The sequence below is a fragment of the Dromiciops gliroides genome, chromosome 2 (assembly GCF_019393635.1).
Source record: "Dromiciops gliroides isolate mDroGli1 chromosome 2, mDroGli1.pri, whole genome shotgun sequence".
In the NCBI taxonomy this organism is placed as follows: domain Eukaryota; kingdom Metazoa; phylum Chordata; class Mammalia; order Microbiotheria; family Microbiotheriidae; genus Dromiciops; species Dromiciops gliroides.
Genome location: NC_057862.1, coordinates 295,456,957 through 295,591,554, shown reverse-complemented (window position 1 = coordinate 295,591,554; position 134,598 = coordinate 295,456,957). Strand labels below are relative to the sequence as shown.

The following is a 134,598-nucleotide window of genomic DNA, read 5'->3' as shown; positions in this document are numbered from 1 at the left end:
ATACAGTCAATGGGGGAAGGAAATAAGAGTTGGGTTGACATACTAACCCATTCTTTGTGGGTAAAGGATGACAGGGGAGGAGTTTTGGAAGGTGCTATCTTTACCCTCTAAATTCCCATCTCTGCAGAAGGAGGAGGCATGCTTTGGTTTGAGATTAGGCAGAAAGGGGGCAGCTAGGTGGCATAGTGGATAAAGCACCAGCCCTGGATTCAGGAGGACCTGAGTTCAAATCCGGCCTCAGACACTTGACACTTAGTAGCTGTGTGACCCTGGGCAAGTCACTTAACCCCCATTGCCCTGCCAAAGCAAAACAAAAACAAAAACAAAAACCAACAACAACAAAAAAGAGATTAGGCAAGAACAGGCAAGGGAAGATTACATCTTAGTAGGTGCTTTGGTGCCCTCTAAATTCTATACCCTGGGGAAAAGTGGCTCTTCCTTAGTTGTTTTTGTGTGATCTCCAGGTAGGATCTTGAAATGGGAAAGATAGAAACTTTAACACATCTGAAGGGGTGGTGTGTGTGTGTGTGTGTGTGTGTGTGTGTGTGTGTGTGTGTGTGTTCCATTCCAGAAGTGGGGATAACATGGGCAGAGGCATAGAGAAGAGAAACAGATGTAAAAGCATAATCCAGTTTGATTAGAATATAGAGTACACATAGGGAAATAATGCCTATTCAGCACTGAATTTAGCATTTTACATATATTAAATTTTTATCAAAATAAGCTTATGAGGTAGTTAGTTCAAGTATCATCATTCCTGTTGAAAAGTGACTACTAAGACTCAGGGAGAAGTCACTACCAAAGTCACACAGATAGTATAAGGCTCCTGTACAAGGCTACCTGAGCTGAGAGCCTTTTTTACTGTTGAAGTACCACAATCCTGAGAGTCACAGAGCTTTGGAATCTCAGTGTTGCCTCTCATTCTGCATTTTCCCTCATGCCAACATATTCGATCAGTTGCTAACTCATGTTTCTCCATCCACATGTCTGTTCTCTGCTTCCTTCCTTTTCCTCACACACCTACCACCCTCTTTTAGGCCCTTGTCACCCCTCTCCTGAACTATTTCGATAGACTGCCAGTTTGTCTTTCCATTCTCCAATCCTTCTGCCAAAATGACTCTTTCTAAGATTCGGTTTTGACCATATAACTCCCTTACTCAATAAATTCTAGGATCAAACATAAGTTAAACTTTTTGATTTTGAGAATCTTTCTCAACCTGACCCCAACCTACCTTTCAAACCCTATAGTACATTACACCCCTTCCTGAACTTCATAGTGCAGTCAGGCTGGGCTTTGGGTTATTCATATTTGCCACTCCATGTCCTATCTATGTCTTCATGTTGGTCATCCTTCATTCCTTGAAGACTCTTATACCTCATCTCTACCTTTTAGAATCCATTTTTCCTTTAAAACTCTGCCTTTTCCTGCATGAAGCCTTTTCTTTCCTGCTAGCTGCTAGTGTCCTTCTCCCCAATTTATTTCATATTTATTTTGTATATACTTTTCAATGGACACAATTCTCTCCTCTAATAGAGAGGCCAGGGGCTGATTTACTTTTGTCTTTTCATTATGACCACCTATCCTAGTACCATACCTTTTGCTGTTAAGTCCTTTTTCACTTGTGTCCAACTCTTGGTGACCTCATTTGAAGTTTTCTTGGCAAAGATACTGGAGTGGTTTGCCATTTCTCTCTCCAATTCATTTTACAAATAGGGAAACTGAGGTAAACAGAATTAAGTGAATTGCCCAGGGTCACACAGCTAGTAAGTGTCTAAAGCTGGATTTGAACTCATGAAGATGAGTCTTCTTGACTCTAGGCCCAGTGCTCTGTCCACTCTGCCAGTTAGCTGCCAAAGCCTTTGTAGGTGCTTGTTGATATTTGAATGATTGATTTTTTTCCTTTATGACATACTACTTTTTTCTTTTCTTTTTCCTTTTTTTGTGGGGCAATAAGGGTTAAGTGACTTGCCCAGGGTCATACAGCTAGTGTCAAGTGTCTGAGGCCAGATATGAACTCATGTCCTCCTGAATCCAGGGCTGGTGCTTTATCCACTGTGCCACCTAGCTGCCCCCAACATACTACTTTTAAAGCATAAGATAGGATCCCTGCCCTCAAAGGTGGCTTATTGTCTAGTTGAGCCCCTGGAAGAAAAAAAGCCAACACAGACAGTGAGTGCCTCAGGGTTATCTTTCACAATATGAACCTGACATTGTAAATGAACCCAGAGAAGAGGGTCTGAGGAGGTATAACTTGAGCTGGGTCTTGAAGGACATATAATGATTAAAATAGAGAAGAGGGTTGGCACAAAGTCATCCTGAAGCAAATTTATTTATTTAAAGTTTTGAGTTTCAAATTCTATCCCTCTCTCATTCCCTCCCTCCCTACCCTCCACCCTCCTTGAGGTGGCAAGCAACCAGATATAGGTTATACATGTGCAATTATGTAAAAATTACCATATTAGTCATTTTATATAAAAAGACTCAAGTAAAAAAAGAAGAAATTGCAAAACAGCATGCTTCAGTCAGTGCTCAATCAACATCAGTTCCTTCTCTGGAAGTGGATAGTATGCTTCATCATTAGTCCTTTGGGATTGTGTTTGATCATTGTATTGTTGAGAGTAGTTAAGTCATTCACAATTGCTCATAGAGCAATAACACTGTCACTGTGCACAATGTTCTCCTGGTTTTGCTCACTTCACTATACATCAGTTCATATGAGTCTTTCCAGGTTTTTCTGAAATCATCCTGCTTGTCATTTCTTCTAACACAATAATATTCCATTACAAGCATATACCACAGCTTCTTTAGTCATCTTGAAACAATTTTAAAGAAATATCAATGGACAGAGATGGCTTCTTGCTCTGCTTGCCTCTGAATCCATGGACTGCTTTGAATAACTGAAAATCTCACTGCTAGATTTTCACCCTCCACGTCTGACATAAAAAAATTGCAGTATGGATGATGGATTGCTCATTAAGTGACCTTGCAAGGAGGGGCCGTCCTTATGATGAATCCAGCTTGGCAGGCATGGCTCTTTAATTAATGAAATCTTCCCGTCATTGTTTACTTCTCCCCAAGCATAGAGGGTTTAATAAAAGCTGGGCTGAGTTAAAAATACTTCAGATTGGGATGTGTGGGTGGAAAGGCACAACACACAAACAGCAGATCTTAGGGAATTGAATTCTGAGCTTTATCGGCTAATTGTATAGAGACCATTGCTAATCTCATGGGGAGATACTTTCCCACATATAATTTTTTTTCTTTTTAATTGTCAGGTAGAACTTATTCCAGTACATGTGGCTGATCTAAGTCAATGAACTATAACTTCATTTAATTTTGAAAAAGATGCTCTGGCACCTCCATGATCCCATCACCTCTGCATTCAGCCTGCCTGTATCCTTGAGATATTTACAGAATGGTGACTTTTAAACTCAGTAGGTCTCCAAACCTTTCCCTCCCTAATTCATTCCTTTCTTCAATATTTATGAAGCATCTTTTATGTGCAAGATGGTAAGAGGGATAGAAGGGGCACCTTCTCATTTAGTGGAAAGAGAAAGGACTTAAAGTAAAAATAAAACCCAACCAACCTGGGTTTCAATCACAGCCCCTAGCACTTACTTCTTCTGTTGAATCACATCAGTCATGTCAGACCCCATTTGGGGTTTTCTTGGAAAAGATATTAGAGTGGGTTTATTATTTTCTTTTCTGGCTAATTTTTACAGATGAGGAAACTGAAGCAAACAGGTTTAAGTGGCTTGTCCAGGATCACAAAGCTAGAAAGTGTCTGAGGCTAGATTTGAACTCAGATCTTCCTTGACTCCAGGACTGGAACTCTATCCACTGTGCCACTTTGCTGCCCCTAGCACATATCTAGCTGTATGAATTGCTACATCTTTGAGCTCTCTCCATTTCCCCATCTATAAATAAATAACAATAAAAATTAATAGCTAGCATTTATTTATTCATTGATTGATTGATTGATGATTTTATTTATTTATTTATTTAGCATTTCCCCCTAGTTACTTATTTTTAAAAAATCAAATTTTTCACATTGATTTTTTAAAAACTTTGTGTTCTGAATTTTCTTCCTCACATCTAATAGCTAGCATTTATATGATGCTTTAAGATTTGGGAAACTCTTTACAAATATTATCTCATCTAATCTCAATAACCTTGTGAGATAGACACTATTATCTCCATTTTATAGATGAGGAAATTGAGGTAGACAGAGGGTCAGATAGCTAGTTAATTATCTGAGGCTGGATTTGAACATGGATTTTCCTGACTTTAAATCTATCATGCTAGCCATTGTACCACACAGCAGCCCCTAAACAGGAATAATTACTACTCAACTACTTCACAAAGTTGTATGAAAAGCACTTTGCAAATCTTTTAAGTGCTATAGAGTACTTATCACCACTTTATCAAGGCAAAGGATTGGTCCCTACCCTCAAAGAGTTTCCACTATAGCAGGGGGTAAAGGCCAAAATAGAAATAATTATAGTATAATCAATCAACCAAAGGGCATTTATTAAGTGCTTACTACATGCCACATCCTGTGTTAAGCTGGAGGTTCAAAAAAGTGAGGAACTTCAAGTAGAAAAGAAATATAAACTAAATGGTATATGAGCTTTATGGAAGGAAAGATTACTGGGAGGTGGTAAGACTTAGGAGGTGAGGGGTAGAGTTGTGATGGAAATCAGGGAAGGTTTCATGGAAAAGAAAGCCCTTTGGCTGTGATTTGAAGGATGAGCAAGATTCTAATTTGCAGAGGTGGTGAGAGATACCAGTGTAGGCACAGAACATGACATGAGCAAGGTCATTTATTCTTTTGAGAAAAAATGCAGAGCTAAACAAGTCTCTAGGCTTTAATTTCCCAGTCTGTTCAATGAAAGGGTCAGACTAAATGGATTCTGCAGTTTTTCCCAGGCTACGGATGCACCACTGTTATCGACCACTGAGAGAATCACTTCTAGATTTCCCCACCCAACCCAAGAAGGCATAGAAGAAACCCAAGAGTCTCATAGGATGGATGAATGTCAAGTGCAAAGAGGAAATCATAGGCAGCTGCCCCAGGAGTTTTTGGGGGTAGTCCTTGAGATCAATACCTGAGCTTTGTTGCAACCTGGTCTCCATGGTAGCAGGAGAGCAACTTTGGGGTGATCTGTGTGAAGGGGGTGTTGGAGTCAGCTCACTGACTTGAGAAAGAGCTGAACTAGTTATTAACTTTTCAGCATGAGCATTTTTGCCTCAGGAAATGGCAGTGTTACAAATAAGGGCTTGATTTGTTTGTTGTTGTTGTTGTTGTTTTGGATTTAAGAAAGTGATGGAGAAAATGTTAATAATGAAGATTAAACTTAAAAGTATTTCTTATTTGGGAGCAGCTAGGTGGTGCAGTGGATAAAGCACTAGCCTTGGATTCAGGAGGACCTGAATTCAAATCCAGCCTCAGATACTTGACACTTAACTAGCTATGTGACCCTAGGCAAATCACTTAACCCTCATTGCCCTGCAAAACAAACAAACAAGCAAACAAAAAGTATTTCTTATTTTTCTGAGAACTGCTTTTTAAACATTTACTAGAATATCCCAGCCTAGGAGGATCCAAGCCAGGCATAGTCCTGAGCCTTCCCTAAACCAATAGCTGGCTGCCAGAACGTACCTGGGGTCAGGGTGGTAGGAGGTATAGGACAGGACACAGCCTTAGGGCCTTCCCAGCAGGTCTAGAGCAGCACTTTCAGAAATAATACCTGAGGGCCGCCCTGGTGTAACAGAGCCCTAACCAATGTAACAATTGGAATGACGCCACCTGCTGGAGAGCTACTGTAGGAAAGCTCCTCCATGAGGAGAAGGCATCTGAGGGCAAGCCGTATGGTCTTCCTTGGAGTGAGGAAATGACATTTACTTGTGGGTACTGTCTATCAAAGAGGTGAGGCTTGCTCTCTTGGGCTCTTTTCTCATGGCACCAGCCTTGTAGACAGAACAGTCTCTCCAAAACCCAGGCAGGATCCAGTAGGGCACCAGAGACCCCAGCCAAGCTATGGGAGAAAGACCAAGGTCAAATCCATGGAGAGCAGTCCCTGAAGTCCCTATTGGGAACCATAATTATGAGTAAACCCTGAACCCCAGCACCAAGATGGAAGGACCCCAGGTGAAATTTATGAAAGGGAGGGATCCAGGAGCCCTGTTCACAGAGGAAGCCTACAGCAGAACCCCAAAGCCCTCAGGACTGGAGGGCAGTACCAGCCCTATTATAGAGATTATATACAGAATGGAAAAGCTAGGGAGGAAAGAATAGCTAATGTTAACTAAAAACAGTATCACAAGTCCATGAGACATTGTATTGCATCTAGATTTATTACAAGAGAAATGAATGTGCACGTGGAATCCAAAGCCAGGGCAGACTTTCCAATCCATACAGAAGTTTGCATATTTATGACAGTACAAAAAAGGAAGGAGAGCGAAACAGAAATCTCCACTTGGAGGGGCTTGGCATGGGAGAGGGAAAGGTGCATTAAAGGTGGGAAAAAGAGGGAAATGGCAAAAACCTCCTTCTTTTACTAGGGAACTGCTAGACCATGAATGCATGATGGTCTGCTTATCTCCAAGGGTCCCAGATGCATAAGCATTTTCTCCACCTAATACAGACTGACTGGTGCTTGTCCTGATTCCCACGGACGCAGGGAGTTCAGCTTGGGGTGCAAACATTAAACTATGTCACCTGAGGAGGGGTGTTCATCCTTGACACACTCAGGATTTCTTGCATACTCTAGGTCCAGTGTTTCTGGAAAATATGGCAACTCAAAAAGACAAGTTCAGGAGACCACTTAATATTCCTTAATATAAGTAGCAGCTCCTTTTTCCCCCAAACCCAGCCGCTGTGAGCATACCAAGGAAATCTCCTTCTACCTTCTACCAAGGTGAAGTTGTGAATTGATCTAACCATTTTTTTTTTTTTGGTGAGGCAATTGGGGTTAAGTGACTTGCCCAGGGTCACATAGCCAGTAAGTGTTAAGTGTCTGAGGCTGGATTTGAACTCAGGTCCTCCTGACTCCAGGGCCGGTGCTCTATCCACTGCGCTATCTAGGCAGATTTCAGAAAAACCTGGACTTAAGTGCACTGATGCTGAGTGAAGTGAGCAGAACATTGTACACAGTTACAGCAACATTGTGTGATGATCAGCTATGATAGAGAACTCTTCACAGAAATACAATGATCCAAGACAATTCCAAAGGACTGATGATGGAAAATGCTCTCCACATACAGAAAAAAAGAACTGTGGATTCTGAATGCAGATTAAATCATACTATTTCTACTCTTTTTGTTCTTTTTCTTTTTTGAGGTTTTCCCCTTTTGTTCTGATTCTTCTTTCACAAAATGACTAATGCAGAAATATGTTTAATGTAATTGTACATATATAATCTATCTCAGGTTTCTTTTTGTCTTGGAGAGCAGGGAGGAAAGGGAAGGAGGGAGAAAAATTTGGAACTCAAAATGTTACAAAAACAAATGTTGAAAACTATCTTTACATGCAACTGGAAAAAAATTAAATACTATTAATACTTTTTTAAAAAAGATATCAAAATCAACTGACCTAGAAAACAGGTTGAGGAGACATATAATCTACAAATTACAATCTAAAAATTCTGATCAGAAAAAGTCTGGATGCTGTAATTCAGGAAATTATAAATGAATATTGTTCAGAACTCTTACAATCAGAGTGCAAAGTGAAAATAGAAAAAATCCACAAGTCCCCTCCAGAAAGAAACCCTCCAGGGAAAATTCTCAGGAACACCATAGCTATATTCTAATACTTCCAGGTAAAAGAAAAAAATACTACATGTAGCCAAAAAGAAGGTGTTCAAATGTCAAGGACCCAAAATAAGGATCACACAAGACCTAGCATCTTCTCTTTAAAGAAGACAGCTCTGAAAATTCCAAAAGGTGAAAGACATTAGTACACTGTTGGTGGAGATTTTAAATAGGTCCTACCATTCTGGTGAGCAATTTGGAATTGTGCACAGAAAATTGCTGAACTGCATACACTTTGGAAAGACGCCACCTGCTGGAGATTTACTGTTGGAGGGCTCCACCATGAGGATAAGGCACCTGAGGGTAAGACATGTGACTTTTCTTTGGCGTCAGGAAGTGATGCTTGCTTGTGGGAGGAAGAGGGGGTGAGCCTGGTGCTCTTGCTCTCTTTTGTCTGGACTCTCTTGGAGAGTGGAGCAGGAGAACTGTAGCTCCCTGAGATAGTTAGATAAATCTAGGCCTTTCTCTTTCTCCTCACCAAATTCTTATTCTCCTTAATAAATGCTTAAAAATCTAACTCTTGCTAAAGCTTACAATTTATTGACGACCACTCATTAGCTATTTTAGACAGACTAGCTAGAATTTTAGCCCTTTATAATAAACCAAAGAAACCAAAGAAGGAGGAAAAGAAACTATATGTAGAAAAATAGTTCTATTAGCTCTTTTTGTAGTAGCCTAAGACTGGACACTAAGAGACTGTCCTTTGGGGGAACTGATGGTTCAACAAGTTTTGGCATATGAATGTGATGGAATAGTGTTGATGATATTTAGAGGAAACTAGGAAGGTCTTTATGAACTGGTGCAGAAAGAAGTGAGCAGTACCAGGAAAGTAATTTATACAATGATAACATTATAAAGCAAAACAACTTTGAAAGGCTCTAGAACTCTATTTAATGCAATGACAAAACCATGAGTCTAAATGAATGAAGATCAAAGCTACTTACCTACCGACAGAGAACTGATGATAAAAAGCACAAAGAGACATACATTTTTAGACATAGCTATGGTAGCAATTTGTTTTGCTGACCTATGTAGATATGTATTAAGGGAATTGATATTTGTTTTTGTTTTGTAAAATATGCTTAATGCATGGGGGAAATATGGAAAGGGATAAATGAATAAAAGATGTTTCCTTTGAACAATTTCAAAAAGTAACAAAGCAAAAATATGAAGTCCTTTCAAACTCTAAACATTATGTATACCCATGAGTCTATGATTCCAATTTGATGATTCATTGGTGATGTCATTTTGATGCCAGAAAAGTGATTTCTGATTCTTATTTCACATATCACATGTAATTTATTAATTCACAATGAAAACTGACAATCGTTCTTCGGTCCTAACAGATTTTTTGTGACCTCCTTTGGGGTTTTCTCGGCAAAGATACTGGAGTGTTTTGCTATTTCCTTCTCTAGCTCATTTTACAGATGAAGAAACTGAGGCAAACAAGGTTAAGTGACTTGCTGTGGGTCACACAGCTATTATGTGCTGAGGTCAGATGTGAACTCACAAAGATAAAGTCTTCCTGCTCCAGGACCAATACTCTATCCATTACACCACCAAGCTGCCCTTGTTGCCTATATACTATCTACAAACAACCTGATGATTCCTTCAGAGTCAAAGTTAGAATGAGAGTTGGAAGTTAGAATATATCAGAGGAAAGATTGGCCATTGTCTTGATAAAGGGGTTTCAGTTCCAACTCTTGTAAAAATTTGTATAAATCAATTGTCTATGCCTATTTCCTCACCTGGAAAATAAGGGAGAGAGACTCCATGGTCCTTTCAGCTCTGACATTCCATGTCCCATGATTCTAAGGGACTTTCCAGCTCAGACCCTCTGACTGTAAGATTCTAAGGCCCCAGGGGTGGCTAGGTGGTGCAGTGGATAAAGCACCGGCCCTGGATTCAGGAGTTCCTGAGTTCAAATCCGGCCTCAGACACTTGACACTTACTAGCTGCGTGACCTTGGGCAAGTCACTTAATCCCCACTGCCCCACAAAAAAAAAAAAAAAGATTCTAAGGCCTCTTTCAGCACTAAGAGCCCATGATTCATTCATTTATAAGATGAAGATAATATTTTCCCTCCCTATTTCACAGGGTAGTTTTGAAAATTACATGAGATAATGCATGAGAAAAGATCAAAGCCCTATGAAGGTATAAGGCGTGACCCTGTTTATTTTTATTGACAGCTTCTTCATCATGATGTGGTGATATTTCTATTGATTCTATTTTAGGAGCAGCAGACTCCAAACATAGACCAATAGGACATCTGAACAAAATTCTTTAGTGTTAGGGAATCCATAAACTGAAATTCCTGATTCAGGGGATAGAAGGCTTGGCAGGTAAATGGAAGGAAACTTGGAGCTTATGCAGTCTAAGCGCCTCCTACTATAGAATCATAGAATTATTGGAGATTTGGGTCTGGAAGGAACCTTCTTCATTATACAGATAGCAAAGGATCAGGTCCTGAAGGGCATAGAATGTTTTTGCCTTTCTTGATTCTCCAGCACTTAGCATGGTACATGGCTCATCTAAATGCTTAATGAAACTGAAGCATAGAGGTTAATCAAGTCATTGAAAGAAGGTTTCCTTAGTCATAGTGGTGTAAAGATTTTCAGTGAAGATAACACTAGTTATTCATCAGAGTACATCTTTCCTATGTCAGTGTTGGTTATGACGCAGTTATGCTGGTCAGAAACCTCATGGGGAGGTGGATCTCCTTGTTCTCTGGCCCTTTTGTACTCAAGAGGCAAGGAAACCACAACAGTGGCCTGAGCCTGTAATCCCCTGAGCCAATGAAGTCTCCAGGATTGTTTCAGTATTTTTTAAGGAAAAAAAAATAACAACAACTGTCTAAGCCTACACAATGGGGGATCCTGGGAAATATTTATTTCCCATACAAGACAAATATATACATGTTAGATTTTATCTTATTGGATATTGACTAATTTTCAGCCTGTCAGGGACTTTTTGAATCCGGACTCCATCCTGAAATTGTATTAGATATCCTTCTTCCCTCTGTAAAGAATTAATTGTTATTTGAGGTTTTTATGACCCCATCTTTTGCCTAGAATTAAAAAAAAAACAACCCTCAGCACAGGCACTGGCCTGGGGCTCCACAAACTGCATGGTGCTCCACCCACTGGTTGAAGCTGTTGCCATAGTGCTGGCATCTCACATCATCACCACTCCACCACTCACTGACGCCTACATGGGCCTAATTATAATGATTAGAAGCCTAGTGAGGGCAGTCATGTGACTGTCAGAGCAGCCAGCCACTTGGCTGAGGGCTGTGTGTGGTCAACCTGGGGTCTGCTCGGAGGTTTTTCCATCATTCTAGCTTGAAGTTGGAAGGTGACAGGACGCTGCTGTGTGTTCTCATCTGATTCCTGGGAGGTGGTATTGTTCAGGTTGTATAATTTCCCTTTTCCCCATTTTATTTCCTTTCCCTTGATCCTACTGATCCTGTTTGTGTTTTTTTTTTTTTTTTTTGGTGAGGCAATTGGGGTTAAGTGACTTGCCCAGGGTCACACAGCTAGTAAGTGTCAAGTGTCTGAAGCTGGATTTGAACTCAGGTCCTCCTGAATCCAGGACTGGTGCTCTATCCACTGTGCCACCTAGCTGCCCCTTGTATTTTTTTTTTAAGTTCATTCTTGGTAAAAAAATCCTGCTCCGTTTTGAGGGAGGCTGCCATTCTCCTTTCTTGCCCCAATATTGCAGCGAGCTGCCTAGCTAACACTCCCCAATTAAAAATTGGTCCCTACACCTCCTAACTTTGTATCACCTTCTTATCTAATGAGAATGCTATCTCATGTTATGAACAATAGTTAAACTTTTAAAAAGTCGATGTGTCAAGTTCAGACTCATAGGACACTCTACCAAAGACCCCATTTAAGTTGACATCCATCTACTAATGACTCCTCCTAAAATTTAGTCATTAAATTAGTTCTGATTTTAACTCATCTACCAGCCTAGCAATTGTGTTACTAAAGTAAATTAGCATAGTCTTGCAAGGAGAGCTTTTTGGGGGGTCTTATTGATGTCTTTTGTTTTTATGCCAGCCATTTCATGCATGCCTTCTTACAACTCTCCCTTAGGAACAAAACAGTCCAAAGGCAGACACAACAAACAAGGGCAATTGACTCCTTGTTCAATTTTCCACATTCATTGTCCCATGCCTCTTTACTGAGAGAGTCAAGAATATTTAATGATCAACATGTGCTCTAAGACCAAGACTACACTTGACTCATTCTTTTCTTTTTGTGAGGCAATTGGGGTTAAGTGACTTGCCCAGGGTCATACAGCTAGTAAGAGTTAAGTGTCTTTGGCCGAATTTGAACTCAGTTCCTCCTTACTCCAGAGCGGTGCTCTATCCACTGTGCCACCTAGCTGCCCTGCTTGACTCATTCTTAATGATGTCATGCTGACGTTTTGTGATAACCATGTCCTTTTCTATATCTCCATTAGCCAGTTTTGGGGTAAAATGTACTAAAAATTCCCTAGGAATCAAAGCAAAATTCATTTTTTCCCACAGAATCTACTGTAGTTTCTTGTTCTTTTTCTTTTTTAAACTGCAGACATTTGACTTTTTCTCAGATTGTGGCTATTTTCCCACTTTTCACAATCTTTTAAAGATAACTGATAGTGGCTCAGTAACCATATCTCCCAGGTCTTAAAAACAGTAAGAATTTTTACAAGCTAAATATTAAATTGATGGATAGAGAGTTGGCCCACCTCTGGCATATGAGGACTTTGCAACCCTAGGCAAATCACTTAATCTCTTAGTGCTCCAGGTAACTGACTATACATTACAGAGATTTTGGGAGAGGGAATTTTCTTACCTGGGAGTGCTGTATTCCAAAGAAATCACATATCTACTTCCTATTCCTATCCTCTACTTCCACATTTATTATTTATAAAGCCAATTTAACTTGCTTTACAACTATTTGCCAGGTAGTACAGTGGAGGAAGATTTAGGTTCAAATCTGGCCCCAGAAATTTCCTAGCTGTATGACCCTGGGTGAATCACTTAATCCTTTTTACCTCAGTTTCCTCATCTGTAAAATGAGCTGGAGAAGGAAATGGCAAACCACTCTAGTACCCTTGCCAAGAAAACACCAAATGGGTAATGAAGAGTCAGACACAACTGAACAATAACATCACCACCCTAGTCCTGGACACCATACATGTCTTTTTTTAAAAAATAAAGTTTTTTATTTATTTTTTTTCCCGTTACATGTAAAGATAGTTCTCAACTTTTGTTTATACAAGCTTTCCAATTTCAGATTTTTCTCCCTCTCTCCCCTCCCTCCCCCTCTCCTAGACAGCAGGTAATCTGATACATGTCTTAATGAAGCTTAGCATTATATTAATTTTCCTGGCTGCTAGGAAATGTGCCATCATTTACCCATATAGAGCTTTCATTCCAACAAAACCCCAAATGCTTTTCAAAAGAACTGTTGTATACTCATCTTATACTTGAATGTTGATTTTTTTATAACCCAAGTGAAAGATATTAACTCTATCCCCCTTAAAATTAGTCTTACTAGATTTGGCTCACTGACTTAGTCTGTCGAGATCTTTTTGAATACTGAGTATTATCCAGAATGTTAATTATCCCTCAAAGTTTAATGTCATTAGAAAATTTGATACACATGCCGTCTTTGTCTTCATGGAAGTCAGTAATGAAAAAAGGTAGATAGCACAAGGCTAAGTACAGATAGATCATGGGAGAAGTCTGCTAAGTTGACGTCAATTCATTAGCGATTCCTTTGGGTCCAGTCATTGAACCAATTCCAAATCCATCTAACTTTATGATCATCTAACTTAAATCTCTTCATCATTTCCATAAGAGTAGTATAAGAGAATTCATCAAATTCTTTTCTGAAAACTCACTAAACTATACCTACTCTCCCTCAACTAGTAGTTTAGTAGTATTGTTATAAAATAAATGATGATGTCACCATGCTGACTTTTTGTGATTACCAAAGTTAACGTTGTGCTTTTGCTCCCTGTACAGAGCAAATAGGTCTGTTCACTTTGGGTGCAGTCATTAAAGCACCAGACCTGAAGTCAGGAAAACTTGAATTCAAATCTGGCCTCAGACAGTTACTAGCCATGCAACCCAGAGCAAGTCAATTAACCATTGTTTGTCTCACTTTCCTTATTTGTAAAATGGGGACTACGTCTCAAGGTTTCGTGAGAATTAAATGAGATAATAAGTATAAAATGCTTAGAACAGTACCTGGCACATAATAAGCACTACATAAATGTAATTATTATTATCTTTTTTTAAAAAAAGCTCATTGAACATCCCCTTATTAAACTATAGAATTTTGCCTGCAGAGTCAAACTCACTGATCTATAGTTTTTGGACTTCATTTATTTCTCCCTTATCTTGATACTATTTGGACTTTCTAACTATGTGGTATTGCTTCACCATAGTCTTTGACCTGTTGTTGACAGTGGCTCAATAATCAAATCAGCCATTTTTTCTGTGACACTTGTATGCTTCCATGTGATGGTTGTAATACAGTAAGTAGTCTAAATTGTGCCACCTATCTTAAGCCTACAGTGACAATATGTCACAGTATTAATTATCCAGAAAGGGAAGGCTTTCCACAGGTGATGTTCTTGTCTCTGATGTTTAGTACCTTATGTAACCCTATGTAAGTCATTTATACCTCCTAGGCCTCAGTTTCTTTATCTGTAAAATGAAAGTATTGGACATAATGGTCTCTAAGATCCTTTAAAATTCTAACTCTGTGATCCGTTATCCATAAACCATCAGCCCAATTAACAGTTTCTCTCTGGCACATGCATGTGAAAAATGTATTTCTTCTTTAATTTATGACTGTAACTAATCAAAGTCAGGAAAGTACTCCTTTATTATCTCTTTACTTATCTAATTATCAACTCTTTATTATCCACTTTTGTTCTATACCTTCTAATACAAAGATTGTTCTTTTTTTTCAAAGAAGAGAGAAACAAATATAAGATTTGAACCATTCTCCTTTCTATCTGTTGTCAGTTATCATTTTCCCACACACAATGAAGAATGGACTTGTCTCTCTTTTTTTACGTGACTTATTTTTTGTGTGTGTCTTTTTTTGAGTCTCATTTTCAATAATTAAAAAAAACCCTTACTAATATTATTTATGTTTACTTTTACTTATCAGTTTTAGGTCAGTATGAACTTTTTCATTCCTGAGATTGTCTTTTAGTACTATATAAGGACTATACTTTCCTTTACTCCCATCACTCATATATAGACATATGTATACACACACACACACACACATATATATATAAATATATATATTTATACAATCTAAAATTAAAGATGAGTCCCCTGTGCATCCATATTTTTTAGAGAGATCCTTTTTTCTCCTGATTGAAGCTGCTTCTTTTGTGGTCTTTGGAACTTCATTCTTTCATCCATCTTGTGCTAAGCTCCTTTGCTATCAGAGCTTATCTATCCTTTCTTTGAAGTAATCTCCACAAATCTGCTTCTCCTCAATCTAGGATAGATGTCAGAATATACCTAACTTTCCTCACTTTCTATAATTTCATAATTTCTCAACTGAAATAATCAATTCTCTCCTCCAGTGTTTCTATCCTCTCCAGTCACCCATTTCTTCTTTGTTGGTCAGACTTAGATCTAGGATAGCAGTCATTTGGCTGAAGTAGGTATATGCACATTATATACTACAGACAACTGCAAAATTCTATTTGTTCTTCACTTCTGGGAGTAGTGAGATGAGCTAGTTTGCTTAACTGCCTTTGATTCTTTGATAGGCAATTGATGTCTCCCTGCCAAGTCTAATAGGGGCCGAAGAAGTGATGGATGTGAAGGGGGTTATTCATTAATGCAAGTACTAACTTTTAAAAATTCCTCTTTTGGGAAGCAGTCCTGCTCAGGAACTGGTTGGCTCCATGTTAATGAGGCCCTGGTCCCAATCCACAAATGCAAGTTAGTTTTTCACTGTTCTTTGATTAAAGAATTTCACAATATCCTTGCAGACAAGGTGATACAGTTAGATGGCTTTATAATTGGTTAAATGGCTAACCAAACAGCAACAATGGGTGAATAAATATCAGTTTGGAAGGAGGCCTCTAGGGGTATAACCCAAGTCTTTGATGCTGTGTTGGCAAACTATTTTCTAATCAGTAATTTAGATGAAGGAATGAATGGCAGGTTTGTCAGATCTTCAAATGATATGAAGGACAGGATAACTAATATTTTGGATGACATTGGAAGAATACTAAAAAGTCTTGATAGACTTGAAAAATGGATCAATCTAATAACATTAAATTCAATGGGATAAATATATAATGTCCTACATTTGGGTTAAAAAATCAACTTCAAGAATACAGGGAAGCGGGGGCAGCCAGGTGGCGCAGTGGATAAAGCATCAGCCCTGGATTCAGGAGTACCTGAGTTCAAATCTGGACTCAGACACTTGATACTTACTAGCTGTGTGACCCTGGGCAAGTCACTTAACCCCCATTGCCCCGCCCCCCCAAAAGAATAATATAGGGAAGCGGGGCAGCTTGCAGATTCAGGAGGATCTGAGTTCAAATCCAGCCTCAGACACTTGACACTTACTAGCTGTGTGACCCTGGGCAAATCATTTAACCCCAATTGCCTCACCAAAAAAAAAAAAAAAAAAAAGGAGAGAGAATATACAGGGAAGAACCAGCATGTGGGTGTGGGTGTATGTGATAGAGAGACAGAGACAGAGAAACAGAGACAGAAAGACACAGAGAGAAAGAGACAGAAAGAGAAAAAGAGAAAGAGAGAAAAAGAAGGAAGGAGAAAGACAGATTTAAAAGTTTTAAAGAAATTCTTGAACTGACTTGATGTGACATGGCAACCAAAATTAAATTAAATTAAATTAAATTAAAAAAACAAACAAATACTATCTTAGGTGACATAGTAACCAAACCAAGGGAAGGAATAATTGTACTGCCCTGTTCCCTGGTCAGGCTGCACCCAGCATGTTTTATTCAGTTCAGGGTGCCCCATTCTAGGAAAGTCAGAAACTATCCAGTGTGTCCAGAAAAGACTAAGCAAGATGATAAGAAGCCTGGAAAACATGATTTATGAGGGTGAGTTGAAGGCAATGGAGTTGTTCAACTTGTAGAAAAGCCAGGGGTGAAGGTGGGGGAGATGGATGGGACAACAATAACTATATTTGAATTTGGTCATAGACAAAAAATAGATTAGACTTTTCAGTTTGACTCCAGAGGTAACAAATAGGACTAAAGAAGAGAAAACTTCAGAGAGGGAGAGGTAAAATTAATATAAGGAATCACTTCCTGACAATTAGAACCATCCACAAATGAACTTTACCCTTTATGCCCCGGTCTCTTCCTCAATTTGTAGTATCCTTTCATTTTAGTCCCCTTTATACACTCTATTTTTCAGCCACCACTGCTCTTTTTTGCTGATCCTCATACATGGCACCCCATCTCCTAATTACATGCGTTTGTAGTGGTGGAAGCCCTAAGAGCCTGCAGGGATCTCCTTACTCAAATTATCTCACCCCTTGCTTTCTCTGGCTTCCTTCAAGACTCAGCTCAATCTCATTTTCTCAAGGTCTTTCCCACTTCCCCCAGCTTCAAGTGCCTTCTCCTCTGAGATTACCTCCCATATATTGTTTATATTTTTGTTTGCACCTAATTAATTATCTTCCCAATTAGGATGTAAGCTTCTTGAAGTCATTGATTACTTTTGCCTCTGTATCTTCAGAACTCAGCACAATCCCTGGTCCATAACAAGTGCTTACTGAATAGATATTTATTGATTGGCCCCATTCCCCTTCACATGGAATGGAAGCAGACCCTAGAGTTGGAGAGAAGTTTGATTTTCATTCTTACATATCTTCTGGGATTGGGGAAAGATTAGGTGGATTTTTGTGGTGCCACAGAAGCTGGGGATTGCTTGAGGTCATAGATACTGATAACCCTAAATTCCAGACCTAAGAACAGAAGATTCTGGTACCCTAACCTGCCATCTCTGATTCTCATGTCCCTAAGCCATTTCTCTAATATTTATGAGGAGGGATGTGGCTTAAATAAGCTACTGGCCCTACCTTCCATGTTCTAGTTCTACTTCTGGTTTGTGATGAAAAATTTCAGATAGAAAAATGCAAGTATTCAAAGAAGGCTAGAATCTTTGTGATAACCGCCCCCCCCCCACACACAAGCCTTCTTAACTTCACCTAAATGTTCAATGAAACAATTCTAATGGGGCAAAAAGACTCCAACATTTGAAATAATTTAAGAACTCATCTCCACACCTCAGTTTCTTCATCTATAAAATGAGAGGGTTGGATTAGATGGCTCTAAGTTCCCTTTAAATTCTAAATCTGTTATTCAATGATTCTATGAACACTAATAAATCATGCATAATAAAGTGCTAAATTGAAAGTACTCAAACATAGCCAAAGGTAAATCCTTCAAAGAAAGTCTTGTCAGTCCAGTAGTAGTGATGGTAGAGAAGGTAGTAAGGAAAAACCAAGCATTGTGGATTATAGCTTTTGTTCTTACAAAAATTCAAATGAGGGGGCATCTGGGTGGCACAGTGGATAGAGCACTGGCCCTGGAGTCAGGAGTACCTGAGTTCAAATCCGGCCTCAGACACTTAACACTTACTAGCTGTGTGGTCCTGGGAAAGTCACTTAACCCTCATTGCCCTACAAAAATTAAAAAAAAAAATTCAAATGATCTCCAGATTGACACAGTATAAAGGAGGTTTGGACCATTCTTCTCCCAGCACCCACCAAATACCAAGAAACTGTTTTCTCTTTTATGCCAGATTCCTGAAAGTTTACTTGGTTTGCTTTGTCCTCACTCACTAGCAAACTTTCTTCTTCTATTTGGATTCAGCCACTATTAAAAAATATTTACTTAGACATTTCATTTTGTAATAGAGCAAGAATTTTGTAATAGAGAAGAATTTGGTTAAAATGCTAAGCAAGCATTGTGCTATTAAAGGTTACATTGACCAGCAAGAATTCCTAGCATCTGTAACCTCAAGAAAAACCAGCAGGGCAGCTAGGTGGTACAGTGGATAGAGCACCAGCCCTGGATTCAGGAGGACCTGAGTTCAAATCTGTCCTCAGACACTTAATATTTACTAGCTGTGTGACCTTGGGTAAGTCACTTTATCCCAATTGCCCTGAAAAAGAAAAAAAAGAAAAAAGAAGAAAAAACAGCACATTTTCTCCCAATCCCAAGAGGAATGTAAGGTTGCGAGTCCAATCTCTTCCCAACTCTGGGGGCTGCTTTCATGCCCCACATAGGGGAAAGGAGGCAATATTCTGATCCTCAAATTGTGATCAACCTCTTAGTCGGTAGAAGGGATTAAATCAGTCATTCAAGGCAATGACTCTGGTAGGTAGATGCACTTTGCATGTCTTAGGTTGTCATAGGTCCCTTGGTCACCCTATGTACTGGCTTCTCACCCAGTGCTTATTGCTTTGGATCAAGAAGACAAGAGCACCGAGGACTGACAATTCCGTTATGACTCTCCCTTCTCAAGAGGGGGCCATGACTTAGGTTCATATCTTTCTAACTTTAAATATTCCTAAACTCTATCTTAGGGACAGCTAGGTAGTGCAGTAGATAGAGTCCTGGGTCTTGAGTAAGGAAGATTCATCTTCCAGAATTCAAATAAGACCTCAGACACTTACTAGTTGTGTCACCCTGGGTAAGTCAGTTAATACTGTTTGCTTCAGTTTCCTCATCTGTAAAATGAGCTGGAGAAGGAAATGGCAAACCACTCCAGTCTCTTTGCCAAGAAAAACCCCAAATGGAGTCCCACAACTGAACAACAAAACTCTCTCTTAATCCTTGTATCCCTTCATGTAACTTTCTAAGTTTTCCTTTTCAAAACCCATATCCCCCCAACCCATTTATATAGGTTGATAGTATCCTAGTCACCCCTCTATTCTCCCGATGCCATCCCAATTCCTACCATCAGTAAGGGAAGGAAGACTGCTGTGGAGTATCCTGCTCTTGGTATATCTCAAGGGAACCTTTTAGATACTATGTAATTTCAGACCTATAGGCTAGTATTAAAATACATGATTGATCAATGGGTTCTTGGCTAGATTACAGAGAAACTTCTACCTCAAATCAAATTCAGAACACCTTGAATATTTCCCAAGTACTTTCCCCAGCTGACAATCAGTGTTGACCTATTGCCTATTGAAGTAGTATGGTATATCGGGCAAAAACAACTTAGAGCATTGGGAGATGGGTACTAAGTCTTGCTTTTGTACCTAATTTGTTACTTGTATGAGTAAATACTTATGGGATCCATTTAATCCTCTGGACCTTGTGTGCCATATGAGAACATTATCCTTACCTTGACTACCTCATAAGGATGCTGGGAAGCTCAAGTAGCAAAATGGATATGGAAGCATCTTGAAAAGTAAAATGTAGCACCTTAAACTTTTGTTCCAAACCCCTACAATCAATACTTGAAGATTTCTGTTCTTTCTTGTGTGTGTGTGTGTGATAAGATTTGAATTGAGATTTTCAGAGTCTGTAGTCAAATTCTGCCACTGATAATCTATTCTTTGTTTAAACACCAGGCACTGTTTTTTTTAGCAACCATTTCCTCATCTATAAATGGAGGAGATTGGAGGAGACTTCCGGGGCAGAGCCAAGATGGCGGAGGAAAGGCAGTGAGCTCTTGAAGTCATGACACAATCACTCCGAAAAATATCCAAATAATGCCATATGACAATTCTTAGAGCAGCAAAATCCACAGAAGAATGTGATGAAATCATCTTCCAACCAAGGTATTTGTGGTATATGATTGTAGTGGAATGGTATTGTGCTACAGGAAATGACAAACAGGATGATCCCAGAAAAACCAGGAAAGACTCATATGAACTGATGTATAGTGAAGTGAACAGAACTGGTAGGACATTGTGCATAGTGACAGCAGTGTTGTTCTATGAGCAATTGTGAATGACTTAACTACTCTCAGCAATACAATGATCCAAGACAATCCCAAAGGACTAATGCTGAAGCATACTATCCACCCCCACAGAAAGAACTGATAAAATGAGCACTTGTGGATTGTACATATATCGCCTATATCAGATTGGTTGATGTCTTGTGGAGGGGGGAGGAAAGGAGGGAGGGAGAAAAACTTGGAACTCTAAATCTTAAGAAGAAGAATGTTGAAAACTACCCATAAATGGAGGAGATTAAATAGATGACCTCTGAGGTCCTTCCAATTCTAGATCTTTGATTCTATGAATCCTGAGTTTCTTTATCTTCTGGAGCCACATCTACAAAATGAAGGGGTTGTACTAGATGATCACCAAGACCCTTTCCAGCTCCAAATACATGATTCTTCAGCATGATGTTTCTGGAAAGTTATTTGAAAATCTAGTCCAAGGTGTTTATCTGTGTAGAATTTGATCTTTCATCTTCTCTGTAATGCTTATAAAACATATCACCTTTATCTCTCCTGTTTGATAGCACAGAATGATCCAGCTACAAGTAATCTCAAAGGAAAGTATAAGGCAACACAATAAAAGATAGAACACAGATAAAACAGATATCAGGAAAATTTCATTTCTGGATAGTTACATTAATATTAGAGAAAAAGGGAAAGCTAATAACTTTTTATACAATTTTTTAAAACCTAGAAAACTAGCAAAATTAGTGCAAAACCAGTGGGAAAAAACTTTTTAAAAAACATAAAGTTTAGATAGTTTTGATAAAATTTAAACAATAGTAATTGAATGACTAAACGAAATCATGTTTTAAAAAGTTGTTAAAAAGCTGTTTAAAAAGCTAATAGCACTGATAAACCTTTTTTTTTTTTCAGGGCAAGGGAGGTTAAGTGACTTGCCCAGGGTCACACAGCTAGTAAGTGTCAAGTGTCTGAGGCCAGATTTGAACTCAGGTACTCCTGAATCCAGGGCCAGTGCTTTATCCACTGCGCCACCTAGCCGCCCCACTGATAAACCTTTAACCTTATTTTGAAAAAAAGAAAGTAGAACCAGATTAACAATATGAAAAGAGAAAACACAAAGGAAATGGTTATTAGGAATATTATCAGATATTACTATACCAGATTATGTTGAAAAGAGCCTGAAAACCTAAATAAAATAGATGATTATCTATAAATATACAAAATGGAAAAAAGGCCTAGAATATAAATAACAAATAATTTGGTTGAATCAAGGAAAGCTCATTAAGTACTTATTATCTACAAAGCGATTGTGCTAAGTGCTGTAGAAAGAAATTAAAAAGTGAAGATAGTCTGTTCTCAAGGAGTTTATATTCCAATAAAAAGATACATAAAAGTGAGTGGGGGCCAAGAAGTAGCATTTTGGTCCAGTAAGTTACAGGCATAGTATGTGGGGTAATCCAGGAGAAGACTGATATACCACTTTGTGAGTGAGATTTTCCCCATCCTTTAGATATAAGGGATTTAACTATGGTAATCAGTTTATAGACTACAAACTGTGATTTAATATGTTTAGGTATTCTTTAGTAGCTTAAGGAAATAATAATGGAGTAAGACAGATATTAGTAGAGCTTATATACATGCTATATTGTAAACTGGTCTACAAATCACATAACTGATATCTGTCAACTCAATCCCAATTGTGGTTAGGCATCTACAAATCAGCTTAAAAGTCAAATAACAAAAATAGTAACTTCTGAGCTGAAAGGGACCAATTAGAGTTAGACAAAGGTTGGAATATCAGCATGATGGTTCAGTCATACTAAATAGACAATGGCCACCAACTTAGTGGAAAATCCTTATATCAACATCATTTGAGGTTAAAAACTCAAATCCACTACTCAAGCCAACTAGATGATGACAAACTAATGGTTTATTGCTCTCTACTTCATACTCATTGTACATGTGCCACTTGGATTGTGTTCATATTGTGGGAGGAGCTTAGTGTGTATAAATACCCTTGGATCCTGAGGCTCGGGGTCTTTGGGTCTTAGACCTGAGACTGGCTTTATTGGGAGACAGGATCCCTCTCTCAATAAACCTATTTTCTATGACTTGGAGACTTTGTTTTTTCTTTGTCTAACCCTGTGACTTAGAATTTTTCTTGACACCTGCAAGGAAAAATGGTGGAATTGGTTGGTTCATAGTTCTATAACTGTGAGTAGGGAGCAGTGGGAAGGGTCACAAATTTCAGTAAAGTGGCTGGAAGTATATGTCCAGGGAGCAGGGGATAAAGTGAAGCATGGTGATGGCCTGCCTGAAATAGTGTAACAGGTGGAGCACTCATCGATCAGGACAGCAGGGTCTCTGGTCACATGGTCCAGAAACGAAAGGGTTAAAACCTTTCAGTCACAGTCTCTGGTCCAGGTGTTAAGGCAGCTGGCAAGAAATAGCTGGGGAATAGGGAATAATCTGAAGCATGGCCAAGGCCTTCCCAAAATAGTGGGGCAGGTGGGGCACTAAGATATCTCCAGAAAGATAAATTGAGCAACCTATAAATGAATTCCCATGGGGGACAATTACCCAAAATGTCAGGTCCAGTAGCTTATACAAGTTAATTCTAGCAAATGCTTTAAAAAATTCCTATGCAATATAAACTTTTTAAAAATAGAGAAAAAAAGCACTGTACAAAAAAATTTCTATGAGATAAATGCTGTCATTATTTTCAAACCAAGGAGACGTCAGAGAGAGAAAGAGAATACAGGTTAATATTAGGAATGAATACTAATACAAAAATCACTTAAAACACTGGCAATAATTATAACAGTGTAGATAAATTTATTCCTTATGACCATGTTATATATATTACAGAAATGTGAGGATGCTTCAACAGCAGGAAAACAATTGACATAATAAATCACATTATCAATAAATCAGTGAGTATTAAGCAATGACTATATGTCAAGATAAAGCAGCCAGGTGGCACAGTGGGTAGAGTGTGGGGCATCGATCAGTAATACTTATTTTTCTGATTTCAATCAAATCTGGCCTCAGAAACTTATTAGCTGTGTCACCCTGGGCAAGTCATTTAACCCTCTTTGCCTCAGTTTCCTCCTTTTTAAAATGACCTCGAGTAGGAAATGGCAAACCACTCTAGCATTTTAGCCAAAAAAAAAAAAAAAAACCCGATTGTGTGCACAGAAACAGCAACACTGTGATGAACAACTATGGTTGACTTAGATCTTCTCAGAAATACAATGATCCAAGACAATTTCAAAAGATTCATCATGGGAAATGCTATCCCCATCCAGAGAAAGAATTGATGGAGTCTGAATGCAGATTGAAGCATATCATTTTTTATTTTATTTTATTCTATTTTATTTTTAAAAGATTTTGAAGTATACTATTTTAACCTACTTTATTTTTATAGTTCTTTCCTTTTGTTTTGTTTCCTCTTATACAACATGAATAATATGGAAATATGTCTTACATGATTCCACATATATAACCTATGTCAAATTACTTAATGTCTTAGGGAGGAAGGAGAGAAAATTCAGAACTCAAATTTTTATTTAAAAAATGAATGTTAGGACTTGCATGGACTAATGATCAGTGAGATGACCAGAACCAGGAGAACATTGTACACAGTATCAACAACACTGTATGTTGATCAACTGTCATAGATTTGATTCTTCTCAGCAATACAATGGTCCAAGATAGTTCCAAAGGACTCATGATGGAAAATGCTCTCCAAATCCAGAAAAAAAAAACGAACTGTTGAATCTGGATGAAGATCAAACCATACTATTTCTATTGTTTTTGTTTTTTGAGGTTTTTCCTTTTTGCTCTGATTCTTCTCTCATGACATGTCTAACGCAGAAATATGTTTATTGTGATTGTACATATATGACCTATATCAGATTACTTGCTGTCTTGGGGAGGGGGGAGGGAGGGGAGGGAGAGAGAAAAATTTGAAACTAGAAATCTTATAAAAACAAATGTTGAAAACTATCTCTAAATGTAACTGGAAAATAATAAAATATTTATATGGAAAAATGGATGTTAAAATTTGTCTTTACATGTAATTGGAAAAAATACTACTTAAAAAATAAAACAAAAACAAAAAGACAAAATCCCAAATGGGGCTGCAAAGAGTGGGACATGACTGAAATAACTGAACAACAACTTTTAAAGTACTGTACAAAGTGCTAGGGATACAAAGACAGGAATGCAATAATTCCTTCTGTTAGGGATTATTATTCTATTGGTAGAGACAACATGTATACACGTAAGCATATACAAAATAGACATTAAGAAGATACTTTTTGGAGAGAATACTAGAAATTAGCAGAAGGAAATGACAATGGCTAGCATTTATGTAACATTTTGAGGTTTGCAAAACATTATAATATGTTATCTCAAAACAATAACTCTATGAAGTAGGTACTATTATTATCCCCCTTTTAAAGCTGAAGAAATGAAGACATTCAAAGGTTATGTGACTTGCCCATGGTTAGATAGCAACTTTGGGCATAGTTTTACTTTGTTTTTCAGAATGGTTAGATCAGTTCTCAACTCCACCAACTGTGGATTAATGTTCCCTATTTTTTCCACAACCCACTCCAGCACTTATAATTTTCCTTTTCTGTCATGTTAGCCAATCTGATAAGTGTGAGATGGTACCTTAGAGTTGTTTTAATGCGCATTTCTTTAAGTATTAGTGATTTAGAGCATTTTTCATATGACTTTATAGCTTTGATTTCTTCTTTTGAAAACTGCTTCTTCATATCCTTTAACTATTTATCAATTGTGAAACGGCTCGTATTTTTGTAAATTTGGATAGTATCTAAATTCTTAAAGGAGAAGTTGAGTTATAAGAAGAATTAGATAGTAAAACTATAATAACAGGAGACCCTAATTTAATCCTCTCATATTTAGGTTTAAAAACAGCAATGATAAAAATTAAACAAGAAAGAAAACAAGGACCTGAATAGAATTTTAGAAATGTAGATATGATAGCTCTCTGGAAAATACTGATTGAGAATAGAAAGGAATATTCCTATTACTCAGCTATTCACATGTATTAGACCATGTATTAGAGCATCATAACTTCAGAAACAAATGCAGAAAAGAAGAAATATTAAGAGAATCTTATTCTGACCATAATGCAATAAAAAACACATACAATAAAGATTCTTTGAAGCAAAGGTTAGAGATTAATTGAAAGCTAAATAACTTCATCCTAAAGAAAGTGTGGTTCAAAGAACAGATTGTAGAAACAAACAATAATTTCATTAAAGTAATGACAACAATAAGCCAACATACTAATATTTGTGGAAAGCAGCCAAAGCAATATTTAGGGGACAATTTATATTTTTAATTTTTAATTTTTTTTTGCAAGGCTATGGGGGTTAAGTGACTTGCCCAGGGTCACACAACTAGCAAGTGTCAAGTGTCTGAGGCCAGATTTGAACTCAGGTCCTCCTGAATCCAAGGCTGGTGCTTTATCCACTGTGCCACCTAGCTGCCCACAATTTATATTTTTAAACTATTTTATCAACAAAAGAGAAAGACAGGTCAAAGAAGTGGACATGCTACTAAAAAGTAAATCTTACAAACACAACAAATTTTTTAAAAAATTAAATACCAAAATAGAAATTCTGAAAATCAAAAAAAGAGAAAAACAAAATAAAAATCCATTAAATTTGTAAACAAAAGGAGGGTTTTTAAAAAAAGAATAAGCTAGATAAGTCATTGGCTAATTTGATTAAGAAAAAAAGAAGATAAATTACCAACAGCAAAAATGAAAAAAGTGAATTAGTAACAAATTAAAAAGAAATAAATTCAGTTATTGGGAGCTATCTTGCCCAACTATATGGCAATAAAATTTGCATGGATGAATATGTACAAAAATATAAATTGCCTACTTTAAAAGAACAGGAAATAGAATACTTAAATGACCCTATCTTAGAGAAATTGAACAGAGTCATAAATAAATTTTTAAAGGGGAAAAACATTTGTGAATCCTGTCAATTATTTAAAGAACAATTAATTTAATACTACATAAACTGTTTGAAAATCAGGTAGAGAAGGAATCCTTCCAAATTCCTTCTATGTTGCAAATGAGGTCTTAATAAGTAACTCAGGGAGAATCAAAACAGAAAAAAATCTAATCCATCAAAAAATTTCCTAAACTACAGAAAGTATTGACAAATGGGAATGGGGGTCTAAGAGAAGTGGGGAGAATTTATCAGAATGGGTTGCATTAAAATAGTTTAAGCAAAAATAATTCTATAGACAAATATTGTTGCAATACAAAAAGATGGTTTTAAAAAATACTAGAAACACAAACGGAGGAAAACATAAACCTAGGTTTTCTCACTCTAAATATGAATGGAAAAAAACAACCCAATGATGAATATGATAAATTGAAAAACATTTCGAAATAGAAGCAGGTCAGTGTAGTGGACAGAGATCTGGTCCAGGGCCAACAGATCCTACATTCAAGTCCCATCCCAGATACATATCAGCTCTGTGACCCTGGGAAAATAATTTAATCTCTCAGTATGCTAGGCAATTCTAAGACTATAAATTGCAGACAATGTGCCAAAAATACATTGGCACTGAGTTTCCTCATCTAATAGTTCCCTAAAGCAATGAAATCACAGGTCCAGTTCCTAAGATGCACATAATATAGACTTTTTCTGTATGTTAGCCTTTCTGAACTTTTTTTCCTTTTCTTTTAAATAAAGGATGGCTCTTTGGGAGGGAAAGCTTACAGTGGGAAATATTGGTGATATGAAAACATATCAATAAAATCTCATTCTAAGATGGATCATGACAAATTAAAGAGCAAGCAGCCAAATAAGGCTTTTGCCCTGGAGGCAGGCAGGCTGGTGGATGGACTTGGACCAACTAAAACTAAACTGTCAGAAGCCATTTTTTTGTGTGTGTGTGTGTGTGTACTAAGAGAATCAAACACTTGAGTCCCTCTTTGTGCATTGAGTGAGTGTCTGTTATTACAAACGTCAAGGTATGTCCTCGAGAGAGAAGGCATGCAAAGAGCGTCACCATAGGAACCAATGCATGAAAATGTGGAGGCACAAACTGCCAAGAAGAGAGATAGACAAGGTGGGGGCTCACACAGTGACTATGTTGATAGCTTTGGTCTAAAAGTAGCGACATACTTGCTGAGTGACAGTCAGAAGGGGTGAGGAGCATTTTAAAAACTCTGAACATCTTTTGCAATTCTTAGTTTGTGGCAACTAGAAACCTTTTGATAATAGGGTTGATAGTGAAGAAAGAATAGAGAGGAAAATAAGTTGGTCAACTGCCCATTTAATTTCCCTTGGACGAGATGGGGATGCTAATGTAATATTCACTCATAAATGCATAAGTATAATCATAATCTGGCACAGTAGATAGAGTGCCAGCCTTGGAGTTAGGAAGACTCATTTTCATGAGTTCAAGTTTAGTCTCAGACACTTAGTTGTATGACCCTGGACAAATTACTTAACCTGCTTTGCCTCAGTTTCTTCATCTGCAAAATGAGTTGGAGAAGGAAATAGCAAACTACTCCAGTTTCTTTGCCAAGAAAACCCTGAACAGGGTTACAAAGAATCAGATACAACTGAAACAACTGAACACAATCATAATCATAGAAAGTCAGGGCTGTAAGGGCTCTTACCCTCCCATTTTTCCAGATGATAAAATTGAGGCTTGGGGATATTAAATCATTTGCTCCGGGCGTCACTCAAATTCTCACAGGGCCATAGGCTAGATAGTAGTAATACTGAGACTTGAATCCAGTTCTCTCAAAAACTGATACCTTTTTTCACTATAACATATATACATACTTGGGTCTGAGAATGCTTTTCTTACTAATTCCAAAGAAAGCACAATCTTGACCTGGGAGAATCTCTAATGTCCCTATCTACTGGATTCTATTGTTTTAAGTCTCTTAACAGTGCAAAATGAAGGGGTTGTACTCCATGATCTTAATGATCTCTTATAGCCCTAACACTATGATTATGATTCTATGATTCTTCTATTCTATACTAATCGTTCTGCTTCTGTCTGTTTTTGTTCAATTATCACTTTTGAGGAATTTGACTGTTGTTGATCAAATTTTCAAGTGTTTCTGAGGTACAGAAGACAGGTAATAACATGAGGAAAGGCTTCAAGTTCATAATAATAACTGAGTCATAAAGAAAATGCTGTGATGCTTTATATATTAAATAAGGCATGGAAGTGTGACAGATTTTAGAAAGATTTCCATTAAAATTTCTTCAACATGTTTAAACATGTTAGTCTAGATTATTAAGAAGATTTACTTATGTGGAATGGCACATTTCCCAATAACGCCAGATAAATGAAGTGTTAGTATATTTACATTAAAATATATCTTAGGGGGCGGCTAGGTGGCACAGTGGATAAAGCACCGGCCCTGGATTCAGGAGTATCTGAATTCAAATCTGGCCTTAGACATTTGACACTTACTAGCTGTGTGACACTGGGCAAGTCACTTAACCCCCATTGCCCCACAAAAAAAAAAAGATCTATCTATATCTATCTATCTATCTTAGGGGGGCTGCTAGGTGGCACAGTGGAAAAAGCACTGGCCCTGGATTCAGGTGGACCTGAGTTCAAATCCAACCTCAGACACTTGACACTTACTAACTGTGTGACTCTGGGCAAGTCACTTAACCCTCATTGCCCTGCCAAAGAAAAAGATATATATATATATATATATCTTGGCCACCTAATATATATATTGGCCAAGGAATGATTAGGTTTCTGATCTCTTTCTATTTCTTTCTCTCCTTTTCAAGTGAGTTTTCCTTTTGAAGACATTTTAACACTTTTCATGGGATCTCCTAACATTTGGTATCAGCAGCTGGACCAAATAGTGACCTTTAAAAATAATTGGAAGTATGACTGTGTAATTATCAACTTGTGAACTTGACATCAATTTCAACTCCAATGTCAAGCAACAAAATGAGAAATCTAATTTTGACTTCCATGGGTGAGAAGCCTATTCTGTTCCATATCTCATCAAGGTGCAAACAACATAGCAAGTTCAGAATAGGAACAAGGCCAGATGCGCCTTCATTCCTCAACTCAAATCCAATCTGTTTTTCCTTTCTCAAAACTTTCAGAGGGGAGAAAGAAGGGGGAGGTAAGATGGAAATGAATAAGGCTGATCCTCCCAAGTATCAAATTCATTCCTAGCCAGGGAACTCTATGTGTGTGTGTGTGTGTGTGTGTGTGTGTGTGTGTGTGTGTGTGTGTGTGTGTGTGGTGTGTGTGTGGTGTGTGTGTGGTGTGTGTGTGTGTGGTGCCAGTGAGGAGGGGCACATATTTCCTTTCTACCCTAGGGAATGATGTTGCAATGCAGATTGTCTATGTTTTTTTTCTCTATGAGGATTATTTGGACAAATTTATATCCATATATACTTTTGTTCATATAACTTCACACTTAAGTGGCATCTCTGATTGAGCTGATGAATGAATGTGCTGTCAAATTGTGAGGCCTAAATTTACCCAACTGTCCTCTTTTCTTTCGCATTAACTTGCATGCCCCACACCCCAGGGGAATAAATTCTACTTACAAATGCAGACTATGGGCTCTGAAGTATGTCTCTCTGGTGTATATCTCTCAGATGGAGACAACTCAGGACCCTGAACCCAAAAGCCTTGGGAATAGCAATGCTTTCAGCCCAGTGCCCTCAGCCATCATCCTGGGAAACAAACTCCGTGGAGATGCAGCCTGGCAACTGCTTTTGCAGGCATTACAATTACAGTTATTGAAGACCCAGAAAAATAAAAAAGTTCTTGTCACCGTCAAATGCTTCAACATCAGGAGCTGTTATCTGTGGAAATGGTATCAAAGAAGCATTAGCATCTGCTGTGGTGTTGCAGCCAAGGACCAAGGACTGGTTCATTTGACTTATAGCTGAAACCTGTTATCTCCCCATTAAAGAAGAGCTCCTTGAGAGCAAGGGTGACATGCTTCTACTGGGATCCCCAGTACTTTTACACATAGTAGGAAGTGCTTAATAAATGCTTCATTAATGATAATGCTTTATTTATTAAAGATCTCGATCATATACTTCCCATTTGGGCACTTGGAAAAGGCATTGAGATCAGTTACCCACAGGAGACATGGAATAGAGCATTTTTGAAGAAAAGAGCGTTTCCCCCATTTATCTGAGTCATATTCAGAAATCCTACCTTTGTCTCTCTTGGTACCTGGCAGTCTGAGGTCTCCATACTCTTAGAATTGGTACTAATCTACATAGAATCACTCCTTGCTTAAGAACTCAGGTAAATTACCATCATACAATTACAGAATTTCAGCTCCTTTCCAGCTTGCATTTTCCATTATTCCTACCCCCAAATACAACCCCATCCTACCTTCATCTGACTGGAAGGTGCCTGAAGTTCTCTGTTGGATAGTAATTCCAGTTGGTTTAGCATTACTTCTTGGACTCCTCTCTCTCTCTCTCTCTCTCTCTCTCTCTCTCTCTCTCTCTCTCTCTCTCTCTCATTAAATCCTGATTCCGTTATCCCAAAGTACCTTATTTAGCTCATCTGATCTGCTAGGAAAGGGATATTTCAACTGGGAGAAGGTAAAAGAAAGGATGACATACCTTGAGGTAACACAGTGGGCCTGAATTGTGAGAGGGGTAGAGAGAAAAGAATTAGGTGAGAGTCCATTAGGAGGAGATAGCTACCCGTGGGCATTAAGAAGAACAAAGAATCAAAAGCCAAGGTGGGAAGATGCTTACAAATCAAATATTCCCAGCCCAGCTCCATAAAACTGACACTGAACACATAAACCCTTGTCTTCAGGGCTTCAGATAATTGGGAGAAGGGAAGAGAACTCCAGGCTAAGAGGTAGTAAGGTGTGTACCTGGACATTCCCGAGCTTACTGTCCCAGACTAGAATCTATATTCCTAAGGATTCGGGGGAAGTGAGTGGGCACCACCAAAGACATGGAAGAAGATGAGGGAGGCAGGAGCAGAGCCCACAGATACTCCCACTTAGGCCCCCTTCAAAGACTAGGGCTTCTCTCTCATTCTAGGGAAGATGATCGATCCTGGGGAAGTGGAGTTTATACTCAGGTCGAATTCGGACTCTGCTGCTGAGTGTCTACGGGACTTTGGACAAATCACTCAACTGTGGGCCTCAGTTTGTTCATTTGTTGGATTGTATAGTCTCTGAGCTCTCAATTTTCGATCCCTTGATTTAAAAAAAAAATTGTTGGACTAGGGACGTTCAGTTCGGACTGGGCCACATGACCCTGTCCGCTTTCCCACACTGAGGTAGCGCAGCCACCTACGAGTCCCGGGACCGAGGGAGGAGAAGGGAGTGTAAGCTAGGGCTGGGCGGGGGCGGCTGAGGCGGCGGGCGGGCGGCCGGCGGGTGCGGCTCCCCCAGATCGCTCTGCTCCACGTTCCTTTCAGCGCAGGCAGACTCGGTCGGCTAGGCTGGGCGCGCCACTGCACCCCGGGGTGGACGCGGAGGGACTCCCGTGATCAAAGGCGGTGTGGAAGGGAGCTTTTACGCTGACTGCACTGGGAAATTGAATGTGTCCTCTGGCAGGGGGGTCCTAGAAGGGTGGAAGGCGTCAGCCCCTTGTTGGGAAAAGCATCTGGGAGAGCGGGTGGACGCTGTTGGCTAGCCGAGGAGGTGGAGCCTCCTGGCTCATCGGATCCTTTTTCCTCCCGCAGCCAGTTCCCGAGAAACCCCTTCTGTTGCGGCGATGTTTGCCCCAGGATCCTTGCTGCTGTTGGGCGTTCTTGGGCCACCTTTTTGCTTCTTTTCGGCTCTAGGTAAGGCATCTCGCCCAGCCTCCTGCGTCCCCTCATAGAGCCCCAGCTTTGATCCCACCCTCCTATTCCTTAGTTGCGGAATCTGAGCGCCCTGAGGAGAAAGTGCTCTTTCCTCTGCTTTTCCCCTAGGGACGTGCCCATCCCGCCCCAGTACTACTTTGGTTCAATGCTCCCCTCATCTCCTGCTGGGCGGGAGGGCACTACTCTTCTGCAAGAGAAAGTCTATGGGGAAGGATGGGAAAGGGTGAAAGGTCTAGGCACTGCCGGGAGGGATGGTGGCTAAGAGAGAACTCCGGGCCTGAAGCTTTGGGCAAACCCTGGGACAGAGCCCTAAGACAACAAAACTTTGCAAACATCTCAGGTTCCTGACATAAGGCTCTGACAATGAGCGGAAGGGGAATGCAGTGTAAGTCCTAGGTCTTTGGGTGAGCCCCATTTGTCTGTGAACAGCTTTCTCTCTCCCTCAGGCTTTAGGGACTTTGAGATCTCTATTTTTACATCGGTATCTATAGCTTAGTATCCTGCGTTCTATCTTCAGGAGCCAGGGTTAGGGTGTTTTCAGTATGCAAGGAGAATATTGTGTGCAGACTACTCATGAACATGAGTGCCCCTTCAAACAAAACAAAACAAAACCCCCGATAAAGTGCTTTTCTCACAACACTGTTGTGATCTAGGCAATGCAAAGATTTTTGCAGATCTCCAATTGAGCTCTGCTTTATAGATGAGGAAACTGAAGATCCCAGAGGTCAGAAAGGATTTGGCTTGGGACTGCAACCTAGATTTCCAGGTTCCCAGCTAAGTCATTCCAGGGAGCCCAGCAAATGAAGGCCCATCACTTTTAGGCTATGGATTTTAGTGACTTAATGACGTTTGTAGCACCTTTGGGGGCCAATTGCAGATTTTTTAAAGTGAGCTAACCTTTTATTTTTTTACTAGCTAAAAAAAAAGCGAAAAGGTTTTCTCAGATTCTGTTTGGAGACCATTAGACCTCTTTAAGACTCAAAGGTAATCTTTCTGTGGCCTTAAGGAGTCCTATCAGGCTCCTCCGATAAAAATGCCAGTTCTCTCTCTCTCTCTCTCTCTCTCTCTCTCTCTCTCTCTCTCTCTCTCTCTCTCTCTCTTTCTGTTTTTTGGAGCTTAAGGGCACTTTCTGTATTCTAGGCCTGGAATGTGAGGTCGACTGTCACCCGGATAGAGGAATCTGTGAAAAGGACCAATGTAGGTAAGGAGAAAAGGACTACGACCCAGGTGGGTGTTGGGGACAATATTGGATTACAGCTAAGAATGATATAACACTCAAAGATTTTCGAGAAGGCTTCCCCCCTATCCCTCCCCTTGCCTTTGATACTCGACTTCTCTCACTGAGCAGGGCAGACCTCGGGCAAACTGCCCATGGGGCCAGTCCATACCAGCTGGGTCATATATTTTGCATATACTCTTATGTGTCTATGTTGTTTCTCTTGAAAATTAGAGGTCAGAGATTGTTTCTTTTTTGTCTTTGTATTCCCAGCACTTGGCACAATGCCTGGAACATAGAAAGTGCTTAATAAATACTTATTGATTGATTGGTGATTGACAGGCAGATTCACCACTGAGAGTTGTCCAGCCCACAAGAGTGGGGGAGTGCCAGAGCTGCTGCTCTCAAACTAATCCCTGCCCCCTTTCTGGCAGCTGGAATGGCAGTTTAATAATTCCAGGCGTGGGCTTGTAGTAGACAAAGAGCTATTAGGTATGCACAAGTTCCTCACTTAAAAGGGGAAAAAAAAAGCCTTTCTCTTTTGGCATTTTGCCTTGGGTTAGACTGGAGATTTGAAGCTTCTCATGGGTTGAAAGCTCCCGACCCCCAGTGCCTCATTTTAGTGTGGATGTGACCCTTGGTTTTCGGAGGCTTGGGTTGGTCTTCACAAGCTGAAAGCAAGTGCTCCTAGGAGAAATGTGCATCTGTCCTCTAAGAGACCAGTCCAGTCACCATCAAATTGGGCACCAGGTGATGAGTTTTTTAGTGGGACAAACCCATCAAGAGAGTAATGGGATTCTTACCTATATAGCTAGAGGCAGCACCTACACTAATGAAAAAACCACTGGTTCCTGAAAGACTTAAATATTCTGAGAATGCTTTTTTATTTCTTTTAAAAGTTTTTCATTGATGTTTTGCCACCTAATTTCCAAACATATCCCTTCCTCTTTCTGTAGCAGTGGAGTTATTCCTTGTAACAGTAACTTAGAAAGAAATACAGTTCAGCAAAACTAATGAATATCTCAACCAAATTTGACAATATATGTGATATTCCACACCCATAGCTTCTCACCTCTGCAAAGAAGGGAGGGAAATATATCCTCACTCTTTTCTCTGGGGACAAATATGATGATTATAATGACACAGCTATTCAGTTCCAGTTTTTGTTCTTTCTACTCACATTGGTATAGTCATTATGTAGCTTGTTTCTCTGGTTCTGGTTACTTCACTCTGCATAGGTTCATATATTTTTGCCATACTTATCTAAACTGTTTATATTCATCTTTTCTTGTGGCACAACAATGTTCCATTTGATTCATGTATCATGATTTTTTTAGCCATTCTTCCATTAATAGAGTTCTGCTTCTTCCAGTTTTTCTACCCAAAGAAGCATTGTTATGGATATTTCTATGTATATGGAAAATTTATTTTTTCTTTGGCTTCCTGAGGTTATATACCTAGAAGTGATTTCTGGGTCAATGGGTATGGAAATTTTAGTAACTTAAAAAAAATCTAAATTCCAGATTGCTTTCCAGAATTATTGGTACAAGTATGTGACATTTTTTGAAGAGCAGAACTATATTTCCTATTCTCTTTTAAAAACTTTTTGCTTTCAAAATGGAAGTTGCATTTATTTTGCTTAAAAATTAAATGGATTAGAGAGACTAGTGATTTGGGAGTCTCATAGGGAACTCAGATATAAGATTGAGTCAGGAATCTAAGAGAAGACGCCATAGAGAATAGCCTTTGGACAGACCCAGTACAGGGCACCAGGTGATGGGCAACTGTATTTACCTTCTACTTTCTATCTCATGGCTGGGACTTGTGCCAATTCCCAGTTTTCCAACCCCATTATCTTTTGGGATCCCTATTTATCTTCACCAATCAATCAATAAGAATTTATTAAACACTGTGTCAGGCACTACGATAAGTAAGTGCTAATGGTTTCAAATGCAAAAAAAAAAAAGTGAGGCAGTTCTGATCTCAATGATCTTATCTTCAACTAGTAATGGCAATTAGGGGTTCTGATCTTCAATATTTTTTCTTTTCCTCTATGTTCATATAATCTGCTTAGGTCCCCTCATTTTCTCTTCTCTCTTTACCAGTGATCTTTTCTGTGTTTTTTCTTTCTAATTCCTGAGCTGGTTGGAATTTCAGCTTAATTTAATTTAATTTAATTATTTATTTGTTTGTTTTGTTGTTATTTTCTATTTTTATTATTTTATTTTATTTTAATTTATTTTAATATTTATTAAGTTAATTCATTTCAGGTGGTGCCCCAATTTTCCTTCCATCTAAGTAACCTTTGGACTCTTGCAGGTGTCGACCTGGTTGGCAGGGGCCCCTGTGCAATGCATGTGTACCCTTTCCTGGCTGTCTACACGGAAGTTGTTCCCTGCCCTGGCAATGTATCTGTGAGGATGGTTGGATTGGAAGTCTCTGTGACATAGGTTTGTGAATACAGTACTTTGCTTTTCCATTTTAAAAGCAGCAGACCAGAAGCCTTAGTGATTTAATGCTTAGCTTCTTAAACTGTGGGTTTTGACCCCATATAGGTCGCAAAAAATTTGGCAACAGTAAAAGGTTATGTATTTTATATATATATATATATAAGCATTTTGTATACCTATATATCCAGGGTCACGTAAAAATTTCTCAGGCAAAAAGGGGTCCTGAGTGGAAAAAGTTTAAGATGCCTTGATTTAATGGACAAGTACGCCACCTACTGATCCCAGTGAGCTAATAGTTTTATAGGAGATGACCCACCTCTCCCCCAGTAAATAGAAGTTTTGCTCAACACTACCATGTGCCCAAGACTGTTCTGGATATTCTGGAAAATACAAGAACAATGTAAGAAGAAAACAGTCTCTTCTCTTTGGGGAGCTGTTATTGTGGTGGTGGTAAGGCAGATTTTATGTATGGGGCAAAATAGCTCAATAAAAATATGACGGTATTTGCAGGTGGGTGAGGGGTATGAATATCTAAAGGCAGGGAAGGACATGGGAGATGGTGGAGATTCACAATCTTTCTAGTCTCCTTTCCTGTTAGTCCTCTTTATATACTCTATTTTTCACTTACCCTTGATCTTTTTTATTGATCTTCATTCATGACATCCCGTTTCCCAATTCCATACCTTCGCATATAGGTGGCAGCCCTATAAGCCTGCAGTGGTCTCCCTACTCAAATCACCTCACCCCTTACCATCTCTGGCTTCATGGGGACACAGATGGGTCTTGCTTCAGTTTAGGTACTTGTCAGTAGCTTCAGAAAAAGCTTCAAAGGAGGCAGAAGTGACTATCTGTATTAGATGTAACCCCCTAGGTAACTAGGTGGGACAGTGAATAGTGTTAGACTTAAGATTTAATTTCATATTCCTGCCTCAAACACTTACCAGATATGTGACCTGGGCAAATCTCTTAACTGCTGTCTGCCTCAGTTTCCTCAACTGTAAAATGGGGATAATAATAGCACTAACCGTCCAGGGTTGTTTTGAGGACCAAATGAGATATTTGTAAAGAGCTTAGGATAGTACCTGGAACACAGTAATCATTTAATGTATATTTGTTCCTTCTCCTTTTTCCTTTCACTTTACTGCCTTTGTGAGTTTGGGGAGGTCACTCAATCTCTTAAATGAGGAGGTTGGTCTTCAGAGCTCTGATTAAGTGTTACTTTCTCCCTGATGCCTTTCCAAATTCATTTGAAATGATCCTTCCCTCCTTGTACCTTACTTAAGCACTTACCATGTTCCATTTTGTATTATAATTATATGTACATGTATTGTTTCCCCCTCCTCTGCCCTCCTCTAATAGACTATAAGTTTAATGAGGGTAGGTTACTGTGTCTGCCTCATCTTTGTATCCTCCTTAGCCCATTTCATGTAGTAGGCAGTAGGCACTTAATAAATGTTGTTTGAATTTCACTTTCATTTTCGTTTCCCCATACTTTTCTTTGTCTTGCATTTTCTAAGGGAGCAGTTTTTTCTCTATTTGGCTAGGACTGTTGTTGTTTGTCAGACATCTGGGCCCAGTGGCAAGATATATATCAGGATGTTTGGAGATGACCCTGGATGTTTAAGGCAGTTGGGGTTAAGTGACTTGGCCAGGTCACACAGCTAGTAGTTGCCTGAGGTGAGATTTGAACTCAGGTCCTCTTGACTCCAGAACCAGTGCTCTATCCACCTTACCACCTAGCTGTCCTCTTTTTGGCCAACCTGAGTATTGAAATGGTCAAACTAATTTGAACTGCTGAAAAGCTGCTGCAGGGACCCAATGGGAAACTATTTATTATGTGCCTATTGTGTCCTTTACATGGGAGGTGCCTAGGAAGTGTGAGGCAAGAAAAAAAACCCAGAGAATAATTAATTTGTTGTTGTTGATAAATCATTTCCAACTCTTCATGACTCCATTTGGGGTTTTCTTGGCACAGATACTAGAGTGGTTTGCCATTTCCATCTCCAGCTCATTTTATAGATGAGAAATTGAGGCAAACAGGGTTAAGTGACTTATCCAGGGTCATGCAGATTGTAAGTGTCTGAGGTCAGATTTGAACTCAGGTCTTCCTGACTCCAAACCCAACACTCTATCTACTGTGTGACCTAGCTGCCCTTCTATAAACTTCTCAGGGAATGTTAAATTCCAAAATGGGAGTTGGTTCCCCTGTAGAAAGACTTGGCAATGAGTGATGCTATTAACATAATCATTCTATGCCTCAGTTTTCCTATCTGCAAAATAAAGAGGTTGCAATAGATAATTTTGAAAATTCTTTTTTTTTCTCCTGTTTTCTAGAAGGGTAGTCAACTAATGCATATGCATGCTCCCAGGGCAACCAGGGTGGTCTATAAAAAGCCATTAAAGTATAAATTTGCCCTCAGTAAACCTATCCAAAGAATCAACTGAATGTGTTCCTAAGACATTGAATGGCAGAGTTAGAAGGGGCCTTTTGAAATCATGTCAAGGCTGGAAAGGATGTTAAAATCATAGGGAAGGGAACTGTGTATTAAATGTCTACCATAGGGCAGGTAGGTCGCAGTGGCACAGTGGATAAAGCACCATCTTTGGATTGAGGAGAACCTGAGTTCAAATCCAGCCTCAGACACTTGACACTTACTAGCTGTGTGACCCTGGGCAAGTCACTTAACCCTCATTGTCCTGCAAAAAACAAATGCCTACCATGTGTCAGGCACTGTGCTGAGCTTTTCACAAATATCTCATTTGATCTTTACAACCACCAGGCAAAGTAGGACCTGTTATCATCATTATGTTACTGTCGAGGACATTTGTGGCCAGCAGAGGTTAAGTAATCTGCCCAGGGTCACACAGCTAGTGGTGCTTGAAGCAGGATTTAACTCTGACTCCAGGACCAGCATTCTATGTACTGAGCCATCTAGCTGCCCTAAAAGGTCAGAGCTAAGGACAGATCTCAAAACAGTAGAATCCTAGCTAGAAGAATGAAAATAGCTCCCAGTTTAATAGCACTCTAAAGTTTTCAAAGTATTTTCCTCATAACTCTGTAAAAGTAGGTGGTGCAAGTATTATTGTGGTCATTTTGCAGACAAGGAAACTAAGGCTTGTAAGGGTTATATGACTTTTGCAAAACCATGGAGCCAGTGAGCTACAGAGGTGAGAGTAAAACCTAACATTTTTTCTGCTGGATCACAGCTGGAAGGGACCTTAGAAAATAAGATGTCAAAGCCAGAAAGGACTTTGAAGATTATCTTGTCTAGTCCTCCCTACCCCCCGATTTTATAGATGAAGAACCTGAGGCACAAAGAGGGGAATGCCTCTCATTGAGTTAAGAGGAGAGCAATGATTAAATGAAAGTTTCCTGATTTCAGAATCTGGAGCACTTTTCATTCATCCAGCTGTGTCTAGTGATGAGTTTCCCATTGTGGGCTTCTCAGCAAGGGGGAATCAGGAAACGCTTCATGAGGAAATAAGATGGTACTATGGTTGTTCATTCCTCTTTCTTGAAGAGGATCAATGACATCATGAGGGTGTTGTCTTGACTTGCCTCTTTATTGTAGCAACCATTTTTGCATCAACTAAACTTTTTATGTGTGTGTGGGAAATGTTAATAAAGTGTTTTCCTTTGCTCCACTTCCCAGTTTTCAAAGGCAGGTCACCTACTATAGTCACACACAGTCTCTTCATCTCACTTTTAGCCTTTCTTCTATTTTGGTATTTACTTTAACCTTTGCTCCAAGGAGTAGATAATCTGACTGCACAGAGCTCACTGATACTGCAGTGACTGCTATATTTGTAGCTAGCTGCTTCTCCTCTGTTAAAATATAGTTTATTGACTTTAAGGAACTGTTTGACTGGCTAGGGCAAAATGAAACCTTAAAAGCTTTCCTCAGACAAAGTGCCAGAACTGTACAATATTTGAAGACAGACGACTTGACAACAGAGATTACTCCATTCAGCAGTGTGCCGAGTATAGCTATCAAGCAAGGTGTCAGGCAGGGAGCCATTGATTTGCCAAAGATTTTTGCCAGTTTTATGGAAAAAATCCTGTGAAAAGTTCGAATGAAGGTATTTCTTATTCATGCCAAGGCTTTCCAAATGATCCTGTTCCCAGATGACCTTGTACTAATTGGGTTGAGCCTCAAAACGTGACAAACTTTCCTTAGTGAAATACACACTAATGTCATCTATGATAGGAAAAGGCCTGTAGCCCAGATTGTGACATGCAGTCTATAGGTAGCATGCCAATTTGGCCCATCAATATGCATTTCAGGAACTGCAGATGGATAATGAATAATGGAGTGGGCCAAGAATTGAGCAGAAAGAAACCAGACTAGATCTCATTTGGGAAATTGCACAGCATCTGAATGGTCCCAAGCTGCTCCCTGGCATACAAATCCTTCTTTTTAACACTAATATATGCTTTTCTCTGACCCAGTGGACAACACAGAGATGTGTGTCTGTTTGTGTGTGTGTGTGCGTGTAAGTTGTAGCATGTTATAAAGCAAGAGCTGTATATAAGAAATGGTGTAAGAGATATCATCAAAGGGATGTATGACTAGAAAGGGAGGGAGGTGCCTGTCCATGCAGCAAGAGTGAGGGATTGATAGTCTGTGTGCCCCAATGATGATCACAGAAAAGTGAGGGATCTAGAGGATTACTCCCAACCAAATTGGTCAGACCTTACTGTGGAGGTTTTCTGGGAGATGTGGACAAGAGTTGCACAGGATGGGCAGTCATGGATGGCTCATAGGATCATAAAATCATAATTTTGAGTTAAAATTGGCCTCAAATATAACTTCCTAATTTACATTTGAGGGAACTGAGGGACATAGAGGCTAAGTGACATGCCCAAGGTCCCATAGGTAATAAGTACTACCACTGGGTTGTGATCTTTACTGTTGGTGGGGCTACCCAAAGTATGGGAGTAGTGTATACAGGAAGTTCATAAAACATCACTATTCTGTGTAAATCACAGAGTTTTAGAGTTGGAATATATCTTGAGGATGATCCAATGCCTAGCACAATGAATGGCATGGAATAAGTGCATAAATGTTTGTTGATTTATTTATTGATTGATTATCTAGTTGAACCTGTCTCCAAAGATGTTTTTTTTTTTTGACAACATACACAACTACTCATTCAGTCTTTGTTTTAAGACTTTCACAGGGCTCCAGGACAATTCCTAATAATGTTAGCCATATTAGAAAAATTCATATTACATGAGGAAGAACCTACTACTTTCTCAGGCAGACCTTTTTACTTTTGAATACCTTTAGTTGTTAGTAAGTTTTTTGAGTAATCAAGCCTAATATTTTGTTTCTTTGCTATATGTTGCTTCTATTTTTGTCCTTTTCAGTCAAGAGAACAAGTCTAATCCCTTTTCCATGATGGCCTTTCAAATGCTTGAAGGCAGTGATTCTGTCTTCCTTGAGTCACCAGTCTAGGCTAAACACCCTCCAGTTCCTTCAACTGATCTTCATAAGACATATGCCCCTCATCATTCTGATGGCATTCCTTGGGGGTGCTCTCTAGCTAATCAACGCTTTTTCTAAAATGTGGTGCCTAGGCCTGGAGACAAATGAGGTCTGATAGAGCCACAGTTGAATGGGACTCTCTGTTTTTAGAAGCTATGCCTCTCTTAATTCTGTCCAAGGTGGTTGTTGTAATTGTTTGGTCATTTTCAGTCATGTCGAACTTTTGGGACCCCATCTGGGGTTTTCTTTGCAAAGATACCGGTATGGTTTGCCATTTTCTTCTCTATCTCATTTTACAGGTAAGGAAATTGAGACAAAAAGGGTCAAGTGACTTGCCCAGGGTCACACAGATAGCAAGTATCTGCGGCCAGATTTGAATTCACAAAGCTGAGTCTTTCTGATTTCAGGCCTGCTGCTCTATCCACTGTGCCACTTAGCTGCCCCAATCCAAAGTTGCATGATTATTTTTTGGAGAGGGGTGGGCTGGCCATAGCACACCGTTGATTTATATTGAGCTTTGTCAGGTCTTTTTTTTTTTTCTTAGATGAACTGATATTTAGCCATGTCTGTCCCATTTTGTACTTAGGAACTTGGTTTCTTGAACCCAAATGCAGGACTACATTTTTCCATACTAAATTTCATCTTATTAGATACAAATGATTTTTCAATCCTATTGACATCTTTTTGGATACTGTTATCTGGTACGTAAGCTATGCCATCTTTAAATCTGATGCGCCATCTATATCTTTATCCAAATATTAAAGGGCCCAACACCAATCCCTGGGACACTACACAGGAGACTACCTTCCACATTTTTATGGAATCTTTAATGGTGACTACTTGATATTGGCAGGTAAAAAAATTCTGAACCAATCTAGTTTTCACTATCACATTCGTAATTTTTTTTTTGCAGGCCAATTCGGGTTAAGTGACTTGCCCAGGGTCACACAGCTAGTAAGTGTCTGAAGCTGGATTTGAACTCAGGCACTCTTGAATCCAAGGCCAGTACTTTATCCACTGTGCCACCTAGCTGACCCCCACATTCATAATTTGCCTAGAGTGTTGTAGACACAATACTAAGTGTTAGGAATCCAAACAGAAAAATGAAAGCCTCTGCCCCCAACTACAAGAGCAATCAAACATACTAATAAGACTATGCAAAATAGCTGCGAGGTAATTTGGGAAGGCAAAGATTTGCAGCTGGGAAGACCAAGAAAAAGGTCTCATGTAGTGCTTGAGCTGAGCTTTTTTTTGGGGGGGGCGGGGGAGTAATGAGGATTAAGTGACTTGTCTTGCCCAAGGTTACACAGCTAGTAAGTGTCAAGTGTCTGAGGCTGGATTTACGCTCAGGTCCTCCTAAATCCAGGGCCAGTGCTTTATCCACTATGCCACCTAGCTGCCCCGTTGAGCTGAGCTTTAAAGGAAATTAGGGCTTCAGGGATATAGACATGAGAAGAGAGTTTAATTCCATCCGTGGAACAGCCAAAACAAAGGCATGGAGATGAGAGGTAGAAGGTCACGGGAAGGAACAGCGAGAAGACCAGTATGGCTAGACCATAGAGTTCATTAAGGGAAATAATATTAAGCTTGAGGACAGCTAGGTTGGAGCCTAGTTGTAAAAGCTACTAAATACCAGAAGATATTGTATTGATCCTAGAACAAAGAGAAGGCCATTGGAGTTTCTTGAGTTGGAGAGTGGCAGGTCAGATCTGGGTTTAGGAATATCACTTTGGCAGATTTAAGATGATTATTAAATTAATGAGGATTTGATAAGGTCACTAGATGAATGTAGAAAAAGAAGAGAAGAGCTCAGGACAGAGTCTTAATGTATACCCACAGATACGAGGTATGGTATGGTTGATGGGTCAGCAGAGAAGACTTAAGAAGAGTGGTTAGACATATAGGAGGCAAACCAAAAGAAACTAGTGTCCGAAATGTAAAGGAAGAGGTGGACAAGAGTTTCAAATGCTGTAAGGAGATCAGGAAGAATGAGAATGGAAAAAAGGCCACCATATTTGACAAGTAAGAGATCACTGGCAACTTTGGAAAGAGTGATGAGATGTAAGCCAGATTTCAAGGGTTCGAGAAAACGAGTGAGAAGAGAGAAAGTGGGGGCAATAGGTGTTAGGCAGCTTTTCCCAGGACTTCATTTGTGAAATGAGAGACATAGAGAATAGCTCAAAGGGATTTTATGATCTTGAGGAATCATCATTGTTGTTGTTTACAGAAGGTCCTGGGCATATTTCTAGGTAGCAGAGAAGGAGCCTGTAGATGTGGAGTAATGGAAGGTTGGAGAGAAAAGAATTATTATGGGAGTGATATTCTGGAGGAAACTGGAGGGGATAGGACAAAGGATACACACACACACCTACAGACAGACACATAGACATATGCATATGTACATATATGTATATATGTCTATCTACTTATCATCTATCTATCTATCTGTCTGTCTATCTATCTATCTATTGAAGGGCTGGCTTTGGTTAGAAGAAAGACCATTTCTTCATCAGAGATGGAGATAAAGGAAAAGGGAGTGGGAAATTCCGAAGGGGTTTTGAAATATAGAGTAGGGGAGGAAGAGGGAGCTCACTTTGAATGATCTCTATGTGTGATGAGAGGTCCTCTGTTGAGATGAGGAGAAGAATGGTGTGGGAGCCTTGAGGAAAGAAGAGAAGCTGTAGGGACTGTGTTAGAGGGTCAATTAGGGAAGAGCAAAGAGATTTCCTTGCTTTACTGAGGGCTCAGTTGAGATTAGAATAACATATATTAGATAACACTCTTAAAAGAGATTGGCCTAGACACTGACAATGGAAAATATACTGGATGGAGCACACCAGTTATTCAGATTGTGAAACTGCTAAAGCCACATCTGAAATAGCATTCAGTTTTGAGAGTTACAGTTCAGGTAAGATATTTTAGTTTGTAGTAGGTTCATCTTCTGGGTAGCAATTTGCATGGCGAGAGGATTATTGGCCACGCTACCCAAGGTTTATTATATGACTATAAATCATATTCTGTGGGATTTTAGAACCTTTGAGTTGGAAAGGAAATTGGAGGGCATTTATTCCAACCTGTATCTGAACAGGAATCTCTTTTACATTATTATCCTTGGCAAGTGATCATCCAGCCCCTGCTCAAAGACCTGCAACAATGGGAAACAGTAGCAAATGAAACAGATCCTTCCATTTTCAGAAAGCTCTGATTATTAGGAAGTCTTTCCTTACTTTGAGCTCTAATCAGTCTCTCAGCAGCTTCTCCTCATTGCTCCTATTTCTGTTCTCCAGAGCCAAGCAGAATTTCAAATCCCTCATTCACATTTCAAATTTCAATTTGCAAAAGCCTTTCAAATAAATACAGAAATCATTCCCCTCTCCCATCTTATCTTCTCTTCCACAGGCTTAACATCTTTAGTTCCTTCAAACAGTCAATCACTTAATCAACAAACACTTATTTAATTGACTATTACAAGCCAGGCACTCAGCTAGGTCCTGGGGCTACAAATACAAAAATGACTCCTGTCTCCTTGGATGTAAGAAAGGCTGTCATGTATCAACAGCATGAGTCAGGTGTCCAGAGTAGCATAAAAGGCATCATCAGGTGTACAAATGACCTAACAAAGAGAGGGGCTGGTTATCTAGAAAGAGTCAGGGACAGCAGGGGCCCAACTGCTTCCCAGCTCTGCTATAAATGGAATCCTTAAAGTACAACAAAATGAAACAAATGGCAGCATTCAGCATTATAAGTATGTCCTATATAGAGGATTTATCAGATGACATGGACCAAAATTGCACAGGAGGAGAAGGTATGACTAGGTTTCACTTTGCTCATGTGGAGGGAGTTCCTTGCTGATTATAGATCAAATGAATTATTACTGAAATAATATTGTTGTTCAGTCATTTCAGTTGTGTCCAACTCTTTGTGACTCCATTTGGGGTTTTCTTGGCAGAGACACTGGAGTGCTTTGCCACTAAACAGGGTTTAGCAACTTGCCCAGGGTCACACAGCTAGTAAATGTCTGAGGCCAGATTTGAACTCAGGAAGATTAGTCTTCCTGACAAGCCTGGCACTCTATCCGCTGTACTGCCCAGATGCCCTGAAATAATATGAAATGTGTTTAACATTTGTTTTTTGTTTGTTTTTGTTGTTTTTGTTTTTGTTGTTTTTGTTGTTTGTTTGTTTGTTTGTTTTGCACAGCAATGAGTGGTAAGTGACTTGCCCAGGGTCACACAGCTAGTAAATATCAAGTGTTTGAATTCAGATTTGAACTCCGGTCCTCCTGAATCCAGGGCTGGTGCTTTATGCACTGCATTATCTAGCTGCTCCCTGTGTTTAACATTTAAAAAGGGATGATAAAAAAGGGAAGGTGGTTAAAAGTTCATTAGCCTAAATTGCAAGTTTAGTGTTTTCTTTTAGGAAGCTGAACTCAAATTGTGTTAAGAGCAACTCTCTCAGAGGTACATTTGTTTATTTATATATATATATATGCCTGTCTGTCTGTCTATCTATCTCTATCTATCTGTTGCCTAAAAGAAGAATTTCTTTAGCCATTTTGTTTCAGGAACTAAGACACTAATAAGATAAAACAATGTCTATACTATGAAATTACTCCAGGGGATAAGTTTGGATTAAAAATTGGGGAACTGGGGGCAACTAGGTGGCGCAGTGGATAAAGCACGGGCCCTGGATTTGGGAAGACCCGAGTTCAAATCTGGCTTAAGATACTTGACACTTACTAGCTGTTTGACCCTGGGCAAGTCACTTAACCCCGTTGCCCTGCAAAAAAAAAAAAAATCAAAACAAAACAAAAATTGTGGAACTGTGGATAAAGCACTGGCCCTGGATTCAGGAGGACCTGAGTTCAAAATAGGCCTCAGACATTTTACATTTACTAGCTGTGTGACCCTGGGCAAGTCACTTAACCTTCATTGCTCTGCAAAAATAAAAAATAAAAAAATAAAATAACTGGGGAACTTATGGAACAGTAGATACCAAGTTTCAAGGACCCTCTGAAGATGTACACATTACCTCAAGATCCTCCATCAGTACAATTTAAACCACTACAACTTTTAGAACCAGACTTTGGTTGAATGAGTGAGCTACCCTCCCTCTCATCCCTGCTGTATGTTCACCCTGTAATGGGCCAGATTTGATGCCTATCCATTTTATTTCCACGGGGGGTAATCTCCAACTAGACAACACAAAACAAAAGGATTAACTGACCATAAATAGGACCTGGATACTTGAGCCTGGAGGGCTGATTCCCACAGGGAGATGAATAAAATAGCCATTATATTTTCTTGTGTTGAGCTAGTCTCTGCTAAAGGAGATCATTTCTTAAGAAAGGCATGCAATTACTCAACCTGCCATTCAACTGTGACTTTATTGATCATTTTGCTTTCTTTTTGAGAAATAAAATGCTTGTGGGAAGATACAGTCTTAGATGTGTGGCACTATACTGCCTGGTAAACTTTAGCTTTCCCTTTGCTTGCAGGACTTGAAAAGAGAAATAAAACCAGCCAGCAAACCTTGTCACACTGAGAGAGTTGTTTCCTATCTCCTTGTTCCTCAGCTGTTAACGTCTCACTTCTTCTATCAATGTTACTTTGTAGTGTAATATATTTTGTATTGACCATTCTTGGTACATGTTGTCTCTGCCTTCCCTTCCCGAACTGACTTTAAAAATGATGCAAGTTCTTTGAAGCTAGAAACTGTTTTACTTTTGTTATACCCTTCTAAGGTAGTATGATGCTAATAAATGCTGATTGAATTAATGAATATCTTTTAGGGACCTTTTAAAGCAGTTTTAATATTCTTGTTCACAGAGTTGCACATCCTCAACTTAACTGACACTGATTCTTCTTCTGACTCACCTCTTTGTCTTAAACTAGACAGTTTCTCTCTGTCTCTTCCTCTCTGTCTCTGCGTCTCTGTGAGTCTGTCTCTCCCCCTCTTCCTCTCCTTCTCTCCCTCTAGTTTATAAGGTCACTGCTTCTGTTTTATATCCCCACACAAATAGCGGGGGCTTACAAGCTCCCAACCCTTCTGCAGATATGAAGAATTTATTTTTATGGATACCTTTTGTCATTGCCTTCTACTTATTTCCAGTATATCCCTGCCTGCCCCCAACCTGGTGAGGCATGCCTTGTAATGAAGATTAAGAAAAGAATGATTAATTAATAAAATAAATTAATAATGGAAAATTACTTTAAAAAAATCATTTCAGGGGCAGCTAAGTGGCACAGTGGATAAAGCACCAGCCCTGGATTCAGGAGGACCTGAGTTCAAATCCGGCCTCAGACACTTGACACTAGCTATGTGACCCTGGGCAAGTCACTTAACCCCAATTGCCTCACCAAAAAAAAGAAATAATTTCAGAAAAACTAAGCCATCAACCATATTTGACAGCATGGGCAGTATTAATTGTTTATATTTATACCACCAGAATACAGGAGGAGTTTCATTTCTCCTCCTCCTGTATTCTTGTTCATTATAATTGTTGTTGTTCACGTCCAACTCTTCATGACCCTATTTGGGGTTTTCTTGGTAAATAAATGGTTTGCCATTTCCTTCTCCAACTCACTTATAAGGAATAAAGGATAAGGAAACTAAGAAAAACAGGGTTAAGTGACTTGCTCAGGGTCATACAGCTAGTAAGTAAGTGTCTGAACATATTTGCCCTCAGGAAGATTAGTCTTCCTGACTTCAGGATTGGTACTGTATCCATTGCACCACCTAGCTGCCATCTATACAACTACACAGCATTCATTTGTCCATATATGTGTGGAGGGGGTATGTACATACATGCATCCCATTTACATTGCTGTAATTATGTATATTGTTTCTTAATTTTCTTTCTTTCAGTCTGCATCAATTTGTATCTTCACATGCTTTTCTGAATTCTTCATATTCACTATTTCTTAGTGGTTCAGTGATAGTCCTTTATATGCATGTACCCACATTTGTTTAGCTATTCTGAAATTGATGGGCAACTACTTTGTTTTCTAGTTCTTTGCTACCACACACATGTATTACCTTGGATATTTTTATATAAATAGAGGCATTCTTTTTGTCTTTGACCTACTTGGAGTGGGGAGGAGAAAAGGGGGCATATCTGGGTCAAAGGGTACAGTCATGTTATTTACTTTCTTTCTTTCTTTTTTTTTTTTTTTGGTGAGGCAATTGGGGTTAAGTGACTTGCCCAGGGTCACACAGCTAGTAAGTGTCAAGTGTCTGAGGCCGGATTTGAACTCAGGTCCTCCTGAATCCAGGGCTGGTGCTCTATCCACTGAGCCACCTAGCTGCCCCTATTTACTTTCTTTTTTTAAAAGTCTACATTCCAAATTATTTTTCAGGATTGTTGATTCAATTTTCGTTTTTTTTTTTTGTTTTTTTTTTTACTGGGAAATGAGGGTTAGGTGATTTTCTCAGGGTCATATATCTGGTAAGTGCCAAGTGTCTGAGGCCGGATTTGAACTCAGGTCCTCCTAAATCCAGGGCTGGTGCTTTATCCACTTAGCCACTTAGCTGCCCTCTTGACCTAATTTTCTTTTTTTTTTCCTTTTTTTTTCACATTTTAATTTTCTTTATTATTCAAAAAAACATATCCTTTTTATTTACTTTTTTGACTCTGTGCCTGTGCCTTCAACACCTTCACAACAATTTTCTGTTCCTCAATCAGGAAAGCACACTTGATCCTGTCACAGACACATTTAGCACACATGGAGCCACCATAAGCCCTGCTGACATGCTTTTTGGTCTTTGATAGCCTCATAAGAACTTTAGGTCTCACTGCATGAACACCTCGAAGTCTTCCTGGGCACACACCACAGGCTGATTTTGGTGCCTTTCCAACTTTCTTAGTATAAAGGTAAACAATTCTGTTACCTGGGGTTCGTGACAGCCGAGTTTCATTGGAAGCTGTGTTGTAGGACAACCTACGGCGATATGTCAGACGCTGAACCATTGTTAATTTCTGTCGAGTCCATCACCGGAAGCTTGACCTAATTTTCAACACACTTGATAGTATATTAGTGTTCCTGTCTTTTTTCAGCCCCTCCCTCCAACATGGACTTTGTTTTTTGTTTGTTTGTTTGTTTTGTTTTGTTTTGTTTTTGCGGGGCAATGGGGGTTAAGTGACTTGCCCAGGGTCACACAGCTAGTAAGTGTCTGAGGCCAGATTTGAACTCAGGTATTCCTGAATCCAGGGCCAGTGCTTTATACACTGCGCCACCTAGCCGCCCCCCAACATGGACTTTCAATAAAAACTTATTAAATGCCTACTATGTGCCATGTACCATACTAAGCAATTCTTCACCTCTTTTTGTCATCTTTACCTCTTTGTTGTCTGTGTTGTCTTATGCATTTCTCTTCTTATTAATGATTTGGAGTAATCTTTCATGTGATTGTCAATAGTTTGATGGGTTTTTTTAAATGTTTTTGTTTTTTGTTTTTTGTGGGGCAATGAGGGTTAAGTGACTTGCCCAGGGTCACAGAGCTAGTAAATGTCAAGTGTCTCAGGCAGAGTTTGAACTCAGGTCTTCCTGAATCCAGGGCTGATGCTTTATCCACTGCACAATCTAGCTTTCCAGTTTGATGTTCTTTTGATAACTGTATATAGCCTTTTTACATTTTGTTTTAGGGGAATAATTAAATTTGCTTCTGTATACTCAGCTGTTTTCTCTTCCTAGATCACATTGACTTTTCTGCATCAGTTCAATCATTCTAACTACTATGGCATTGTTGTCTCCTTCTTTATTGGCCCAAGCAGCAAGGTTTTACCATTATTCTTTCCATGATCACCTGCACAGGGTCATTTTTTAATTGTGAAGCATAATCAGTAGCTCTATGACACATTCTAGCCTTGGGCAAAATCCATTTCCCCTTTCCTTCCATTCTCAGACTTATCAAGAATAATAAATTTGATTCCTGTGAATAATATGATGGGAGCTGAGAGGAACCCAGATATTATTTAGTTCAGTCTTCACTGTTTATAGATAAAGAAAATGGGATCCAGAGAAGGGAAGTAAGTGACTTTCATAGGTTGCTCAGTAAATTCATAGTAGAGTTGGGATCAGAACCAAGATGGCACATTCAAAGACGATCAAACCTTAGAGTTGATCTAGTTAAACTCTTTTATTCTACAGGGGAAGAAACTGAGACCCAGATAAGGAAAGTGACTTGTTCAAAGGCATAATAGATTGTAAGTGTTAGAGCCAGAATTCAATATGTCTTTCAGTCCAGCGTTCTTTCTATCCTACATTGCTAAATTTATCACTTCTTTTATTATGTTTATTGATTAAATGCTTATCTATCTTATTGGCATTTTTTTCTGGAAGTGGGGGTGGGAGGTGTGGGCTCAATTTGTAATTTAATTGGTTCATAGATAGCTCCCCCAATTGCTGTGGGTCTAGAGGGTTAGGAGGGTAGAGTAACTGTGGTAGATACATCAGTCAAGTTTTGAGCCAATGAGTTTTTGCACGGGGGGACCAATGGGGCAGAGAGGGCATCTAGTGTGTGAAGCCCCTAAGAAACTGTAAGGGAATATAGGAAAGGGAAAAGGAAAATACAAGGAAATGCAAAGAAAAAGGAAATACAAGGTCATTACCATTGGAAGAGAGAAAACTAACATGAGAAGAGTGAAATAGAAGTGAAATTTTAGTTGCCAGTTCATGACTACCCACATGACTTAAGATATCATATGGGGAAAGCCAAAGAGAGGAGACAAATTATAGGAAATCAGAAGAGAGAGAAATCATTGGGAGCTGGATTTATCAGGAAAGGTTCGAGGGAAGGTACAGTTGGCTCTTCAGTCATGGCATGACCAAATATAAGTAGTGGTTGGGTCATCTAGTCCAACCCTTACTTGCATAAGGAATCCTAACATGAAGGGAATAGAGAATTTGGATTGGTAGGAAGAAGAGGGGTCATGGCCTTCTAAACTAGTAGAATGATCTGAGCACACATTAGAATGCAGGATAATGGAATATATTTTGAAGATGGTATGGAGACCATTTTGTCTGGGGTAGAGGGTAGGACAATTTTATTGATCTGGTTGTCAAAAAAAAAAGTCTTTAATGAGATATCTACCTTTAGCCTTCTTTGCTAGAGGTAGAAATCCTGACCACTATAAAAAGTTACCTTTCACATTGATTTATAGTTAGTTTTGTCTCCCCAGTCCTTCCTCTGTTCTATCTTCTACTGTTTTTCCTTTAAGACTAAGGGCTTCCACTTGAGCCGTATTCTTTGTACGTCTCTTTCTGCTCTCCCAGACTCACTCTCTCCTTGTTTTGGCAGATGCTTCCTTTGACTGTCACAACACAAACCAGAAGGTCATTATTTTGGATAAGCCTTGGAGAAGAGTAAAGAGCTTGTGCACAGGACAAAGGAATAACTTGGATTGGAGGAAGCTCCATAATAAATGACTAGTTGTGAAAAATTATTAAGTGCTACTATCTTGGACAGATTCTAATTCCGCCCCTCCCCCCCACACACACACACATACTTCTTACTGATACCTTTACTTCAGCCTTTACTGGTGAGGTTTGGACTCTCTTGTTGAGGACTCCACCCAGGTGGAAACTACTGTGCTCTGCTCAGCTTGGGTGGGGTCTACATTCTTTGAATTGATGAATTCATATAGAAATATTTCCCAATCCAAGAGACACACAGCCTTTAATTTTAATAAAACACACCTCCAATTATGTTAATCAATTAGATTTGATTGCTGTTTAATGGATCACCTCTTGGCCAAAAGACATCAAAATCTAAAGGGGTAGCCATGTGGCCTCTGGCCAAGAAGTTAAGGAGCCATTTTTGTCAATCTCCTACCAGTTGTGACGGATAAAATTTATTATAATTTAACTAGATTTTTATCTCTCATAATTATTTTATTTACCACACAGATATTCTACATGACTAGAAATGTTTTTTAATTATAAAAGTACTTTATTATTTTCCAGTTACATGTAGAGATAGTTTTCAACATTTGTTTTTATAAGATTTCTAGTTTAAAATTTTTCTCCCTCCCCCGCTACCCAAGATGGCAAGTAATCTGATATAGGTTATATATGTACAATAACATTAAACATATTTCTGCATTAGTCATATTATAAGAGAAGAATCAGAGCAAAAAGGAAAAACCTCAAAAAAGAAAAACAACAGCACCAAAACCAAAAGAAATAGTATGGTTCAACCTGCATCCATATTCCACAGTGGTTTTTTTTTCTGGATTTGGAGAGTCTTTTCCATCATGAGTCCTTTGGAACTATACTGTACTCTTGTATTGCTGAGAGGAATCAAGTCTATGACAGTTGATCAACACACAGTGTTGTTGATACTGTGTACAATGTTCTCCTGGTTCTGCTCATCTCACTCATCATCAGTTCATGCAAGTCCTTCCAGGTTTCTCTGAAATCTGCCTGCTCATCATTTCTTACAGCACAATAGAATTCTATTACATTCATATACCACAACTTGTTCAGCCATTCCCCAATTGATGGGCAACTCCTCAATTTCCAATTCCTTGCCACCACAAAAAGAGCAGCTATAAATATTTTTGTACATGTGGGTCCTTTTCCCTTTTTTATTATCTCTTTGGGAGAAAGACCCAATAGTGGTATTGCTGGGTCAAAGGGTATGCACAGCTTTATAGCCCTTTGGACATAATTCCAAATTGCTCTCTCTTTTGTTTTTGCTGGACAGTGAGGGTTAAGTGACTTGCCTAAGGTCACACAGCTAGTAAGTGTCAACTGTTTGAGGCCAGATTTGAACTCAGGTCCTCCTGAATTCAGAGCCAGCGCTTTATCTACTGTGACACCTAGCTGACCCCTACATGAGTAGAAATGAATAGCAAGATGGTGGAGCAGAGTTTCTGGGATGGGGGGGGAATTTGCTAGATGAGGCAATAATAATGAATGTATTGAATGTATTCCTTTAGATCTCCAGTTGTGTGCTACCAAACCCTGCCACAAGAATAGGACATGTGCTGGTCCTGAGGAAGGTGGCTCCAGGTGTTCTTGTGCTCCTGGCTCTTCAGGAAGGAACTGTCATTTTAAGGAAGGACCTTGTGTTATTAACGGGTAAATCTTCACTTCCCATAATTTATGATTGTCGCTATTTTCTATGTGATTTTCATCTCTCATTCTACAAAGATCCTTTCAGTAAAATTTTCATCTCTCATTCTACAAAGATCCTTTCAGTAAAAACCTGTTTGTGGTGGAAATTTCTGTCCTGGGAGACCCTGAAGAATTCCTTCCTTTCCTGGAGTGGCATAGATTGGGTCAAAGGGTATTTAGAGTCACAGAGTCATAGAATGTCTGAGTTTCAAGAGAGTTAATGATCATATAAAATAGAATATAAGACCAAAAAGACTTTAGAATGTGAGAGTTTGAAGGGAACTTAGAAATGTTATGGATTGAAACAGTCTTAGGATCATAGAAAGTAGAATGTAATCACCAGAAGGGGTTTAGAACCATAGCATGTAGAATGTCAGAGCCAGAAGGGGGTTTGCACCACAGAACATGGAATGTCAGAGCCAGAAGAGGTCTTAGAACCACAGAATGTAGAATGTCAGAGATAGGAGGAGATTTAAAGCAGTGATTCTTAACTTACTTGGGGCCCCTAGCTGCCCAAGATCCATAGATTTCAAGGGATCTGTGAACTTGAACGGGAAAAGATTACATATTAATCTCTCTCTCTCTTTCTCTCTCTCTCTCTCCATACATACATTTATACACACACATATGCATACATATTTGTAATCCTATGTAAATCATTTTATACATTTAAAAATATTAATCTAAGTGGTCATCTATTGGTTTTACCAAGGTCCCGAAAGGGTTCATAGCACACAAAATGGTTAAGAACCCCTACTTTAGAGCCTAGAACATAGACTGTTACAGCAAGTAGAGGCCTTAGAATCATGCATGGATCATATACTTGCAGAGCTAGAAGGAGACTTAGAATCACAGAATAAAGAGTGTGAGGGGACCTCAGAATTGTGGAATTTTTGAGAAGGAAGTTTCCTCCTAATCACACAATCATATGTTTTAGAACGAGATCATCTAGCCGAACTCCTTCATTTTACAGATGAGAAACATGGGCTCAGAGAGGGAGACTGATTTGCCAAAGGTCACATTGCTAGTGAGTGGAAAGCAGGTGCTTGAATCCAGATATCCTGATTCCAAGTCTACTTGTTCTTTCCAATTCACAATGTTGCTGAGTCTGATTATCTTTAAAAAAAAAAAAGGCAAACAAAGCCCAGGTGTATCTCCCCTTGCTATGGCACAACCCAAAGCAATCTGATATTAATATTCTTGAGATGCTTTGAAATTTTGTTTTGTTTTTGTTTTGTGTTTTTTTTGGTGAGGCAATTGGGGTTAAGTGACTTGCCCAAGGTCACACAGCTAATAAGTGTTAAGTGTCTGAGACCAGATTTGAATTCAGGTCCTCCTGAATCCAGGGCCGGTGCTCTATCCACTGTGCCACCTAGCTGCCCAATGCTTTGAAGTTCTGATGTGTGTGAATAGAAATAAATTGGGGCCAGTGAACCAGGACACATTTCTTGGTTATTCGCATAATATTGCCAGGTAAAGGAACAAGAGATGATGGTTAAACCATCCCTATCTGCCATATAAAAAGAAATGGGTTTCATAGAATATAGTTTTGTCAGAATATTTAGTGCTACAAAGGGGGTAAGATTAGCAATGTTTTTTTTAAAAAATTCTTTAACTTTTGGGTAGTGATTTGTCAGGTTGAAAGGGATAAATTGTGCTCAGTTCTCTGTGCCATGTTTGAGGAAGGACACTGACTAATAGAGTGAATGCAGAGGAGGGGTGACAGGATGGTCAGGGGTTTGAAAATTATGGTAGATAACTGCTATTTAAAGGAATTAGGACATTTAGCCTGGAGAAGAAAATTCTGGGCATGGGGTGCATGAGAACATAGAAAAGAAAGATTAGATCAATTTCTGATTTTGTTATGATGTAATACTGGCATGTGATAAATGTTCACACCTGTAGTTTGTCAGCTAGGTCGTGCAGTGAATAGAGTACTGGCCCTGGAGTCAGGTAGACTTATCTTCCTGAATTCAAATCCAGCCTCAAATACTTACTAGCCATGTGACCCTGAGGATGTCACATAACTCTTTTTGCCTCAGTTTCCTCATCTATAAAATGAGCTGGAGGAGGAAATGGCAAAGTAATCCAGTATCTTTGCCAGGAAAACCTCAAATGGAATCATGAAGAATAAGACATGACTGAAATGACTAAAAACAACAACAAACAACAACAATAGTTTGTCAGCTATGTTCATCAGTATCATTTTCCCTACTCAAAACCATTGTCATGATCAGCTTAACGGGGATGACAGTGGAGCAAGTAGCACTCTTTCTGGTTTTGTGTCCTCAAGTAGACAAGATATATCAGAACAAATTAGAAATGATAACACCCCATCTGCTGGTAAATGCTTAGAGGCAGATGGTGTTGAATAACTAAACTAACTAGCTAAAGTGAGCAAACTCAGAATGTATATGAAATGAACTTAAACTATGAATGCTTTTATTAGATGCCAGTACCACACCATAACAAAATTGGAAGCATATCTTACCAATTCTAGGCAAGGGCTTCATATTACTTTTTGTTAGTGATATCTTAAGCTCTAGGTTGCGCAATAATATCACATATCATTGTAAAATTTCATTTCTAAACCCAGATTAAATCAAAGAAGATTGAGAGTTATTTAATATCTGAAGAGGAAAAAGCTAAAGAACCTGAAGACATTGAAAATGCTACTGGATAATGAAATGGATGGCTAAGATAATTCTGGTGACTTGAATGACTTTGAATCAGTATATTTAGAATTGAATTTTAAAAAAAATTAAGACAGGGAGGAACATTAGGGGTCATGCAGTCCAACCCCCTCATTTTTAATGTGAGGACAAGAAAAGTTAAATGAATTTTCCAAGGTCACACAGATTACAAGTGGAAAAATCAGGATTTGAACCCAGGTCCTCTGAAAGCAAACCCAATGTCTTCCCCACTGTACCAGATATCTTATAGAGGTGAAGAGGGAGAGCATTCCAGGCATGGTGAGTACAGCCAGTACAAGGAGACAAAAGATGGCAGACTATGTGTGTGGAACACCAAGTATGCCAGTATGGTTGGACTATGGAATTCATGGATAGGAGTATTGTGGGAAAAAAGACTAAAAGGATCAGAATATGCTGGTTTGTAGTGAACCAAACAGATGCCAAGATGACAGATGTAGGATGCCAAAGAGATACATTTCTTTTCAATCCTAGAAGATGACAGGGAATGACTGGAATTTTTGGAGTAGGGGATGGCATGGTCAGATGTACACTTAAAGAAAACCACTTTGGCAGCTTTAGAAAGGATGGATTGAAAAAAATTAATTTAAAACATTTAATGTTTTTTAAATTAAAAAACTTTAAAAAAAGAAAGGATGGATTGGAGAGGAGAGAGATGTGAGGCTGGAAGACTAATTTGGATGTTATTGCAGTAGTCCAGGTGAGAGGGAGATGAGGACCTGAGGTTAGGGTTAGGGTTAGGGTGAGACATATTATGGGAAAGGGAAAGGGAGAGGGAAAGGCTTCTTGTAGAAGGTTAGATATTAGCTTGGACTTGAGGTGAGACATATTATGGAAGTAAAAATGGCAAGATTTGTCAACTAGTTTGGTATATGGGGTGAGTGAGGGAAGGATGGACATGCCTTCAAAAATAACAAGGAAGTTCAAAAGAGAAGTGTTTTGGGGGGACCAGGGGAGAGATAATGTGGTCTATTTTAAACCTATTGAATTTGATATGCCTGCATCTTAAGCTTAAGTACATCTTCCAAATATCCAAGAATCAGTTGGTAATTTGGTACGTAAACTCAGGTGAAAGACTAGGGCTGGATAGGAAGATCTGGGAGTCATTTTTTTTTTGGTGGGGCAATGAGGGTTAAGTGACTTGCCCAGAGTCACACAGCTAGTAAGTGTCAAGCGTCTGAGGCAGGATTTGAATTCAGGTACTCCTGAATCCAGGGCCGGTGCTTTATCCACTGTGCCACCTAGCTGCCCCTGGGAGTCATTTTTACAGCAATAATTAAATCCTTGGGAGTTGACAGGATTACCAAGTGAGAGAGTTTACAGAGAAAAGAGAAGAGGGCTTCAGAATAGGACTTGAAGGTACAACCACAGTTAGTGGGCATGGTCCAGAAGAAGATCTAGCAAAGGAAACAAAGAAAAAGCAGTAGATCAGGTAGGAAGAAAAGCAGGTGAAAAGACAATGTCTCAAAAACCCAGAAATGAAGATTGTCCAAGAGAAAACTTAGGAGATTTAAAAAAAATCTATTTGTCAATTAAGATATAGCTGGTAACTTTGGAAAAAGTGCTTGTAGTTGGATGATGAAGTAAGAACACAGATTGAAAAGAGTTTATAAGAGAGGGAGGAGAGGAAGAGGAGGTACCAAGTATAGATGGCTTTTCCAAGCTTGGATGAGAAGGGGAGGAGGGATATATATCAATAGCTAATGGAGACTGTTGGATCAACTGAAAGTTTTTTGTTTCTGTTTTTTAAGGATGAGGAAGTTCATCTTAATGTAACCCCCTCTTTTTTGCAGATGAAACTGATGGAATAGAAGTGACTTGTCCAAGGAGACACAGCTTGTCAGCAACATAGTCAAAATTAGAAGCTAGTCTCCTGACTCTTAGCCCAGGACTTCTTCCATAGAGCATATTGCGTTCTGTATGTAGAATTGTATGTAGGATTTAATCAAACCAGAATCTTGTGCTCCCCTTCCACACAAACAGTATCTTCATAAAACTTGCTAACTCTACTAGTGGCTGCTATTGGAACAGCTGAAACAGTTGTTATTACATGCAAATGACCATCAGTACACTCTGAGTTTTTGACAAGTGGGGAAAGGAAGAGCTCCCTATGGAAGATGTTTTTGGTAGGGACAGAAAAAGATATTTGTGTGTCCTAGGCTGTTTTTGAAAAATGCTTTCCCTTCCTGTCTTCTCTGCAGACTGTGGAATTGGAACAATGCTTTTACTATCAGACTTGGGTGATGGTTTGGTTAGTTTTGCTGAATCACCCCCCCCCTTTTCTGTTACAAGGGAAGGCTTATTGGGGTTGATGAGGGAAATGGATCTATTTGGATATGAAAGTGATGTAAAAGCAAAATATATCAATACAATTATTTTTAAATAAGGAAAGAAAAATTTGATTGTATGAAATAAAAAAGAATATTGGACTTCCAAGCTCTTTCCACCAAATAGAAGCATGGATACAATTTAACTCTTCTCACAGTTCCCCCCCTCCCATGCTAGACATAGTATTTAAATTAATACATTTATGAAAAGTTAAATTTGAAAGTATTTCTTATTGCCCTTACATGTTACTTTCTAGGCAAATGTCTGTTTTATCCATTCCTCATCCCCACTTCTGTTCATAGAGGAAAAATTTTATGAGTAATTTAAGTGCTATACAAGTATTAACACTAGTTGCCTAGGAGACAGGAAGATTAGTGATCCTGAGAAGGACATTGCCCTGGGTCATTCCACAGCCAGTACGGAAAAGCAGAGAAAAGAAGGCCTTTACTCTGGGTATTGGCCCTTTGACTGGCCCCCACAACCCTACCATTAAATAGTGAGCAAATACAAGGGAGGAGTAAGGCTGGAAAATCAGGGCAGTAGAACATTATTTAGTCAATCAACATGCATTTATTAATCACTTGCTCTGTGCAAAGAACTGTTCTAGGAGCTTCAGGTACAAAGACCAAAGTGAGATAATAGTGCCACCATCAAGAAATTAACATACTGACAGGATACAACATATTTACAGATAGCATATGCCAATATATTGGCAATTGGGTATATGCCCAAATGTATAGACAGTGATTTTGGGAGTCGGGGTTCTAACAACTGGAAAAATCATGATAGGCTTCTTGAAACAGGCTTTTGAGGAAAGCTCTTTAGAGTTGAAAAATACATAAATATAAACCCATTATTAATTTTAGTCATGTACTCTTGACCTAGTCTAAGGGACCTGGCACGTGGATCCTTAACTTGTTGAGCTTATAATTCAAGTTGCTGCTTGTCCTTCATTCTCCAAGAGGATCATGACAGGGTGATGTCATGACTAGCAATGAATTTGATTTAAGTGAGGGAGAGCTATGCGAGATCACCAACCTCATTCACTCCTCCAGAGCCATCTGCATCCAGAGGCAAGATAGATATCAGGATTACTGGAGATGCCACTGGATGTTTAAGGCAATTGGGGTTAAGGCACTTGCCCCTGTCACATAGTTAGTAAGTATCTAAGGTGAGTGCAGTGGATAGAGCACTGACACTGGAGTTGGGAGGACCTGAGTTCAAATCTCAACCTCAGACGATTGCTTTAAAACATCCTAATACATAGTTCAAGTTACGATAACCCCAAACACCTGCCCAATGCTTGGGAAAGGATACTTTGATGAAGGAGGTAGAGCTCTCTCTCTCCCAACATTTTCCTTTCCATTTTTACTTCTTTCCTGCTGAACAACCCCCATGAGAAAGGGTTTCTCCCTGGAGAAACCCAGGTTGGAATAGTTGTGTCAGTAAGCTGGCAGACTGTGAGCTGACCAAAGAAAACCCTGCCATGTGGTATATATAGCGGGAAGGGCACTGGGCCTGCACTCATGAGCTCCCTATTCTGATTTGAATTAGGTAAGTGCACCAGGAGAAGTCACATTGCCTCTCTGGAACCTTACTTCCTTTTTCAGTGAAGTGAGGATAGCAAGGTTTGCTGTGGAAAAGGACTTTATGAATCTTAAGGGATTGTTTTGGCTTTGCTTTTGCCTTCTGTATCCCTGATATTTAGCACAGTGCACAACACATAGTAGAGCTTAATAAATGCTCATTGACTGACTATAGAAATGTGAGTTGTTACACCTCTAGCCTTTCCCAGGTGTCCTCAGCTTTCCCCCTTCCCACTGGGTGAGAGGGGAAAATGCACATTCCATCTATTCAGTTGACATTTAGCCTATGATTTTGGCTCTGTCACTGACTAGATGTGTGCCTACTTCTCCTCCCTCACCCTCACCCTCACTTTCCTCATTGGTAATGGGGAATGAGAATACTTGTTCTACCTCCTTTACTGGTTTGCTATGAGGAATGGATCTTAGTAAGATGTTAAGTGGCATAGAAATGGGAGTTATTTTAAATATTAATGTATATTTTGTAAAAGCTTCAGGTAGAAATGGCTGGAATAGCAGCTTGATTATATTTCAGCTAGAGGAAGAAAGAAGGACCTTTAAGAATACACACACAAATTTATACATATATAAAACACACATATGTTTACATATATATATATACACACACATACATACACAGATATACACTACACTACACACAATACATATATACACCTACACATGCAAACATATATTTATTTATTTCTCTCTTATAGCCTGAAATGCTTAAAATTCCTTGAAAGGGCAATTCTTATACAGAAAAAGTTATTCATCTCCTACATAGCAACAGTTCTCTTGTCCTACCTGTGTATAGTTCCTTTCTTTCCCAGAGCTTGAAGGACTGAATAGATAACAAAGGCATAATGCCTTTAAAGGCAGTCACAGTAAATGCTATATGGGCTCCCTTAGAGAAAACAAGTTCATTTTAAAACAGCACATTTCTCTGACTGGATCTTATCTTTAATAAGTCACCCCCAAAAGATCTCATCTCACATGAGCATTTTTTAAAAATTGTTTTTTTGACCTGTAATTCCTTAAAAGCCCTAGCAATGTGTTCACTAGGTTACAGTAATGATAATTCCTCTCTCCACTCCCATAAGGAGAGGGTCTGGACTGTGATTTCATTGATATATGGAATTCCAAGATGTGAAAACTCCTTCCACTAGTATAGATTAACACTTTTTCATGAGATTTGAGAGCACTGAGAAGCAAAGTGATTTGTCTAAGCAAAAGCAAAAAGAAAAAACAAAACAAAATTAATGCCACCTCTACCACCACAACCACTCCTATAACAATATCAACCCCAACACCAATGCTACCATCACCCAATAAACCGTGGCCATAATATGATATATTGATTCAGCTCAACACATGTTTATTAATTATCTACTAGGCAGTGCAGTGGATAGTGTGCTGGACCTGGAGTCAGGAAGACTCCTCTTTTTGAGTTCAAATATGGCCACAGACACTTACTAGCTGTGTGACCTTGGAAATGTCAGTTCACTCTGTTTGCCTTGGTTTTCTCATCTGTAAAATAAGCTGGGGTAGGCAGTGGCCAACCCTTTCCAGTAACTTTGTCAAGAAAACCCCAAATGGGGTCATGAAAAGTTGAAAATGACTGAAAAAGGACTGGACAAAACATGCAGTTCACTGTCTTCAGTACTCAAGGTACAGTGATGAAGAATTAAAAAGCAATATGGTATAGATGAAGAAGCACGGGACCCACAGTTAATACTTGGGCTCAGATCCTGACCGACACATGTTAACTATGTGACTGTGGACAAGTCATTTTAGTAGTGATCCTCATTTTCTTCATCTGAAAAATGAGGATAATAAAACATTCAGTACATACCTCACAGGGATGTAACCATAAGGTGCTATAAAATATATATATAGTTATAATACTTCAGTGATTGTGTATTCTGTGTTTAAAATAGTGGAAAGAGGGTTGGGCTTGAATGGACCTGGGTTCAAATCCTGATTTTGACGCTCACTAAATGGGTTTCCATTTAAATAAATTCTAGTCCACTGAGGTTATCTGTGAAATAGAGAGAGTGATGGCTATACTATCTGCCTCAAAAGGTTGATGTAAATACCAAATGTATGTAAATATTTGTAAAAATGCGTTACAAAGATGAAAGCACTATACATGTCAGATGTCTTCCATCACTTTAGCTTTCAATTAAGTTAATATTATTATAAGATAGTCTCTGTCCTCAAGAAGCTTATACTTTAATGGTTGGGGACATGACAGGTACACATATGTCTATGTTAAAAGTTAGGATGATGGGGCAGCTACATGACACAGTAGATAGAGCACCGGCCCTGGATTCAGGAGGACCTGAGTTCAAATCCTACCTTAGTCACTTAACACTTACTAGCTGTGTGACCCTGGGCAAATCACTTAACCCCAATTGCCTCGCCAAAAAAAAAAGTTAGGACGATAGGAGAACCAGTAAAAACATGATGAGAAATTTGGGGAAGGAGAGATCTCCTTCACCTAGGGTAACTGGGGGCGGGGACAGGAAAAAACTTCCCTGAGCAGATGGCTTTTGAACTTGGACTTAAAGAAAGGCAGGGGAACTTTGACAAACAGAACTGTGGGAGGACTAGTCTTGTCCAAATATTTAGTAAAAAGCAGCTGACTTCTGTGATAAATTTCTTAGCAAGCCAGAATAATACCAGTCATTTGTCATTCCTCTCTGTGGACCTATTTTTCACAATAAAAAATAAAAGGAGACACACTCACACACACACACACACACTCACATGCATACTCACACACACACACGCACAAACAGATACACACAGAGAAAATAATACTAGAATGAGGGGGTCTAAGAGTACAGTCTTGTAATCATTCTCATCCTCCAATTGCTCAGAGTTCCACTGTTCTGGTCTTTCTTTTGGCGTCTCAGCAGATCTGAGAGACTGGAAGGGACAGAAAGCTCCCCAAGGCAGGACTCTCGTTGGGTGGAGGTTGGCACATGGTGCCATATTGTCCAGAATTTGGAGGTGCAGCTGGCCATCCAGTCTTTGGATTTGAATTCTGATTCTGATGCTGTCTCCCCTGTGTGTTCTTAGGCAAGCCATTTCCTTTCCCTGTGACATCTGTAAAACGACACGTTTGGGTTGGATATTCTCTTAGGTCCCTTGTGACTCTCGTGTCTGTGATCCCTGCCCGCACTGAGCCCAAAGCTCTGTTCTGTTCATTCATCTTCCATCAAAGAACAACATTGCCTGCCTGGCACAAATGTCCTCCAGGCATATCTCCCCTCCACTTCCTCTGAGAGGAGCAGCTAAACACTGAAGAGGCCCCAGGCACATGCTAATGCTTACTGTGGTCTATCTATGTTCTATCTCTTTTAGTATGGTAAGAGAGAAAGCAATGTCCTTTATGATGACTTAGTGCTATAGAAGGAATACTGAGATTTGGGAGACCTGGATTCTAGTCTTTGCTGTGCCACTCATTCTCTGTGCAACCTTAGAATAAATTGGTCACCCTCTCTGAGCCTCATTGGTTTAATTTATTAAATGTAGGCAATGCTACTTGCTCTGGTCCCCTCCTTCTTTGCAGAGGTGATAGAATGTGGAAGGGTATGCTAGAACGAACTCATATCAATTCTGGAAAGCTGATTGTTAAATTTTCAGAGTGACCATTTAAACCTCGGAACTGAGCAAATGCTACAAATCAGGGCTTGATATATTGTTTGGTTGATTTAAAACAATGATGAAGAAAATGGTCACAATATAGGTTAAACTTAAAAGCATGTCATGCTTACATTTTTTTCCCTCAAGAGAGATGGTTGTTAAACATTTGCCAGCAAACCCTTGACTATGAGTATGGAACACTGAATATAACATCAGATATTTTTGGACCTGTTGATAAGATTTGCTGTGCTGTTTTGTTTGTTTCCAAAATATGTTCTTTGTTATAAGTGATAGCTTTCTAGAAGAGTAAGGGCTAAGGAATATATTGGGAAATGTAGGTGATATAAAACCAAGATATGTCAATACATTAAAAAGGAATCCTAAATAAATCATGTCAAATTCCCTTCTCCCCCATAAATATCTGCTCTACATGCCCCTTGGAGGACATTTTCTCTGTATTCTCTCAACAGGCAGTCAAAAAAGCCAATGTGTCTTAGGTTGCATTAATAAAGGTATAATATTCGGAATGAGGGAGATAAAGGTTCCATTGTCTTCTGTTCTTGTCAGGCCACACCTAAAATGTTATACCTTTTTTTGAGCACCACACATTAGGAAGAATATAAATAAGCCAGAGTATGTTCAGGAGAATGGGACCAGGCCATATGATAATTGATTGAAAGAAAAAGAACTGGAGAGATTCAGAATGGAGAATAGGACATTTAGAGGGGGCATGATAGTTTTCTTCAGGTATTTAAAGGGGTCACCATGTAAAAGGAGGATTAGCTTTATCCTGCTTGACCCCAGTGGACAGAACTAATAGGTAGATGTTGCAGAGGCGGATTTAAGCTTGATATAAGGACACCTTTCTCACAAACAGAGAACTGGCCTGCTTCTGGAGGTAGTGAGTTCCCTCTTTCCTGTAGGTTTTCAAACAGAGGCTAGAAGGCTACCTGTAAGGAATTGTTGTAGAGGGAATTATTGGGATTATAAATAGTAGGATGCCTTCTAATTCTGGCATTCTATGATGCTGTGATAGAGGAGTATCTGAAAAATGAAATCAATCACTTGCTTGTTGTTTGTCATTGTGACTCGATTGGGTTTTTTGAAGGGGGCAGGCATACTGGAGTGGTTTGCCATTTCCTACTCCCCCTTATTTTACAAATGAGGAAACTGAAGCAAACTGGGTTAAGTGACTTGCCTGGGGTAACATAGCTAGGAAGTGTCTGAGGTCACATTTGAACTCAGTTCTTCCTGACTCCAGGTCAGGCTCTCTATCTGCTGCACCACTTAACTGTCCCCCAAAACCCCATGCTAGCCGTATATGAGATTGTTATCAAAATAACATAACTGATTCTGTTCCAGGTTTACTTTTCTTTGCATCTTGTGGCTTCTTTTCTCACCTGTTCACCTTGTGCTTTAGTTCTCCCTGCCAGAATGGAGGAGCTTGCATTGATGACAATGGCCTTGCCTCCTACACCTCCTGCCTGTGCCCAGAGGGCTTCTCTGGCAACTTCTGTGAATTGGACATAAACAGCTGCGTCCCGAATCCATGTGAGAATGGAGGTCTGTGCATTGACATTGGTGGGGACTTCCGCTGTCGCTGCCCACTGGGGTTTGTGGACAAGACCTGCAGCCGACATGTGGGGGACCATTGTGCCAGTGGCCCCTGTGAGCATGGGGGTACCTGTGTGCCTCATGCCAAAGGAGGCTTTGAATGCCTCTGTAGACCAGAATTCTCTGGGCCCACTTGTAACCATGGCCACCCTAATCATAGCCACCCAGGAAGCAAGACCAAGAGGGGTCCTGGGCTGCCTGACCCACTCCCCCCTGAGACTCAGGGCAAGATTGCCACCCATCAACCCAATCACAGAATGCTGAAGATCACCATGAGGGAGTTGACCAAGAACAGTAAACCTCTGCTTAATGAAAGCCAGGCCATCTGCTTCACCATCCTGGGAGTTCTGACATGCCTGGTTGTCCTGGGCACAGTCAGCATTGTGTTCTTCAACAAGTGTGAGGTGTGGCTCTCCAATGCCAAGTACAGCCGTCTCCTCCGTAAAAAAAAAAACTTGCTTCTCAGGTACAGCAATGGTGATGAGCACACCATTAACATCATTTTACCTGAGAAGATGAATCTGAAATCCTACAGTAAGTGCCTGAATGAGATATGAGCACATGTTGCTGCCCTCACCAAGGCCTTCCTCCATGGAGTCTGCTAGTACATGTGGTTTATTTTAAAGCTTGTGATTGATTGACCTTACTATCTTGTGTGCCATGTGGTTAGGAGTATATACCTTTCTATGTATACATTGCATTTATCCTGCCAGGGAGACTTTCAGACCCAAGCAGAGAAAACAATTCGAGTTCAACAATGGGACTGTCAATGGGATTATTATTATTGTTGTTGTTGTTGTTATTATTTTATTATTATTATTATTATTGTATTTTATTTTTTTGCAGGACAATGAGGGTTAAGTGACTTGCCCAGGGTCACACAGCTAGTGTCAAGTGTCTGAGGCTGGATTTGAACTCAAGTCTTCCTGAATCCAGGGCTGGTGCTTTATCCACTGCACCACCTAGCTGCACCCTGTCAGTGGGATTTTGCAAAAGTTTTAAGTCTTTCCTTTCTGAACAATAGAGAATGATATAGCAGCAAGGACCCTGGATTTCTTTCATATCATTGGTCTGCTGGTTACTGCCGTGTCATCTCCAACAAATTGCTTCCTCTCTCTGAGCATCAGTTCCTTCATCTTTAAAATGAAGGACATTGGATTAGATGATCTATTTGGTCCCTTCCAGCTCACAGTCCTATTCTTGGTTCTTTTGCCCCCTTTCTGGTTCACCATTCAGTTGGTTGTCTAGCAAAGTAGATCTGTTAACTCAGAATGAAGAGTTACTTCATAGCACTAATAGTCTGTTGATGAAAGTATGCTTGGTACAATCTTATTCTGAGCATTTGTTTCATTTTGTTTTATGCTCACTATTTCAATAAAGTGTTTGCAGCCTACATGTATAGAAGGAGAATTTATAAAAGTGTAATTGGAAGCCTAGTATAATGGGAAGATCGACCTTGAGCTCAGAAGATCCCAGTTCTAGTTTCAACTCTGCAGGTAACTTTCATGAATCAGGTCATCTCTTTGGACCTTTGTCTCCTCATCAAAAATGTAAAGAACTTAGATTCAAAACCACTCCAAGTATAAAATCCCATAATTTTATGACTTTTCTTTAAATGGGAGAAAATGGATTTAGTCTGCCTGAGACTTACATGTAAATCTTAGCAATTGGATTAAACCTTCCTGTTTTCATCAAAATGAGTAACACTACCCACCAGAAAGGTATAGCCCTTGCCATAGAAACAAATTATTCTGTTTGTACCAGCACATGTGAATTTTGTCAACAACTGCTTCAGGTGACACATTATTCAGAAAATAAAGTATGAGGACCCATAGCACGGCATCCCTATCATTCCACTGGTTTATTGGTTTCTTAGCAACACTATGTTGAGTGAAGTGATGTTATGGGGGGCATTGAGTTCCATGAGCTTAAATATTAAGATGAGTGATTGTCTAAACAATGTCATAGCATACTTTTGTAAGAATATTGAGTACGTACGATTATAATATGTTAATGCTAGTATTACAAAATGATGGTCATTGGAACAAACTGTGCTAAGATCTCAGTAGACAGAATAAAGAGGTCTTGAAAATTTGGCCCTACAGATAATATATGGAGTACCTGAAGGAAATGGGCACATGAAATCTGCAGGTTTTATCAGTTCCACTAAGGTCCTTATAGAACTCGATGACTAGATCCAATGCCTTTTTTCAGGGCTGTATTGACTTTATTTCTATTTCTTATTGTGTAACAGATCATATGATAACAGCAAAGTATTATAATTTGTATTGCAAAGCACCTTTGAGTTCAAATGTGAAAGTTAAATAGACATTTCAACTGAAAAAGACCATTTATTTGTTTGAGGAAAATCAATTCTTAATTTATTTAAAAAGAATTGATTTTATTTTCAAATGCTTCTTTTTTAAACTAAAAGAAAATGTTTAATCTGTATCTTTTTGCATCTCCCATGTGGGCGTCTGGATAGTAGATAAAAATGTTTCATCTCCAAGACAAGTTTAAATATGATGATTTGGTCTTATTGGTATCCCTGTGCCCTGTTAAATTTACTCCATGATTTTTTTTCTAAGTGTTAATAATCTCAGTAGTTCAAGTCTCTGTTATCTAAAAATTCATGGAATATTTGAAGAACTGGGTATAGGAAGAGAAATGGAACAGGACTCAGGAAGTTTGAATTTAAGCCCAGCTCTGCACCAACAGATTCTATGACCTTGGATGAAGCATGCCAGCTCTCCAGAGCTGAATTGATTGCCTTCCTTGTCAGATGCAGGGATTGGATTACAGTGCTCTGGCTGTAAAATCCTATGGTTTAAAAAAATACATAGCATGATAAAAGAATCAGTCTATTTTGGAATTCTACTTCACTCTTCTCATTTGGATTAAGCCCTCCTGCATTTCCCAGAGGCTGCAACAATGCCAATTCTCTCTTCCTTTAGTGACAGATTACTTCATCTTGGTCAAAATTTGAGAGTGAGGCCTCAGAAGAAAAATTATTCAAAAATAATGAGGCTGAGGGGGGCAGCTAGGTGGCGCAGTGGATAAAGCACTGGCCCTGGATTCAGGAGTACCTGAGTTCAAATCCGGCCTCAGACACTTGACACTTACTAGCTGTGTGACCCTGGGCAAGTCATTTAACCCCCATTGCCCCGCAAAAAACAAAAAAACAAAAAACAAAAAATAATGAGGCTGTTTCCCAAAAGGCCTATCATCATATAAATATACCTCAATAGAAAGAATAGAGGATTTCCTGAAAGATCTGCTTTACGGAAAACAAAATGCAGCCCTAAAGAAGTCATTGTAATAATAGCTCATAATAATAGCTAGAGTCTGCCAAGGACTGCAGGCTGCTTCCCTCACAACAGCCCTCAGAGGGAGGCAGTGCAAGGATTATTGTATAAATTTTGCAGGTGAGGAAACTGAGATCCAGTATTGCTTCCCCCAGGTGACATAAATAAATATTGGAGAAAGGATTCCAACCAAGATTTCCTGTTGCCCATCACTCTTTGTATTACATATGTTGTGTCTAGCCTGAATGAAAATTAAGAGTTTTACTAAGGTACTCATGAGACGCAGTGAGCACCAGACGTGGAGTCATGCAGACTCTGTGAGTTCAATTCTGGCATCAGACACTAGCTGTGTAACCCTGGGAAAGTCACTTAACCTTTTTTGCCTCAGTTTCCTGATCTGTAAAATGAACTGGAGAAGGAATTGGCAAACCTTTCCAGTATCTTTACCAAGAAAACCCTAAATGGGGTCACAAAGAGTTAGATGTGACTGAAAAACAAAACAAGAGACTCATACTATTTACTTGTGTTATGAGTAACTGAAGTATTTTCTCCAGTTGTTATCGCAGTAACCTTCTTAGAATATTTTATGTTGACTATAGTTAAGATTATAATTATCTATGCCTTGGTCTAATTATGTTTGTGGTACTGAGACAAATTTCAAGTCTAAATGGAAAAGCTAAGCTTCATATCAGAAGAATTTACAGAATCTTTTTAAAAAGTATCTTTTTTTTTTTTTTTTAAAGAAGAGGAAACATTTCATTGGCAGCCTTTTGTGATCTCCTGTTATTGATTCATTGGCAACATAGCTCCAAGTATTTCCAAAGTTAAGATACTTTTCTAAAAAGTTTTTGCAAATACAAAGTCCCTCATTTTCACTGATGCCTGCTTTCTTTGTGCCCACTCTCCTTCTGGCTCACACACTTGAATATTCAAGTCAGTGATCTCAGAGTTCATGAAGAGTACATGTGATCAGAAGCCTGGGATATAAGACTATGAGACCCCGGGATTCAGGACATCTTAAGTTTTCATCTTCTCTCTACACCGACCAGCTTTCTGGCCTTAGGTAAATCAGAAAACTTCTAGAAACCTCAAAGTTCTTGGCTGTCAAGAAGGCTTGGATTAGACAACCTTCTGATTCTAAAATCAGATTTCTGTGAAGGACCACTACTTCGCATGACTGGGGAGAATTTGGTTCATTTTTGTCATTCAAATTTGACTTTCTTGACTCTCTAAACACCAGGGATATCAACAGCACAGCTTCAACTTGGTGGCAAATAATTGTTTCTTTCCTTTTTTCGTGGGGGCAATGAGGGTTAAATGACTTGTCCAGGGTCACACAACTAGTTAGTATCAGGTGTCTGAGACCAGATCTGAACTCAGGTCCTCCTGGATCCAGGGCAGGTGCTTTATCCACTACACCACCTAGCTGCTCCCCAAATAATTATTTCCATTAGAGTAATCAGTGGGGCTTATCAGGAGCATAATTCAGAAAACAATGCACTCTTCCCTAGAGGCCTATCTACCTATCTTGATAGGTAGAATTGATTGCACTGAAGCATTATCTCTAAAGCAAACTTCCAAATTAAGTGTTCAGGAAAACTTTCAGCGACTTACTAACCTTGTTTTGAATTAAGCAAGACAAGTCATTTATGCTTTTTATTGATACTGTTAGTATATTTTTGTTATATGGTTAAGAATATATCTAAACATCTAAATATTTGTTATTAAATAGATTTCTGAACATGATGGGAAAATCTAGCAGCACTCAAAATAGTGTATTAGACCAGTTCATCTGAATTCCTTTTTCAAAATAATATCTTTCTTCCTTTTAAAAAATTTTAATAATGATCATCGCTAACATTTATATAGTACCTACAATGTGTTAGGTCCTGTTAAATGCTTTACAAACATTATGTCATTTGACCCTCAAAACAAACTATTGTCATACCCATTTTGCAGCTGAGGAAATTGAGGCAAGTGGAGGGTAATGACTTGTCCAAGATTACACACCTAGTAATCATCTGAGGCCACATAGGAACTCAGATCTTCCTGAGTCCAGGCCCAGGGCTCTATCTATTGAGACACCTACCTGTTTGTTTTTACAAGGAAAAGTTCCATTCAGTATAGCAAAGCACCAGCAATTACATTCCCATAACAAAGATTTGCATCACACAGGAAATGTCCTGTGTGAGAAAAAAAAAAGAAAAGAAAAGAAAGAAAGAAGTCACTTGATTTCATGGATGTTCATAAGCACCATTAAATTTTCTCCAGGTCCTTGTTGCTAAGCACCCACCATCTGCAGCATTCCTCTTTATGCTCTGGGTATCCACAGAATGCATCTAGAGTTGGAAGAGACTCCCAAAGCCATGTAGTTTAAGCTCCTTATTTTATATATGAGGAAACAGGCCCTGGAAGGGCAGTTAGGTAAGTGATTTGCCCACAGGTAGTAAATGTCAGAGGTGGGGTATAAATCCAGATCCTCTGGGTACTCTGGTGGCACTACCTTTTCACTGCTTACTTTAGAGTATGGGTGGAGGTTGAATGGAAGCCTGGCATAGTAGGAGGGGGAACCCAGGGCTCTGGATTCCTAGATTCTCATACCAAATATGCATTCATCAACCACCGGTAACTTGTTTGAGAAATTTAATATGTCTGGGGCCTCATCCTCATTTATCAAATGTACTCATTGGTTTCATAAGATCATAGCTTTAGAGTTGGCAAGAAACTTTGAGGCCATATCTTCCAAACCGCCCCCCCCTTTTTTTTTCAGGGCAATGGGGGTTAAGTGACTTGCCCAGGGTCACACAGCTAGTAAGTGTCAAGTGTCTGAAGTCAGATTTGAACTCAGGTCCTCCTGAATCCAGGGCTGGTGCTTTATCCACTGTGCCATCTAGCTGCCCCCCAACACCCTCTCTTTAAAGAGGAAGAAACTGGGGCAGCCAGGTGGCACAGTGGATAGAGCACCGGCCCTAGAGTCAGGAGGACCAGAGTTCAAATCCGGCCTCAGACTTAACACTTATTAGCTGTGTGACCCTGGGCAAGTCACTTAACCCCAATTGCCTCACCAAAAAAAAAAAAAAAAAAAAAAAAGAGGAAGAAACTAAGGTCCATGAGGAACTTGACCCATCAACTTTGAATTTCTATAATTCTGTAGTATTTTACATCAAAGATGAATCCAGTCTGTTCTTGACTTACCCTTGGCCATTGTCCTGTTAATTAAGCCCCTCTATATTTCCAAAAGCTGGGAGATAGGTCGCCTTCCTCTTAGTAGACAGTTCACTCCACTGATGTGAAGAATATGTGAACAGGGTAGCAACTGCCTCAGTAAAAGTACCACTCTAAATAAAATACAGAAATACATTTCCAAGGACACTTAATTACATGCCGCTACAAGACAAAAAATATGGGCCCTCTTAAAATTTTTTCTCTCTGTCAAACTTAAATTGACCTCCCATATTAGGTGTCTGAAATGTGAGAATCATACTAACTTTCCAAACATCTTCCTAAAATTTAGTGGGAAAAGTTATTATTTTTTTCACATCATGGTTGCAGAATTTTGTGTTGAGTGGAATTAAGGTTATGGTAATGCATGGATCAAGCATTATGAAGTGCCCAAAAGGCAGTGTGGTGTTATAGGTAAGGAACTCATCTTAAAGTCAGGAAAACCTGTATTTAAGTCCCATTTCTGACATATACTGACTAATCCTGGGCCACTTAACTTATCAGTGTGCCCAGACGATCTTTTAAGATGATACAAATTGGGGTGGGGGAGCAGCTAGGTTGCACAGTGGATAAAGTACCAGCCCTGGATTCAGGAGGACCTGAGTTCAAATCTGCCCTCAGATACTTGACACTTAGTAGCTATGTGACCCTAGGCAAGACACTTAACCCTCATTTCACCATAAAAGAAAAAAAGAAACAAACAAATTGGGGCAGCTTGGTGATGCAGTGCCTATGGAGTTTAAATTCAGTCTCAGATACTTAACTAGCTGTGTGACCTTGGGCAAGTTACCTAACCCTGATTGCCTCCTTTCTGCCTCACCCAAGAAAAGACTATACAAATTGCAGAGGAGGTGTGCATAGAAAGGTATTTTCTTCTACCAATGCAATCCCAAACATGCTAGGAACACCTATCATTCAAAATAAACCTAGATAGGGGAACTATTAATTTGATTTTTTTAAAAAGAAAGTGTATATTTTTTGAAGTAAAAAGAAAGTTTCCTTTGAGCCATTTTGAGTTCTTAGAATGAATGCTGGCCAGTCAATCAATCAACATTTAAGTGCCTTCTATGTGCCAAACACTGTGTTAAGTGCTAGAGATACAAAAAGAAGCAAAAAACAGTCCATGCCCCCAAAGAAGTTATAATCTAATGGGGGAGACAACATGTAAACAAATATGCAGTGCAAGCTGTATACAAAGGGAAGGTGCTAGAATTAAGAGGAATGGGGGGAGGTTTCCTGTAGAAGGGACCTTAGTTGGAACTGAAAGTGTCTGAGTAAGTGTCTGAGGAGAGATTTGAACTCAGGTCCTCCCAATTTCAGGGCCAGTGCTCTGTCCACTGTGCCACTTAGCTGCCCCCAGGAAAATCACATTAGTGACTGAATTGGAGTGAGGAGAGACTTGAGGCAGGCATACCCACCAGCAGGATAGTGCAATAATCCAGGCGTGAGTTGATGAGGGCCTGAACTAGAATGACTTCATTATCAGAGGAGAGCAGAGGGCCTACAGGAGAGATTTTGTAAAGGTGGAATCAACAGGTCTGGACAACAGATTGACTATGGGATGGGGTGTGAGATACAGTGAGGAGTCCAGGGTGACCCCTGGGTTGCAAGCCTGAGGCACTGGGAGCAGCATATTGTAATTAGGAAAGTAGAAGGTGGGGCAGCTAGATGGTTCAGCACCGGCCCTGGATTCAGGAGTACCTGAGTTCAAATCCGGCCTCAGACACTTGACACTTACTAGTTGTGTGACTCTGGGCAAGTTACTTAACCCCCATTGCCTGCAAAAAAAAAAAAAAAAGTAGAAGGTACGGAAGTTTGGGGACAAGACAATGAGTTCCATTTTGGACATGTTGAGTTTCAGATGTCTACTGGACTTCCAGTCTGAGGTGTCTGAAATGCAGCTGGAGATGTGAGATTGGAGGCCAGCAGGGAGGTTGTGGTAGGATATATAGATTTGAGAATCATGAGAAAAGACAATGGATCTTGTAAATCTGGAATGAAGGTTTACTTGCCAAGAAATGCTTGACAAGGTCCTTGGGAATCAATTCTAAACTCTACTGAAGAATGGGTGCTCTCAGAAGTTTATTGCTTAAATGCATCACGTGGATTTCCCAATATATATAATTCATGTTTTCTTGTTGTAAACATGTTCAGGAAGTACCTAGGGAATGAAAGTGGTGTCAGCATATGATGGAAGTGGCAGCCTAGGACACAGGAGAATTAGGATCCCATGGTAGGCCTACACTAGCAAGGAGCTGTGCAACATCAGTCCATGAATCTCTCTGGACCTCAGTTTCTTTTTCTTTTTTTTTTCTTTTTTTTTTGCAGGGCAATGAGTGTTAAGTGACTTGCCAATGGTAACACAACTAGTAAGTGTTAAGTGGTTAAGGCCGGATTTGAACTCAGGTCCTCCTGAATCCAGGGTCGGTGCTTTATCCACCGTGCCACCTAGCTGCCCCCCCTTTATTTTTAAAATAAGGAGTTTGGTTGGATTCAGTGACCTTCCTACTCTAAAATCCTGTGATACATGATTAGAGGGTTCATCCTAGAATCATGCTTGGCCCTTACCTTTTGGATTAAGCCTTCCTGATTTTCACAAAACAAGGTACATCACTGGATCAGTTTCCCCTAAGTGCTAATTTATTTGGTTTGTGAAAAGTATTTTAACTGGGGACTAGAAGAGCTTTGCAAAAGGAAAAAAATGGACATATTCAGAGGCCTGGGGATACACACATGCTGACCCTATGGCGAACTTAAGCTGAGTCCCTAAAATAAGTTATAGGAATGAAATTTGGGGGTCTCAGTAATCAATCCTTCCAGATTTTTGTGAGGTACATTACCCAAGAAACTCCGGGTTTGTTTTTAAAGGAACCTCAAATAATCATTTATCTGAGTTCAGCCTTTTCCTGAACAAAAGTTCCCCTCTTCATTATAGCTGCCAAGTAATTGATTTCTGCATGTGAAGACCCCAAGTGAGAGGTGCTGCTTCCCCATTATAATCTGACCTCCTCCAGGGCAAGGATTGTCTTTGCTTCCCTTTGTATTCCCAGTGTTTAGCAAAGTGCCTGGTGTATAGTAGGTGTTTAATAAATATCTATTAACTGACTCCTTAGGTCACTCACTCCACTTTTTTTTTTTTTACTCCACTTCTTTCTGATTATTGAAAAGTTTTCCTTACATCCTGGTGAAACCTATCTCTCTTTTGTCGACAGAGTAAGCTGAGTAGAGCAAACTTTTTTCTATATGACAAATTTTCACACACAGCTTCTAATCATCTCTCCTTCCTACTCTCTCCCCTGTCTTCTGTTATTCCAAGGTCCTTCAATCTTACATAGCATATCCTTTGACTGAATGAATATCTGTGGTGTCATCATTGCTATAGTTTGTATTGAATGTGGTTAAGATTAAACAACAATCCATTTTATTTTTTGGAGTTGGGTTGCTGTGTAAAGTTTTGAGCCCAGACTCACAGAAGAATGTGCTGAAATCATCTTCTAACCAAGAACGGCTTGGAAGGTCAGAAGGAGGGAACTGCTGTGCTGATACAGGAGTCGAGCCCAACCCCACAGTCACCCTGACACAGATCCAGTCCCAGGAAGGCCTCACCAGAGAAGCAGACCCCCAGAACCTCTGAATCAGCTGAAGCGCCAGTGTTGTCTGTAACTAAGCTCACAGTCTGGTGAGTGGGCTGAGCCCTGGGCAGGGGGGAGACTACAGGGGTCTATGCTGGTGCTAAGGCAGAACCTGGATTTTACACCCCTGCTGAGAACCAGGAGGTAGGCTTGAGTAGTAGTGGCCCAGCTGGGAGAGGGGCACAGGATCGTCAGAGCTGACAACCACAACACACAAAGCTGGTTGATTAGCAAGTTGGTCTGGGGTCATCTAAGGACCAGGGAACAGGCTAGACAAGTAAAGAACCTGATTCTCCTTAAATCATACCACCTGGGACTTCTTAAGCTTGGGATACTGCAGCCTGAAAACAGTGCCCCACTTTAAGGAGCTAAAAGTGAAGTAAAAGAAAGGCAAGATGAGCTGACAGAGAAAGGTGAGGACCATAGAAAGTTTCTTCAGTAACAAGGAAGACGGAGGTGCACCCTCAGAGGAAGATGTCAACATCAGGGCCCCTATACCTAAGCTTCCAAGAAAAATACAAATTGGTCTCAGGCCATAGAGGTGCTCAAAAAGGACTTTGAAGATAAAGTTAGAGAGGTAGAGGAAAAAATGGAAAGAGAAATGAGGGTGATGCAGGAAAGACATGAGAAAAAAGTCAACAGCTTGAAAAGTCAAATTGGCCAAATGGAAAAGGAGATACAAAAGCTCTCTGGTGAAAATAATTGCCTAAGAATTAGGATTGAACAAATGGAAGCCAGTGACTTTATGAGAAACCAAGACACAATAAAGCAAATCCAAATGAATAAAAAATAGAGGGCAATGTGAAATATCTTCTGGGAAAAACTGCTGACCTGGAAAATAGATCCAGGAGAGATAAATTGAAAATTATTGGTCTACCTGAAAAGCATGATCAAGGAAAGAGCTTAGACACCATCTTCCAAGATATTCTCAGGGAAAATTGACCTGAAATTCTAGAAGAAGAAGCTAAAATAGAAATTGAAAGAATCCACTGATCACCTCCAGAAAGAGATCCCAAAAGGAAAACTCTTAGGAATATTATAGCCAAATTCCAGAGCTCTCAGGTCAAGGAGAAAATATTGCAAGCTGCCAAAAAAGAAAGAATTCAAGTACTGTGGAGCCCCAGTCAAGATAGCACAAGATCTAGCAGCTTCCACATTAAAGGACTGGAGGGCATGGAATATGATATTCCAAAGGGCAAAGGAAATGGGATTACAACCAAGAATCACCAACCCAGCAAAACTCAGCATTATCTTTCAGCAGAAAAAATGGGACTTTAATGAAAAAGAAGACTTTTAGATATTTGTGATGAAAAGACTGGAACCAAATGGCACATTTGACTTTCAAATACAAGATCCTAGAGAACCATAAAAAATTGGAGCTGGGGGACATACCTGGGGTTGTACAGTGGATGACTGCCTTGTGTCTGAGGCTGGGTTTTGGCTGGGATCCCCCTGGGTCCAGGGGTGATGATTTGTCCACTGTGTCACTTAGGTATATGCTAACATCTTTAGGGATAAATTGAGGGGTGAAGGGAATTCACTGGGGGAGGGGGAAGGGACGAAGTTAAATCCTACATGAAAGTAACAGGAAAAGGCTTATGGAGTTGGGGAAGAGATGGGAGAGGAACAGGGCAGTAAATGCATTTTACACTCATCAGAAAAGGCTCAAAGACTTTAAACTCATCAGAGCTGCCTCAAGGAGAGACTAACAGACACAACCAACTGGGTGGAGTAATCTATTTAATCTGGGCAGTAAATGAGCCTAACACTCATCAGATTTGGCTCAAAGACCTCAATCTCATTAGAATTGGCTCAAGGAAGGGAATAATGTACACGCTCAATTGGGTGGAGTAATCTCTCTAATTCTGCAGGAAAATAGGAGGGGAAGGGGATAAAGAGAGAGGGGCAAAAGAAGGAAGGGCAGAGTGGGGGAGGCTACAGACAGAAGCAAATCCCTTTTGAAAAGTGATAGGATGAAAGAAGATGGATAATAGAATAAATATCATGGGGAAGGGAATAGGATGGAAGGGAAACAGTTAACAATAGTAATCATGAAAAAGAGAAAAGGGGGAAAATTGTACAAAAAATATTTATAGCAACTCTTGGTGGAGGCTAAGAATTGAGAATCAAGGGAATGTCCATCAATTGAGGAATGATGGAAAAAGCTGTTATATGATTGTAGTGGAATGGTCTTGTGCTACAGGAAATGACAAACAGGATGATCCCTGAAAAACCTTGAAATACTAATGAACATCGATGTATAGTGAAGTGAGCAGAGCTGGGAGGACATTGTGTGTAGTGACAGCAGTATTGTTCAATGAGCAACTGTGAATGACTTAACTACTCTCAGCAGTGCAATGATCCAAGACAATTCCAAGGAACTAATGAGGAAGCCTACCATGTACCCCTATAGAAAGAACTGATTAAAAAGAACACTTGTGGATTGTACATATATAACCCGATTGCGATCTTGTGGAGGGGGAGGAAAGGGAGGGAGGGAGAAAAATTTGGAACTCTAAATCTTATGGAAATGAATGTTGAAAACTACCCTTACATATAAGTGGAAAATAAAAAAAATGTTTGTTGCTGAAAAAAAAAAGTAAACTTTTGAGCCCAAATGAGAAAGTTCATCCGTCAATCCAAGTGATCCATGAGAAGAATTAGTATAAAATAAGAAGTATTGTTCCTTTTTAAATTGAAATGAATTTTTCTATGGGACTTTTTCAATCTTCCTTTTGGGTGATTTATAACAAAACAGCTATTGCAATCACTGATGAAGTTTTGCTAAGAAGTGCTTTGTAAGTACTAACAGTTACTTAGTTTCACTGATGCTCTGAGGACACTTAAACTTAATTCCTGTACTTGTAGAATTAGAGGATGTCAGAGCTAGGAAGAAACCTTTGAGACATTCTCCTTCAATACCTTCATTTTAACATGTGAAAATTAAGGCCTGGAGTGGTCTACCAGCTTGCTCAAAGTCACACAGCCAGTAAGTGGCAGAGTTGTGATTGAATCCAAGACTATTGAATACAAATCCTCCTTTCATTATACCATTGGATCAATATTTCACAATATTAATATTCACAAGGGTATGCATGGTGTGCAAGTAAGGTAGCCTGGTATAATATGACCTTATTCTTAGAATACCTTAATTCTTTCCCCAACTCTACTCTACCTGCTATTATCCTTGAAGGTGGGTTGGGAGTGGGACTCATTTAGTTTATTTATCTATCAAGTGGTGACATTGAATTAAATAGCCTTCTGACTCAAATAATGATTCCCTGTAGGAATTTGAATCTGGTCATCAAGATGAAGACTTCTTGCATTTTCTCAAAGCAAAGCACACTGTAATTTCTCCCTCCTTTTAATGAGAAATCACTGAGTTTGTACCAAAAGCACCTGCCTCTGGATGAGGCAACATAAAATACTAGAACAAATATTGGCTTTGGGTTCAAACCTTTATCTGTCACCCATTTGCCTTTAGATAGGCCATTTATTCTCTCTGGGCTTCATTTTCTTCCTTGTGTAAAATGAGGGACATGCACTAAGTGACCTCCAGGTTTCTTTACAGTTCTAGGTCTATGATTCTATGGTCAAAAAATGAACATTGCTTTGTAGGACCATTGTATAGAGCACCTGACCTGCAGTCAGGAAGAGCTGAGTTCAAATGTGGCCTCAGAAAAAAACAAACAAAAAAACAAACAAAACAGAAAGAAGGGGCAGCTAGGTGGCACAGTGAATAAAGCCCCGGCCCTGGATTCAGGAGTACCTGAGTTCAATCCGGCCTCAGACACTTGACACTTACTAGCTGTGTGACCCTGGGCAAGTCACTTAACCCTCATTGCCCCACCAAAAAAAAAAAAACCAACAAATGTGGCCTCAGACATGTATTAGCTGTGTCACCCTTTTTGACTCAGTTTCCTCACCTCTTAAATGAGCTGGAGAAGGAAATGTCACACCACTCTAGTATCTTTGCCAAGAAAACTCCATGTGAGCTCATGAAGAGTTGGACTTGACTGAAATGACTGAATGACAGTAACTTCACTAGAAAGGATCTTTTAGGTCTTCCCCAAAGGTTTGGTCTCAATCAATGGACCTTAAAGCCCAAATCAAAAGTGTGTTTTATTAGCCTTGCCAAGGCATTTACAGAGTACCACTAGAACTTGTTGATTAGTTGTTTTTTTCCCCCCAGATTTGCAGTAACCTTACTACTATATTTCTCATTCAGTGTGGTTAAGATTATATAAAAACAAATATATGTGTGTATGTGTCTATCTAGTATTTATGATACTAAAGGAACTTTCATGTACAAAGAAGAGAACCCACAGAACTATGCAAGTAAAATTTGGGTTAAGATAATTTGATTTTTTTAAAGAAAAGAGTATCGATAAATTATACAGTTAGAAGGAACTTGTCATTATTGTTCTCTTGAACTTTCCCAGTAGTTTGACAGCCTTATAAATAAGGATAGCTCTTGTCAACTCAGAAGGAAAATTTACTTTGTGAGAAGCTCTTTGTAAACCTGGATGCCCTCACTGATCGCTGGTGCTCCAGTGCCACCTTAAACATGATTCCTTATTCTGTCCTACATGCTTGCCAGGGCAAGAATTCAAGTGTTCATGATTTAAAAATTCCAGGAAAAGTAGATGTAGAATTCAGAGGAAGCAATGCTGCCTGTCTGAAGGACTGACCTACCACTCATTAAGACCAAAGTTCTAATGTTATTTCTAGTATTAGATTATCATAGGACCTTGGGGAAGGTTACGTTAATACTTTCTGCCTCAAGTTGCCCATATTTCAGAAGAGAAGATATATTCCATGACTTTCCAACTCTTAAAAACATATGCTTTTATTTTTATGAAGGAAAGCCACGTTCTGTGACCAATAAGGATTCATTCCTTCTTTGATTTATAAGTAGTCCCCATTATATGGCTCTGCCAATCATATTACACATCCATTTATTTTTCACCATTATTAATTCTACCAGGTGCCATCCTTATTGGGGAAAAGTAGTCAATCTTTTAATCACAATTTGAGATTTGGTGAAGCTTCTGACTCTGTTTGTGTTGTTGTTTGTCTTTCCTACTCGAAGAGGACCATGACATCAGGGGGTGATGTCATGACTTGCAGTGAATTGGATTTAAATGAGAGAGGGCTGTGCAAAGTCACCAGCTTCACTCTCTCTTCCTGAGCCATCTGGGTCAGATGTCAAGGCATACATTGGGATCATTGGAGATAAGCCCAGGTGTTTAAGGCAATTGGGGTTAAGTGACTTGCCCAGGGTCATATAGCTAGTGAGTGTCTAAAGTGAGATTTGAACTCAGGTCCTCCCAACTTCAGGGCCAGTACTCTATCCACTGCTTCACCTAGTTGTCCTGGCTGAATGTAAAATCTTTATAATGAGAAAAGTTGCACATTGACTCATGAAACAACAGAAGTAACTCTCACATACAAAACAGAGGTATTTCTCATAAGAGGGCTCCATTGCAGAATAAATTTGATGCCTCATTTCACCTCCCTCATTTTGTTTCTTAATCTGAAAAGTGAGAAAGTTTGACGATATGATTTATTTTTTTTTACCATATTATTTTAAAGATTTCTTCTAGTGTTCACTGCATCCTCTGCCAGAATGGAGTTTAAAGCAGACTGATCCAATTGAAATATAACTAGCTCTGAATCAGAGATCTAGGTTCAAATTCCCCCCTAGATATTTATTATCTATGTGACATTAGGCAAGTCATTTAACTTTCCTGGGCCTCAATTTCCTCATCTGTAAAAAGAGGACTAGATAATTTCTAAGGTCACTTCGAGCTCTCAATCTACTAACCAATAATCCTGTAGTATTAATGTCACTGACATTCTCCCTGGGTCTAGGCCAGTAACCTCAAAATCAAATAGAAATGGATCCCTGCTGGCTGCATATTGATTCAGAAGACCACAAATTCACATCATTTATATTTGTTAGTTTTATTTATTTTATTCAATATTTCTCAATTACATTTTCATCTGCTTTGGGCTAGGGAGTTTTTTTCTGGCTTTGAGTTTGACATCTATGGAGACTGTGGCCCTTACAACTCATTCCTATACTTGTAGTTGATATCACCGCTAGAATTTTCATTGAGAATGTAAAGATAAAGGTCTCTATCATAGAGCTGGGTTGCTGAGTCAAGTTTTGAGTCTAAATCTGGGAAATCTACTGAAAAATCCAAAACACAATGTGATCAGATTTCTTTATTTCCTTAAAGGAATATCTGTTTTTCCAAAGAAAATTTCCCTTCAATACCCTTTGAATCTCTCCTATTTGAGTGGCTGCTTAGCAAAAAATGTTTATCTTAATAAATAACTCCTTAATTAGCCTAAAGGCTAATCACAATCTCTTGTCATTGGCTATCTTTGTTCCTATGTTCTCCCAGTCTGTAAATCAACACTGCAGAGATGCTTGATTCTGTTTGGTGTGGGTGCTCCCTCTATTGACAGATTACAACCTCTTCCATATTTTATTAGGGTTGTTTAATGAATTGTGCTAGAAGACAATATTATTCTCTGGTAGAAAACTTTTCGGAGAGAGATCCTACATTAGTCTGATCTGAAAACTCATTCAAAGTCTGTTGTCAGGCTCATAATTAAAGCCTTTTCAGCTTGGTAGGATCTGTCAGAGCTTGTGTTAAACAAACATAGCCTTCAAGGTCCAAATGTCACCTGCACACCATTGCAAGAAGACATTGGTGCTCAAGATTTACAAATTCACATTAAGTCTATGAACTATACAAATATTAGGCACCAAAGTGAAAGACAGGTCCATTTCACAACATAGAAGGATGTTGTCCACTCTAAGCCTTTGGCTGATTCCTCCTTTCATTCACTCATTCATTCCATTATTGACATTTCTCCATTCCATTATTCCATCTATTAAGTGCTTACCATATTTAGGGCACTGTGCTAGAAGATTAGGGATACAAACCCAGTAACAATAGTGCCTGCCATCAAGAAGCTTCCACATCTATTGAGATACACATGTTCACAAGTATAGGCCATAATAACCCAAATAATGTAAAGGAAAATGATGCTAAAAGACATCAGTATCCATATTAATATAATAACTAATCTTGATTGAAGAGGACTGATGATAATAGCTAGCACTCACAAAGTGCTTTAAGGTTTGCAAAGCACTTGAAAATTTTATCTCATTTGATCCTTATAACAGGTCTGGAGGTAGGTACAATTATACCGTTTTAGAATTGAGGAAACTGGGGCAGCTAGGTGGCGCAGTGGATAAAGCACCGGCCCTGGAGTCAGGAGTACCTGAGTTCAAATCCGGCCTCAGACACTTAACACTTACTAGCTGTGTGACCCTGGGCAAGTCACTTAACCCCGATTGCCTCACTAAAAAAAAAAAAAGAAAAGAAAAAAGAAAAAAAAGAATTGAGGAAACTGAAGCAGACAGAAGTTAAATAACTTGCACAAAGTCACATGGATTTGAACTCCGGTCTTTCTGATTCATGATCTACCTACTGTGCCACCTAGCTGATGAAGAAACATACTATCTTCTTTTCATTAGAGAGATGATAGACTGTTGGTGTAGAATGCTAGACTTACTGTCAGACAGCATAAATATTTTGGTTTATTTGGATTAATTTTTTATTAGTTATAAGGGAGGGTATAATTAGGGGAAGATTATTGGAAATTGATAAAGATGTTAAAAAAACCCCAGCAGTCAAAAAGTATTAACAGTTAAACCTTAAAAGGAAGAGAAGGATGCTGAGAGGTGGAGATGAGGAAAGTGCATTCCAGGCATGAGGAACAGCTTAGGAAAAAAATGCAATTCCGGGAGATGGAGTATAGAGTTTGGGAAAAAGTAGGAGTTTGCATGGAAAACAGAGTTTGCAAAGGGGGAAAATGGAAAAAAAGAACTAGAAAGGTAGGTGGGATGCAGATTGTGGAGGATCTTAAATGTTAGGCTAAAGAGTGTGTATTTTATTCCAAGGCAATTGGGAGGCACTGAACGTTTTTGAGTAGGGACAAAGCATGGTGAGAGCTGTGTCTTTGGAAGATTATTTTGACCACTGTATGAAGGCTACATTGGAAATGGTAGAGTCAGGAAGCAGGAATGATGTGTAAAATAAACCCACATAAATCATCAGCATTTCTATATATGACCAACAAAGCCCAGCAACAAGAGATAGAAAAAGAAATTCCATTTAAAATAACTGCAGACAATATTTTGCCAAGGCAAACCCAGGAACTATATGAACACAATTACAAAACACCTTTCACAGGGGCAGCTAGTTGGTGTAGTGGATAGAACACTGGCCCTGGAGTCAGGAGGACCTGAGTTCAAATCCAGCCTCAGACACTTAACAATTACCAGCTGTGTGATCCTGGGCAAGTCACTTAACCCCAATTGCCTCACCAAAAAAAGTTAAAAAAAGAAACACAAAACCAAACACCTTTCACACAAATAAAATCAGATCTAAACAAATGGAAAAATATCAATCGCTCATGGGTAGGCTGAACTAATATAATAAAACTGACAATTCTACCTAAATTAATTTACTTATTCAGTGCCATTCCAAACTACCAAAATTATTTTATAGAGCTAGAAAAAAATAATAACAAAATTCATCTGGAAGAACAAAAGGTCAAGAATATCAAGGGAATTAATGAAAATAAAATGCAAAGGAAGGTGTCCTAGCCATGTCAAATCTAATGCTATATTATAAAGCACCAACCATCAAAATTATTTGGTACTGGCTAAGAAATAGAGTGGTGGATCAGTGGAATAAGTTAGGCACAGAAAACATAGAAGTGAGTGAATATAGCAATCTATTATTTGATAAACTCAAAGATTCCAGTTTCTAGGATAAGAGCTATTTCACAAAAACTGCTGGGAAAGAGGGGCAGCTAGGTGGCGCAGTGGATAAGCACCGGCCCTGGAGTCAGGAGGACCTGAGTTCAAATTCGGCCTCAGACACTTAACACTTACTAGCTGTGTGACCCTGGGCAAGTCACTTAACCCCAATTGCCTCACCAAAAAAAAACAAAAAACAAAAAACAAAAAAAAAAACTGCTGGGAAAACTGGAAAATAGTATGGCAGAAACTAGTCATAGACCAACACCTTATACTGTATACCAAAATAAGGTCAAAATGGGCATATGATTTAGAAATAAAGTGTGATACCATAGACAAATTAAGAGAGGAAAGATTACTTGTCATATTTATGTAGAGGGGAAGAATGTATGATAAAACAAGAAACAGAGAATGTTGGGAAATGTAAAATGGATCATTTTGATTTCATTAAATTTAAAAGGTTTTGTACTTACAAAGCCAGTGCAGCCAAGATTAGAAGGAAAGTAGAAAGCTGAGAAACAATATTTACAGTCAGTGTTTCTAATAAAGGCCTCATTAAGAACTGAATCAAATTTATAAGAATACAAGTCATTCCCCAATTAAGAAATGGTCAAAAGCATCGGGCCTGGATTCAGGAGGACCTGAGTTCAAATCCAGCCTCAGACACTTGACACGTACTAGCTGTGTGACCCTGGGAAAGTCACTTAACCCTTATTGCCCCGCCAAAAGAAAAAAAAGGCAAATGATATTAACAAAAGTTTTCAGAAGTGTTTAAGCTATCTATAGCTATATATCAATGTTCTCAATAGCTACTTATTAGAGAAATGCAAATTAATACAATTCTGAGGTACTACCGCACACCTATCACATTGGCTAATATGACCAAAAAATGGAAAATGATAGATGTTGGAGAAGATGTGGGAAAATTGGAACTCTAATGCATTGTTGGTAGAGCTGTGAGCTGTTCCAACAATTCTGGAGACCAGTTTGGAAATATACCCAAAGGGCTATGGGGTTGTGCATACCCTTTGACCCAGTAATACGACTATTAAGGCTGTATCCCAAAGAGATCTTAAAAAGGGAAAAGGACCCACATGTACAAAAATATTTATAGCAGCTCTATTTGTGGCGGCAATGAATTGGAAATTGAGGGGATGCCCTCAATAGCTGAACAAGTTGTGGTATATGAATGTGGTAGAATACTATTGTGCTGTAAGAAATGATGAGCAAGCAGATTTTAGAAAAACCTGGAAAGACTTATATGAACTGATGCTGAGTGAAGTGAGCAGAACCAAGAGAATATTTTACATAGTAACAGCAACATTGTGTGATGATCAAGTGTTATAAATTTAGCTCTTTTAAGCAATACAATGATCCAAGACAATTCCAAAAGACTCATAATGGAAAATATTCTCCACTTCCAAAAAAAGAACTATGGAATCTGAATGCAGATTGAAGCACATTATTTTCACTTTTATTGTTTATTGTTTGATTGTTTCTTCTTTCTTGTAGTTTTCCCCCTTTATTCTGATTCTTCTCTCACAACATAACTAATATGGAAATATGTTTAACATGATTATAATATATAACCTATATCAGATTGCTTGATGACTTTAAGGGGAGAAGGAAGGGATGGAGAAAAATGTGGAACTCAAAATCTTTAAAAAATGAATGTTGAAAACTATCTTTACATGTAATTGGAAAAACCAATAAAATTCTATTTTAAAAACCTATATAAAAAAAGGGGCAACTAGGTGGCACAGTGGATAGAGCACCGGCCCTGGAGTTAGGAGTACCTGAGTTCAAATCCGGCCTCAGACACTTAACACTTACTAGCTGTGTGACCCTGGGCAAGTCACTTAACCCCAATTGCCTCACTAAAACAAAACAAAACAAATCAAAACCCTATATATATATTTATAGCTGCTCTTTTTGTGGTGGCAAGGAATTGGAAATTGAGGGGTTGCCCATTAATTGGGGAATGACTGAACAAGTTGTGGTATATGAATGTAATGGAATTCTATTGTGCTCTAAGAAATGATGAGCAGGAGGAATTCAGAGAAACCTGGAAGGACTTGCATGAACTGATGTTGAGTGAGATGAGCAGAACCAGAAGAACATTGTACACAGTATCATCAACATTGTGTGTTGATCAACTGTGATGGACTAGATTCTTCTCACCAATGCAATGGTACAGGAGACTTCCAGGGGACTCATGATGGAAGGGGATCTCCAAATCCAGAAAAAAAATAAAAAGAACTGTGGAGTATAGATGCTGATTGAACCATACCATTTCTTTAGTTTTTGATGTTGTTTTTCTATTTTGAGATTTTTCCTCATTGCTCTGATTCTTCTCTTATAACATGACTAGTACAGAAATGTTTAATGTTTTATATATATAAAACCTATATCAGATTACCTACTGTCTAGGGGAGGGAGAAAAATCTGAAATTGGAAAGGTTGTACAAACAAATGTTGAGAACTATCTTTACATGTAACTGGAAAAAATACTTTTATCAGAAAAAACCTATATAGACCATTTTATATGCATGTAATACACATGTGCATATATATGCACACACACCTTGTTTACATGTGCATATGCATACCCATGAAATTTATGTATATAGCAAAACACATGCATGCACATATTTAAATGTATCTAAATGTATGTAAATATGTTTGCATTTGTATGTATACACATATATGCAGGTGGTTATGCTAAATCTTGTTAATATTGGTGGGGATTACATCCAAGTATATGTTGATCTAACTTGGTGAGCTAACTTGGATTTTTGTTTTTCTACCTCCTTTGCTGCAGATTTTGTTGTACAAACTGTGATTATTTAAATAGTGGTCTTATTATAAGTACCTATCATGAGAATTTCAGTACAAGGTATATGAAAATCCCATTAAAATTTTTGTTGTCTTTGGACACAGGATAAAACCAATTCAACCAACTGCTTATTAACCTGTCTGAGGAGAAACTCTGAGCCATCCTTGCATTTAGTTGAAACTTCCATTTTTCCCCTCTTTTCCCTTCCTCTTCCTCCTCCTTTTCATCTTCCTCTTCTCAAGAATGCCAAGATCAATGTAATTGAATTCTTCCAGGAGTAAGTCCACTTGTTAGTCATTGGACAAAGATCTCTTATATGCAGTAAGAATAATTAACTCAATGCTGCTGGCTTAAAAATTGAATCTAAGCACCTTTTCCCCCCTGCCATTCTGATGCTATTGGTGTAGAAATAGCAGGGGCCCCATAGCACTGAGCATTATTTTGTGTTTGTCTTTGTTTTGCTGGTTGCCATGACCAAGGAATTCATCTCAAAATGATTAGTCTATTGCCCCTCTTTACATTTAAGTAGGTTGTTTCTTGACAACCATTCTGTTGCTGGTACCATATACAAATCCTTTTCAACATAGTGGAATCTGCCAGTTCTTATATTCTATTGGCATTGTCTATGAAATCCAGATTCATCTTCATGCCACAGTGAGGCATTGGAGCAGGAATTTGTGTGCATAAATAAGTAGAACTTTATAGTACTGTAAGAAAATAATGGCATTTGCTAAATGCCCAAAGGCCCCAGATTGATTTGGACTGATTAGATTGACTGAGAGTAATTGACTTTGCTGATTAACCCATTTAAAGTTAATTCAATTAAAGTCACACCTGGCTGACTCCCAAGAGGGAGTTTTCAGAGGCTGTGGACTATGACATCAACATGAGACCTCCCTCAAGTCCATCGAACCAATGAATTTGGGTGATGCTAACCAAACAGTTTGAAGCAGTGTGTAAGGACTGCCTCTTCCAGGAGACACATGAAGTACTGCTGCCTCTCTCTCATTTTGTTGCTCGAACAAGCTGGTGGTGGCAGAAGACTTGGAGAAAAAGGAGGCCAGGCTGAACTCTTATCTCTCCTCTAAGGTAGATAGACATTGGGTGTTTAGCAAATCCCATTATTTTCTTACAGTACACAATTGTATGAGAGTGGCACAGAGTGGTAGGTTGGGTCTAAAGATGGTCATTAGGAACTGGGGGAACTCAGAGAAGTTTTCCTAGAAAAGGTGGCAATTTATCTTTATAAGATGAAAGGAGAGAGAAAAGAGGTCCAAGGTTGGATCCTTAAGGAAATCCCATATAAAGGGTTTGGGAAAAGGACATTTGAAATAGAGTCATACTTAAAGGGGTAGAAGAAGATCTAGGAAGAATAGAATAGGAGGAAAAGAAATCTTAGCCATAGGAAAGAGAGAGAATCTAATAGGAGAGGGTAGTCAACAGTGTTAAGACTGCAAAGAAGTCAAAGAGGAGGTAGGTCATTTAATTTGGTGATTAGGAGGCTATATGTCCTCATGTCCATTCTTGTTCTTGCCAAGGTTAATGAGAAGAAACTAACATAGATGATGATTTGGAACTTCATAAACCTGGCCCTTCATGATATTCCCTGATTTGGTGGTGACTGCCATTTTAGCTTCTAATGATCTAAGTGTGTGCATCTTTACTCCATTGATATATATTCTGACATTTCCATTCCTTAGTGATCAATCTGTATGATTTGTTGTAGCTCCTCCAAATTCATCATTTGGTATCCAACTTTCAGATGATGAGCTTTTCTGTACTTAGGTAGGCTAGTTCTCAGTCTAGAGAGTAAGTCAACCAGTATTTGATAAGCACTTACTAAATACCAGGCACTATCCTAAGTACTGGGCATATATAAGAAAGGCAAAAACATGGCCCGTCTTCTCACAGACTTTATACTCTAATAAGGGTTCAGGAAAATGACAAATGTTGGAGGGTCTGTGAGAAAGTAGGTACATTAATGGAATGTTATTGGGTGGAGCTGTGTGTTCAGGCATTCTGTAAAACAGTTTGAAAGTATGTCCCTGTGCATACTATTTGACCAAGTGATATCAATTAGGTCTATTCTCCAAAGCTATTAAAGAAAGAGGAAAAGATCCTACAAGTACAATAATTATAGTAATTTTTTTGGAGTGGCAAAAAGACAGAAATTGAGGGGATCCCCATCAAGTGGGGAATGGCAGAAGATGTTATGGTATATGAATATGATGGAATACTTTATTTCTGTAAGAAATTATGATGGGCATGCTTTTAGAGAAACCTTAGAACACTTGTATAAACTTATATAAAGTGAGCAGAATCAAGAGAGAAATTTATACAATAATGACAATATTGCAAACACAATTTTGAAACAACAGTATTGTAAAGACAAAAAACTTAAGTAACTCTGATCAATGATCAGCCACAAAAGCCTCACGATGACACACCCTACCCATCTCCAAATACAAAGGTAATGAAATCAGAGTACAGATTGAGATGTATATTTTCTGGATATTTCCAGTGAGGGAATTTGTTTTGCTTGACTATACATGTGTTGTTATAGAGGTTTTATTTGTCATGCTTTCTCAGTGTGGGGTAGGGAATGAAGGTACGATGGAAAAAAAGCAGACTTTTGTGGATTGAAAAAATAAAATTTAATTTAAAAATATTACGGTGGGAGAGACAAGATGCAAATAACTATGTATATCCAAGATGTATAGAGTATATTTTATTTAGAATTTTTACTTTTCCAAATTACATGTAAAAACAAATTTTGACATCAATTTTTAAAAAAACTTTGTGTTCTAAATTCTCTTCCTCCCTCCCCCCAAGAACTCAAGCAATTCGATATAAGTTATACATGAGTAGGCATGCAATTTCCACATTAGCCAGGTTGTGAAAGAAAATAGACAAAGACAAAATTTCAGATAAAGGAACTAACAAAAAAATATGCTTCGATCTGTATTCAGATATCATTGGTTCTTTCTCTGTAGATGAATTGCATTTTTCATAAATTCAATCCATCAGTTTTCATAAACTTCAGAGTTATCTTGGATCACTGCAATGCTGAAAATAACCAATTAATTCACAGCAGACCATCTTACAATATTGCTGTTGTTTTGTATATAGTCCATTTCACTCTGTATCAGCTCATGTAGGTCTTTCCAGGTTTTTCTGATAGCATCCTGCTTATCATTTTTTAAAGTAAACTAAATTTATATAGTACTTTAAAGAAATATTTCCTTACAATAAACCCACGAGGTTGATTATTGCAACAACAGTAATAGATAACATTTATATAGTACCTTATACCTGACAAAGAATTTTCTTCACAATAGCCCAGCAAAGTAAGTGCCATATGTTTTATCATCATCAATCAATCCTCATCATCCTCAATCAATCCTTATCTTCATCAATCCTCCTCATCACCAATCAGTCCTCATCTTCATCCAATCACCCATCATCATCAATCCATCCATCAATCCATCATTTAATCATCATCATCATCATACATTGCTCTTTTCTCTGATTCAAAGTTTTTCGGTTACTATTGATAACAGTGTTTCCTTCCATCTTATTCCCTCCCCATGATATTTATTCTATTTTCTATCTGTTTTCACCCTATTACTCTTCAAAAGTGTTTTGCTTCTGACTGTCCCCTCCCCAAATCTGACCTCCCTTCTTTCACCCCTTACCCCTTATCCCCTTCCTGTCCTACTTTCCTGAAGGGTTAGATAGATTACTCTACTCAATTGAGTGTGTATGTTATTCCCTCTTTGAGACAATTATGATGAGAGCAAGGCTCACTCAGTCCCCCACACCTACCCCATCTTCCCCTCCACTCCATAAGCTATTTCTTGCTTCTTTTATGTGAGATACTTTACCCCATTCTACCTCTCCCTTTTCCTTTCTCCCAGTGCATTCCTCTCTCACCCCTTATTTTTATTTTTTAAAACATATCATTCCTTCATATTCAACTCACACCTGCACCCACTGTCTAAATATACTCCATCCACCTGCCCTAAAAATTAGAAAGTTCTTATGAGTTATAAGTATAATCTTCTCATGTAGGAATGTAAACAGTTTAATGTTTTAGTATTCCTCATTATTTCTTTTTCCTGTTTAGCTTTTTATGCTTCTCTAGGGTCTTGTTTTTGAAAGTCAAATTTTGTATTCAGCTCAGGTCTTTTCATCATGAATGCTTGAAAGTCCTCTCTTTCATTGAATTCCCATTATTTTACCCTGAAAGATTATGCTCAGGTTTGCTGGGTAGGTGATTCTTGGTTGTAATCCAAATTCTTCTGCCATCTGTAATATCATATTCCAAGCCCTGTGATCCTTTAAGGTAGAAGCTGCTAGATCTTGTGTTATCTTGACTGTGACTCCACCATACTTGAATTGTTTCTTTCTAGCTGCTTGCAATATTTTCTCCTTAACCTGAGAGTTCTGGAATTTGGCTATAATATTCCTGGAGGTTTTCATTTTGGGATCTCTTTCAGGAAGTGATTGATGGATTCTTTCAATTTCTATTTTACCTTCTCCTTCTAGAATATCAGGGCAATTTTTCCTGACATTCTCTTGGAAGATGATGTCTAAGCTCTTTTTCAATCATGGCTTTCAGGTAGTCCAATAATTTTCAAATTATCTCTCCTGGATCTATTTTCCAGGTCAGCTGTTTTTCCAAGGAGATATTTTACATTGCCCCTTATTTTCTTCAGAGAGCTTTTTTATCTCCTTTTCCATTTGGCTTTTCAAGCTGTTGACTTTTTTTTCATGACCCTCCTGCATCACTCTCATTTCTCTTTCCATTTTTTCCTCTACCTATCTTACCTTATCTTCAAAGTCCTTTCTGAGTGCTTCCATGGCCTGAGACCAATTGATATTTTTCGTGGAAGCTTTGGATGTAGGAGCTTTGACTTTGTTATCTTCTTCTGAGGGTCTATTTTGATCTTCCTTTTCACTAAAGAAATTTTCCAGTGTCCACATTTTTTCTGTATGCTCATTTTGCCAGCCTATTTCTGGACTTTTAACTCCTTCTTAAAGTGGGGCACTGCTTCCAGGGCACAATGTCCCAAGCTTCAGGGGGCCCCAGGTAGTATAATTGTAGGAGAGGCACATTCTAAACTCCCCTGGCCTGTGTTTTGGTCTGTAAATAGCTCCAGGCCTGCTTGCTCTTTAACTTGGGAACAGAATTCTGTTCTACTGTGGTTTCAAGCTCAGGTATGCCTGCACCCCTCCCCGACCTGGGCCACCACTCAAACTTGCTTCCTGTTTCTGAGCAGGAAACCCATGCAATCCCCCCCCAACACCCTCCCCACCCCCGGCTAACCACTTGATCCTCTCACTGAGTTCCAGAAGTGGCTGCTGTCTCAGATGATTCCAAGGCTCTGGAGGCCTGATTCTCTGGGGGCTGGGGCTGGGTCTATAAGGTGCAGTCTGGATCTGTGCTCTACTCTCACCCTAGTACAACAGACCTTTCCTGCTGCCCTTCTAAGCCATCTTTTCAATGTATAGAGTGTAAATGGGAAGAAATGACTAGCAGGAAGTGAGGGGGATGTGGAGAAGGGAGATTTCTTGTAAAAAGAATGGATTCTTGGGGCAGCTAGGTGGTGCAATGGATAGAGCACTGACTCTGGAGTCAGGAATATCTGAGTTCAAATCCGGCCTCAGGCACTTAACACTTACTAGCTGTGTGACCCTGGGCAAGTCACTTAACCCCAATTACCTTACCAAAAAAAATTAAAAAAAAAAAAGAATGGATTCTTGTAGAAAGTGAAATTTGAGGTGAATATTGAATATTGAAGTTAAGGAAGCCAAGAGGCAAATATGAGGAAGGGCAGTTTTCTACTCATAGGGCACAGCATGTGAAAATACACAGGGATGGAAGATAGAGTGTTATATTTGAACAGTTACCAGTAGGCCAGGGTAGCCACAGCCTAGAGTGTATAGAGAAAAATAAAGTATAAGAAGAGTTAAAAAGTAGTAAATGACACAGGATCCATTGCCAAGCCTGTATTAGAAGCCTTTCCAGTTTCATGGGACCTACCAGAGCTTCGCATAGCTAGGGTTGCTCTTTGTAAGAGTGAGGGTCTAAGAGTAGGACTCCAAGAGAGCATACAAAGCACATAGTGCATAGGGTCCTAGACTGAGAATCTGAAATTCTGGGTGCTAGGCTTGCCTCTGCCACTAACTAGCCATATGATGTGGGCAATTTTGAAAAAAAATCCCAGGCCTCAGTTTTTTCCTTTGTAAAGTTAGGAGGGCAAAGACAAGGGATCTCTAAGGGTCTTCACAGTTCTAACTGGCTATAAGGTGCAGTATCAAGGGCTCTGAACTTGGAATCATGGCCTGACCTTGAGTCCAGCCTAGACCAATTATGATTTGTGTTATCCTGGGCAAGTCACTTCCCTTTGGACCTTGGTTTTGTCATCTGTAAAATGAGGGGGTTGGGCTAGATGACCCTTTAATCCATAGATCCTGTGAATTTTATGTACTTTATAAACAAATTCCTTCTGTGACTCTTGTATTTTTAAAAACTTGGAAGTAAATGTTGAAGAATTACTAATGGAGACCTGGCTTGTTAAATGATGATAAACATATTCTTGAACCAAGAACTGCTTTGTTCCCTATCACTCTATCCTTTGGTCTCAAGAAAAAGTGAACTGGGATTTTTCTTTAGTCTCATCAACTGCACCCCTAGCAATATACTGATTACAAATTTTTCTTTCTTTTCTTCTATAAATTTGACTTGTCTCATCAAGACTTTCAGCCTTCAGTGCCCCAAGTTCTTGTAGATAATGGCAAGAGTGCCAGATTTGGAATCAGAGGACTGGGGTTGGTAATCTGCCATTTCCTGCCTGTGGGAAAGTCTCTCAACATCTCTGAACCTCAGTTTGTAGGTGTTGAGCTGGATGGCCTTGAAGGTCCTTTCTTACTCTAAATCTACAATGCCATAACAACATGCAGATGAGTCATTCACACTAGGTTGCTGATGGCTGGCCAAATCTCATTTTCAAGATTATCTTCCCTGAGTTTTTAGAAGGACAGTACCTAAATGTTTCCAAAAACAAATCTTTAATGGTGGGTGAGATCAAGGTAGCATAGTCGTATCACGTGTGTTTAGAATACTGGCAAAAGTAACTGGTAAAAATTGTTCAGGGATGGTGAAGAATGTAGTAATGTGGTAGGAATAGATATCCTGCCCTCCCCAACATTGGGTTTTGGTTTCCTTTGCCTTTGAATAAAGTATTTCCTGTTCTAAATTTTGGGGTACAGGAGAAAAAAGGAAAGAGAGGTAGAGTATCAAGTAGTATTGACCAAGCTGCCCAAAGAAAGTGTTTGGACCTATTTTTTTCTCCAGGTATGGCCATTGCTGCAGGTATGACCTGAGTTTCTACCTTCTAGGGGCAGGAGTAGTGCAAGAGCTAGGGGATAAATGACTATAGAGCACAGGTTTTAAATATTCCTGAATGGAACCAGAATCACATTAAAATACAATTGGGAACTGTTTAACAGAATACATAAAAACACAATATAACATAGATAATGTTATATTGAAGTTTAACTCAATATGCTGCCAGTAAGTATCCAGTTTCTAGTTGAGTGCGACAAGCCTGCCCTAGACCTAGAGCAGATAGGAACAGATGGAATGAAAGGCCAGATTCTCAGCTCCCAGTTTCACTTTATTCTTTCCAAGTAGCAGGACCAGATTGATTATACCATGAATCTCCCCAGCTAGAGTAAGATGAAATGGGAGGCAATGCAATTTCCCATGTTTACCTCCAGAGTTCTCCAAGTGCTTGACAAATAGATCTCGCCAGATTCTCAACTTTTTGCAATTTCTTTCCCTCATCTATTGGCTGCAAGAAGGCAGGGAGAGAGTGTTTCATCATAGTTTGGTTTGAAGATACTTTCTGTACTACAATGTTATGTTACTGTTTCATTAACTCACAGGGCCTTTAGATAGTGATAGAGTGGGGCCCACATGTGTAGTGAGGCCCACCTGTGGTGAGGGGGCTGTCGATGAACAGCTCTAAGGGAAGCAGAATAGACATCTCTAGACCCTTTTCCCCACACTCTTCTCCAAATGAGGCTTTCATTCATGATAAGAGAAGAATCAGAATTTGGAGCCAGAGGTCACTCAGTTCTCCTCAGAAAGAGGGAGTACTGGGCCAGAAGTATTTTTGTTTGCTCCCTTAAATATTGCTATTCAAGGTGATATGATTGGTTTTGAGGTAACTTTTGATCACTTTGTAATTTTTTTAGGGGAAGGAGGACCCCAAGTGCTACATCCAAGGTTTAACCTCTTTCTCATCAAATACCAATTCCACAATGAACACATATGGAGAATAGCAAATAAACCTATTTATTCCAATCAGTAGCAAAACAGAAATCATACATAGGAGAATATATAGCACACAATACAAAGTGAAGGAGCTCTTCTTTTGGGAGTGTGGTAACAGCTTAGCCAGAGAACGTGTCCTGAATCTCACCCAAGAGGAAACTCTCCCAAGTCTCTAGTGTGACAAGCTGAAAATAGGGACATGATGGATATTGATGATTCTTCTCATGGTTTTCCAGAGTCTTTTCCTTCAGCAAATTGCAGTGGGGTTGGCCTCTTCCATCTTCTTTTTTGAAGCTGGAAGCAAGAAGTGCCGGGAGGGACTCAAATTGGAACTTGATGCATTTCTTTTTATATATATTTTAAAAAATTGAAACTTGATGCATTTCAAAGAAGATTTGAAGCTTGATAAGTTCTCTCCCTGAAGAGTCTCAAAAGGGACTTAAAAAGGACTGGCCTTGAACAATCCCAAAGGGGGCTTGGTGAAGGCTGGAGCTCTGTAATTTCTCAGCAACTCTGCCCTGCCCTTTTCCTAGGTCAGGGCATTCATCTCCAGAAATAATGAGAGTCCCATAAACATTGGGCTTTGGGACAGGGGTTATAGCAAATGTCTTAACTAAGCCCAGGAACTGAGATTGGTTGGTCATGAATAGGGACTGACTAACTGATAAAACTCAGAATGGAGTTCAGTCAGAGCTGAGAGGAGAGAATTTCCCATTTTGGCTAATTTTGACCATATTCCAAGTCCTGCCTTTAACTCCAGACCAAATCTATTGCCTCTGCACTACAGGCTCAGGGGAGTCAGCCAGGTGACAAATATTTTTCTTATGTGTGTGGGGTCTGAGCACCCTCTGGTGGCCAAAGTATATATGGCATCTCCAGGTGGTTAGTCAATTATTTCTTTGTAAATTACTGAAAGGGAAGAAGCACTGTGTAGGTGGGGTAAAACCTTTGCTCCACCACCACCTGAACACCAATCCCACACCACCTGTCAGTGGGAAAAGGTTTGGACTGAATTTGGATGAAGAAGACTTGGCTTTGAGCTTCAGTTCTTCCATTTATTTACCACATGGCTTAAGACAAATCATTTTCCCTCCTTGAGTCTTGGTTTCCTTTTCTATAAAATAAAAATAAAAAATGGAATTATATGATTTCCAAAGTCACTTCCAACTCCCACATTTTATGTTCTAGTATTTTAATTTCCTCATCCACTTTTGATATTCTATATATAAGATTGTAAGGTCTCATCTAGCTCTATATCAGGGGAGCTTAACTTTTATTTTTTTACTTTTTAAATTTATTCTTTTCACTTAATTTTCCCCCTTGATCTACTTGCCTTTTTTGCGGAGCAATGAGGATTAGGTGACTTGCCCAAGGTCACGCAGCTAGTAAATGTCAAGAGTCTGAGGCTGGATTTGAACTCAGGTCCCCTTGAATCCAGGGCCAGTGCTTTATCCATTGTGCCACCTAGCTGCCCCTTAACTTTTAAGCTTTACTGTGTTTCATGGATCTCTTTAAAAACTGAAACCTATAAACTCTTTCTCAGAATATTATTTTTAAATGCATAAAGTAAAATACATGGGCTTACAAATGAAACCAATTATACTTAAATGCAGGCATTTTTTAAAAAGTTCATTTGTTGTTGTTCAGTCAAATTTGATTTTTTATGACCTTATTTGGGGTTTTCTTAGCAGAGATACTGGAGCAGTTTGCCAGTTTTTTCTCCAGCTCACAATATCCTCACAGATGAGGATATTGAAGCAAACAAGGTTAAGTGACTTGCCTAAGGTCACACAACTAATAAGTGACTGAGGCTGAATTTGAATTCAGGAAGATGAGTCTTCTTGACTTGAAGTCTGGAACTGTATCCACTGCACCAGGTATCTGCAAAATAAGTTGATAGACCACAAGCTTTAAGAACCCCTTTCTAGAGGCATGTGTGCTGTAAAGAGTGGTGAACTTTTGAACACTGTACTTGATATCACTGGACTTGATTTCATATCCTGGCTCTGCCTCTTATTACCTGTGTGCCTTGTGTAAGTCCGAGGGTAAACAGAGTGAACATCTCTGCATCTTCATTTGTCTCATCTATAAAATAAGCACTAGATAACTTCTATAATCCATGTCTCTTCAGTCCTAGTTTCATGAGTAACTAATTTCATAACTGCTTGGAAATCATAAAATTCCCAAACAAAAAGCTTCTCTTTAAAAACTATAGAATCACAGACTTTCAGAATTGAAAAGACTTTCAAATACCATCTATACCAGCTGAACTGAGATTCAGAATGCTTTTTTTCTTCCCCACTAGTCCACAATAAAAGCTCTTTAAAAAGTAATTTTGATGATAAGCAAGGAGCCATTTCAGTGCATGAAAGAAAACATACATTGCAAAATTTACCTATCCAAAGCCTCACCTATTGGGATGAGATTTTTGTTTGTAGCAATCTGATCCTTAGTCTCAAATAGATGGAATGTGTTTACCGAGGACCCCATACTACTACTTCCAGTTTGAGGCATGTGTCTCTAGACTAACATGGCTCATAGCACTCCTGCATAAGTTAATGCCTTAACATATGTAACGATTGGAATGACGCCACCTGCTGGAGACTTGCTGTGGAGGAGTTCTGCCCATGAAGGGAAGGTCTTTGAGGGCAGGACCAGGAGTCTTTTCTTTAGCATCAGGAAGTGACGCGGGCTAGTGGGAGGAGGAAGGAAGAGACTGGCGCTCAGTCTCAGGCTTTTTCCTTTGGACGCTGGCGGAGAAGGGAGCTAGAAATGTGCTCTCCCTTTAATAGATAGGAATCTAGGCCTTTCTCTCTCTCTTTACCAAATTCTTATTCTCCTTAATAAATGCTTAAAAGTCTAACTCTTGCTAAAGCTTGTAATTGATTGGTGACCACTCATTAGATATTTTAGACAGTTTTGCTAGAATTTTAACCCTTAACAGATGCAAGTCCTTGATGAGTGTGATAGTCAGAAGATGGTGCTTTGCTCCTTCTTTATATGCAGGAAGGCATTTCACTAGAGGTTCCTGTTAATTCTAGATCTATACTGTATAGGACTTAATGGGTTAGAGGCCAGGCTAAAAGTGTAACTTCATAAAGTCACTGGGCCTGGATCTATAAAGCAGCATTCTCATATGCCCACTGGCCAAGGGGAGGAGGGGAATTGTTCAAAAGCTCACAGCTTTTGCCAAGAATTGGAGCAGACAGAGATCCCATCATTCTCCGAAATCTAAAGCCAACGATTTAACAGGAAACCACTGGGCATTTTTTAAAAAGCAAAAGCCAGAGTGTAAAGAAATGCACATATAGTTGCTAGGGGGCCAGACTCAGAGTTAGGGCAACTTAGGTTTAAGTCCCAGTAAGCTATGAGATACTTGGGAAGCCACTCAAGCTCTCAGTGTCTCAGGCAATTCTCCAACACTAAATTGTAGAGCAGTTCACTAGAGGTTTTGGGAGAATAAGATTCTTCACTGGGAACTTCCTACAATTCTGAATACATATGGACACACACACATGTACACACATATGCACCTTTAAGCATATATGTCTACATATGTGTGCATATATGTACATTACAGATATATTTATATGTTCACAAGGACTGCACAAGAAAATTATTGATGATAATTAGTATAGAATCTATCTTTTAGTGATTGCTAATTAAACATTTTTCTGGTTTTAGTGACAGTAAAACATATTAAGTGGGGGCAGCTAGGTAGCGCAGTGGATAGAGCACCGGCCCTGGACTCAGGAGAACCTGAGTTCAAATCTAACTTCAGACACTTAATACTTACTAGCTGTGTGACCCTGGGCAAGTCACTTAACCCCAATTGCCTCACCAAAAAAAAACCCCAAAAACATATTAAGTAATTGGAGTTAGCATTTTTCTTTTCTGCCATTTTGGAGTAGCAGAGAAAGACCTCTTAAAGCAGGCAAGAACAACCAGGTTTTAGTTTTTAATTTAAAAAAAATTATTTTCCCTTTTTTCTGTCGGTAGTCATGGAAAAGGGTGTGGCTCATTCTTTCATTGCTCAGTAAGAGTGAACCAGAAAAAAAAGAGTAGTTCTTAACCAAATTACATAATACACACATGCACATACTTGCATGCTATGTACACACATGCCTAATGCATGTATACACATTATTTATTTATTGAAGTCTTACCACTGATACATACTGTCTGTGGGACCCTGGGCAAATCACTTAACTTCTTAATGTCCTCAGACAACTCTCCAAGACTCTTATGTTTCTCAACAGTTAGTGGAGGGACATTTCCAAACTTCAGCCTCTTTCCAAAAAAATGATAATTTAAAGTCATATAGAACAATTATACAAGGCTTATTATTCTATTATTTTAAATTTAATAAACATTTTTATTTATAGTTTGGGGTTCCAATTTTTATCCCTCCTTCCCTCCCTTCCCTCTCCCCTCCCTGAAGTGACAAGCAATAAGACATTGGTTATACATGTATGATTATGTAAAATATCACCATGTACTTTGTACAAAAAAACAACTTGATTAAAAGAAAAAAATGAAAGAGAGAAAAATAGTGTGCTTCAGTCTGCATTCCATCAATATCAGTTCTTTCTTTGGAGGTAGATAGTATGTTTCATCAGTAGTCCCTTGGGATTGTCTTGGATCACTGTATTGTTGAGAATAGTTTTCATTCACAGTTCTTCATCAAACAATATTGCTGTCTCTGTGCAGTGTTCTCTTGGTTCTGCTCACTTCACTATATGTCATTTCATACATGTCTTTCCAGGCCTTTCTGAAATCATACTGCTTGTCATTTCTTATAGCACAATAATATTCCATCACCACCCTATACCATAGTTTGTAATTATAGTTATTCATTCCCCAATTGATGGGTATCCTTTTGATTTCCAATTCTTAGCCACCACAAAAATAGTTTGTACAAATAGTTCTTTTTCTCTTTTGGGGGGTATCTTTGGGATATAAACCTAGCAGTGGTATAGCTGGATCAAAGGGTATGTACAATTCTATAGCCCTTTGGGCATAGTTCCAAATTGCTCTCCGGAATGGTTGGATCTTTTCACAACTCCTCAAGACTTATTTTAATGCTTTGCATATTGAAGTATCTTTCATCCAGAAGTATCACCAGATAAGTGCATACCCTAGAAAAAAGCACAGTAACCTGTCCCTGAAGGATAAATCTTATTTTAACATTCCTGACAAGTTTTTATCCAGTCTTTTCTTGAATACTTCCAAAGATGGAGAACTTGCCCAGTGGTACTCTACTATAAACTGAGGCAAATACTCTCTTAATGGAATTTAGATTTCTCTTTCCCCAAAAAGGGAAGACCTGAGAATGCAATGACTAGTTCTCCAGAGAACACAATGGCCAGTCCTTGAGATTTAAATCCCTTTCTTCCTAAAAGGGAAGGAAATCAGAGAAAGATAATGCCTGTAAAAAGTAAAAGAAAAGTTTTATTAAATAGGTAAGAAAATCTAGCATGATCATGGGTGCTATTCAGCCTGTTGCCAAATAGGAAGGACATCATGCAATAGATTGAAAGCATTTATATACAGTTTAAACAATGATAGGCAAAAAAAAATTGCAGGAAAGGTGGGCTTAGAAAGACTCATTCACAAAGGTAGGAGGTTGTGTGTGAAGAATTCCAGGGATAGAAGATGTGGCCTTTGATACACAAATCATTTTTGGCGATAGGCAGTTCAGTTCAAGGTCTAGATGAGATCACTTCAAAGAGAAAAAGGATTATTCCAAAGTTGGGGAATAGCTGAAGATAAGGTCCATACCCATAATCATGTATCCTATCATCAGATAAGTCTTTTATTGGCTTCAGAGTCACTGATTCCCTGTATGCCCACATTAGTAATGCAAAGGACTGTTGGTGAAAACTGTTGTTTACTTAGATAATTGGGGCTGCTCACAGAAAATCAAGGTACCCACTTTCACGTCTACTAAAGAAAGTTGCTTTTGTATATGACTATAAGAATATATTTTCTTGTGTCCTTTCAGTCATTATAACTCTTCATGACCCCATTTTGGGGTTTTCTTGGCAAAGGTATTGGAATAGTTTGCCATTTCCTTCTCTGGTTCATTTTATAGATGGGGAAACTCAGGCAACCAACGTTAAGCGATTGGGCCAAGGTCATGCAACTTGGATAGTTGGAAGTATACCTATGAAGATGAGTCTTCCTGATTTCAAGCCCAGTGCTCTATCTATCTACTATGCCACCTAGCTTCCCAAGAATATATTTTAGGTTAATTCTTTTTAGTTTAGCCTCAGCTATGTCATAATAGGGAGAGATGCACTTAGGATCAGTAATTCTGGGTTCAAATTCTGGTTCTTTTTCTGAGTTATTCTACAGAGAGTGGAGTACAGTCTAGCACAGGCAATGCCAATGCAGACCAGGCCCCAGAAAATCAGGAGTAGGCCTTGGGAGCCACTGAATCAGCCATGGAAATGGCTGCTTCCAAAGCTTTCAGCCCACAGATGGTAAGGGGGTTGAACAGCTGGTTGGAAGGAGATTACAGGGGTCTCTTTGCTAACACTGAGGCAGGACTCTGTTGCTTTGCCCATACTCATGTCTGGGTCACAGCCTGGGAAATAGTCCCGGGGATGGGAGGAGCACAAGCACACTGGACCTTGCAGCCACAGTAGAGCAGGGACCCTCCTCACAGTTCCAGGGAATTAAAGAGGGCTTTTGGTCTCTCACAGACCAGAGCACAGGCCTGTGAAGTTTAAAATCTAAATGTTTGACTAAAATCTAATGTGTGGTCACCTTAAATTAGAAGCTTATAGCACCAGTATTTGGGGCAAGCATTTATTAAAGTATTTAGAAGTTAGCAAAAGAGAGAGGAGGAACATGTGGAGTTCAGAAGGAAAGAGCCTAACTCCCTGGACCTGCTGCTGTTCCTGCAACCTCCAACTGAAAGAAGGATCCCCCATTCTCCTTGAACAGAAGCTCCCTGCAGGACTGCCCAGGAGTTGCCCCCCACACAGCTCCAAGCTAATTGGCTGGTAGCATTGATTGACATGACTTACAGACAGTTCTATGAATAGATGTAACAATTCTATGAATAGATGTAACTTCCGGATGCTAGTCACATGCTTTTTCCTCAGGATGGTGCTGCCCCGGTCCTCACAATGTCTTTCTCAGCAGGAGGGTGGCACTCTGATTCTCACACTCCAGGAGAGTAGTATATACACCTCTCCTTAGATCATACCACCTTGGAAGAACTGAAAACTTACAGGTCCCTAGAGTAGTAGTAGTAGGCTTCCACCATTCGTGGATGACCATGGATCAGCGCCTTGAAGAGCCACAGGCCACAGCATGGCTGTGCAGTCCTATATGGGAGCTGCAGCTCCTGCCTCAACGAGGACATTGGAAAACTGCGCTCTCTGTTGCCCATTGGGTCTTGTGTTTCATTCATTTTTCTTTCTCCCGAGCTGAGCTTGAAGGCCTATCTCAGCTGCGCACAAGCTGCTCCTGAGTACTGAACTCCATCGGGTGCGGTCCTTGGCCATCTCTTCCCAGCTGCCAATGTCTATTCCCAGAGCCCTCAAGTCTCGCTTGCATATATCTCTGTAATGAAGCTGGGGGTGTCCAACAGGTCTTTGGACTGAGGCTAACTGGCCATAGAGTAGGTCTTTAGGAATCCAAAACCAGAGTGAGAGGTAGCACCCTTAGAGACCTGCTTTTCACCGATGATGCCGCACTTGCCTGTCAATCAGAGCATGAATTGCAGATATTGATGGATCACTTCTCCCAAGCTTGTACGGACTTTGGCCTAACCATAAATCTTAAAAAGATGAAAGTCATGTGTCAGAGTGCTATGTCGCCTCCATTGATACACATTGGTAGCTACCAGTTGGATGTCGTAAGCCAATTCTCGTATCTTGGCTCTATTGTCAGTGACAATTTGTCACTTGATTCTGAGATAAATCAGAGGATTGGGAAAGCTACTTCAACCATGGCTAAGTTTGCCAAGCATGTCTGGGCAAACAGTAAACTGACAAGATGAAACCAAATTTGCTGTCTATAGAGCATGCATCCTAAGTACCTTACTGTATGGCAATGAAACATGGACTACGTATACTACACAAGAGAAGAAGCTTAACAGCTTCCACATGTGCTGCCTTTGGCGCATCCTTGGCATATCTTGGTCAGATAGGATCACCAACACAGAAGTGCTCCAACACGCGCGACTTAAGAGGATTTACATGCTACTGAAACAAAGACAGCTGCGCTGGCTCAGTCATGTGTACAGGTCCCTAGAAATATCTCCAAAAAGAGCTGCGCAAAACCTCTGAAGTTCAGGACACTGCACTCTCTACCCTAGAAGCAGAGACCTACAAAGAGTTAAAAGTCAAGAAATAGACTGGGGAGATGAGCAAACAACAGAAAAAAATCTGACTATAGAAAGTTACTATAGTGACAAAGAAGATCAACACATACCCTCAGAAGGTAACAAAGTCAAAGCTCCTACATATAAAACCTCCAAGAAAAATATGAATTGGTTTCAGGTCATGGAAGATCTCAAAAGAGATTTTGAAAATCAAATAAGAGAGGTAAAGGAAAATTGGGAAGAGAAATGAGAATTATACAAGAAAATCATGAAAAAAGTGTCAATAGTTTTGTAAAGGAGATACAAAAATTCATTGAAAATAAAACTCCTTAAAAATTTGAATTATTCAAATGGAAAAGGAAGTACAAAAATTCACTGAAGAAAATAATTCCTTAAAAATTAGAATTGAGCAAATGGAAGCTAATGACTTTATAAGAAATCAAGAAACAATACAAGAAAACCAAAAGAATGAACAAAAAAACCCCGAAGACATTGTGAAACATCTCATTGTAAAAACAACTGACCTGGAAAATAGATCCAGGAGAGATAATTTAAAAACTATTATACTACCTGAAAGTTATGATAAAAAGGGCATAGATATCATCTTTCAAGAAATTATTAAGGAAAACTGTCCTGATATTTTATAATTAGAGGGTAAAATAACAGTGGAAAGAATCCACTGATCACTTCCTGAAAGAGATTCTGAAATGAAAACTTCCAGGAATATTATAGCCATATTTCAGAGCTCCCAGGTCAAGGAAAAAAATATTGTAAACAGTCAGAAAAAACAATTCAAGTACCATGGAGCCACAGTCAGGATAACACAAGACTTAGCAACTTCTACATTAAAGGTTAAGAAGGCTTGGAATATGATATTCCAGAGGGCAAAAAACTGGGATTAAAATCAAGAATCACCTACCCAGCAAAACTGAGTATAATCCTTCAGGGGAAAATGGCTTTCCAGTGAAAGAGGATTTTCAGGCATTCTTTTTATTTTTATTTTTAATTTATTTTAAGTGAGGCAATTGGGGTTAAGTGACTTGCCCAGGGTCATACAGCTAGTAAGTGTTAAATGTCTGAGGCCAGATTTGAACTCAGGCACTCCTGACTTGGGGGCTGGTGCTCTATCCAGTGTGCCACCTAACTGCCTCCAGGCATTCTTGATGAAAAGACCAGAGCTGAATAGAAAATTTGACTTCCAAATACAAAATTCTAGAGAAACATAAAAAGGTAAACAGGAATAGGAATCCTATGGGATTTAATAAGTTTAAACTATTTATATTTCTACATGGGATGATGATGCTTGTAACTCACAAGGATTTTCTCATTATTAGGCAGTTGGAAGATATAGATAGATAGATAGATAGATAGATAGATAGATAGATAGATAGATAGATATAGACAGAGGGAACAGGTATGAGTTGAATATGAAGGGATGATATATAAAAATAAAATTAATGGGTGTGAAGAATGCACTGGGAGAAAGAGAAAGGGAAAGGTAGAATGAGGTAAATTATCTCACATAAAAGAGGCAAGAAAAAGTGTTTACAAGTAGGGGAAGATGGGGGAGTTGAGGGAGAGTGAATGAACCTTACTCTTATCAGAATTGGCTCAAAGAGGGAATAACACACACTCAATTGGGTATAGAAATCTATCTTACCCTGTAGGAAAGTGGGAAGGGAAGGGTATAAGAGAAGGGGGGTGTTATGGAAGGGAGGGCAGATTGAGTGAAGCGTTCGTCGGAAGCAAAGTACTTTTGAGGAGGGACAGGGTGAAAGGAGAAAGAATAGAATGAATGGGGGGATGGAGGGAATAGCAATTGTGGAATTGTAATTGTGAAAAAAATGAAGCAAATTTCTATGAATACAAGTCATTATCCAATTGATAAATGATCAAAAGATATGAACAATTTTCAGATGAAGTAAAGCTATGTAAAAATAAATGCTTTAATTCACTATTAATTGGAGAGATGCAAATCAAGACAATTCTGGGGTTCTACATTATAGCTATTATATTGGCTCATTAAGAATAGGAAAATGACAAATATTGGAGGGGATGTGAACAAAATGAAACAATAATGCATTGCTGGTGGAGTTGTGAACTAATTCCATTATGTAGAGCACTTTGGAACTATGCCCAAAGGCTATAAAAGCATGTATACTTTCTGACCTAGCAATATCACTAGTAGGTCTACATCCAAAAAGGGATGAAAAACAAAAAGGAAAAGGATCTGTATGTACAAAAATATTTATAGCAGCTCTTTTCTAGTGGCAAAGAATCAGAAATTGAGGGGATGACCATCAATTGGGGAGTGACTGAACAAATTGTGGTATGTGATTATGATGGAATACTATTTTGCTATAAGAAATAATGAGCTATCAGGAAAACCTGGAAAGACTTACATGAGCTTATGCGAAGTGAAACGTATTCTGTACAAAGTAATAGCAATAGTGTAAGATCAGCTGTGAATGACTTAGCTATTCTCAGAAATATAATAATCCCAGAGAACTCAAAGGATTTATGAAGAAAAATGCTATCCATCCTCAAAGAAAGAACTGGTAATGTTTGAATACAGATTGAATTATACTTTTTTAAAAACTTACTTTATGGGGCAGCTAGGTGGCGCAGTGGATAAAGCACCGGCTTTGGATTCAGGAGTACCTGAGTTCAAATCCATCCTCAGACACTTGACACTTACTAGCTGTGTGACACTGGGCGAGTCACTTAACCTCCATTGCCCTGCAAAAACAAACAAACAAACAAACAAAACCTTACTTTATCCTTCTTCAGTTTTTCAGTCTGTTTTCTTTTACAATATGTCTGATATGGAAATGTTTTGTATGACTACACAGGTATAACCTATATGGAATGGCTTACCTTCTCAATGGGGGAAGGACATAGAGGGAGGAAGGTAGAGAATTTGCAACTTGAAGTTTTAAAAATGAATGTTGGGGTGCAGCTAGGTGGCCTTGGATTCAGGAGGACCTGAGTTCAAATCCAGCTTCAGACAAGTGACACTTAATCAGCTGTGTGACCCCTGGGCAAGTCACTTAACCCTCATTGCCCTGCAAAAAAAAAAAAAAAAAAGATTGTTAGGTGCAGCTAGGTGATACAGTGTATAGGGCACTGGCCTTGGATTCAGGAAGACCTGAGTTCAAATCCAGCCTCAGTCCCTTGACACGTACTAGCTGTGTGACCCTGGGCAAGTCACTTCACCCCAATTGCCTCACCAAAAAAAAAAAAAAGAAAGAATGTTAAAATTTGTCTTTCCATATAATTGGGGGAAAATAAAATGCTAGATAAATAAAGTCCACTATTCATTAAAACAACAACAATGAAAACTTGTGAGTCATCTTCTATTTAGTTGCAATTTCCTTGAACTTCTGGTTTTAGTTATAGCAAGAATGTCAACACCGATAGGATTCAGTTTTCCTTATATGAGGTTAAGTCAGCCTCTCTGTGATTTTTGCCCTTTACTCCTAATTCTTCCCCAGGACACTCAGAAAAACAAGCCCTCCCTGTGAGAGCCCTTCAGATACTTGAAGCCAAGGATCATGTTCCCACTAAGTTTTCTCTTCTCTGGAGCAGCAGCACCAGGTGGTGGATGCTTAAGAAAGGAAATTCCTTTCTTTCTTTTAAAAATTTTACTGTATTATAAACATGGTATGTATCAGCAAACACATTAAAAAACAAATAACTTAAAAAACCCTACTGCACAGGAAAACAATAAGCTTCTATTAAAATAACAAGCTTGATTTAAAATGTGTTAACAAGATAAACAACTAGTTTCTCCATTTGTTCCTCTTCGAGACTTCTGTCACTTTTTTTTTTATTCACTCTCTCCTTTCTGTGTACTTTTTTTGTATATTGTGGGATGTTTTTAACTATCAGAATAATGTTAATTATAGCTATTGTTAGTACCAACATTATTAGTTTCCTTCAGTTTTCTTTACTCTGCATTAATTCTAGTTAAAACTTCCTATATTCTTTTGTATCCATAGCTGTCACAATCTATTACACTCATATTCTACAATATCTTGGAATTCTGCCATTCTTCAATTGTTGGACACATGATTTATTTCTAGGATTATGTTGTTATGAATAATGCTGCTCTGAATACTTTGTTTTTTCCCCCTTTCAATGACATCCTTAGGGTATAATTCTGGTAATGGAGTCACTGGGTCAAAGGCTATAAGGAGTTTTGTATTTATAAAGAGAGAGTGAGGTTTTATACTTATCAGAACACAATGCAAAGCCATGAGAACTTTCTACCTGGTATCATGGGAAGAGTTTGGAGTCAGAAAATGTGGGCTCAGAATCAAATCATCTGGTTTAAAGTTTTAGCTCTTCAATTTTTTTCTTTTGTGACGTTGGGTAGTTTCTTCCCCTAAAGCAAGAATTAACCTCTTGTGTGACCTTGGTTAAGTCACCTCCCCGCTTTGGGTCTTTGTTTCCTCCTCTGTTCAAAGAGACCATGGGAGAAGATGATGCCTGAAGTCCCCTCCAGCTCTAAATTTGTTATCCTATTAAATGCCTTGAAATTGGAGTAGAGACAACATGTCACTGTTCTGTGTGAATCTGATCCCAGAAATTGCTTCAGTAAATCTATGACTGGAAGAATAACTGTGGTGGGTGTAATATGAAGAATATTACATATGACTCCATTTTCTTTTTTAACTACCATTTTGTGAAGTTAAATTGCAGCTGCTTGTAAGTCACCTGATGAACTTGGCTCCCCCTCACCACTGTCACCCCACCACAAGAATAGCTCTCTATCCCTCATCTGATTGTCTCCCATTATCTTCTACCAATAAGAAAAATGGTGTCATAATTACTTCATTCTGTTTTTCCTGTTGTTCATTCCCACCAAATCATATATTACCTGGATAAAGTTACTTGGCTACTAAGAGCCTTGGTCCCAGTTTATTATGCATTGCTTAATAAATTGTTGTCTGGATGATACTTGATTTCTTTCTTTCTTTTTTTTTTTTTTGTTTTTTGTGAGTCAATTGGGGTTAAGTGACTTGCCCAGGGTCACACAGCTAGTAAGTGTTAAGTGTCTGAGGCTGGATTTGAACTCAGGTACTCCTGACTCCAGAGCCGGTGTTCTATCCACTGTGCCACCTAGCCGCCCCAATTTCTTTATTTTAATGTAACAGGGTGGGCTTCCCACACCCCTACTGTTCTTTTCTATTTGACAGTTTATGGGTGCTTTGCTTTTTGCTAAAAATGACCTTGCTTGGCAGGCACAATATAATTCAGAGGGAATTGCATGTCTGTGGGTCCCATCTTTAACTCACCCTCAAGTATTCTTCATTCCAGTCACATAATTCTACTAGATGTCCCTGTGTATGATATCTTTCTTTTGCCTCCATGCCTTTGTACTTACCCAAACCTTGATTTTCTTCTTCCTCACTTACAATTCTTGTTATACCTATATACCTTCAAGACTCAGATAGAGTACTATCTCCTACAAGAAGTTTTTTTCTGATTCCCTTCCCTCTCCCCTCCCTCATCCCCCAATTGTCTTGTATTTATTTTATATATATTTTTGTTTTTGTTTTTGTTTTTTTGTGGGGCAATGAGAGTTAAGTGACTTGCCCAGGCTCACACAACTAGTAAGTGTCAAGTGTCTGAGGCCGGGTTTGAACTCAGGTCCTCCTGAATCCAGGGCCGGTGCGCCACCTAGCTGCCCCTATTTTGTATATTTTTGAATTTACTTATCAGTGTGAATGTTCTTCCTCCCCATCCCCCCACCCCCAAAAAGAAAAAGAATATAAGTCCCTTTAGGGTAAAGAAAGTTTTGTTTTTGTCCTTGTATTTCCAGAGCCTAGCACATAGTAGGTGCTTACTGAATTGAATCTAATTGTGCATTTAGGTCTCTCTCACATTTACTTTAGCTAATAAAAAGATAAAATAGGAATTTTCTTCATCTCAGAGAATTAAAAAGTTGGAGGGGTCCAAGAAGTTGTCTACCATAAGCATTTCTTCTATATTGTCTATATTGTGGGATAATAGCCTCTGCTTGAAGATCTTCATTGAAGAGGAGTCCACCATCTTGCACAGCAATTCTGGATGCTTCTAATTGCTGGGAAGTTGTTTATCTTTTGAAAAAATAAACATGGGCACAGCTAGGTGGCTCAGTGAGTAAAGCACTGGCCCTGGATTCAGGAGGACCTGAGTTCAAATCTGACCTCAGACACTTGACACTTACCAGCTGTGTGACCCTGGGCAAGTAAACATCATTGCCCCACCCCACCCCCCCAAAAAAGAAAAAAATAAACATGATTAAACTTTCCTCTGTAACTTCTACTCATTGATTTTATTTCAACCCTCTGGAACGACTACTACCACTAGCACCACCACCAAACAATAAAAAGTTGAATATACTTTTCACATATTGGCCTTTCAAATATATGAAGACAGTTTTCATTTCTCTTTTAACTCCTTTCTCCTCTGGGCTAAATAATCTTGGTTTTTTCAACCAATACTTAAATGGCATGTTCTCTAGTCATCTCTATGTCCTGGTTGCCATCTTCTGGACACTTTCCAGCCTGTCAATGATCTTCTTAAAATGACATTCACATAACTGAACACATTTTTAATATGGGCTACAATAGTATTAGGAGACAGCTAGGTGGCAAACCACTCTAGTATATTTGCCAACACAACCCTAAAGAGGATCACGGAAAGTTGGGCATGACTGAAATGACTGAACATGATGGCTCAGTGGATAGGACACTGGGTTTGGAGTTAGGGAGACCTGAGTTCAAATCTGACTTCAAACATCTAACTAGCTGTGTGACCCTGGGCAAGTCACTTAACCTCTGTTTGCCTTAATCTACTGGAGAAGGAAATGGCAAATCACTCTAGTGCAATCGCACTGTTTAATTCTTTCAGTGTCCTAAGTAGGAGGCACTGAAATTCAAATGACACTGGTCAAACTCAAGAGATATTGATTAAAGACCTACCATATTTAATGAACTCTGTTGGATATGGAAATACAAAAAAATGGCACAAGTTCCTCAAGGTGTGTCTTGTCAAGTAGAGGAACACGACCTATACTTAATCAAGTGTGTAAGGGCAAATGGAGGACTATCAATAGAGCATTCCCAGTGTGGTCTGCCTTCTTCTAGTCTAAAGGCTGGGGAGACTGCTTCCAGAAAGGAATAATAATAATAAGTATAATGGATTCCTTGAGTCAGAATATCTGTGCATGCTCTGAATTGAGGAGTAGGGATCGTCTGGTACACAGCATCATGACTTTCCAGAAGCTTCCTAATTTTTTCTATATGCCTGCACATAGTCCGGGGGATACATGTCCATTAGCTAAAACCTCTTCTCCTTCCCACCCTTCCCCAAATTATGATAAAGGGGAGAGCATGACAAAAGTAAAAGAGTTCTAGACTAAGTGCTCTAAGAAGATGCTCTGAGAAGATTTTAGAAAAGCAATGGTCACTTTTAGCTGGTAGTGAGAATGGGGATGGGAAGACATCATGGAAGGACATGATGCTTGAGCTAGGACTTGAAAGAAGAGATGGAATTAAGAGATGGAAAAGAGGAGGAAGCATATTTCAAGGTAAGGAGGTCCATCAGCTTGCATGAATGCATTGAGTTGGAAGATAGCAGAACAAGATATAGAAAAGGCTGGTGCTTCACTTTAGATAGAACTGGAGTGTTGTAACTTGAAACAGGTCCTTAAATGTGAAGATAAAGATTTTGTCATTGTTGTTTGTCCTTTGTTCCTGAAGAGGACTATGACATCAGGTGATATCATGACTTGCACTGAAATAAAATTAAGTGAAGGAGGGCTGTGCAAGGTCATCAAAGCCATCTGGGTCCAGTGTAAAGATGTTTAAGGCAATTGGAGTTAAGTGACTTGTCCAGGGTCCCACAGCTAGGAAAGTCACATTTGAAGTCAGGTCCTCCCAACTTTAGGGCCAGAACTCTATCCACTGTGCCACCTAGCTGTCTGAGACCATGTGAAAGATGAATTGGAAAGATAACTATCTCAAAGATATCTGTGTCCGTGATTGGGCTGATCCATTGCTCATGATACATGGCCAGCTCACCACTTTCTTGGTTTCACATGTCATTGATGATGTTAAAGACATAAGTTTGTAGATTTAGAACTGGAAGGGATACCACAGGTCAAAACTACCAGGTTTATTTAAAATTTATATTTATGTGAACATCTTATTTATCTGTTTATTTATAGCAGCAAATCTCTTTAATGATGTGGTAGTTCATTCTTTTTCTTTTCTTTTTTTTGTGGGGTAATGAGTTTTAAGTGACTTGCCCAGGGTCACACAGCTAGTAAGTATCAAGTGTCTGAGGCCGGATTTGAACTCAGGTCCTACTGAATCCAGTGCTGGTGCTTTATCCACTGAGCCACCTAACTGTCCCAGTAGTTCATTCTTACAAGCAACTGTGTGGTACAGTAAATAGAGCACTGGACTTGGAATCAGGAAGACTCATTTTCCTGATTTCAAATTTGGCCTTAGATACTTACTAGCTCTCTGACCTTGGGCAAGTCACTTAATCCTGTTTGCCTCAGTTTCCTCATCTATAAAGTGAGCTGGAGAAAGAAGTGGGAAACCACTCCAGTAACTTTGCCAAGAAAATCCCAAATGGGTTCACACAGAGTCAGACATGACTGAAACAACTGAACAATTACAACAACAACAAAGTTCATTCTTTGCATAAATGGAAAAAAACCCTACAAAATATGGGACTATTTCTTAAATAGCTTTTGAAATGCACTACATTTATCTAAACTACCTAAAGTTTATCACTGGGTTCTCAGACTTATTACTGATCTTCTATTTCAAAACAAGGTTAGTGTGACCTGAGCCTTGAAAATATTCAACTGAAACATATTTGTCTAGCTCCATTGTATACAACACAAGAACCATTTGGAATCATAGCTTTGAGATTGTTTTCCTGTACATGACAAGAGACTGGAAGCAGACAGAACAACTAGGAAGATATTACTAATCACATAAAAGTATAAGCCTAGAGATTTCTGACTCCCAGTACTCAAAAAGATCGTTTTATCTCATTGCGTCCATAGAGTCATTGAATCTCAGAGTAAAGAAGGACATTAAATATACAAACAATCAACCTCTCGGGATTGTTGATTCATACAACAGAATGCCAGAGCAGGGAGGGGCCTTAGAGCACTTCAATGTTGAATGTCAGAGCTGGAAGTTGGCAGAGGCATAGGACATGGGATGTCAGAGTGTGGAGGGCCTTAGAACCATAAAGCATAGACTATCAGAGCTGGAAGGGACCTTAGGTCATAGAACAAAGAATTTCAGAGCAGAGAGAGGCCTTAAGATCATAGAATATAGAATGACAGACCTAGAAATTGGTAGAGTCATAGAACATGGGATGTCAAAATGGAAAGGGCCTTAGAACCATAGAGCATAGAATGTTAGAGAGGGAAGGGGCCTTAGAGATGATTTAGTTTAACAATTCTTATTTTTATAGCACATTAAACTTTATAAAGCATTTTATTTCCAACATCCTTTTGTCCAATGCACTAATGTTTCATTGAAGAAAATGATCCTCACAGATGTGCAAAGTCTTACTGATGATTGTCCAAGACCTTAATTCCAGAGCCAGGAGAAGAACTCAGGTATCCTTGGGTTCTGACTTCCCCTCCCAGCCCCCATTCAACTGCTAAACAGGGCTTAACTCCTGGGCTACTTACTGCTGGGCACTCTTTTATTTCACATATTTGGATGGTTTAAAAAAAATTTCGAGTAGAAAATCAAGGAGAAGGGAGGAAGATTGGGAAGAGCAGAGCAGGAACCTGGCCTCTATCATAGTTTCCCCTATACCTGTGGCTGAGTTGGAAGGGGCCACCTGCCCTGCTGTTGGCATGAGCCACCTCTGAACGTCTTGCACTGGTCCCTCTGAATGAGTACGGGAAGGAGACAACACCTCTGATATCCACAAGGTGGCAGCATATGAGCATGCAAACCATCCCACCCAGTCCTCTGGGGAGGAAGGAACCTCGGCATCTCTTCTTTCTGTTCTATGTGAAACTGAAGGGGTGTGGCAGCTTCTTCGTTAACCACAGCAGCACAGCCAAGACATGCTTGTGGCCCACACATGACCCACTCCCCTGGAGACTCATCCTTCCCCCACCCCCATCCTGTCCTTGTACAATGCATCCATGTTCTCAGTGCTCGTGTGTGTGTGTGTGTGTGTGTGTGTGTGTGTGTGTGTGTGTGTGTGTGTGTGTACCACCTGCCTGGACCCTATGAGGTCATGGTAGATGAGCCCCTAGATCCTCTGGGACTGGTGGTCCAGGATTCATCAGGGCACTGTGGGAGGCAGGGGGCAGTAAGGGAGGGAGGAGAGTGGGAATGGGTTTGAGGGTATAACTGCTAGAGGAAGGGCAGAATGTCTCCTTGGGGTGTTCACTAGAGAGATTCAAGGTGTTAGGATTGTAGCCCAAAAAACAAAAAACAAAAAATAAACAAACCTGAGATAGGAGGAAAGCACAAAGACACAGATGGTGAAGCCATCCTGGTGGCAAAAGCTGTGGTGTGGTGAACTGAGGACTGACTTTGCAGTGGAAGGTGTAGGTTCAAATCCTGGTTCAGAGTTTTCCTATCTAAATGACCTTGTGCAAATCACTTTGCTTCCCTAAAACTCACTTTCCTCATCTGTAAGATAAAGGAGCTAGACTAGAAGATCCCTTTCAGATCTCAATCCTATAGCCGACCCAGACCGTAGTAAGTAGGACAGGGTGACTAGAGTGACAGGGGCTTTGTCCCAGGGTCCTGACATTTCAAGGATTCTGACAGCCCTTACCCTCATTGGGTTGTATAGAAACAGTGGAGTTACACTTATTTAGAGAGAATAATCAGTTCAAATAGGAAGCAACCAGATGGTTGGGGCTTCCTTACTTTGGATATTGTACCCCAGAGGAAAACTATATTCTGGGGTTTTGGTCTCTTCACTCTCCCACCTACTGAATTTGTCTTAAAAGAACCCATCTTTCTGTTTCTAGTCTAATGTTTCCCCACCATATCACACTTTAATGAGTAACGTCAGCCAGGGGCTGACAAACTAATAAAGGACTTTGTGCTCCCCAGGCCCTTCAGAACTCACAGTGCCTAATTTGTCGACCTCCAATGAAGGGGAATACATGACTTCCAGAGGCAGCCAGATCCACTTTTTGGGGAAGCCTAGTTGTTATGAAAGTTTTTCTTATATCAAGACTGAATTGGAAAAGAGCAAGAATTGGAGTCTGGAGGCAGAGCCAAGATGGCGGAGGAAAGGCAGTAAACTCTTGGAGCTCCTGACACAATCATTCCAAAAAACTACAAATAATGCCATGAGACTGAATCTGCCTCTCTAATTTCCTCCCACTCTTACCAGTTCTGCCCTCTGGGGCTAAGCAGAAGAAGTCTAAATCTCTTATCCACATGGAAGTAAGGCAGTCCTTTAAATATTTGAAGCCAGCTATGATGCCTTGGAGGTGGGTAGGTGGTTCTCAATGAATAGAGTACTGGTCCTGGAGTCAGGAAGGCCTGAGTTCAAATCTGGCCTCAAGCACTTACAAGCTGTGGCAAGTCACTTAACCCCTTTAGCCTCAGTTTCCTCATCTGTAAAATGAGCTGGAGGAGAAAATAGCAAACTATTCTGTTATCTTTGCCAACAAAACCCCAAATGGGGTTACAAAGAGTCAATCATGACTGAAACAACTGAACAATAACAAAATGGTGTCTCACCTAAGTCTTCTCCCTCCAAGCTAGCAATGTTCACTTTCCTACCTTCCATTGATTTTCATGTGGCATATGGCACAGTCTCAGCAAACCAATAGATGTACAGAGTTAGCTAGATGGTTCAGTGGATAAAGCACTGGCCTTGAAGTTGGACCTGAGTTCAAATTTGACCTCAGACACTTATTTGCTGTATGACCCTGGGCAAATCACTTCACCTCTGCTTGTCTCAGTTTCCTCAACTGTAAAATGGAGATAATAGCACCTACCTTGCAAGGTTTTTGTAAGAATTAAATTATATAGTATTTGTAAAAAGTACTTAGCAAATGCTTTAGCACATGGTAGGAACCATATAAATGTTTAGACTGATACTCTCTGATATGGGGGGGGGGCGGGGGAAGATTATGTCCTTGACATATAGCTTTGAAGTAAATGTTCTTTTGCAAAAGTCATTCCAACTCTTAAGTAGTTGGGACTGGAGTTCAAAGACCCTCCTGACCTCGAAGGAGCACAATTTGTAGGGACTGGAGCAAATTGCAAAGAGACTAGACAAAACTTCCTAATGGTAATAGAGAAGTATCTTCTTGGGGGAAGGGTGAAATCTAATATAGTTGGCTTTCCAGTCAGGGTAGTCATTGCTACACACATATAGACAGGATAAATTCAAAACAAATAATAAGGTGTTTAAGGGAGAGAATTAGCATTTAGAAGGATCAGAGAAGGGCTTCAGGGAGAAAGCAGTGCTTAAACTAACTCTTGAAGGAAATAAGGGAGATGAAGAGAGAATGCATTCCAGGCATAGAAGATGGCCAATGAAAAGGCACTGGATGAGAGATGGAGTTTCATTTGTAAAGAAAAGCAAGCAAGCTTCTTAGGCTCTATTGTAGAATGCATGGAGAGGTGTAATGTTTGGAAGAATAGAAAGATAGGTGAATTGGGTCCAGTTTGTTAAAAGTTTTAAAAGCCAAATCAGTGTTTCTATTTTATCCTGGAAGTGATAGGGAACCAATGAAGTTTATTAAGTAGGACAGTGACATCATCAGAGTTTTGCTTAGGGAAAATCACTTTGGTGTGTATAGGGTGAATAAGAGTGGGGAGAGGCTTGAGGCAGGGAGAGACCATTGCTTTTCACAGGAGAGATGATGATGAGTGGACCAAGGTGGTGATTGTATGAATAGGAAGAAAGGGTAGGATATGAGGAATGTCATGGAGATAGAAATAGCAAGGTTTGGCAACTGACTAGATTTGTGGTCTGACAAGGCAAAGAGTGAGAAGTCAAGGATAGTACTGAGATCTTGATATAAATAGGAAAATCTGGAAGAGGGATGGTTTCTGGGAAATAGATAATGACTTGTTTTTAGCACATTAAGTTTAAGATGTCTATGGGATATTGAGTTTGAAATTGTCATCACATCACCTATAGTTCCTAAAGGCACTTGGTCATGTGGGACTAGAGAGATTGGGACTGGATTTGTAGATCTGGGAATCATCAACATAGAGATGATAGTTAAACTGATAGGGCTGATGAGGTCTTTGAGATTGTAGAGAGAGCAGAGAAGAAACCAGGATAGAGCCTTGGAGTACACCTGCAGTTCAGGGGCTTTATATGAATAATGAAGCAACAAATCAGACTAATGAGGAGTCTTACAGGTAGGAGAAAAATAGGAGAGAGCAGTGTCATAAAAACCAGAGAACAGAGTATATTAGGAAGAGAGTGTACCTAACACTTATCAAATGCTGCAGAGAAATCAAGGAGGATGAAGACTGAGGGGAAAAAATACAACAACAAACAAACCTGATTCAAAAATTGAGAAGTCAGTGGTAACCTTGGAGAGAGCAATTTCAGTTGAGTGATGAGGTTGGAAGGCAGATTGAAAAGGGTTGAGAAGTGAGAGGAGAGAAAGGAGTTGGGCTAAAAAAAGAGAGAGAAAGGATGATAGTTTCAAGGTGTGATGAAATGAAAAACCCTGAGAGATAAAGTTACTGTGTAATTAATAATCAGTTTATTAATTATTATTAAATTGATGGTCATTGGTTTCTCTTGTTACCAAAGATTCTTAGTGGAGACCCTGAAAGCCTTAAGTAGCCCTTCTGAAAGGGAATTCCATTGATAAGTGAAAATCAACTCTGATTGGTGGATATTTAATGAGGCAGGCTAAACATGTTCAACTCCTCCTGCTGAGAATGACTTGATCATGAAACTCAGCTGCCTCCAGCAATTTGGACTGGGGAATCTATCTCCACCCAGACTACTCTGGTTGATTTTCTCCTTCATGAGTTGGGTCATCCTAAATTTTTATAGAGGGGTGCAAGGACAGGGGCTCCTTTGCTCCTGCTAAGGAAAGACTAGATTCCATTTATACTCTAAACAGAAGTTAGGTCTCCTAGTGTGTAGGGTCCCTCCCAAGTTCCTTGAGGACTAAGAGTAATCTTAACAATCAGAGACTGATTTTAACAAGAGTTGGGCCTTAATGAGAAAATAGGAGAAAAGCCTGGATCACAAATTTATAATTGATTATCATAAATTTTAATTTATGGAATAAAATAATAAAATGATGTTTCCATAACATAGTGCAATAAAAAAGATGATTTGACATGAAACTGCAAATCTGCTATGCACAATTTGCTATTCCTTTCAAGCATACAACAAAATTGTCTCATAAATTTCTTTTTTTTTTCTCCTCTCCCCCCCATTCTAGAGATGGTTACCATTAGATGCAAATGAGTATATATTTTAAAATTGTTTTATATATACTTCTATTTATCAGTTCTTTCTCTGGATGCAGATAGCATCTTTCTTCACATGTCCTTTATAGTTAATTGGACATTTATGATAGTCAAAATAACTTATTCGCTCAAAGTAATTCTTTTTTTGTTTTTTGTTTTTAGTGAGGCAATTGGGATTAAGTGACTTGCCCAGGGTCACACAGCTAGTAAGTGTTAAGTGTCTGAGGCCGGATTTGAACTCAGGTACTCCTGACTCCAGGGCTGGTGCTCTATCCACTGCACCACCTAGCTGCCCCATCAAAGTAATTCTTAAAACAGTATTGCTGTTACTGTATACAATGTTGTCTTGGTTCTGCTCATTTCACTATTATTTCATGCAAGGTTTTCCATATTTTTCTTTCTTCTTTTTTTTTTTTTTTAGTGAGGCAATTGGGGTTAAGTGACTTGCCCAGGGTCACACAGCTAGTAAGTGTTAAGTGTCTGAGGCTGGATTTGAACTCAGGTCCTCCTGACTCCAGGGCTGGTGCTCTATCCACTGCGCCACCTAGCTGCCCCTCCATATTTTTCTAAAATCATTGAGCTCATCATTTCTTATGGCACAATAGTATTCCATCCCAGTCATATACTAATATTTGTTCAGCCATTCCTGGATTGATTTGACAATTTCCAGTTCTTTACCACCACAAAGAGAGCTGCTACAATAGTTAGAGCGCAGAGGGGTTTTTTTTTCCTTTTCCCCATTCATCTTTGGAAACAGACCAAGTATTGGTATTGCTGGGTCAAAGGGTATAGAAGTTTATTCATTTTGGTGGCATAATTCTAGATTGCTCTCCAATATGGTTGGATCAGTTCACAATTCCACCAACATTGAATTACTGTCCCAATTTTTCCATATCCCCTTCAACATTTGTCACTTTCCTCTTCAAGCATTTTAGTCAGTCTGATAGGAGTAAAATGATATCTCAATGTTGTTTTAATTTGTATTTCTCTATTAATAAGGATTTAGAACATTTTTATATGATTATAAATTGTTTTGATTTCTTCACTGGAAAACTGTCTGTTCAAAACCTTTGACCATTTAAGAATCAGGGAATGACTCATATTTTTATATATTTGACAAAGTTCCTTATATAGGGCTTTCCTTCTGATCTTGGCTATATTTGTTTTATTTATACAAAACCTTTTTTAATTTAATGTAATTGAAATTATCCATTTTACAACCAACTTTGCTTTTTATGTCTTGTTTATTCATTAATTGTTTGCCTATCCACAAGTCTGATAAGCAATATGCTTCATGTTCTTCTAATTTTCTTGTAAAAATCTCTCTTTATATCTAGGTCATATATCGATTTTGACCTTATCTTGGTAAATGATGTAAGATATTGTTATTTCCCGGTTTCTGCCATACTGCTTTCCAGTTTTCCCAGTAATTTTTTTTTTTACCAAACATTGAATTCTTGCCCCCAAATCTTAAGTCTTTATACTTGTCAAATACAAGGTAATTATGTCTATTTGCTGCTGTAAATTGTATGTCTATTCTATTCCACTGATCTACCATTCTATTTCTTAGCTAGTACCAGATAGTTTTGGGGTTATTTTTTGTTTGTTTGTTTTTTAGGGTTTTTTTTTTTTGGTTGGGCAATGAGGGTTAAGTGACTTGCCCAAGGTCACACAGCTAGTAAGTGTCAAGTGTGTGAGGCCAAGTACCAGATTGTTTTAATAATTACTGCCTTATAATATAGTTTAGGATCTGGTACTGCTAATAATAATAATAGTATAATAATAATAATTCTCAAAGGTCTTGTGAGTGGCTTAAATTACTAGTAGAGTCTCCTGAGGCAACTGGTAGTTCAGTGGACAGAGCACTGGGTCTGGAGTTAGGAAGACCTGAGTTTAAATTTGACCTCAGATACTTACTAGCTGTATGACCCTGGACAAATCACTTAACCTCTGTTTTCCTTAATCCACTGGAGAAGGAGATGGCAAACCACTTCAGTATCCTTGCTAAGGAATCCTGTAGAAAGTATTGCCTTGCTGTTCACAGAGTCACAGATACCTAAATATGACTGAATGACTGAAAAATAACAACAGAGTCTCCTTATCGTTTTATTTATTTATTTAAGGAAAGAGGGAGACTTGGGCATGTTTATAAGGAGAAAGAAGGGAAACAATAGACAGTGAGAAAATCAATAGGGGGGAATTTTTGAAGGGGAAATGTGTCAAAGAAGATGGAAGGGCATGGAACCTAGGCCAACCTTAGGGTTAACCTTTTAAAGACAAGTTACCACATCATTAGATATTAGAGTAAGTGAAAGAGTATGAGAGATGAAGTCAAGGGGTTTTGAGATGGTCCATCTTTACCCAATATAGTATGAAGTGAGGTCCTCAGCTAATAGGATAGTCAGAGGGAAGTATGGGAGGTGATTTATTAGCTTCCTTGGCTTCCACATCATGGTGCTGACTCTATTGAGCTTGTAGTCAACCGAAACCTACAGATTTTTCTGCTTTTGTTTGTTCTTGTTCTTGTTCTTCCTACTCCTCCTTTTTTCCTCCCCCTTCTCTGCTTCCTTTTCCTTTCCCTATTTCAACTTGAATGCTTCTTCTCTCTTTGACACCTACCCTTAAGGGAGGAGAGAGAAGAGGTGAACTGAGAAGTACTGAGGAGTTAGAGGAGAGCCAGGTTGTATGCTAGGGATAGAAAAGAGGAGGGAAGAAAGAATTGAACGGAATAAAAAAAAAGAAGAGCATAGGACAGAACTCAATGTTTTGCCTACTTTTGTGAAAGGAGTCCAAGAGTAGCAAGATTTATTTCCTGAACTGAAGGGATAGAAGGCCACAAGCATTAATTAGCATGGCCTTAACAGATCAATTCCTAAATATCTTGGGATAGAAATACCCTACCTAGTTCTGAGTTTTCCTTTAAATGGTGTCTAATCAACTCCAAAATTTCATCAGTGTTCTTATTTTTCTCTGCATCTTAGGAAATTTTATAACTATTGGTTTTTTTTTTTTTGGTGAGGCAATTGGGGTTAAGTGACTTGCCCAGGGTCACACAGCTAGTAAGTGTTAAGTGTCTGAGGTCGGATTTGAACTCAGGTACTCCTGACTCCAGGGCCGGTGCTCTATCCACTGCGCCACCTAGCTGCCCCTAATAACAGCTGACATTTATTTATTTATTTATTTACTTACTTATTTATTTATTTATTTATTTATTTATTTATTTATAGTCAGGCAATTGGGGTTAAGTGACTTGCCCAGGGTCACACAGCTAGTAAGTGTTAAATGTCTGAGGTCGGATTTGAACTCAGGTCCTCCTGACTCCAGGGCCAGTGCTCTATTCACTGTGCCACCTAGCTGCCCCCGGAAATTTTATAACTATTGCAGTAAAAGAGTCATTTCCCCTCTCTGGGCCTCAGTTTTATAATCTGTAAAATGAAGCAGTTGATTTCTAAGGCCCTTTTTAGCTTAAGATCATGGGACCTTATTTCACATCTATAGTATCTTAAGCTTTACAGAGATTTTTGTTCATCCTTTAACAACGTATGTGAGGCATAGAGTACAAATATGATTGTAGCTATTTATCTAGATTTAAAATTTTTTTGTAGGGCAATGAGGGTTAAGTGACTTGTCCAGGGTCACACAGCTAGTAAGTATCAAGTGTCTGAGTCAGGATTTGAACTCAGGTCCTCCTGAATCCAGGGCTGGTGCTTTATCCACTGTGGCACCTAGCTGATCCCTGCTTACAGTTATTTAACAGACAAAACAAAACCAAAAAAATAAAAACAACCAGAAACCCAGAGGAAGTTCCACTAGATTCAACAAACATTTATTGTACTAAACAACTTGCTCAAGGCCTTGCAGCTATTGTGTAGGCTTTGGTGTTTGAAGCCCATTCTTTCCTCACTCCAAATTGAGCACTCTTTTCCTTTTTTAATAGGTTGCATTTTTTATAGAACTTAAGGTATTGCAGAGTACTCTATATATTTTTAAGTATGTTTGATACTCAAGACAACCTTGTGAATTAGGTGCTATTATTATCCTTCTTTTTATAGGGGAGGAAACTGAGAATCAGAGATGTTGTCTGAGGTGGGATTCAAACCCATGACTATCTAGCTCTCAGTCTAGAACCATATCCTTAATGACACATAGCCCACAAGGAAGTAGAAGGCACAGAGGAATAAAACTCCCACAATTATGAAATTTTAAAAGTTGAAAAGGACCTCAGAGATCAGTTACTCCAAACTTTGGATGCCATGCACAGAGAAACTTCTGGCTCCCTAAAGCACTTTAATGACAGAGACAGAGGCAGAGGAAACTGGACTCTCTAGCCATCATCAGGCAAAGAGAAGCAATCAATTAGGTAAACAGCAGGACTAAATCCTCAACTTTATCACAAAGAGCATCTCTCTCATCCTCTTCCAAACTAAGTCCTTGAAGATTTCCTTTCATATGTTTTAATTTGGTGTAGAAGTGTCAGCACTTAAACAGATGATCAGTTCAAAGAGGAAACTACCCAAACATTTAAATTTGCCCCATCTGACTTGGGGAGAAGCAGCTGTGGCATTTTTATACTTTCTTTCCTAACTCTGGAAATATGGATGAATTATATTAGGATTTTCCCTTATATATAGGAAAAAGAAACCTTTCTGTTCTTGATGGGACCTGAGTGAATAAACTGTAAGTCATTGCATATTGTTCATAAAAAAGTTCCACATGCATACACACTTCAAGTCAACGACATTTATTGAGTGACTTCTGTGTGCCAAGCACTGAGGGGTTATTGTTCATTTAATGGACCATCTCCCTGTGGGGTTTTCTTGGCAAAGACACTGTAGTGGTTGGCCATTTACTTACCCAGTTTTACACAGGCAGGGATCAAGTGACTTCCTCAGGGTCACACAGCTAGTAAGTGCCTATGCTCTCCCCCACAAAATTATTTTGAATATATTTTTGTTTAGTGTATATCTATATATGTCCTTCCCCTTAAGTAGAATATAAGCTCCTTGGGGCAAAGTATTGTTTCATTTTGTGTCTGTACTTCTCAGTAGCGGCTGCTAGGTGATGCAATAGATAAAGCACTGGGTCTGGAGTCAAAAAGACCAGACTTCAAATCTGACCTCAGATACTGACTAGTTGTGTGATCCTGGGCAAGTCACTTACCCTGGTTTGCCTCAGTTTCCTCATCTGTAAAATGAGCTGGGGAAGGAAGTGGCAAACCACTTCTCTATTTTTTCCAAGAAAACCCCCATATGGAGGTCACAAAGAGTCAGACATGACTGAAACAACTGAACAATAACATGAACTAGATGAGCTCCCTTTTAGCTCTTTTTTGGTGAGGCAATTGGGGTTAAATGACTTGCCTAGGGTCACACAGCTAATAAGTGTCAAGTTTCTGTGGCCGGATTTGAACTCAGGTCCTCCTGACTTCAGGGCCAGTGCTCCATCCACTGTGCCACCTAGCTGCCCCTAAATCAATGATCTTATGAGTGAATATGAGGCACTAGGAAAAGGAGGCCATAGATGGGATATTTGGCCTCGGCAGCCTTCAACTGGACTCATAGAGGTTTTCAGAAGAACCATAGGGCAGTAGGTTGTCACCTATTTATAGCAGCAAAAGGAATTTTGATTTGATTATTGGTCCCTGAGAATTGTTATTGTTTGTCCTTCCTTCTCTAGGAGGACCATAACATTGGGAGGTGATGTTATAACTTGTAGTGAATTGGATTTAAGTGAGGAAGGGATGTGCAAAGTTACCAGTTTCACTCTCCTTTCCAGAGAAATCTGGGCCTGTCCAGTGGCAAGATATGCACTGGAGATGGTCCCAGATATTTGAGGCAATCATGGCTAAGTGACTTGTCCAGGGTCACACAGCTAGTAAGTGACAGGTGTCTGAGGCCAGATTAGAACTCAGGTAGGTCCTCCTGACTCTAAGGTCAGTGCTCTAGCTTCCCCTCGTCCCTGAGAAAGAGATGGGCTATAGGCAGAGGGGAAGGAGAAGAGGTATACACAGTGCAATATGAAAAGATGCACAGTGGATTCCTGTAAGGTCAGGTAAGCTCCAGACCAGACCAGAGATTCTGCTTTTGGCAGGAGTAGATAGCAGGCTGGGAAAAGGGAGGGACAGCACTATATTTTGGGAATGCTGGAGTATAGTTGGACAAGAAGATACACGGAATTCACATATCCAAGTGACCAGGACGCCAGCATGTGTTGGATGGAGTCTAGTTTTGCAGTGAACCCAGCATTGATGTCCCAAGTGGCAAAGGGCTCTAAGACTTGGCCTTCTGCTTGCTAGAGACTTTTAGAATGTGAATGTTAAATTTGCAGGATTTGTGTTATACAGAGACTGTGCTAAATTGAACTCACTTTCCCCAGAGACCAAGGTGGCACAAGAAATAAGTATAGGGGGTAGATGTTTGTACATTTGTTCTTGCTGTTTTTTCAAAGCAAATGCTTCTTTCTGAAAGCAAGTTGATATCAAGTGGTTAAATGGAATGGAGGTGCTAGTGCAGCTAACAGTGAGGGAGAACACAACTGGTGGGTGTTGGAAGCAACAGTATTAGAGAAGATGCGCCCCCTCCCCAAACCTTTCAGAGTACTCCTAGAACCTTGAGGGGGAGATGTGGCTGCCTTGAACTGGGATTGTGGGCCCAGAGAGAGTACTAACTCCACAAGTCTGGAAGATAAATCCTTAAGTCCATCAGTTTTACTACAAGACTTCATTTATGTAGATCACCTTGATTTGATCGTTTGGAGTCTATTTAGGGTCCAAGCAAAGTCATTCTTAGGATTTGACAAACCAGGATTTGAAAACATCAGTTCTCAAAGTCTCTAGAGATTTCCTCAAAGGGCAGGGAGGGACTTTGAGGTGGTCTAGGGAATCCTGATCTTCTAGTATGGTTTTCCAGTGGCCCAGAAGTCAATACCTCTCCTTTAGCATTTCACATCAATCAGTGTTTAGCCGAACACTTTTCTTTCTGTTGTTGCATTTGCCTCAGAATTTTGTCTGATCTTAATATATGCTTGGGAGATGCCTTGTTGGATGAGAACCCCCTTTTTTGCTTTACCAAATCAAATCCCTTTCCATTTTTTAAATCCACAAATGCCAAACCTAGAAAGATCTTGGATCTTGTATTCTCTGAACCTTTTCATACAACTGTGTGACTATGAAGATGTGGTCTGAAGTAGGAAATCATTTGCAAAAAGCTTGCTTATTTCCTTCTTATATTTTTTATGCAGGATTGCTTCAACATTCATTTAAATAATTCTGATAAATAATAATAAAAATAAATTTACATAGAGCTTTCAGGTTTTAAAAGTACTTTATTTATACACACAACCCCCCAAAACTGTGTGAGGTATTATTATCTCCATTTGGCCAGCAAGGAAACTGAAACCCAGAGAGGTTTTGTGCTTTGCCAAAGGTCACACAGTAAGTTTCTGAGGTGGGATTTGAAATTTGGTCTGTCCAGATTCCAAAACTATAACTCTTTCTACTATACTACACAGCCCATAGATTTTTATAAAGATGAGAAAGTAGGTAGACTTCTGGAAATGTTGACAAAAATGAAAGTTTCTAGCCAAGCCCTGTTCCCTCTAGACCCAACTCAGGAATAATGGAAAATTAGCAACCCAGAGAGAAAAATAAATTTTTAAAAAGTGTGGTATCTCCTTTCTCCCCCAAATCCACATAATGAAGGACTTCCATATAAAATCCACAAAAGAGGCCCAGTTCTCCCTTCCACAGCTCTAATCCAGATCTGTGGGAGGGAGCAGGGCATCTTTATGTTCCTATCTAGAAGAACTCAATCCCATAGAACCTCCAACTGTCCAAGACTATGGCCGGGGTTGGAGCTCAGTCCTGGTTTCATGTTCCAGTTTGGGACTATAATAATGGCAGGGACTGGATTGCTCAATTGCCCCATCCAGAACGTTTGGAGGAGGAAGAGATGAGGAAGGACAAATTCCACCTCTTTATCCTTATCTAAGATTGCTGGAAGTGGCAGGACTGAGAAAGGAATGTCAGCTAGCTTGGCTAGCTATGCTATCCCAAGTTGAGGACTTCGAACTCATTGTGGCTATTTGCAGTTATCCAGTCCCACCCTGGGTCTTGCAGAGGGACTAAAGTGTCAACAATTGTAGCAATCTCAGAGCCAAAAGAAGTTTGAAAGAAGAAGCGAGGAGAGGGTTTTCTCTAAGCCATCTCTACTGTAAAGGCCAAAGACATGAACAAAGGGAAGAAAAATACTTATACATCAAAGGAAAACTACGGGTTAAGAAAACCTCTCTGAGTGCCCCAAATTACATAAGTAGAAAATCACTCTAGAATAATAAGTAAGAATAGAATTAATTAGCCATAAAGACTCCAAAGAGTGGATGGAAGAAATGAATGATGAAGCAAGACACAGACAAATAAACATAGACCTCAAAACATCCTAGAAAACTCATCCAGTAAACCATACTGGAACTGGACCATTATTACAGATGAACTGTTACCCACAATTGCCTGGACATAACCATGATGCACTAAAACTTAAGAACAATATTTTAAAACCTATGTTGCCATTCCGAATTCTCATAATCTTGAAACTACAAGGAATGAAACTTTCAAAATAGGAGAAGAGATCAGAAGCAGGTGGGAACAGGCTGAGATTCATGTCATTCCTGTTGTGCTGTGTGCTTCTGGACTGGAACCAAGGATACTTTCAGTGAGCCTACATACAATGAGCAGTTATTTTAGCCACCTGTTCAATAGTCTGAACAGAATTAAATTGAAAAGAATAATAACAAGATGGTAATTTGTCCCAGGACTGTTTCAGTCTGAGCTCCATTGAAAAAGATGAGAAGAATGAGATAATAATAATTCATCACTGATGGACATTTTACCCTAATGATGACTTAGGTCAGAGTGTATATCATGTTGGAGAATGCATCATGAAGCATCGTGTTGAGAATGAAGAAGGTGATGTTTACACTGGCTTGGTTTTGCTTTGTTAAAACCACATCTGGACTCCTGGGTTCAATGTAGATGCCACATTTTAGTAAGGACAAGAGTATGTCCAGAGAAGGGTGACCAGGATGGGATAGAACTGGAGTCTATTTATTGGTTCCTGAGAATCAATTGTTAAATATTCAAGATGAATATTTACACCTTAGCGAACATGACAAATCAATGCTTGATTGTTTTGTTGACTGTCTAGACTTAAGAAAGTGGTAGGGAAATGTTAATAATTCAGATTAAATTTTAAAATGTGTCATGTGTACATTTTTCTAAAAAGACCTGATTGCTAAACATTTACAAGCACTCCCCTGGTATACCATATAAAAATCTGTTAAAAGGACTGAAGGAGATTTAACTTAGAGAAGAGAAGACTTAGGGGACAGAATGACCATCTTCAAATATGTATTTAAAGAGATATCATATGGAAGAGTGGTTTGATTCTTTTCAGCTTGAGGGGCATCTAGGTGGCACAGTGGAGCACTAGCTGTGGATCCAGGAAGACCTGAGTTAAAATCTGACCTCAGATATTTACTACCTGTGTGGCCCTGAGCAAATCATTTAACCCTGATTGCTGAACATACACATAAGATTTTCGGATTGTATTACTCAGATGCTCCATGGTGTCATACATTGTACTCAGCCCCCATATCACCCTGGGTATTCAGTGTAAAAGAGCTGTCCATCCCCAAGTTATCTAGTTGCTGGTTTAGAGACTATGATCATTTATGGAAAGATACTCTGAATATACTTTAGGTGCCTGCTTGGCTCTAACTCTAAATATTTCTTCCTTCGTAAAATGTCTCTGAGCTAACGACCATTTTTAGTAATCCCACTACTGTCCTGCCTGTCATTGGTGAGAGCTCCTGGCTCCTTAGTGAATGTGTCAAGACACTGGCTTTCATACATATATGACACATGTTTAAGTTTAATCTCCATTTTTTCCATCACTTTTTAAAAGTTTGGACAATCAAAAACAAAACAAAACAACAAATCATGCTCTGATTTGTAGCATTTGCTGATTTGTGAGGTTTAAATGCTCACTCTGAAAATTTAACAATCAGATCTCATGAGCTGGTATGAGTTGGCTCATACAATCCTGGATGTTGGTTGTACTGAGTTCTGGAAGATAGGATAGAGAGAGAGATTGGATATCTTCTCCCATCATGTGGTCTAGCATGTCCCTAAGAGAGGATCAGGAAATTATTTGGAAGCAGAGAAGGATAGAGTATTAGAGATGGAAAGTGCCTTAGAATCCTAGAACAAACCAATATTGGAGAAGGAAGGGGTCTTAAAAAACATCTAGTCACTGAGTTCAAAGGCCTCATTTTACCAGTAAAGAAACTGAGACTTAAAAAGCGGTGACAAGTGACTTGATTAAGGTTACTCCACTAGTGCCAGAGTCCAGACCTCAACTGAAGTCTGAGTTCTTTCCAATATACAAGGATCTTCTCTTTTGTTCTGGCTTGTGTATGTATGTTAGTGTGTGTGTGTGTGAGATTTTATGTCTATAGGTCAAGAGTATATAAAGGGAATATCCATGCTGGAGGCATTCCAGTTGTAAAGGCATCAAGCAGCCAGTTACAAATTATCTAAAGATGGGAAGAAACCAAAGTCATGGAAACAAATCTTGGGCCTTATTAATTTTTTTCATCATAAAAATATTTTATTATTTTCCAGGAAAGATAGTTTTCAACATTGGTTTTTATAAGTTTTTTAGTTCCAAATTTTTCTCCCTTCCTCCCTTTCCTCCTCCCTCCCCAAGACAGAAAGCAATCTGATACAGGTTATACATGTACAATCACATTAAAAATATTTCTGCATTAGTCATGTTGTGAAAGAAGAATCAGAACAAAAGGGAAAAACCTCAAAAAAGAAAAAAGCAACAACAACAACAACAACAAAATAGAAACAGTTCAATCTTCATTCAGATTCCAGTTCTTTTTTTTTTTCTGGATGTGGAGATCATTTTCCATCATGAGTCCTTTGAAATTGTCTTGGACCATTGTATTACTGAGAAGAGCTAAGTCTATCACAGTTGATCATTATACAATGTTGCTGTTACTGTGTACATTGTTCTCCTGGTTCTGCTCACTTCACTCAGCATCAGTCCATTTAAGTCTTTTCAGGTTTTTGTGAAATCTGCTGCTCATCCTTTCTTACAGCGCAATAGTATTCTAGGGCCTTATTGATTAAAAAAAAATTAAAAAGGTGACTGAGAAAATATTACAATTGATGACTTATGTGCCCACTCTCCAACCTATACAAAATCTTTATGAGGTTCATAAATGCATGAATTGAGGGGATCCTTGATGAAGGTAGAAGAGAGCAAGTAGGAACTCTCCAAATGTTATTCAACAATGGATTGCATCTTTGGTATCTCATGACTGACTGAACGATATTTAGAACATAAGATCCCATTGTGCTTAGTATTTATCAAATATGGAAAAGCATTAGACTCAGGAGAACCAAACATTGTCTTGTAAGTTCTTACAATCAAACATTTTCTTTCTGTCTACCAAGGTCATTCAGGATTACCTGAATTCCCAGGAATTCCCTGAAATGTCTTGAACTGAGATAAGTGAAGTGAAATAACCCCATTTCATGACCAAATGTAACATTTTGTTACTGTTGTTTCCAATTGTCATTTCAGTTGTTTCCAATTCTTCATGACCCCATTTGTAATTTTCTTGGCAAAGATAATGGAGTGTCTTGCCATTTCCTTCTCCAGATCATTTTACAGATGAGGAAACTGAGGCAAACGGGGTTAAGTGACTTGCTGAGGTCACACAGCTAGTAAGCGCCTTCCTGAGGTCAGATTTGAACTCAAGTCTTCCTGACTTCAGGCCCAGCACTCTTCCCACTAGGCCACCTAGCTGCCTGAAAACATCAGGTAAGGCTTAAAATGGGGAGATGTGTGCTTGCCAAAGGTATTTGTTACTGTGCTGGAGAAAGTTCAGTGCAGACTGCAGGTCAAGGAGGGATTCCCTATAGATGGTGAAATCATCCAGATACCCTGACTTTTAGATGATGTCTATTGCATCATGCCCCCCAAGGCACTGTAGAGCCTCCTGGAATAGATCTGTAATCACTCAAAAGAATCTGGCCTCTCTAAGCACACAGGAATGAGCAAATGGATAAAGAATATTGGCTGCCCAGATTTCAACCCGCATCTGAATGGACACCCTATGGAGCTTTTCCAACAAGATGTACATATGGGATAGACAATACAGATGGTCAATGAGCTGGGCCCAGAATTGAAAAATAGGAGAGCAGCCTGGATTGCTTTTGGAAAACCACAATGCACTTTTATTGACTCTAAACTCTCCATATTATTAAATCCCAGCGCTAAGCAGAGCCGGCATATAGTAAGTGCTTCATAAATGCCTGTTGACTTGACTTTTCAATACAAGCATTATGCTTATGGAAATGTATAGCCGTAAGACCTAGAATATTATTACTTCCAAAGATGAGTGTCAAACAAAGGCCTATGAGGAGGCTGCAATGTAGAACCAAAGAGGAACTCTGAAGAATAGGAGCAAAGGATTTCATCAAGTAATTGTATGTCAGAGAGAGAAGATGGGCTGTTTGTGTGGTAAAAAGGAGGGATGACAGGTAGATAGCTAGGGTGCTCCACTGGTACCTTCTAGATGTTGAGAAAAAGTAAGGGAAGTATCCAGGATCATGGGTAGATCACTTTTGCTGAGGTTTTCATAGGACATGGACAAGAGTTACACAGGACAGATAGGACAGGCGATTTGCATTGTTGAAAGGAACTTCTAAACTAACAAGCTTGCTGATTGCTTTGAGTGTCTGAATATGGTGATAATAAAATAGACAGAGAATCAACCTCACATTCCACCCCTCTAACTCCAAGGAGCAACATACTTTTAAGCCAAGAACATTAGTTTCAAGGCTTTCTTGACATTGCAATCACCCATAACCAAACAAGTTGATTTACATTTAATGAATTCCTGCCATTTTCCATAGGTGCATAAACAAAACTTCTGCTTCTCCATCCATAAAATATGTACATTCCTGATTTGTTTCCCACATCCCTTGAGATTTTCAAATAAAATATGTAATGTATCTAAAAGGCTGTTAATTCCACTCCTCCAGACACTTGCTTTCAGTGGACATATTATGTGCTATAGAGGGGTGAGAAGATCCAGGTGAAATGAAAATTAGCAATGAGCAATTAGTGTTAACAAGAGTGAGGTGCTGAGTGGGGGGGAGGAGAGTGGGTGGTACAGAAAACCAATGACTGTTTGCTTTGACAGCCTAGAGCAGGGCTGAATTACCACAAAGACAAGGAAATGTAGGGCAGTTGAAAGGGAATTCAAAAGGGCAGAGCAAATAGGAGGAAGAAGACCTTTAGAATTTAGCAGTCCCATGCTCTCCAGACTTAAGATCCTCAGGGCAAAGATTTGACTCTTTCAGATCACTGATTAAATTATTGATGTTGATAGTGCAGAATGATGTGAGCAGAAGCAGCAGGACAATTACTCCAGTGATGGAGAGGAAAGCCATCCTAAGAGCCAGGAGAGCCCCGATGAATTTTGATGGCCAGTCTCCCTTTGGAGTACTGATGACAATGTCCACCTCCCTCTATCCAGAATTCTGTCACCCTGGCTGTTTGAGAATTACTTTGCATTTGCTATCTTGAGTGTCTGGAGAGTGGGAGCCAGGGGACACAGTGGATAGAGCTGGATTAGGAATCTGGAAGATCTGAGTTCAAATCCAGCCTTAACACTTAATAGCTGCAATACCTTTGGCAAGTCACTTAACTTCTGCCTGCCTCAGTTTCCTCATTTGGAAAATGAAGATGATAACAACATCTACCTCCCTGTAATGATAAAAGGGGATAATTGTATTCTGTAAACTTCAAAGTGTTATACTGTGCTGGTCATTGTTATTTGTACAAGAGCTGGGAACACCTTTTAGTCACATTTGAAAGCTGTTCAGATATAAAGGAAACCTAGCAGGAAAAAAAAAATCAAAACTATGTGGGAATGGTATATATACATGCATATACATATATATGCACACACACACATCTATACACAAATTTCTTCTTCTGTTCATGACTAGATGTGTTTTCAATTCATGTATAATGAGCTTATATCCTAATGCTTTTATTCAACTACAAAAAGTTGTCATTTTTATCCACTAATGGAATAATCTGTCAAACATTAAATATGATCTTAGTAGTGGGATAAGGACTGCTCAGGAATGTTTTTATATGACTACCATTTAAAAACAAACAGGAGGGGCAGCTAGGTGGCGCAGTGGATAGAGCACCGGCCCTGGAGTCAGGAGTACCTGAGTTCAAATCTGGCCTCAGACACTTAACACTTACTAGCTGTGTGACCCTGGGCAAGTCACTTAACCCCAATTGCCTCACTAAAAAAAACCAAAAAACAAACAAACAAAAAAATCAAACAAACAGGAGATGATTTTTTTTTTTTGCAGGGCAATGAAGGTTAAGTGACTTGCCCAGGGTCACACAGCTAGTAAGTGTGTTAAGTGTCTGAGGCTGGATTTGAACTCAGGTCCTCCTGAATCCAGGGCCGGTGCTTTATTCACTGTGCCACCTAGCTGCCCCCTGGAGATGATTTTTTTTAATAATTAAGGAGAAGCAGCATGATATGGTACAAAGGAGAGAAAGCTGGCCTTGAAGTAAGGAAGATATGGTCTGAACACCCATTTCTGATATGTGTATGTGTGTGATGTGTATGTGTGTGATGTGTATATCCGTACAAGGACATGCATATATATATATATATATGTATGTATGTACAGATATATACACATACGTACACACACACACACACACATATATATATATATATATTAACTGTATGATCCAGGACAAGTAGATTTTAATTTAAAGGCCTGAATTAGAAGATGGAATTTCCTCAATTTTCCCAATGAAATATCAGGTTCAGTCCCTATCCTTAATAGTAACTGACAATATTGTACTTTAAAATTTACATAGTCCCTCAAGCTTCATGATTCCTCAGTGTGATAAATAATACAGATGGAAATATTATTGTTATTATCTCCATTTTATAAATAAAGAAACTGAGGTGCAGAGAATCAAAGTGACTTGTTGCTTGAATAGTGTTTGGAGTGGGATTTGAATTCACTTTTCTGACTCCATGTCTAGGATCATCTACTTAGCCATGCTAAAATGATGGAGTTGGGTAAACTGAAATTAGATTAGACTGAAACCAAATAGGATGTGAGGGTCTGAAGAGTCCTGGGAGGGCATGTGTTTAACCTCCTCATTTTAGAGATTAGGAAACTGAAATTCATCCCCTGAGGGGAAGTGACCCAGTCACTTAGGAGCAGGGCTAGGACTGGAAACTTAACTTTCCAAGATGTTTTAAATAACAGTACATGTTAGTCCAATTTACTTAGAACTCTTTATTCTAACATTCTATTTGATTTCTCCCACCCCAATTCATGGACATCTCCCTCTCTCCTCACTTTTTTTTTTTTTCCTTTTGCAAGAAAATGAAAATTTCCAAAGCAAAAGTAATTAAAACTGAAAATCTGTGAAGAAATCACAGCTACTGCTGTAAACACAAATGCAAATAAATATATTTCTGTTTGGATTGCCAACACACTGCCTTTACCTACACGGAGAGACTTGGCAATAGAGGTGGCTGGGGAAAGAGACATCTTCTGTATAATTATAAGATGGAGCGCCCAATAAAGGAATCAACTGGGCAGGCAGGAGTCACAAACTGAAAATTAAAAAAACAAACAAACAAACAAAAAACAACCACCCAGAAGCTAGATAACAAATTCAAGATGCCTGGAACTGAC

The 134,598-nt window shown here is 39.2% G+C and overlaps 2 protein-coding genes across 4 annotated transcripts; one reads left to right on the top strand and one right to left on the bottom strand.

Annotated features, from left to right (window-relative positions):
• The first annotated feature begins 31,814 nt into the window (after positions 1–31,814).
• On the top strand, positions 31,815–67,869 carry DLK1 (delta like non-canonical Notch ligand 1). Of its 3 annotated transcripts, none has more exons than XM_043988804.1 (6): positions 31,815–31,940; positions 32,493–32,594; positions 33,756–33,816; positions 36,151–36,281; positions 53,709–53,850; positions 65,580–67,869. In XM_043988804.1, the coding sequence occupies exons 2-6, from the start codon at positions 32,525–32,527 to the stop codon at positions 66,328–66,330; spliced, it is 1,155 nt and encodes a 384-aa protein (XP_043844739.1). In that variant the 5' UTR covers positions 31,815–31,940; positions 32,493–32,524; the 3' UTR covers positions 66,331–67,869. The 3 variants fall into 3 exon arrangements, with proteins under 3 accessions (XP_043844739.1, XP_043844737.1, XP_043844736.1); XM_043988802.1 differs by lacking the exon at positions 31,815–31,940 and adding an exon at positions 32,052–32,132; XM_043988801.1 differs by lacking the exon at positions 31,815–31,940 and adding an exon at positions 32,172–32,306.
• On the bottom strand, positions 49,315–49,753 carry LOC122743689 (60S ribosomal protein L34-like). The gene has a single exon (XM_043988805.1). The coding sequence runs from the start codon at positions 49,734–49,736 to the stop codon at positions 49,383–49,385; it is 354 nt and encodes a 117-aa protein (XP_043844740.1). The 5' UTR covers positions 49,737–49,753; the 3' UTR covers positions 49,315–49,382.
• Positions 67,870–134,598: the final 66,729 nt, after the last annotated feature.

Coding starts and splice junctions, on each gene's coding strand:
- DLK1 (XM_043988804.1), top strand. CDS start 32,525: ATGTTTGCCCCAGGATCCTTGCTGCTGTTGGGCGTTCTTGGGCCACCT. Junction 32,595..33,755: donor TTGCTTCTTTTCGGCTCTAG/GTAAGGCATCTC, acceptor TCTGTATTCTAG/GCCTGGAATGTGAGGTCGAC. Junction 36,282..53,708: donor TGGAAGTCTCTGTGACATAG/GTTTGTGAATAC, acceptor GTATTCCTTTAG/ATCTCCAGTTGTGTGCTACC.
- LOC122743689 (XM_043988805.1), bottom strand. CDS start 49,736: ATGGTTCAGCGTCTGACATATCGCCGTAGGTTGTCCTACAACACAGCT.